This window comes from Pithys albifrons, chromosome 2 (genome assembly GCF_047495875.1).
Source record: "Pithys albifrons albifrons isolate INPA30051 chromosome 2, PitAlb_v1, whole genome shotgun sequence".
NCBI classification, from domain to species: domain Eukaryota; kingdom Metazoa; phylum Chordata; class Aves; order Passeriformes; family Thamnophilidae; genus Pithys; species Pithys albifrons.
In genome coordinates this window covers 42,970,556-43,097,378 of record NC_092459.1, presented here as the reverse complement: position 1 = coordinate 43,097,378, position 126,823 = coordinate 42,970,556, and the positions used below count along the sequence as shown (strand labels likewise).

Genomic DNA, 126,823 nt, shown 5'->3' with positions numbered 1-126,823 from the left:
CTGCAATTCATTAAGGCTGACATCTTGTGGTTGCTTTTTGTATGCTGCCCTCTGCCCGAGCTTTTTAGGAAAGACTGAACTTCTCCCTCGGCTTAAACAGCTCTTTATGTTACTGAGGGTGTATTAGCTACATTGAATATTATTCAGCAACCTCAAAAGGGAGCTGAGAAAAAATAATGCTGATATGAAAATTAATTCTCTTTTCCCCGGAGCTTTATGGTGTTGGATGTACAAAAGCATTTTACCACTGCAATCACAGCTCTTTTAAATGCTAATATTTATCAGCTTAAAAATTTTAAGAAATGATAACAATCTTACCCTAGTACACTAAACTTTAAGGTGTTGGCTAGAGTAACAAGGGAGTCTACTTTGGTCTGCAAATCTCTCTAATGTTGTTCTGTCTTTTGTGAGTTTAAAGTTACAGCAGGTGTGTAGTGACACCTGCCTTTAGCATGTATTTAATCACGATAGGTACTGGGCACACAGCTGTGCTCCCCAAGGTTTCATCATGTATTTTAGTGTGGTGCAAGCGCAAAAGATGCACCACATATGACCACAAAATAGGATCCGTTTCAGAGAATACTGTTTTTGCCAGTCCAAAGAGTATGGCAATTGCCACATTATTTTTTTAATCTCGCAGCTGATGTTACCAGCAATTTGCAACTGGCAATGTGTTGATAAAAACCTGGAAATTAATTTGGACACTTATCTAAGACTTTCCAATCTTCTGTTGGTACTTGATTAGTTTGTTCACAGGCATCAACAATTTCTGCAGCAATGCTTTACCTGGGTTCTGGGATATCAGGGGGAATCCACCTGCATAACATCAGCAGCAAGTAGCAGGGAAACAGCAGAAAAAAATATATCCAGTTATTTTATTAAGTAAGGATAGACCAGCCCTGTGTTTTCTCATGAGTATTCATTTCCTTGAGAAAAGAAAGGAAATTGCTTTCCTTTGAACTTTTTTGAGTGACAGAATGCTTTCTTGTCTCCCAACAACTAAAGATAGTGCAGTTTTAATACACTTCCAATAGGGAAATTAGTTGGTTGGGACCAATTAATAGATTTTACTTGCCCTTCAAAAGAGGATCAGCTCTGTAATGACAGCAAATAGTGTCAGCCTGAATGCAATTTTAGAGTTAAGAAGTACCTGAAATGGAGAGGGATAATAAAAATCTCAGCATATCACAAACTCTAAATTTGCAGCAAATGTAACAAAAGAATTGGTTCCACTGTACATTCAACATGTTTAGGTTGTTGTTCAGGATGTAACATAATATTTCAGCATTTGTCACCTTGCAGATTTCCTCAGAGTGATCTCTGTATGAGTGTAGTGATGATGAGTTACAGAACCTTAAGTCATGATTACTGTTGCAGAATTGTAAATATGCATATTTTGGAAACATGAGGTAATATAAAGAAATTGCCATAGTTATCTGGAGACAAAACCCCCAAACCCAAACATCTATAGAGAGCAGCTGCTGCACAGAATAAAGTTGCAAACACAAGTATCCAGAGAAGGGGTAGGAAAAACATGGCAGTCAGAAAGAATTTTGCAAGAACAGCATCACCATTAGATAGGCAAGAACAGAGTGATTATTGACTTCTTATTGGCCAAGCAGGTGTTCAAATAGTTGGCACTTCCCTGATCCCACCTCGACTGAGATGAACACAACAATTAGCAGAACAAAGGCTTGTGTTTGTCTTACACACCCTTTGGTATTTTTTTCCTTAAAAATGCTCTGTGCAGAACATGGGTTTTACTAAAAGAAGACTGCTGATACTTTTTAAATATGAGCATAGCTATAAGCTTTTCAAGCTCCAGTAAAGACAATGCAGACTTAGAGGTTATGACATTATGAAAATAGTTCAAAGTATCTTCATTCTAATTGATTCTTGAGCACTGTGGATTTGTTTTGAGACCCAGTAAAGACTCCTTTTGAAAAATGAATACAAGAGAAATGTAGCACAAATATAGCAGAAATATAACAGAACTGGCAAGAGGAGCTTCAGGCCAGGAACATGGATCAATTAGACAAAGTTTAAAAATACATCTTCAAGCTTGGACATATTATTTTTGAGAAATTTTAGCAACTCAGCTTTAAGGAAATACAGATAGGTATCAAGTAACATTAACTGCTCCACAGAGAGTGGAAATGGATGCTGCATGAACTGTAATTGATGGTCCTTTATTTAGAAATATTGAGAGTCAGTTTAAGTCATGTAGGTCATAAAAATAGACAATAAGATTTTAAACCTTATGTTACATCCTTACTAGAATTTAAAGAAATGGAAAAAAAAATCTGTACATTTTTGCAGCACTGCCATAGCCCCACAAAGAGATACCAGGATTTAGTATAGTTCAGAAAAGAAAGCAGGAAAGAAACAAAAGCCAAGATAGTTCAACAAGGTTGATAAAATAAAACCAGAAGAAGTGATGTGCAGTTTCTCTAATGTCCTGACTGATAGCTGTTTACCTGTCAGTTGGCAGAATCAAAGCAACTGCAGTACTTTCAGGGCCTTTCCCTCCTTGATGAAATTTCTTCACAGTAAAATGAAAAGAAACTCAGTCAAAATATGCAGTTTGTGCTTTCCAAGAACATTGTTTTCAATGTTATGTAGGGAACTAAGTTCATTCATTAAAGAAGATATTAAAATGGTTTTAAGAAATCCCATTAAGTGATTATAAAACCAGCACCTTTTACATAGGATAACATTACTCAAAAATAAGACAGGACAGAGAAATAATAGACCTTATTTTGTGAGTTTTATCATGATTATTCATTATTGTAGTAGTAGCAGTAGTAGTAGTAGTAGTAGTGGTAGTAGTAGTGGTGGTAGTAGTAGTAGTAGTAGTAGTAACAACAATAATAATTATTAATAACTATAATAATATATTATTATTACTACTACTACAGCTCTATTAGCATTACTTTGGCACCTATTTCACAAAAAATAAGGCTCAACTCAATTCTGAAATTAGTCAAGTTCATATTATATTTGGCGTTAGAAATAAAGGTAAAAATAATAAAAAATAATAATAAAAATTATTATTATTATTGTCTTATAAACCTCACTGACAAAAAAGTGAGATTGCATGGATTGTTTTTAAGATAGTTATGCAAATTAAATAATTGGTTTCCAGTCAAAAAAACACATAAAAGGGAAAGAGCTTAATGTTATATTTTCTTACCCTCAATACTATTGATGACAAGGCTAAAGATAGATTTTGGAACCTCAAAAGCATCTGGAAAAACGATTCATGTATACACGTGTAAAGCCTATCTATCCAAGGATGAAAACCTTACTGTAAGTTTTGCTGTGGTAGCATTTTGCATTATCAGAGATATTAAAATACAGCTGTATGAATAAGTGTATAGGACAGACATTCAGCTGCATTGGCAGTGGAATTCTCACAGATATTATAGGTCCCTTACTATTGTTTTCACTGGAATTATGCACAGTTCTCTGATTACAGTGCCTTGATCTGATCTCCTCAGTCCCTAAGAGCATATATCCAGCAATAAGACTGGATCATTTATGGGACCACTGAATGGATCACAGGGCTGGAACACCTCTGCTATGAAGACAGGCTGAGAGAGTTGGGCTGTTCAGCCTGGAGAAGAGAAGACTCCAGGGAGACCTTCTCTGGCCTTCCAATACCTAAAGTGGGCTTGCAAGAAGGTTGGAGAGGGACTTTTCACAAGGTCATATAGTGATAGGACAAGGGGAATGGCCTTAAGCTGAAAGAGGGCAGGTTTACATAAGATATTAGGAAGAAATTCTTTATTGCGAGGGTGGTGAGGCACTGGAACAGATTTCCCAGAGAAGTTGTGGATGATCCATCCCTGGAAGTGTTCAAGGCCAGGCTGGATGGGGCTCTGAGTAACCTGGTTAGTGGAAGGTGTCCCTGCCCATGGCGGGGGGGTTGGAGCTAGATCATCTTTATGGTCCATCCAACCCAAAGCATTCTATGATTCTATGAAGACTAGTCCCCTCAAGAGCTGAGGGAAAGCAGCATGCACTTGTTTTCTGTGAATATTTTGTGTTCTTTGATGGTAACATGGTGAAGAGGAATGTAACTGAAGTAAGTCTCTGTGAATTAAGTTGATCTCTAATTCTGCAAATGTCCTCTGTTACATAATGTCATCTTCATCTCAGGCAAGACCCTACACTGAAGATGCAGGCAGTTTCCAACCTTAGTCTGCTGGCATGTCCAGAAGAAGCTGATTCAGCCCACAAGGAGCACATGGCTGTTGGAAAAAATGGCTCCAAGCCATATTCCAAAGATTTGCTGACTTCTAGCACTGCAATGCAGTGGAGAAGAGAATCTCTGCTGGCAGAGCTGCTTCCAGGAAGAACTCAATTTGCCCTTTATGTTTACTGCTGGGAAGGGAATCAAGGCACATTGGATCATGCCTGTCTGTCTGGAGTATCCCATTAAAATGTCATACTTTTTCAGATTTTTTTGTTCACTCCTTGATGAAACAGACCACCATGCTATCTTGGCTTGTATCAGAAACTGTGTGGATAGCAGGACTAGGGAAATTATCATCCCCCTGTACTCAGCACTGGTGAGGCCACACCTCAAATCCTTTGTTTGGTTTTGGGTCCCTCACTACAAGAAGGACATTGAGGTACTGAAGCATGTCCAGAGAAGGGCAGTGAAGCTGGTAAAGGGTCTGGAGCACTATTCTTAAAAGAAATGACTTGGGGTTAAAAGAAATGGGGTTATTTAGCCTGGAGAAAAGGAGGCTCAGGGGGACCTTATTGCTCTCTACAACTCCTGAAAAGGAGATTGTAGTGAGGTGGTGGTTGGTCTCATCTCCCAAGTAACAAGTGATAGGACATGAGCAAACAGGCTCAAGTTGAATCAGGGGATGTTTAGACTGAATATTATGAAAAATTTCTTCACTGAACAGGTTGTCAATCACTGGAACTGGTTGCCCAGGGAAGTGGTTGAGTCACCATTCTTGGAGGTATTTAAAAGGTGTGCAGTAGTGGTGCTTAGGGACATGGTTTAGTGGAGGACTTGGCAGTGCTTGGTTAGTGGTTGAACCTGATGACATTAGAAGTGTTTGCAGAAAAAAGAAATACGCTTTTTAATATTTGTAAGTATTTAATGCTAATTTTCCTTCCTGCAGAGAACTATTTGATAATTTTTTAAAGGAGCCCTCATAGTTTCCTAGCAATTGAATAGGGCCTGTTAAACTGAATCTGAACTTCAGCAGAATCTCCATTTGTTTTGTTTTGGTTGGGTTTTTTTTTTTTGTTTTTTTTTTGTTTTTTTTTTGGTAAAAGCAGACAACGGACTAAAGATGAAATGCACCTTCCCACACATTGAATTTGTTCCTATATTTTGGTGTCCAGTGATGACCAAAGGTCCAGTTTAGGACTGGATGTTTTGGCTCAGCACTGACCAGAAGACTCTTAGTGAAAACCTAGCAATCTAATGATACACAAGATGAAACAAAAAACAAGATCTAAACTCTACTGAAGTCTTTATGCCACAAATTTCTTTGGGGCTTTAAAAATGGAAAAATCAATATCAATTTGTCTCTTTCTTCTATGCTGTAGGTTAACTAAAGTTCTTATCATTTTCTATGTCTGTGTGAAGAATGTACAGAGGAAAAAGCAGAGTGAAACAGCTGAATGCTTTTAGTTTTACTTAGTACTGCATTCTATTTCTGATAACAACCTGTATTCCTTCCAGTCCTGAGAGCAAAATAATTTTTATCTCTAAAGAAAACTTTTCTTGTAGCAAAACAAATGCCATGAGCTCCACAGTTTTAACTGTTTTGATCGTATTATCTTTTCTGAAAAGTAACACACTCTACCTCTGGTTTTCACTGAGAATGCTCACACCAATATAAGACCCAAGGACGGGCAACACGACGTTTTTAGATATGTAAGTGCAACAGACAGACATATTAAGGTCTCTACATCTCAGTACTGCTGAATGTATTCAATGAGCAAGTGACTTAAAAGCTGTATATGGTAAGCTGGGAATCTGAATCTTTCCTTGAGATGTCTGTTTTTTCCTTGACAATAATTATTAACATTTGAAAGTGTTGATGATACTCGTCATGATGTAACAAAATTCAGCTAATTTTACTACTTTCAGCTAATTTTACTTGCTTAACAGTTTTCCATTTGAGACCTAGTCTTACTACAGGTGTCTTACAGACACCTCAGAAGGTGCTTCATCCTAGTGCAATACCCATTTCCAAACTAGACGGAATTAATCACCATCCAGAGGTGCTTATTTCCATGGCAGTCAATATAGGTGTGGTCAGTAGCAATATCACAGGAAAAGCACAGTTCAAAATAGGAATTTCCCAGGACATAGCAAAAGCTCACAGGGTCAACCTGGGATTTTTTTTTCTCCGGAGGATGAAGCCTCCTATAGGCCACCAAAAAGAAACACCCTTGGCCATTTTTGCAGCCCTCAGACCAGGTGGGTGGATCTGTTTTATAAGTCATCCTCTGGAAGTGACACTGAGCTCTGTAACCATCGACACTGCGATCAGGTCACCCCTGCCTGGATTGCTTTTTGGTTTCCACTAGGTTTTCCTTCCTTGAACTTTTATATAGTCATTAACTAAGGGAGTTGTTGAATGTCAGGAGATGTGTTTCCTTGCAGACTTTTTCGTGCCGTAGTGGAAAGAATAGGGGCAGTCTCGTGGCGTAATGTAAAGGAGAGCACGCTGGACTCCGAATCCCAAGGTCCGTGAGTTCGAGACTCAGTGGGACCGTCCCCTGGCAGTTCAAATGCCTCCCTGCCATCCCATCCCGTCGCATCTCGGATGCTCAGCAGGGTCAGTCCCGGTTAGTACCGGGTGCTGGGACAGTCCTGAGGACTTCCCTGTCACTGTCCAAGCTCGCTCGGCCGTGGCAAGTGGACCTCAGGACTGAAACGGTGGGGCCAGTTCTGCGCACGCTGTGCCTCACCTAAAAAATCCACTGCACAGGCTGGAAGGGCACACCCACGTGGGGAGAGCCCTTCCCAAATCTGCGTTCCCGAAGTTTGGCCATATACACACACACAAGTGGAAAGAATAAAACCACAAAGTCCCATCAACATGTTGTCCCGGCTGCTGCTCGGGACACGTGCCCGCACGGGCGGGCTGCAAAACGCAGCACTTTTCAAATTATTTACTTATTCAAAAACCAAGCAGATGTACAAAGATCCGCTTTCCAGGGGTTCTGTAAAGGAATGCCCCTCTGCCTTTAATTCCCCTCCCTTGGCAGGAGCGCCCCCCGCGCGCCCCGCCCCGCGCCCCGCCCCGCTCATGCGCGCAGCTGCCGGCGGGGAGCGGGGAGGCGGCCTGGACGCGGTGCCCGCCGCGATGGGCTGAGCGAAGTGGCGGCGGCGGCCGGGGGTGTCCGGGGGTGTTCGCGGGTGTTCGCGGCTCCAGGCTGGGCGCTCCGAGGATGGAGAGAGCCATGGAGCAGCTCAACCGCCTGACGAGGTCCTTGCGCCGCGCCCGCACCGTGGAGCTGCCGGACGGTAGGAGAAGGGCCCTGCCATGGCGGTTCGTCCCGGCTCCGCGCCCGGCCCGGCTGGGGTGAGCTGAGGCGACGGGGAGGGATGGGAACGGGCTCCGTCCCTCCGCCTCTGAGAGGCTGCTGGTGATAACAACAGCGGCTTCCCCGTGTCCTTCCTTCCCCCGGTGTCCCGCCGCCTGCGGCCCAGAGCGCGGGGGGTCCCTGCCGGTCCCTGCCGCCCCCGGGCCTGGGGTGGTCGGAGATGCTCGACTATCTTTTTATCTGGCTTTAAATCCTTCGTTAGCTGCTTTGTTGGTGGCTAGCTAGCCATGACAAACCTAGTTTGCTTTTTAACAGTGCTGAATTTTGTTTGCAAAGGTATTGTAAGGCACTGTCACCTATCAAAGCCTAATTTTTGGCTTTAGACTACTTCACGTGAGTGCTAGTCCCCACTACCGGGATGGATTTGAAAATACAGCTTCAGGCTTTTAATGGCAATGAGTTTGGTCTTCCAGACAGGTGGCACTTTTGGGAGCTTTTTGGGAGGACTAACTCTGTAAAACTTTTGGATGTGCAAAATTTCTGACTCACAGATATTAAAAACTTTCATTACTCGCATTCTTGTGAGTCGTGTGCTCTCGTACTTTCTTCAGCGTTTAGTTTTATGAATGGGTCTTTGGCTGCCGTCTGCCAGCTTCCGTCTCTGGTGGTAGAGGAGAGGGAGTAATAATCTGTTTTCACTACACATTCCCTATTTGGACTTCCTGGAATCCTCCTGCACTGAGTTGCTACATCCTTCACTTACTGTCACCTATCACAGTTTTGGCGTTTGCCAGTGCAGTTGCTCATAAATTTAACAAAATAGACAGGCAAGCTTCGGATTGATTTTGCTGCTGCCTGTAAGCCTTTGAATGGCAGCAGGGAAAATGGCTGTAATACTAACTATTAACTTAAGCTTGGAGTTACAGAAATAATGGAGTAGCACAAGTTTAACTAATTGAAGATGGTAATATGAATAACGCTTTGCACATCCTATGTCAGTTGGAGTTGCTTTAAATTTACTCCAGTACTAGTGTAGGCAAATGGATTCTGAATTAAATCTGATTTCTTCCTGTCTTGGCCATTATTATCTTCCACTATAGAGGTAATTTTGTCCATGGTAGTGGTAGTGTAAGTGGAAGCCCTGAAACTTTGGAACAAGCACTTCTATTGTAGTGCAGAAGGAATGTCAGTTCTATGCATTCTTTAGGAATTGTGTGAAACAAATCACAGTGGGACAGACATAAGAAGATAAATGGACTTGAGACACTAAAGTTTCAAATTTAATTCCAAGAAGGTCTCTGTTTAATGGCCATCAAACTTTGGGATGGGCTTAGCTCATTATATGTTTTCTTTCTTGACCTTGGTGTTCCTTAGGTTCATGCCAGTCTGCGCAAACTCTTTTTGAAAAGCAGCTTTGGGTTGTAGTGTTTTGTTCCAAACATGTACTGGCAGGATCAGCTTAGAATATTCCACACCAGTCTAGCATGGTATGTAGTTTGGTGGCTTTTTGTATACTGAGTCTGGCCTCTTGTATTATGATTTTCTGCCAGACCCTGCTACATCTGAATAGTGTTAAGTTGAAAGATACGTAGTTCACCCCTCCATCCTTAAAGCAGGAGTGAGTCATGGTATGTATGGCCAAACTTTGCAAAGGAAGATTTGGGCAGGGCTCTCCCCACTTGTGTGTGCCCTTCCAGCCTGCGCAGAACTGGCCCCACCGTTTAAGTCCTGAGGTCCATCTGCCATGGCCGAGCGAGCTTAGACAGTGACAGTGAAGTCCTCGGGACTGTCACAGCACCCAGTACTAACCGGAGCTGACCCTGCTGAGCTTCTGAGATGTGACGGGACGGGATGGCAGGGAGGCATTGAACTGCCAGGGGACGGTCCCACTGAGACTGGAACTCAGGTCCTTGGGATTCAGAGTCCAGAGTGCTCTCCTTTACACCGCGGGACCACCCTAAAGGAGTCATGGTACTCTCTTAGGAAATGGAGATAAATGTTTGAACTTTGTTATGCTGAGGAAGGCACTAAATCTAGATATTGAACTTCCTTTTTGTGTGCTGTAGCCATTAGGGTATTATATGGACAGTGCTGACACTTGTTTATGGTTGTGATTTCTGCCATATTCACAACAGTATCTCTGATGAAATGAAGTAATAGGAGTATCTTGTCAGGCGCCAGAATTCTAGATGATGAATTTTAAGTGATTTTTTTTTTAAAGCAAGCCTTAACACCTGAGTTCAGTGCCAGCAAATACCTTAAGCTGACCTTGCAAATAGCATAAGTTTTTTATCACTTTCAGAGTATCCTTCAGCAGCTGTTTTCTTGACACTTGAGAGCTTGACACAGATTTTTGGATTCTACTGTTAAGGCTCAGTGCCTGAAAACTAGGTCTTGCAGCCCAAAGCTCTGACTGCATTTTTTTCTTTAGATATTCAAGACTTGAAATGCAAGCAAGTTAGATAATGAAAAAGTTGTAAGTGCATGAGGTGTATAACGCTTTTTCTCTGCCTGCTGTCATGTAGTTTAAATTAGTAAGGGTTTATTTATGAATTGGGAAAATATTTAACAAAAATAGGAACAAAAACTCCTTAGTCCCACCACACCCTTTTAATTATTTCTGTACAGAAAAACTCTTGGAAAATCTATGTGTGCTCCACAGTGTAGTTTCTGTTAATAGAATAGCAAAAAGCTTAGTTTGGCAACTGTACTGTAAAGGCCTTTTATGGCCCAACTACACTTAATAATTTAATTAGTCTTTTTCTGGATCACTGTGCTTGCAATATAGTTCAATTTAATTAGGATCGAGTATTAAGCATTTCAGTTAGGGGTGCTGGTATTTTTAGATGCTTTTATGTTTTCCCCCCTCTTTAATGTGACATGATTGTGAAAATATATATAAAGGTGTAGTGCTTAAATTTAGGTGATGTTCTCAAGTTCTGGGTTTTTTGTTTCCTTTGGAAAGTTTTCTCTTTCTGCCAAGAGAACTGTGAAACAGAGCTCAAACAAGTTTTTTTTCTTTTATTTGTGTATACTGGGAGCTAATAATGAATACATTTTCAAAAAGTGATCCAGTATTTTTCAGAATTGATATCTTTATTTAGCATCTGTTTCATTTTATTTCAGGACTTTCTCTCTCCCTCCCAAGTTTGTTCATCCCTCAGCAGTCAGATTCTAATGGTGTGTGGTGGGGATGGAATTATCTGATGGTCACAGAACTCTGCCATAAAGAGCAATCTGTAGAGAGTTCAAACTCTTGAACTTGCTAATGGTTGGAGTGACTGCAGCTTTTAATCATTTGGTGTTTTGAGAGGCTTGTGTCTCTTGAACTTTGTGTTTGCTGTGAGCAACATTGATTTTTTAAAATTTATTTTTAATTTTTTCTAACAAATGGAATGTAATTTGAATTTGAACATGACTTATCTGTGTTCATTGTTCAAAGATAATAATAGATTAGCATTATTCTTTCTTTTGTCAGCTGTGGACAGGCTGTTTGAAATAGCAGGTAGCAACCCTAAGAGGACTGTAGAATGGTAATAACTAATAGCATAGCTGCAACATGAGAAGTTTCTTTGATTCCACTTGATAACTGAGGAATCTTTGTTTAATATTCAGTAAATATCACCTTACCTATCTAGTGGAAGTAGTGAATGTATAGAGGCACAGTATGTAAAAGACATGAGATGCTGTAGTTGTTTAATTCTTCCTGTTCTGGTTGCTTAGAAATTTTCGTATTTGGATCAATGATGGTCACGAAGAAAAAGCTCACAAAAAGGTTTTGTGAGAATAGGTCTGTTGTTTCTATATCCTGGAGCCATATACCTGAGTTCTCAGAAAGCACAGGCCCTCCTGTCATAAGTTGGCATCTACATTAACAAGTCTGTGGAGATTGTACTCCCAACAGTGGGTAGTTTGCTTGAAGAGAAAAAAAGTAATAATTGTACTTAATAAAAATTAATAACTATTGCACGTTAGTATTATTTATAATTACCATACATTAAAACCTTTCAAGTTACATCAAATTAGTCCTGTAAAAATAGTATTTTAGGCTCATCACATCCATGCAGTGTGCTGGTACGTGCAGCAGTAGAAATGACAGAGACTGTATAGCTGAATGTTAGTCTGTTCCTGCTGCTGGCCTGAATCTTCATGTTCTGGCCTTTTTTCATTGCCTTCAAATGTGAAATATGAAACTGATTAGAGATTAGAAATTAAAGTGAAACATCACATTCAGGTCTTCAAGTATAGAGACAAAAATGAATGGTTATGAAGTAATTTAGAAAAATCACTGCTACAAACTTACAGTGTCAGTACTGTGGAAGTCACCTTGGAACACAGGAAATTTCTTTTTAAAATTAAGTATTGAAGTTTTAGTTTTGTTTGTGTTTTTTTGTTGTTGTTGCTGTTAATGCACATTTCTTACAAATTTTGGTTTAATTAACAGAGTTGTCAATTCAAAGAAATTGATGCTCCATTGAAAATTCTGTAATTTTTACATTGTAAAAGCAAAAAAGCCACATTGGGATTTCAGGTATTGAAATTCTGTTGTCTCTTTTATCTAAGTATGATGGCTTTTCCTTTATAATGAAACTTCATGCATGTATAATCTGTGTAAAAAGAATGATCTCTAAAAAGTAAGTAAGTGTTGCTAGATAAATTTTTTATGTAAAAGATTTCTTTATGCTAATGGAGTAATTTAATTTCTTCACAGATAATGAAACTGCTGTCTATACACTGATGCCAATGGTTATGGCTGACCAGCACAGGTGAGAAATTCTTTAAATTTATTTTTTTAAGGTCTGAAAAACCCAGTGTGTTTTCTAAAGTTGTAGCTCAGATATCTTCTATATCTGAAGTTAGTCACTGACTGTGCATCCCAGCATACTTTTACTTGAGAAACCTGTTCTGTTTTATGCCATAGACTGGAGCTGGGATTTGTTCTGGTGATGCACACAGGGAAATGTGTCCTAGGATAAGTACAAAAGTGTAACTGTGTCTTAGCTCTGTGTATTTAGTGATGACCCAGAAGCTCTTAGTCTCATCAATTGTCTCAGAATGACATGGAATAAGAGTAGGACAATGAGACTGATACTTTTGGGATTCCTCAGATGGGCAGCTGTTTCTCTTACTCAGTGGTCCTCAAAGTGGTTGGGACTGGAGGCTATATAGTGCCAGCGAAGGGGTGCTGCCTTCTGATGAATTTTGTAGGGAAGCAGGTAGGAAAGAGTAAACCATTTATCTGACCAGGACAAACATTTGTCCTCCTGTATGATATTTTGTTGAGATTGCATGCAAGGACTTAAAATTATGTCATCGGCCCATTACTGGTAGTGGAAGGGTCTTGTTTACACTTTTTGTCCTGTTGGCATATAATGTATCTTTCTACTTCATAATTATGATTTCACATACCAGTCTTCCCTCTGAACTTTAGATATGTTTGGAAAAGCTGATGCATATCTGATTGGGGATGACTGATGACATAAAGAGGAAAGGGGGAATTTTTTTTTCAAACCAAAGTTATTAAAATGTTGCTTTTCCATATTTGTAAAGAGGTGATTTGGTTGTCTGGTCTATTTCTTACTAGTTTACATTTGAAACCATTGCCCAGTGTCACAGTTAATTTTTTATATACAAATAAGAAGTGAAAAGGTGTTGTTAATCTGCAAATGCTTGAAAACTGTTCAATCTCTTGATCAGAAATAAGTTGAAGGGAAAAGAAATAGTGATCAAGTAAGAAATAGAGTATTTGTGTACAACTTACAGTATAAACTTTGCTTGAATTCTGTGGGCTAATTTTAAATTAAAATTATGTTTCTATTTGAAGGTCTGTCTCAGAGCTGCTGTCAAATTCCAAATTTGATGTGAATTATGCCTTTGGACGTGTGAAGAGAAGTTTGCTTCATATTGCAGCAAAGTAAGACTTACTTGAGTCCAGTCCAGAAGTTAACAATGAAAATATTACCACAAATCTAAGGCATGAATGTAAGCTGGAAAACACTTTAGTATCAGTTTAACATTTTTTCATACTTCCTTTTTGTATTTTGTTTGCTCTTCTAGCAATGTGCCTGCCTCATTGCAAGGACAGATTTTATGTAAAATATCGTATGGCTTTCCAAATTCTAGTGAAGGAAGTCTTGCCTAGGTACTTTTTTGCCTTTCTGTGAAGTCTCAAGTCTGTGAAGAAATGCAGCCAGGATATGTATCCTGTGTAGTGAGTTAATCTTGCCTTTGTAGGGTTGGAGAAATCTTGTCTGCAGGTGCTGATTGTTTTTGAAATATTTTAGGACAGTGGGAAGCACTTGGATGTTCATTATGAAGCAGCTGTTCTAAAGTACTTCATGTGACCAGAACTGAAGGGACTATAACCTGGGCATTCACTTCTAATCAGTTTTTGTATCCTGGATAGAGGGCTTAACTACAAAGTTTATAACCTTGATCTGGATTATTTGTAACTCTTTAACAGGAGTAGCTCCATATTGCCAAGAAACAGACAGGTTAACATAACCTAAATAGAAATGAACCAGATAGTTTTTGACTTCGTCTTTCAGGAAACAAAACTTCAAACTAATGAATGAGTACTCCATATTTGGCTCCCCTTTTAAATATCTTGAAAGTTCTTACATTGAAACTGTTAAAAAAGAGGCAAAAAGAAATAATAGTATTGCATATAAATAGCTGGTATTTGGTCACAACATAGAAATTCCAGCTTTCTAAGCAAACTGTTTTAGAAATATCTATTTCCCAAATGTTTCATCTCAGAATTACATACTGCTTATATAAAATTTACTTCAGGAAGTTTTTAAAAAATGCAGGTAAATTTTTGGCATATACCTTAGAAGTACATTTGAAAATAAATGGTACTTATTGATTCTAAAACACAAGAAATTGTGTTACGCTTTATTTTTGGATTGTCTTTTATTTTGAGTAGTTGTTGGGTCACAGAGGGGTCATCAAACTGCTGGTTTTGCAACATATGGTACAACTAGCCTTCAGTCTTTCTGTTGTTGTGTAGCAGTTCCTGCATTGGAGAGATTTGTAATATGTATGAGCCGAAAGTGATGGATACAAAAATATGCTTATCCTTTCACTCAGCTCTTCCTCTTGTACAATTCAGGTGCAGGATAAACATACAGTGCAGAGTTTCTGTCTTCTTAGTGGCCTTGGTTATCCTGAAGAGCTGCTATATTATGAAAAGTGAAAAGGAGCTACAGGTTCAAAATTAATAGCAAAGAAATATTTGTGTGAGTTTTAGAATATTCCTGATACTTAAAACTTTTAAATGTAACTTCCAGACACTGAAGTGTTAACATAAAAACCAGGTAGTGGAATTGTTATTTAATGGAAAATATTAAAAGATGAGGGATGTGAGAGGAGATAATAAGCAAAAATTTTTAAACAGTTTATAGCTAGAGTTACTAAAGTTTCACTGTATGGTTTTAAAGTCATTAAAGTCACATAGAAGGCTGGCATCTGTTCATTACTACAACTTATAATCAGTCAGTTCTCACTGCATTTAATTGACTTATCTTTAGGTTAGTGTAATGAACTATGAGGGTGCAAAACAATTTTATGTAAACAATTTCTATTGAGTGTAATCTGTGCATAGTGTTGCTGTTGTCTTTATGTTAATACAGATTTGGTTTGTAAGTATCCTTGTCACAGTTTTTCCCTTTTTTATTTTGTTCTTAGCTGTGGATCAGTTGAATGCCTTGTTCTATTATTAAAAAAAGGAGCAAATCCAAACTATCAGGACATTTCAGGATGTACTCCTCTCCATTTAGCAGCAAGGAATGGGTAAGAAAAAAGCTTTTACAACTCTTAAATTTTGTCCATAATGCACTTGAGCTGGCATGTTCTGTAATACTTTTGTAGAGTTCAAACAAAATACTTTAGTTTTCACTTTGGAAAATGGGGATGTCACACTTACAGACAACACGGAGGTTAAAATCCATACTTTGGGTATTCAGAAAATACTTTGTTACAAATGGCAAGTCATGTCTGAAATACCAATTTCAGTGCCAGTCATTTTAGTGTTTTCTGTTAAGCAAGGGCATAATTATTCTTAAAATAGTGATCAAACAAGGGTCCATTCTCCTTTAAGTTAGCTGAGTACAAAAAGATTTTGGAGGGCTTGGAAGAGTTCACAGACATCACATTTTTCTCAGGTAGGGTCTCCAAGGAAATTTTTGCTACAAAAGGAATACAAGATTGGCCTGCATGATATTAGGAGAGGGTGAGAAAAAATACCCCAAACCAGTGAGCAAGTACTTTTTTAAGATCTTGTTTCTTGAATTATAGTATGGGAAAATGTACAGTTTTAATGTTATCTTTCTTTTTAGAGCATGTATGTGTTACAATAACTGAATTGTATCACAGCTGGTACTTCAAATGTGGAGGATTTTGTCTTTCCACATACCTAGAAGCCCTAAACACTATTTGTAGGAGAAGCAGCAGCCAAGTGGTATATGATGAAATGCAGAAATAGACACAGGAGACAGTAATGTGGAAATGAAGTTTAAGATAGGTGTGAGAGGTACCAAATAAAAAGTAAGAATAAATTCTTCTTGCTGCATCAAAGAACATTAAAAGACCAAACAAAACATGAATTAGGAAAAAATACCTCTACTTCCACTAAGACAGTAATTGTACTTGCCAAAGATTTGCAATATGTTCCAATGACTTTGTCATTAAGTAATGATTTAGTGGTGTACTGTAAATGTGTTCACTGAAGTGTACAGATGGTGAACTACATGGACTTGTCTTAGCTAAACTCTGGTTTCTTGTCTTGAAAGTGTAGTTCATGCAGAGCTGAAGCTGAAGCTCAGTGGTTAAGTACTTCTGCACTTTCCGCATAAACAGCTATGATTTTGGTCCTGTGCTGTTGTATGCTACTTTTGAGCTGTAGGAGTCTCTGGCATGATGACCCACTTCTCTTTTTCACATGCTCAGTACTGTACTCCTTATAAAATGAAACTGGGTTACGCTTCGTGCAATGATGAATTAGAGTGAGTAGGGCTCTAAGGTATTTAGTCTTTGAAAGTGATTTTCCATGGCTGGATTTTAATGTATTCTTTTGTTCATAGCCAGAAGAAATGTATGAGCAGGCTGCTGGAATACAGTGCAGACGTCAACATCTGTAATAATGAAGGTCTGACTGCAGTAAGTGCTCAAGAATCAAACAATGTGATCAAAATATCTAGACATAAAATAGTGTTGTTCAAAGCTTCTCTTTGTGAAAGTGTTGACAATAATACAATCAGGTTAAAAATCATATTTATGAAATACTTATATCATTGCTAAAGGAAACATATATATTTTGTGCTTAGATTCATTGGCTGGCTGTCAATGGACGGACAGAATTGCTTCATGATCTTGTTCAGCATGTCAGTAATGTGGATGTTGAAGATGCAATGGGACAAACAGCCCTTCATGTAGCTTGTCAAAATGGACACAAGACAGTAAGTTTTTAACTTGTATGAACACAGTGGATTTGTGAAGAACTTGGTAATGCTTCATAATTGTGGTTTTTTTATAAACTTCAGACTAGTAGCACACATGGTAATGGTTAGAAGTGTGAAGAATGCTGTTGTCTTAGTATCAGCTGCATACACTTCCATGGGAACAACTTACTGCTGTGGAGGGAATGGATTGCAGTGTTTATGGGAGTCTAGGTGACTTACTGTTCAGCTGTTCTGTACTATTATTATTGACTTGCTCATAGTAAGTTTTTATGTAATGTGTTTGAAAATGTTCTTCCTTACTTTTCAGAATGTGTTTAATTCATAGTTGTGCCAGCTGTTACATGCTTTTGAAATCTGAAATTAATTTACAGTGAGTAAAAGACGAACACAGAGTTGGTTCAGTTAGATATTTAACATTAAAAGTAAACAAGTTCAAAGAAACTCTTCAATTATTGATATGTATGAAAAATTTTTACACCTGGACTGGCATTAGGGCTATTTATATTCAGAGTAAAGTTCTGGATGCTTTACTTGAACTGTGTTAGAGCCATGTAGAGTTATACAGGTTGTTTCCAGAACTATTTCCTGTTAAAAAAAAAAATTATTGTTCTACCCAGATTTTTTCTGTTGTCATTGTCAGCACTCAGTTTTGGAAGACCAAATTCTGAGAAGCGGTTATCAATAAACTTACTGGAATATAGCAAAAATTGTTTGATAGTCTGCTCAGTGTTTTCATATTTTAGAATTTCCTTACATATTTATTCTAGTCTAGTTTGAGTTTGAAACTTCAGCTAGTGATATGGCTGTATATGGCTGCCTCTAACTTGAGGTGTGCTTCTCTAAAAAGTGTAATTTTTATTTTTAATTGGCTTGTAGATCGAGATATTGTTATTAAAGTAGGAAGTTGAAAGGAAGCTTTGTGAGGTCTGATAGCCATGATTTTCTATTTAATGTTTAGGAATTTTGGTCTTGAGGTTCAATACTGAAAATGTAATTAACATGCATAACCCTAAATAGTTGCAAGCCAACAGACATTTCCCTGGCTCTTTTTCTAATGCTGGTGTTTTCTTCTCTTCTAGACAGTGCAGTGTTTGTTGGACAGCGGTGCAGATATAAACAGGCCGAATGTTTCTGGGGCAACTCCACTTTATTTTGCTTGCAGGTTATACTTAACTTTTGAATAATGTGCTAAAACTGAAATATTTTTTTTCTCTTTTGCAATAACAATGATTAAAAGGCACAAAATTTAGGAAATGTAAATGCTGACTTGTATTTAATCTTGTATCATATTTGAATGTAGTTCGGTTTCTTATCTGCTTATCTTAGTACTGCAGACTTAGATACATCTTTCTAACAGTCATGTTAAACACATAGCTGTGCATGTTCTAGCATGAGTTATAAATCAATGACTGCTGAACTATGTTCTGAAAAGTGAGTTCTGCCAACTTACATTATTTTGAGTACACTAAAAATGCAGTCTTTTGTAAGGCAGGTTTGTCTATTCTTTAATGTACATTATGATATTACAGTGTACACAAAATGTGCATATGTGCCTTAAAGTTACAATGTTGAATTGAAGTTATATCTTTGCTTTGATCCCTTCTGTTTTCTTCAGAGTTTAGTTTTATTTCAAAACTAATCACATATGATAAATGACCTTCTGTTCTAACTAGAGCATTTCTGCTGTTTGGTAGAACATTTGCAATTTTTATAATCAATGGGCTTGGTTATAGGTTAAATAGTTCACCTAAAATTAAATGTTAATATCAACAAAAGGAGAAATGGACTAACCTGCTGGCTTGCCAGGAGTTATGTTCTTGGAGCTGTGGTCTCTGAAGATAGTGTATGTTGACTTTTGGCAGCTGAGAAGAAAGGGAAAATAAATAGCTGCTATCCTTGGTGCTTGGTTTAGGGCGGGATATTGGCATCTGCTTTAAAAGAAGTAAGCAGCTTGCCTCATCTGGGTGGCTCTCTGTAAGAAAGGAATGTCTTTAAAGTAGAGCAGTGATATTCTTTTAGAGGTTAACAACTGGAGCAGCTGGGAGAGTAGAGTGAACAGGGTGTGTACTGCAGTGAACGTGGGAAGAAGGATTATAGACCCCTGGTGACAGAGAAAGCAGGATATGGGGACATGGTAGGCAGTGGTTCATGATAGCTGGAGAAAGGGTATCAGTATTCAAAGTTTGAGTCTGAAACGCCTGTTTTGTCAAGGTGTTGGGTTGTTCACTTAGTGTAGAGAATTACAGCAAAGGTGCTGCAAGTAGGCCCTTAGTCTTAGCTTCTTTCTGACTCTGAATGTTTGTGCTGGGAGAAAATCTGGTACGTTAGATTAACCTGTTGGTTTCCTGGGCTGGAAGGACAGGAGTAATAACTGAACTGGAAGCTGTTGAGAGATCAGTGTCCCACAGCTGCTGATTGTCACTTTTCTTGTGCCCTTTCTGAACTGATAATATAGACAGTCTTTGTGTATTCCAGGATGACAAAGACTCATACATTTGCATAAAGGGTATACTGCAAACCAGTGTGAGATATAAAACTTGTATCCATAAACTTAATTGCCATCTTTTGTATCAATCTTTCATTTCACCCCCTAGATGCTTCTTTATTACATTTGTTAGCATACACATGGAATACCGGTGAAGGCAATAGTTAACTAGTCTTTCAGTTGTTTTTAGTGAAGTAAAGATCTGATTGCTGCTACTCAATTTCTCATTTTCATCAGAAGGAAGAGTTTGGGAAAATGTTGAGAGATACAGATAAACTTTGGTCTTCTTTCTTTCTAGGCAGTGGTGGCATGTTGGAATAGTTGTTTCTGAAATTCTCAGCTCAAGGAAACTAAGTGTCCTATGCAACCTGTAAATAGATGAGTGAGACTGTGAAATAGATTTTGAATGCAAAAATAAAACTCATATTTAAAGTAGGCAAAATGTTTTTAAGTACGGGTTAAAAGTAATTAGAACCATTATGGTGGCATATTGAATTCTTGTGCAAAAAAAAATCAATATTTGATGGTTAAATCACAATTAGATTATTTTTTCCCCAAATCTGGTAGAAGTAAGCAAAGAACTCGGTGAAGAGAACTTTCTCTATGAAGCACATTAGGATATTAATTTTTTTTTTCAGGAAATGCAGCTCATAGATATTTATGAGGCTAGGCGAAGATGAATCATTTCTGAATGATGAGAGTGACTATGGCTTGATAAATGGGCCTTACCTAATTTTGGACTATTCTTTTACTGTGGTCTTGAAAGGTAGTAGAAGAATCTGAGGCATTATTTTCCATCCTCTGTTCTGCTCAGTTTCATAACTATTGGTTTTCTCCTAGCTTATGTTAGTTTTGTTCATTAGGTGCAATAAAGACAGATTTATGATTCATAATGGAGCATAAATACTGTACTAACTGTCTGTGTTCTCTTCTTTTGAACAGCCATGGTCAGAGAGACACTGCACAAATTCTTTTGATGAGAGGAGCCAAATATTTACCGGACAAGAATGGTGTTACTCCACTGGATCTCTGTGTACAGGTATTAAGTTAGCAACTTAATAATTTTTCTGTTAACGTCTGTGGCTTGCTACAGTGTCAGTGTTACTGTTTCAATTTTTAAGGCCTCTGAAAGACTGTTGTCCTTTGGCGAAACAAATGCAAAAAAAATTTTTTTGTCATTAAATTGATCCTACAGGCAGGTTCATAGTTTGTACCCTTTGCATAAGTCTAAGGCAAGAATTGGCTGTGTGAGAAAGAGTTTACAGAACTCCATTTGACTAGAACGTTTGGGAATCTTGGTATAATGATAATAGACTTTTAGGTGCTTAACTGTTAACAAATAAGAGGTAAAGGCATGCAGAAAGAAGTGATTTTTTTTAAATCTCAGCTAATAGATTTTCTTTTCTCTTGAAGAGATATTACTATTAAAATCAAACAAAACTTACATGGTGCTGACAATTACTTTTCAAAAGTATTACTATATCTGGACAAGGAACAAAAATCTTAAGCGTTTTCAACTAATGCAGCATTTTCAACTGCAAAACTCAGTCTTTCCCATTTGATACTCAATACTGTTTGTACTGCCTGATAAAGTGTCTTTTCTTGATTTGTGAACACTTACATGTTTTTCTGTAGAATCAATTGAGGATCAGTGTGTAAATAACATAAATTAATGGAAGCTTCTGAACCTTTGCTAGTAATCAGCAGGCTAGAAAACCGAACTGAAGGCTGAAAAGACCAAATCACTGGACTTAGCAGACATCACATTACTTTGGTGCATGTTATTATTTTGTCAGGATAAAGTTGAAATTTTCAATTTTTTTTCTGTATTTTCAGATTATTTCAAACTCAAGTTATTTAATTTTTGAAGATTGCTCATGTGCCAAAGACTTGCATTTGAAGTGGTTGTGTCCAGTACCCATGGGATATTTTTGGAATGTTTAACTCTGCAAGATTTATTTTATAGATTATCTGTGGAAAGCCTTGATCAAGTTAGATTCTTTAGAACATTTCTTTTTGGATATAAGAAATCCTAATAAGTTGTCAGTTCTGGTCAATCAGAAGTGCCAGATCACTATTCTGTCTCATGACTGACTTGATTGTGAAGCTCAGAGTTAGATTCTTTTTTTTTCTCTTCATTATGGCAAAAGTGACTCAGCATTACCATAAAAGCACGTGAAGTTTAGTCAGCTTCGAGGCTTTCTCCAGCCACAGACCTGTAAAACTGTATGGCAGGGGAGGTTTGGATTAGATATTAGGAGAAATTTCTTCAAGGAAAGGATTCTAAAGCATTGGTGAAGACTGCTAAGGAAAAGTGGAGTCATCACCACTTCACTAGTGGTGGAGTTCCAAAAACACATGGATATGACACTTGAGGACCTGGTTTAGTGGTGTACATGGTAGTGGTGCTAGGTTTGATGGCTTGACTTGATTTTAGAGATGTTTTCCAACCTAAACAATTCCATGATTCTACACCAATGGGTACTTAGTGGTACTGTTCTTATTTTTTATAATTAATGTTTTGAATTTCTGCTTCAGTCTGCAGTTTTGCAAACCCTGAGGCACCACTTATTTGTAAAAATTCTGTTAACTTTTTTTAAGTGTGAGTAGTGACACCTGGTGTTTGCTGTTTTGTAGTGTTGATCTTACTGTATTTGAGATCATGTAGTTTACAGGTTTAAGATGTCAAGTAAGAAAGGAGAAAACAAAATCTTTTCTTTCCTTTGACATCAGAGGTTTTATTGTATGCCTACAAGTTTGTTTTTCAGTGCAGGTAAGTGTTTTTAGAGATCTGAAGTTATAGATGCAACTTTTTGCCAACATGGTATTACCTTGACCTTGAAGATTTGACTTACATTAGTCCTTATGGATTTTGGGTGGTGTTATTTTTAATACTTAACTTCTTGGTACCTGAAAAAATTAAATTAATCTGTTTAATGAGTCTGTTATCACTGCGGTAAGTTGTCAACTGTCATTCAAAGAGGAGTCCCTTAAGTTGCAGAATTTAACACATTATATCGTCGTCTTTCCAGTGTGGAAGTTGATACATATTCAGGTGTTAGGTGTCTGCTTAAAAGTTCAGCTGTGTTAAATAAGAGTTGATACAAATAAACCACAAATTCAAATTCTGTTCCTTACAGAAAACAATTTTTCTCAGAAGGGTATGAAGTTAGTCTAGGGCACAAGTGGAATCATACTTGTATATTGATTTTAAAGTTAAATAATCCTTTCATGGGTTTATGCTATTTCTTCCTATAACAAGTCAGATATGTGCCTTATGAACCTTTAGAAAATGTTTGTTTTGAAGGATTAGTTTCTGAGTGTAACTAAGTAGACAGGTCAGCAAGCAGAGGAGAAGTGAAATACGGTACTGTTTTTAATCTTTGGTAATTGATAGGTGAAGTGTTGTTCAAGTATAACTTTGGTAAGTAAGAAAACATTTGAAAAAAACAGAAAAGGGAGTGCATATATGTGAGCCAGTATCCTGAAAACAGTTTGATTTTGTCCTCTCTCAAAAGTTTTGTGATATCTAAGTTTGATTATTGAATTTCAAATTGTTTTAGAATTGAATTTCTTCATTCAGTGTTAAAAAAAGATTTGTCTTTTAATTCAAATGTTTTTTGAATGATTGCTTTTTTAGGGTGGTTATGGAGAGACTTGTGAAGTCTTAATACAGTACCATCCTCGACTTTTCCAGACAATAATTCAAATGACACAGAATGAAGATCTACGGGAAAACATGGTAATACAGTATTACATGCTTTATAGATAGAGATCTGACTGTGTTGTGGAGATCTGCTTGCTTAATGTGAGTGTTGTGGTTAGAAGATAGTGCCAACAGTTGGCTGTCAGTGCCACAGTAATTGACTACTAACTATTTTTCTTTCCCCACGGTAAATATCTTTACATTATTTTAAAAACAGGAATTTGGAATTAAATGCAGAATCTGTTTCATTTAGTGTTCTGACTTTGCATATTTGGCAAAGTGTTCTAGACAATTGAAAGAGCAACCTTCAATACAAAAGTGTTGGTTGAGCATTCTATATATACCGTTACCTTGTGTAATGGGGCCTGTTTGCCTTCATTGAATATATGAAGACATCCATTCTAGGAGGTCTTGAGGCTTGAATGGTCTCAGACAAACTTAAGCATTCATAGTAAGAGTATTCATACATGATCTGTATGAAGTTGCCTTGTACATTTAGAGTGTAAAAGATTGCAGCTACAATTCAATTTGATTGTTTCTCTAGGTGAAATTACTCTGTTTCTTTTTCGATGATTCTTTTATACCTTGTTTCTTTTATTATTGTGGGGTAGTACAACCTAAAGCAAAAAAAAGACGAGAAAAAAATTTTGTTTCTTGATTGTGTGGGGGGAAGGAAGCATCAGGTGCTTTTTGCCCTTCCAAATCTATCTAGTTGTGGGGGTTTTAATACATATTTGTTTGAAAATGACTACAAACAATTTTAAAGATTGCACATTAAAAAAAATAGAATCGGTAAGGTATTGGGTGCCACTTCATTGAACTTACCTTGCTAGAGTTTTGACATTTTCATTTTTTCTTTAACTCCATTACTTCCTCTGCAAGACTGAGAATTTATATATAGAGGCAGTGTTTAAATTTTTGAGACAGGGTTGAGTTTTACAGAGTGAAATCAGAGAGATGAGACTTCTCAAAGTGTATGTTAGATGTGTGGGGCAATGATAAAGATGATTTAAATTAAAAGAGAAAGGAAAGGAACTAAAACAGTGGAACAGAGAAACTTTCCGTGTATTGTAGAAGTGAAGATAGTGAGAAAAATGAATTTTTCATCTGTCTGAGTAATGGAGGTGTGTGCAAAAACAAGATCTTAATGAGAGGATATGCAAAACAGTCAGAGATTTCCCAAAATATTCTGGCTTGGAAGAGGCCCACAGGGATCGTAGATTCCAACTCTTAAGTGAATGGCCCATATGGGGATTGAACCTACAGACCTTGGTGTTACTAGCACCGTGCTCTAATTAGATAACACTTGGTATAGTTGTGCTTCATTGCCAAAATGTAATTGTATTTTGAAAATGCTTTTCTGTGTCCAGCTCTGAGCTGTTCTGCTCAAAGTTGTGGATAATGACTAGTTCATATTATCTGAAAGTGATGACATGAGGAGACTGGGTGTGTTAGAAGTCAGGACTCACATTTTAAATGTCATAAGCTGTTCCCATGAATAAATAATACATGGTTAAGCGTTCAGTGTTTATAGATTCTGCAATGTTAAATATCCCGTAGTACATGCATTGACACTAGAATCTGTATCTTTTCAGTAATCTTAGTAGATCAGAATGAAACATTACTGAGGTTAGATTAGATGTTGGACAATATACATTATTATATTATTATTGCTAGATATCAGTGCTTGGGTGATAATGTTCTAAATAATTGTTAAATTGTTAGTGATCTGATGCTCCTTGGCACTATGCAATTCCTTTTGTTTTTATCTTTCAGTTGCGGCAAGTTCTGGAACACTTGTCTCAGCAGAGTGAAAGCCAATATCTTAAAATCCTAACAAGTCTTGCTGAAGTTGCTACAACAAATGGTCACAAATTGCTTAGGTAAGTTAAGAAGGTCAAAAGTAGCTTGATAAACTATCTCGTATTTAGTGCCACTTAATACTTTTAATATCTAAACTGTCTGATGCTCAGCATGTGTTGGAGTAGATGGATCTCAAGTCTGATTTGTAGCACAGTGCCTGTTTAGATCACCAGTAACATTTTACTGTCCTCAAAAGCTAACCGATTTTGGTCTAACTTTTATGCTTTACTAGAAACTAAGAAAGTCTTTACTGAAACAGGTGGAGTCTGAAAGCATGAGTGGAAGCTCCTTGCTAACATATTCTGTGCGACTTTTTAGAAAGAAGTTTGAGTGTTCTGTAACCAAAGAAGCCTGTCAGCATAGGCTGTGGAGGAATAGGACTGAAAGCTTCATTTTAACTGGGGACAGCAAGTGAGGGACCCATCAATTAGATGGAAAAGAAATATATAGTCTTACTTCTAGGTGCATTTTTCTTCTTTCTCATCAGTCATGTTACATTTGGATGGAGTTTGTATAGAGTAGGTCAGAACTCCTAGGTGATGCTGGGAAGTTCATTACACCATTAGTCAGAGTCTTATTCTGATCGATGTTTGCTTTGATGAATTAGTGTAAAAGTCTTAAACCCTTTAAATGTTTGGGATTAATGCACATGACATTTTGTTGCTGCAAAGATAACTTTCTGAAGAACTTCAGCTGTTGTTGACTGCAGACTTCCTTAGAGCAAATAGACCTCCCACAAATAAATTGTGGTAAAATGTAAAACCATTCTGTGAGAAAGGGTTTGAAACTTGCTCTGTACAGGTATGTTATCAGAAGTTGTGGTAGATGGATTAGATCATACGAGGTAGTATTTGTTTCAGTTTCACTATCTTCAGAGGTAAATTAAACTGATTGTTGTCGAGGTTTGATTTTTTTGTGTTACTGCTCCTCTCTGTTGAGCTCCCTCAGTATGGCTGTAGGAGCAATATCTATGTGCCTGTACTCTCTCAGTTTCAGCTGCTGTGTACTCCTGTATTGCTGCATTTGGGTGAACTAGTGCCTCAAGACAAGATGAAAGTATTGCATTGGATGAGGAGTCACTGTCCTGTGGACTCTTACTGGCTCACTTCTCATTGGTATTTTGTAATACGTCACAACAGAAATGCAATTCAAAAAGAAATAATTCCAAGACACAATTTCACAGTAGCTGTGTCTCTGTTCTCTCCAATACTGTCTCCTGTCAGAAGCAGCAAATTTCTAATTCAAGAAAGTATTTCTCAGTTGCTTTATTACACAGAATGAGGATTAAGGTAGCACTTGGTGAATATAGGTGCTCTGAGCTTGGGCCTCTTTCCTCTCTCTTCTTGTTCCAACAAAAGTATGTAAAATGTACTCTGTGCATGAAGATCTCCAGTAATGGTATTCTTGCATGGCTGAAGTAGTCTCATCACTGTTTGTTTCCTGGATTCTAACCCACAGCTCATTGCATTTGGGTTTGTCTATGTTTGGCTCAAAAGTGTCTAAAGTTGTTTTTTGTAATGCTTCTACCAAGTAGCCAGGGGTGCCAACAAGCTTTTTCCTGAGAACTTCTGCTTTGAGTACCAGCAATGACCCTGTTCAGTTAGAATTCCCTTCAACTTGTATTTCCTTTTTCCAAGAAATAATTGAAGTGTGACATGATTTGGTCTTGTGGTGCAGGTTGGGCCTAGATTAATGTTTGCAGACATGCCAGTAAAAGCTTCAGTAAACTAGTAAAAGCATTTTAAGATTTTTATATGTATGTAGGTCCTTTTCCTTGAGACCCGATTTAAGTGGAAATTTCGCTAGGAAAGCATTGCTGCTGAGAGATGATAGGCCTCTGTTGAAATGTTGGGGTTTTTTTCCTTTTTTTTATATTTAAGTTATCTTCTTGTCTTAGGTTCTTGTTATTTAAAGATTTTTTTGGTATATAAGCAAAGATTTCACCAATGCTAATTTGTGGCTGTGACCAGAACTTCTAGTAATACAATTAAAAATTCCTAGTCAGAGGATTTTCTTTACCTGATTAGAAACTTAACATTCCGAGTGTTGCACTGTTCACTCTTTGTGTTCCTTTCTTATATTGATTTACTGAAAACTTAACTGGTAAAGTATAGATTATGAGAACAAAGTCATGCTTTGTTAGTTGAGTAAAGTTTTTAGTGTATTGCTTTTTAAAATTAACAACTCACTGGCCGACATTAAAATGTAGTGCTGAAAGCAAGTAGGCTTCTTGCTTTTACCCCAGGCATATGGTAAATGAGGTCATGATAAAGGGACTGGAATATTACAACCAGCTATTTCAGATTTGTGAATTAACAGTATTAATTGCATCAGAGGTTTACAGCATCCTATAAGATGTGACTTTTCTGATGTTTACTGATTTTATGGTTAGAAAGCTTGCTTTTAAGTTGCAAGTACTTTAAAGATAGATTTGAATATATGCTCTCTTTCATAATATTTATGTCAGTAGATTTCGATAGAAAAAGAATTATTTTTTTGCAGTTTGTTATGCATTTAGGACAGAAGAATTCTTAATACTTCAGGCTTAAGAAAGAAAATCAAGTTGATTTTGGTGGAGAATGTTCTGCTTATGTATAAAGTGATGAACATGTCATATTCTACACTGTGTTAGTATAGATTCTACACACCATTGGTTCAGTGTTGGCCAGTTCAGTTAAGGAGACGTAAAACTTTCAGGGTGTTTATTGGATAAATAAATAAATAAACATAATGATGCTTTTGTTTAATGTCTTTTAGATAATGATTTTTAAGTAGAAATAATGGCATCGTTACCATCCTTGATTCCTTGTTGGACTGAGGTAGTTAATAGGCATTCACACAGAATCACAGACTATTCTGAGTTGGAAGGGATCCACAAGGATCATCGAGTCCAACTCTTAAGTCAATGGCCCACACAGGGGATTGAACCCATGACCTGGGCATTATTACAACCAAGTTTTAACCAACTGAGCTAATCTCAGGGTAGAATAATAGCTGGTGAGGATGGGCTGTGGCAGCATAGGTGATTAATCAGTATGCTTTTACCATTGGATTCTCTCTTTTCTGAACTGGAAAACATTCTCATCTGGATATCCCAACTCGTTTCATATGTTGTGATCGTTACTGTAGTAAGTTGAATTTCCCACTGGTGATTCATAAGAAGTGTACATGTGCATAAAAAACAAATGAAATGTTTTCCAAGATCTGGAATTTGATGTTCTAACTCCTAGCTGAAATTGTGTATATAATAGTAAAATTATAGAACTTATATTTGACTTTTGGGGCCGGTGCAGGAAATGAAAGTTAAAATTCACCAGGGTTTAAAGCTTAGGGTTTTTTTCAGCATGTGTATCAGACCCTACCATTAGATTGCTTTCTCCTTAATTTACTAAATTGTTCCATCTAGGAAAAGAAACTTAAACATTCCATTTTTTCCCCCCAGCTTGTCAAGTAATTATGAAGCTCAAATGAAGAGTCTCTTAAGGATCGTGAGGATATTTTGCCATGTCTTTCGCATTGGCCCATCCTCTCCCAGTAATGGAAATGACATGGGCTACAATGGAAATAAAACTCCAAGAAGTCAGGTGTTCAAGGTCAGAAAAGTATATGATGTTGTTAGGAAGATAGACGTTAAAGAGATGAATTTCACAAAGCATGCATTCATTAATCAGACATCTCATGAACAGGAAGTAAGTTTGGTTAATGTCCCTATCCCTTCTTAAGTTAAACCTGTCTCTTCTTCTTTATTATTTTTTCCCACTGCATTTGTTTAACTACTGATGCACATCTCATGATTTGTGTTTATTTCTTATTTAATAGATTGTTTATTAGATGTTGAAGGTCTAGTTACCCAGCTGATTTTGGTAAACTTTGGGGATTTTATTTCTGTTATTTAAGAATGTAGTAATCTCTAAATGGTGTAATATTAATATAATTATTGTATTAGTGTAATTTCAGAATGGTAGTTGGAGATTCACTGAGAGTTCTGATAATTCAGTTTTATCCAAGCTTCACAAGACAAATGAAGACAATTGAAATCTTGATCTGTGTGTTATTTACACTGTGACCATGAAGTCTTTTCCTGAGTTATTCTTGGATTTTATTTTTGCGTGCTTTGGAACATATCAGCTTACAACTGCCCTTGCAAGGTTATTGATGTATAGGTGTGTCCAAACACATCCTTTATGTGCTTGCCATTTAGATGTTTAATTTCTGAAAGTGTTTGGGCTTTTTATGTTTGCTGCTTGCAGAATCCCTCTGTAGAAAGTCATGATTACCTTTTTGTAAAGAAGTCCTGGTTTCTTGTGCGTCACTCAGTCTGAGTTGGATACACAACTGCCATACAGTTCAGAGCACCTAATTAATAACATCTGAAGGGTAGTCTCTATTTTCCCCTGTCTTCTTCCATACTCTTACATGGCACAGCTGATACCAACAAGTCTAGATGACAATCATTATTTTCATTAACCTTTGCATTTCTTCCACAGTGATCTGAAAATGCTATTTTGAAATTACTGCAATTATTTGGTGATATGTAGGTTCTAGTCCTGAGGACTTCCCTGTCACTGTCCAAGCTCGCTTGGCCGTGGCAGATGGACCTCAGGACTTTAACGGTGGGGCCAGTTCTGCACACGCTGTGCCTCACCTAAAAAACCCACTGCGCAGGCTGGAAGGGCACACCTACGTGGGGAGAGCCCTGCCCAAATCTGCATTCGCGAAGCTGAGCCACACACACACACATGTTCATCAGGTTACTTCTGATGGCTTCTAAGACAGCTATATTGATAAGGTCATGAAAGATGATAACTCTTAATATTCTTAATTCCAATTTTTTTAGTGAAGTATCTCAGTTTTTGTTCAAATTTCTTCTCTTGGAAAGAAGAAAAGCATTAGACTATTTAAAAAATAAGCACAAATGTTTGTTACTTTGGTAGCAGAATATTTTTAAGAACAAATTGATTTATAGAATGAATATAAAACTAGTGCTTGAGTCTGAAAAATGCTGTGTGCAAAATGTAATGCGTTCCACAGTATGCAATGTAATAATTGTCCTTTAGAGTTGATCACTAAAATAGGGCTACCTACCATACTCAAGTCACAGGAATTATTTTATTACAGACAACACTTTCTGACAGTTTTACTGAAAATTAATTTAAGTATACCAGATTAAATAACAAGCAGATATTAAACACACTTTATGTAAGAGTTATCTTCAGTGAGAGATTGTGCTACCTTTTACTTCTTCTAGGTTTTAGGAGTTGCTGACTTCATCTTGCCTTTTGTGCTTGTTCATAGCCCAAAGAGGAAAAAGTGAAGGTTTCCTTCTTTTCAACTCCACATAATTTAAGAACTCGGTATCAAACAAACATAAACATTCAGTAGCAATTTGCAATGGAAATGATATTTCACAGAATCGGTTATCTGTCTGCCCAAACTACTTTGTATGCTGAATTAACTGAGTAGTTGTGTTATGCAGTATGTACTTATATTACACAACTACCACAATTGTCCCAGAAAACATCAGTAATTCGCAAGTGTGTGAAAACCACAACTATTTCTTTAATAAATAAGCAAAGTTTGTACTGCTGTTGCATTAGCTAACATTTCAGGATGATTTAAAAGTTATTATTACAGTTATTGTAATTTATTTATTTACAAGTTTTAAAACTGGGGCAGCCCTTCATTAGAGCCACTGTTGTCTCTCATGATATTTTAAAGATTGATTTAAATTTCAAACTCAAAAATGTAAAACTGCTGATGAGAACTTACTCTTGTTTGGGAGTGGGGAACACAAGTCTGGCAATGCTAAGTTAATCAACAGTTGTGCTGGATTAGTCTGTTCTTCCCTGAATTTAAAGTGACTGGGTGGTGGGAGATTGCACATAGTGCTGAGTGAGTTGAGTGACTTCCACTTCTCTCTTATTCGAGCCTTTCCTTTTCCTGTACTTTCTTTGAAAACGTGGTTGTGATTGTTTCTTTTGCCTTTTGGGAGGAGGGAAAAAAAGCTGGCTGTAGCTCTAGGTTATTCCTGTGGTTTGGAAGACCTGTGTGTCTTCATTGATGCCAGTACTTGCATGTGGGACATGCAGATTAGTGACAAAGAATTTGTTTTCTAGTTCTTGTTCTGTTTGTGTTTTCTTGAAGATAGTTGTCTAACAGGTTAGTACAGACTATTTAGGAAACTGCAGAGTTTGTTGCTACAAAACAGGCGTTAGATCTTTGTTAAAAAGAGTCAAAATGCAACTTAAAGATTTTAAATTTATGAAAATTTTAGAGGTCAGTAGCTCTAAATTGGAATTTGCTGCTGATATTAAAATTCAGTTGTGGGTATAAATGTAGGTAACTTGAATTTTGATACACTGATGTTTCATGTTGCATGTGAGGTGCTGAGTACTTTCCAGAGCATAAGAAAGTGATACAGGTCACCACCCACTTCTTCGAATGCTGTTTATTTGAGGAAGCAAAGGCCTCTAGATACTGTCTTTCTTTACAATATAGCAACTTAATCTGTTGTTCAATACTGTCTTTTTTCAGTAATAGACTTTTACCTGTGGAGGACTGAGGGGTAGCAGTGGCAGGAGTTCTGTCTTGTGGTTGGGTATGTGGAGAAACATTCTCAGGCCTTATTGCATGTCCAAAGGGATTGTTTCCTTTCCTTCTAAATACTCTCCTGTTAGGTCCAAATAGATCTGTACCTGACAACCTTTAAAGATGTACTTTACAACTCCTTTTAAAACGCTGGTGCAATACCATATTTCATCAAGTACAAGAAATCAAGAAAAACTTTCTTTTGCCTTTTTTCTCAATGTTGGGTTAAGTTTTTCGTTATTAATATACCAATTGAATGTATTTTGAAGAGTTGTCACTGTAATATGGCTGAGAAGGGATTGAAAATGTGAATATACCTTGATCTGAGTCTACTGAGGAATATTATTGCTTGACAAAGTCAAGAAAATCACAGGACTATCTGCTTTACTGAAATTCCCTTGTATGTAATTCAGCCCTATCCAAATGTTTTGAAATGGAAGCACTTTCTTATTATGCACATTCTTGTACTGATCCTGTAACATACAAGAGAGTCATTGAATTTTGTGTCACAAGCTTGAAACAAGCTATTGCTAACTCAAATAAGATCTTACAAGTGAGAAAAATTATGAATAATAATTTTGATGATGTTTATATTCATTACTTTTTCATCTATTGCTCTTCCAATTGCTATTTGGTGTGATTGCATATTAGGGAAACTTGCTGCAAAATTTTGCTTGTTGAACAAGCATGGGAAGCTTTTAACATTTTTCACTTGTTTCAGATACTATTCTTTTCTAGAATTGGGGTCACTTCTCTGCTGTGACAGTCACTTCATGGATTAGTGATCTCCTGTGCTCTCTGTCTTGAAAGGTTACCTGTCATCTGACGAAAGCTTTTGCTCCAATGTTGCAGTTTGAATATGGGTTTCATTACTGGTGTCTGGCTTTATGGATGGGTAAAGGGAAAGGCATTGCATAACTAAATTATTTCCCTTGTGAGGTAAGGTGTGCAGCTGGAAAAGCTGGGTACTCAGTCAGGCTCAGTTGTGTGCTAATGGTTTGATTGAGTATGTCCGTATGACACTTGAAAAGGTCTGATCATCGATGCTTATACAAAATGCTGACAGTCGTGGATATGGACACGATGGGCAATATTTAGAAGTGCTTTATATCCTAAAGTTAGACTAGAAAGAAAGAGAAGAAAATTTTGAAGCTACTATGCTTGACTACCCTTTTGAATGAGTTTGTGATCAGAATCTGTAAAGAGCTAGCTTTGGAAAACAAATCACGTTGAAGAGTTCCACAAGGTGTGCAAAGTCTGTGAGAAATAGAAGATAAAACACAAGACACCAGTGAAAAATGGTGTTTGGCAAACTAAGCCTTGTAAAGTTTGGGAGGAGAAAACTAGATTTTAGTATTCTAGTAAATAACCACCTAGTTTCTTGAGAGTTAAATGCTAAGAACACACCTGCATTTTAATTCTTCCGTGTATTCAATGAATCCCACCATTTTCCATTAGGAATTTTTTCCACATTATGTTTTGTGGTAAGGGTCTGTCAGGTAGGTCTTGGAAAGAGTCATTTGAACCTCTAATCCGGACATTTATGTAGAAAATATTACCTACACTCGAGGCACTTGGATCACCATCTAGAGAAATGTGTGGTCACCAGGAGCACAAGGATTAAGTAAGTGGCGTACAGCATGTTCAGCAAAGCCTACCAGTAGTATTAGAGATCAGGCTGGCCTTTCCCCTATTCTTATTGGGGAAGAAATGAAGGCATAATAGTAAATTTTTAAATGGTGAATTTCAGCGGAGTTTTTTAATACCCAGCCTTTATGAGAAGTAATATATGGTGTATTGACAGCATGTCACTGACAGTGCTCCAGATAGTGTAGACTTTTGACACAGCATGCTGTGAGCAGCTCTTTATTTTTAAAGGCAACTTGAGAACAAGAGAACAAAATTTTCAGTATTTGCTAAGTCTTTGAATGCTTTCATTGGTGAAAAATGTTGATGCAACAGTAATGTGTGGAAAAAAGAGTGCATTTAGAAGTTCACTCTTATTTTTGGAATGCTGTGAAGTATTTGAGTCTGATGATCTCCCTGTAGGGTTCATATCCTAGTGGTCACTAGACCGTAGGCTTGTGAAACAAACCCTTACAGCCCTTGTGATCTTTTTTTTATGCTCATGAGAAAGCCACAAATCTCAGCCCTTTTTCTCCTCCATAGTAAGCCTACACCTCAGAGCAAATGTATAATGATGGAATTGTACCAGGTTTCAATTTTACTACTTTTGGACAGGGTATAGTGAATAAAGAGGGCCTTTGTTAAAATAAAATGTGTAGCTTTAAAAATTGATATGTGATTCTGATGATACTGTTTTCATAAATCTAGTTGTTAGTGACCACCCTTACTGTGAGATACCTGGGGTGCTATCAAAATGAGCTTTATGAACTCACACTGTATGTAAAGCACATTCTTACTAGACACGTGCATTGGTCTGACTCTCAGTGGTATTGTCTGGAGTTTGCTCCTTCTCCTTGGTAGAGGGAGCTTCTTTGACCGGGTCCTTAAAAAAGAACTGACACTCTCTTGCTCTGACAACTCAACATATATATTAATGTTTCTCTGCTTGACTGCAATGGTCAGGCAGTAGTGTGCTGAATAACAACTGTGAGGCCAAACTCTGTTATATACTCCAGTCCTATAGTTCTTCTGTAGTTCTTTCTAAGTTAGTTTATCTTTCTCGATTATTTTCCTTCTATATGACATTTTGTGCTCTTTGGCTACAAGTATAGAGTTTTTTATGAGTACTTGACTCTTATGTCTAACATGACCTCTAAAGGATCCCTTAAAGCTTTAAAATGTGCACGATATTTGCCTTAACAGCATCATCACATTGATATTATCTAATGTCAACATGTTCCTTTTCTGTCTGTTTTTTTCATATATTTATTTCAGCCACTGGAACTGCTCTGGCATTCTCTGGATGAATGGCTTGTTCTCATAGCCACAGAGCTTATGAAAAACAAAAGGGACTCTGCCAACATTACTTCTATTTTACTGAAGCAAAAAGGACCAGATCCTCAGGATGCTACTCTTGCACCTTCCTTTGTCAGTGCAGGAACTGAGGGAAGAAAAGAGCTATCCACTGATGCTGTCGACTTAAAAGCCTATGAAGTTGCTGGGAAGCAGGAAGCTTGTGCTGACTGCCAGGATGTTATCTCCATGACAGCAAACAGGCTAAGTGCTGTCATTCAAGCCTTCTATATGTGCTGCTCCTGTCAGATGCCGCAGGGGTAAGGAGAGGATTCATTTTTGTTACCTAAACTATTACCATTTTAAAATCACATATGCTTTCTTGGAAGAATGGTGTTGCTGACCACATTATATTAGTGATGTTCAAGAGTAAGCTTTCCAATGCTTTCTTCGCTAGTTCATTTATTTGAATGCTTTTTTTTTTTTAACTGGCTCTAGTGCCACCAAACAGCACTGCAAATTTTTCATAGTGCTGCTGCCTATGAATGTAGCTGCATGGGACAAATTTTGTGTTAAATGTCTAACCATTCTTTGCAATCATGTAGTATACTTGAAGGTAATAGAATTTTGATCTCTTGAAACTTATCTGTATTTGCTGTTGGTTATTAATGTGAAATTACCCCTGAATTGAATGTGATTATCCAACAAGAACTGTAAGCTCAGGAAAAAAAAAAGGTGAACTATCTTTGTGTGTGAAAATGATGGCTGGGGCAAAACTTGTTTGACTATTTTGCAGAAGTTTGTAACAGGGAGAGTTCAGTCTCAGAAATAACCATCCTGTGGAATCCTGTCCCATGTTGGCAAACACAATTTTGTGTGGAACAGGCACTGCAACTTAGGTAAATGTGGCATCATCCATGTCTGATTTAAAAAGAAAAAAGTGTGTCCCCTGAAACTAAGGACTTTGCCCAGGGTTGTTATGGATTATAGTTGTGAACTTGTGAGGAAGGGATCATCTGGCCCTGTGAGTGGAGGATTGGGTACGTGTGGTGGTACTACAGGCTCTTTGAGGAATCAAGAACCAAGGTTTGTACTACATTACAACTCTTGGTTATTCCTAGTCACTGTGAGGGTTTTTCTTTCTCTGAAAAACTGAGTGGATTAAAAGCTTTTAGGTTGGCCAGTGATGTTTTTCTGGGGCACGCTCCCTGTGAACATTCTGGAAAATGGTTTGGGAATCAACATGCTCCACAAACACCTCAGTACTTTCACTTTTAATTTTACTCCACCTTGAAAAAGGAACTGCTCTTTAGCGATTTCCCTTGATATAAGATAAAATGCAGTAAAGTGTCATTGACAGCAGCCAAATGAAAAGCAGAAATGTTTGTATGTATGGCCAGACTCCGCGAACGAAGATTTTGGAAGCGATTAAGTACATTCCCCCTGCCACCATTCAACTCTTTGTACCAAAATTAAGTCATCAAGGTGACTGCCTCCCTGTGTCCAGGTGACTGGCTGATGGGCCTTGCCCAAATGATCTGTTCCAAAGCATAATTTATGCTTCATATTAAGGAGAACTTCCATGGATACTACATAAGTTTGACAGTTACTGTCACTGAAGTCAGCAAAGAAAGAACTGTCTCAATAACAAGTGAGAGAACTCCTTGGATATGGGAAAGGCTGAATTGTGTGTTGCTTTAGGGATTTTCAAAACTCTGTAGAGAATGCAAAGACCTGAGACTTGCTCTGACTAAAGTTTTCATGTTAATAGGAGTAAATGGTGTAACTCAATACTGCTGCCATCTTCAAATAACATTTGAAATTATAACTAACTGTGTTTTCAGACAAAATAATATAAAATGGCTCTAAATTTAGATTTGGGTGTCGTGTTTAATGGAATAGGGTAAACAAAGCTCGTAACTTTCCATTGTTCTTGATATTCGTGCAACAAAGTCAGCATTTCATGTTGGTTAACATTTGAAATATGTAGGTTATTTTATTTTACTTGTCATAATTGCTTTTCTTCCAGAAATGCTGACATTGAATCTAGACATTCTTTATTAATATACTGAAATATAATGTTCCAAATTTTCAGTATCCAAAATGACAAGTGTATGATTTTTTTTTCTGTTCTCTGTATAACGTATCTTACAGTTTGTGTGGCAATTTACAGATTTTTCCTTTTAGGCAAGACTCTTCTAGTTTTTTAATATTTTAAAATAAGTTCCCAGACCAGAGGTGTGTTTGAAATGTTTATATTTGGTCTCTGGAAGATTTTACTTGTTTGCTTGTTTGATTTATGTGTGCAAGAGAGTGAAAGCATATAGTGAGACTTATTTCTTCACAACAGAATAAGGGAGAGAGAGAAAATAACTCAATTTTATATGAAATTAGCAGCTCTTGTCTAAATTGGTGTGGGGAACAGGAACAGTTTTAGGATTGTTATCCTGGACTAGTTAAAGTAATGTTATTCAGACTTTGAAGAAACTCGGTGAGGGGGTTTTAATCATGTTTATAAGTATTCATTAGCTTTTGCTGAAGTTCAAGGATGCAATTAAGACTTTTTTAAAAAGCATAGATGTAAATAAATGTAGTAAAATTTTCACCCATGTTAATCTTTCCCTCATTCACCAAATATGTATATATATATAGGAGAAAAAAAAAATCATACGAGTGTGAGTCTCTTGCCTGGCAAGTAATTTTGTTATGTCATGATGCCATTAAATACCCCCTTGGGGCCATTAAGTTTGCTAAGTTTGAGTGTTATTTCTTCCTGGCTTTCTTTATTGCATTACAATTAATTGCAATTTACAAGGTGTGTGGTGGGAGTTTTATACAATAAACAAGAATATAGAACAGCCTGCATATCATATACTTTGTGCATGTATTATCAGTCCTCTCATATATGTGCTTCCATTGTACTGAAAGCTGGAACGATTCAATAGAAAAATATGAATCTCCATTAGTCTGAGCTTTTCTTGTTCATATAGTTAGTAACAGTTAGTGGCAATGTTGCTTGACCCCCTTGGTTATTGGCATTTTGGTATTTTCTGTTAGTTTATTATGAGATCTTAATGCTGTTGAGTATTTAGTTTCATGATGATTAGTTAAACAACATCAGTTTCTAGTTGTGTAGTATTTTATTTTGAACATATAGGCAACAATTTAGGTAATTCAAATTCTTTTCAATTTCTTTTCAATTTCACTAATCAAAAACATCTTACGATTTTTTAACAGGATGACATCACCTCGTTTTATAGAATTTGTTTGCAAACATGATGATGTCCTTAAGTGTTTTGTTAACCGGTAAGTTCAACAAATACAGTCTTTGTAATCCCCCTCTGCCTGCCCCACCCCACAGTAAATCAAACTCAGTTTTTCTTCTTACTGAGTTGTATTTTTAGGTTTCTGTTGTAACCTATGTACTATAAGCACTTTTAATAGTCCTGACAAATTCAAGACAGTATAGATTAGTGATTCAGAGATCAGACTTACATGAACTCTTGTGCATATTTAAGTGATCTGTTTGTAAGATTCTATGGATTTTCATGAACAAAATCTATTTGACACAGCAACAGAATAATTTCTTTAATGGATTCTTTCCTCATATTTGTCCCAAAAAAGGCTTCTCTTTTGAGGCAGATCATTCTTCCTCAAATGTGTGACTTCTTAAAGGAGCCTAAACCATCTCTTTACAGTTGGCTGTTCCTAGAGTTTCTCTGGGACTGCCTGGTTAATAACCTTGCTTCTGTGTGGGAAGCTGCTTCTGATCTTCCCATGTTTAATGGATGAAGTATTTGGAAACAAGAGTTGGGCAAAAATGACACAATAGAAGAGTCTGTTGAAACCTTTCTATATGACAAATTGCATTGTATCATAAAGCATTGTTACTAAATCTCTTAACAGGCTTCTAACCTATTTTTCTTTCAGAAATCCCAAAATAATTTTTGATCACTTTCATTTTCTTCTGGAGTGTCCTGAACTAATGTCCAGATTTATGCACATCATAAAAGCTCAGGTAAATGTCAGGCAATACTTAGTTACAACTTCAGTGAATATACAAAGGGTATTTTGTTTAAAAATAATATTTAAAGGAAAATCCATTTGGGGAGGATGGAAGAACTAAGCCTGGCCTCTAGTGCTTCTGAATCTGGGATGTTGAAAGATCAGATGGCAGCTAGATTTCTGTACTTGTAATTCTCTAAAATACATATGTGAGTCCATTTCAGATAACCGATGTTCGATATGTCTTACAAGTCCAATTTTCAGTTAAACAAAGTTAAATTTCTATTTTTAAATCCATTTATGCACATCTGAGAGATTGAAATTTAAAATGCTGTCCTTTTCACCTAATTGATTTACATTTTGAGACAAACCAGAGGTTAAATATATGATTATTAGTTGATTTGGCAATAGTTAATGTGGCAGCTCCTTAGTGAAACCTCATGTTGTCTGTTACCCTTTGCTCTGTTTCCTACCATTTCTTTTTGTTTCTTTGTTTTGTTTCTGGGTTTTTATTCAAGTAAAATCATCAACTCATTTCTCAGTTTGATGTGGGACATGAATTCAAGATTATTAAATAGTTTACTCTAGGGGGGACCAGACATGATAAAATTAGAAAGCAAAGCCTTGTATGGAAGTCTGCTCCTATACATAGCACTGTACTCTTAGGCATCTGCCATGTTTTCATTACTGTGCTGTGTATTTGTTCTGTTACAAATAAAGATGGTGTTTGGGTGAGCTATTTGGAATGTCTTCATTTAGGATGCACTGGTTTACTTTTGGTTTGTTCTCCATTAGAAAGATTCCTTACTTTAAATGGGTTTTGGTTAGCTATTTTGATCAAATACAGAGTTTTCTGAAAACAAGATGAAATTTCCTACCCAACTGTAACACCACCTTCCCTCAATAATTTTGGAAAGTCTGTTCTAAAAAGCTTTTTTTCTTTAACTGTGAACAGTACAGTGTTTGATTTTTAAAGGCACATTGTTTTTTGTAATCCAGTTCCATTTTTGGGACATGGTGTAGGTGTATTGTTTATTCATTCTTTAGTTGAAATGTGTGTTTTTGAAATTCATTACCTGTGAATAATAATGAGACCCTGAGAACTGACACCGTTTGTCAAGTCAATTAAATGTATGTGCTGTGAATTGCGATAGATGCGAAAGGCCATACGTGTGTCTTATCTGTCTTGGAAGAGCTGCAAAATGTCAATTTAAATCCTGAGTCAAACAAGTTAGAACTTTCTCACTTCTCACCTTCTCTCTTTTCCTTTGGAAGGTTTCTGGTTTGTTTGGGCTGTTTCGTATTGCAGTGAACTTTACTGCAAGTAGGGCTTGTTTATATCACTTCTGCTTCTTGTACTCAACTGTGGTTGATTATCACTAATGTTACAGAAGCCAGTGACTTAGTTGAGAAGTATGCATAGATATGAGAAGTCATAGATATGAGAGAGGAATTCTTCAGTGGAATGCATCTATATAATATGTTTTACACTTTGTTTTGTAGCCATTTAAAGATCGCTGTGAATGGTTCTATGAGCATCTGCATGCTGGGCAGCCAGATTCAGACATGGTGCACAGGCCTGTCAATGAAAATGACATCCTTTTGGTTCACAGAGGTATTGTGTTATAAATGGAGTTAGTATATCTTTGAAATACATTGAAATATAATGAATTAAGATTAAAAAATTAATTGATGCTTTGTATTTAGATTCTATTTTTAGGAGTAGCTGTGAAGTTGTGTCTAGAGCAAATAGTGCAAAACTAAAGCAAGGGATTGCTGTGAGATTTCATGGAGAAGAAGGCATGGTGGGTAAAACTCTGTTGTTTTTTATGGTGTTTTCGTATGGAAGTATTCTCTTTCACAAGTATTGTTTTGAACTAAATCCTACTTTAAAATTACTTTAGAAGAAATACATGGATATCCAGCATAACTGTTTGTGCAGTGAAAGTTCTGTGTACTAATACCTTTTATTCTTTTGACATGCAGGGACAGGGTGTGGTGCGTGAGTGGTTTGATATCCTGTCCAGTGAAATAGTTAACCCAGATTATGCCTTATTTACCCAATCTGCTGATGGTATGTTTCTGCCTTTTTTCCCCCCTGCTAATTTTAGTGTTGTCTTTTGTAAAAGCATCTTTATAATCCAAAAAAAGTCACTGAAATAGTTTCAGAATATAAGATGATTATCTTTTAAAAGCAACACTGATGGAATTGATCTCGTATATAGAGAAATGATCTATTCATTGTTTGTGTTTATAAGAATTTATGAAATAGTTTACTTCATTTGAAGCTTCCTTTTCTGTTGTAAGAAGAGAGTTGTTTTTAATGAGTTGATGCTATAATACTTTGAGAGCAGTATATCAGGAGTTTTCCGTACTTCTGCTTCTGCAAGGGAACTGTGGAGGTACTCCTCTATTTCCTTTTAGAGATACATAAACTCACTCAGCTGATTTTTGTTGTAAAACTGGATGTTGATCTCCACAGGTCTCCCTTGCATTCGACTTCTTGTCTTTTGGGTTCTTCATTTAAAACAAGTCTTTATCAATAAAAGATTTCACATCATCATCAGTGATAAATGTTTAGTTTTCTACCTTACAATGTCTTGTGAAGTGGTAAAGGATTCTGTCAACAGTAGAAGCTTTGATTATTTCATGAAAGCAAAAGGGAAAAGATCAGGGATGTCTGTTTGAGGTAGTCTTTTCCAAGGAAACCAGGACTGGACTGCCTCCTGCCTGCCTCTGACTGGAGACAGATGAAAGGAAGTAGATATATTCTGATTCTTCGTTTGAGCACGTTCACAAGTTGATAAAAGCAAAGTGCATTAGAGTGAGCAAAAAATGCCGGTAGCAATATGCTAAGATGGAGGACCAGAGTTAGCAGTTCATAATTACACTTTTGTTGATGATAATGATTTCAGTGTTGCCTTGGAGAGTGGCTCGGCAGTGTCATTGTTGTGGTAGGATTTCATTGCATTCTAATATGTTTCTTTCAGAAGTCTTTTTTGTGTAAACAAAAAGACCTGAACAAATTTCTATAACCCAAAAATAAAACTCCTGCAGTGGTTTCAGATGCTTAGTGTATTTGATAAATAAAAACGCCACTTGGAAAAAAGTATATCAAAAAAGGATAATCTCTTTGTTTTATAGGAACAACTTTCCAGCCCAACAGCAACTCTTCTGTAAATCCAGATCATTTGAACTACTTCCGCTTTGCAGGCCAGATCCTCGGGCTAGCTCTGAATCACAGGCAGTTGGTGAACATATACTTCACGAGGTCATTCTACAAACATATTCTTGGTATGGTTTTATTAAAATCCTGTTTATTAATCAGAACGGTTGCCTGAGTGCTAAACCTTTCCTTTTTAACTTCTTGTTTGTTAAAAGTGGAAAAGTCTTGGAAATTAATGTCTTGCTAGTCTTTTATGTACATCAGAGTCACAACATAATATGGCAGTAACTGCTATTCCAGTCTGAGCCTCACTAGGAGCTATTGTAGTTGCAAAAATATGGAAATACATTAGCAAAATCATGTGGGAATCTTACACAGTTAGGATCTTTTTAAAAAATACCTAATTTTTATATTTGAATATGAATCTTAAATTAAAAACAAGGAAGCCATCATTACTCTGTCTAAAGCCTAATCATGTGATTTAGTTGTCTTAAGTGTTGCTAACTAGGAATGCCTGAAAGGCAGACCAATGCAACCAATTGCATTTGTGGTGTATGCAATTCTTTGCATCACAGTTGAGAAATTTATCTATCCTGTCATTCTTGAGAAACCAAAATAATTGTTCCCTAGCCAACTGGCAACAGACTTAAAAAGGTGAGAATGTTTGTGAACTCTGAAAAAAGTCTATCAGGCATTCTATATTATGCCTGAAGTTCCTCAGTTGTGTAATATTTTTGCAAGCTGAAGCCATAGTATTGCAAACTTCATGTCTACCCAGAGCCATGCTGTTTCAAAATTCCATGTCTACCCACTCCAACAAATACTGCTTATTTCCTGAAATAGCATTTTGGAACTAATGCAGGTTCCTCCTGTCTCTTTAGTGAGTCAGGTTAATTCATATGCTTTTACTGTAGCATTCAAGGGGATTGGTCAGAAGTCTTTATAAAAATGTAATTTTTTTTTTATTAGAGGAGAACCTTTGCTACCTGCTGTTTTCTGCGGTGTACAGCTCTTCTCTGCTCTTCTTTGAGAACCTTTGTGCTTCTTCATTGTTGAACATGATGGCCCTCCTCTGCCTTGTCATGGAAAAACTTTTCTTATTGCATAAAGATGTGATGGAAGGCTAAATTCCCTGTGCATTCCTAGTATTCCTCTATGTACATAAGTTTATTTGCTGCTGCATGCAGAATGGCTTTTGTGTTCAAGTGCTATTCTTTGATCTTCTTTAGAAGTATAAGATAGCTTGATGGCTTTCTGTAATCATTTTGCCTACCTGCAGTCTTTCTGTGGTATTTGCTGAGGACAACTCAACTCTTAACATCAAGTTTCTGTTCCCTGGAAGTGTTCAGGTGACACTGTTGCAGTTTGTGGATGGTGCAGGCTCAATCATCTTTGTCAAGAACTTCACAGAGGAATGTATTTTACTACTCTCACTCAGTGCCCCTTTCTGCTGCAGGAGAGTGACTGTTCTGGGCAAGGGGCAATGGAGGACAGCCAGTCTGAAGCAGCACCAAGTTGGCAATGCTTCCCTTCTTACTGATCTTTTATAGGAAAGTGGTTTACAGGTAGAAGTATCATTGTGGGGCACAATTTGATAGTGACTTAAGTTTTGGCCTCTGACATCAAGAGATTCCTCTGAGTGAGCAGAAAAATTGTGACTGGTCTGGGTCAGAAGGGATCTTAAAGGTACCTTGGGCAGGGATACCTGCCACTAGACCAGGTTGCTCAAAGCCTCATTCAGCCTGGCCTTGAACACTTCAGGGATGGAGCATTCACAGCTTCTCTGGACAGCCTGTTCCAGTGCTTCGCCACCCTCACAGTATAGAATTTCTTTCTAATATCTAATCTACACTTACTCTTTTTCACCTTGAAGCCATTTCCCCTTGTCTTGTCACTACTTGCCCTTGCAAAAAGTGTCTCTCCAGTATTCTTGTAGCTCCGTACTGGAAGGTGCTCTAAGGTCTCCCTGGAGCTTTCTCTTTTTCCGGCTGAACAATCCTAACTCTTTCATAGCCTGGCTTCATAGGGGCCTCCAGCCTTCTGATCATCTTCATGGCCCGGCTCTGGTCTTGCTGCAACAGGTCCATGTCCTTCCTATGTTGAGGGCTCCAGAGCTGGATGCAATACTCCAGATGGGCTCTCATGAGAGCAGAGTAGAGCGACAGAATGATCTCCCTTAACCTGCTGGTCACACTTTGTTCATTGCAGCCCAGGGTATGGTTATGAGTAACACCACAGGCTAATCTGTGTGTGATGTATTCACAAAAAAACCCACTTTTTTTCCCTGCTGTTCACTGACACCTTGAGAATAGTCAAGTGTTGCTCTAGTTATCTCTTTTGGAATTGAGTACTAATCAATCTGAATTCTTTACTAGTTTGACTCATGATGATAACACTTGACCTGTTGGTTTCTGAATTGACAAGATGACCTATTAGTTACTTTTTTCTTGTTTTCACTTTGCTAGAGTAACCAATTGCAAACCACCAAGTACGTAGTCTCTGTTAGTAAGATCTCTTCAATCTTAGTGAGGTCTTGTCATTGTGTTAAACAGCCATCCTGAAACTTTCTGGAGGTTTGGATACTTTCAACTTGTTTAAGTTCTAAAGGTTCATAATGTTTTATCGCTTCTTCTTACTTATCAGACACAGAGAACTGGAAAAATTACACCTCCACTTTCCAGAGTAGTTGCTTTTTCTACTTCAATCACAGTAGTTTATTTAAACCTTTCCAAGGCTTTTTCCATTGTCTTTGTACATCTTCTATTTTCTTGCTTAAGGAGTCAGAGTTGTGCAGCAGCAGAAACTCCTGAGGTGTTTTCATTTAATTTTTGTGTCAGGTTCAGCTGTGGGTTATGTCAACTGTTTTTCATGCCAAATACAATTACAAGGTTACAGAATTCAGCTACTTGTCAGGCCTTAAGTCAAGCAATATGAAATCTTTTGCAATCTGAGACTGTTTCCATTCCTTTGGTTTCTCACCTTGTACTGAGATCCTTTTTTTCTATAGTATATCCATCTGTTGATGGCACGGAAACCTCATCAAAGACCTTCTGTCTCTGAGGAACAGTGTGAACCTTTTTGAAAGGAACTTTTAGTCAACAGATATGATTTGGAAATGCCTTAATTAGAAGCTGAAACATGTATATGTCTACTTCTTTGAGACTCAGATGGGTACATCACCTTTTTTCATTGAGGTGAACTAAGATCTTTCTGCAACAATATCTAGTAGGCACGGAAAGATCACCAACTTAGGTGACACACCAACTAATGTGCTTTACAAGGTGTTAGATATGTAGCATGCGTATTTTTTTTGTGTGTGTGCTGTGAAATCAAACATTATTCCATAGCCCTGCCTGTTTATTAAGGCTGCACTCTATTACACATGTAGCACAGGCAGAAATGCAGTCAGAAATTAATAAGGCCTCTTATGTTTGTTTTCTTCACACTTCACATCTGTCTGTTTTCTGCTTTAGCAGGAGAGAAGATAGTTTCTCTAGTGCTGTTTTCCAGTTACTTTATATTTTTATAAAGGAACCAGTTACTTCTTTGTTTTTAAAAGGAAACTTCCACCTCCAACCCACAAAGACAGGTAGCAAGGGTAACTTCTTAACTGTGCTATCTGCTGTTGGACTTCAGTCCATTCTTTCACAGTATGGTAGAGAGTAGTCCTTGAAATGACATAAACAAAAGTGAAAATCAATTTCTGGGTCAGTGTATTTTGAACTGGAGGCCTTAAATCCTTGAATACTTAATGATCTTGTCTCAGAGCTTACCTGTAGTATCTTACTGAAGTTCTGTGTTGCATGGAAATACCTGCTTATGACAATTATAAGATAGATTTCTCTGCCTTTTCAAACTACAGGTGCCTTAAGAGTATACAAGAGAAAGATGCATATTATTTTATTCAGATTCAAATTTTGTCCTGATAAATCTGATGGAATTTCTTTATAACTGCTTTCTTGAGCCTGATTGGTAAAATATCTGTCAAGCAAATGAGTGAGCTTAGTGCTTTGGTCTCACAATATGCTGACTGTGAGTGTATTCTCATCATAACACTCCAGATGAATTTCTTCTCCAAAGCTGGAATCTCTGCTTCCTACTTTTCAGTCTTCTTTTCCCACATTTTGCTTATATCCTTCAGAGGCATCATTATTTCCACATTTCATACATGAAATGCACATATGCTTGCTAGTTGGCAAAAGTGAAAGTCCTCTAGTAACTAGTAGACAGCTGTTAGATATTTTTTTTTGAGAGGGATGGCAGTGATATTTATTAGTAAGTTACCTTAAGTTGCTATCTTAATTACTCTCTTAAACTGCAGTGTTGCCTGATTTTACTAGAAAAACAATGCCTTACAGCTTGTGTACACACCATTTCAGTACTAGTCAGCTCTTCCAGGGAAATACTGTAACAGTTTTTGCACTTAGATGTCTGCAGTGGCTGCTCACCTTTGAATTTTGCATTACTCTGGGGTACTGCGTCTGTGGCCTGTAGTGTGCCAAGGCTGCTGCTGCTAATGGGCACCCTTATGACACTGCACAATGCACAGAAAGTAGGAAGCCAAGAGAGTACTTCCCTATAACTTGCTTTTCTCTGAACCTACTGCCACCCTCATCCGTTGCCCCTTTTCTCAGATATGTGTCTGTCTTAGTGTGTGTGGCTCGGCTTTGCGAACGAAGATTTGGGAAGGGCTGTCCCCACGTGGGTGTGCCCTTCTAGCCTGCGCAGTGGATTTTAGGTGAGGCTCAGTGTGCGCAGAACTGGCCCCACCGTTTAGGTCCTGAGGTTCATCTGCAGTTAAATGCCTCCCTGACATCCGTTCCAGTCAGATCTTGGAAGCTAAGCAGGGTCAGTCCCGGACTAGTACTTGGATGGGAGACCTCCTGGGAAATACCAGGTGCTGTAGGTTCTAGTCCTGAGGACTTCCCTGTTACTGTCCAAGCTCGCTCGGCCGTGGCAGATGAACCTCAGGACTTAAACGGTGGGGCCAGTTCTGCGCACGCTGTGCCTCACCTAAAAAATCCACTGCGCAGGCTGGAAGGGCACACCCACGTGGGGAGAGCCCTGCCCAAATCTTCGTTCGCGTAGCCGAGCCACACACACACACACATCTGTCTTAGTAGAATTAAAGTATCTATCATGACAGAGCTAAAGTAATTGGGGTGTGCTTTCCTGTGTAGTGAAGAGAGTAGCTCTCTTGTATAATCAGGGTCACCTTGTTCAGGACACATTTGCTGAAGTGTGTTTGAGTGCCATGTCTGTGAAGGGGCTGTAAATAGGCAGTTTCTGTACTTGGATAAAAGCCAAACTTCTAGCAACTCTCCCTTTAATGTTTCTAAATGACTTGCAAGTTCAGTTTCAAAATGTAAAATTCCTATAATTTTTTTCAACTCTGTAATAGGTCTCATTTAAATCATAATTGAAAACTGAAGAGCAGAAGTGTTTTCTGAGTACAGGAAGGTTGTCTCCTCTTCAAGTAATGCTCTGGGAGCAAATATATTATTGTAGAGAAATACAGTATTTGAATTTGTAAAAGTTATGTAGAAGACTTGAAGACTTAGTAGGAAACATTTAACATTGTATGTTCAGTGTGGTTAGAGGCTTTTACTGAAATCCATTAGCAAGTTAAAATTGTGCAAATTGTTTTTGCCTGAGTGTTATGTCATTTGCTTCATTGGGAAGAAAAATACACAGAGGAAACTTGATTATGCAATATTTTAAAAATGTACCAAGTACAGTTCTGTTGCAGTTACTAAGTGTATTCCTCTTCCCCGGTTTCTATTACTGCATTATTCTGGTCCCTCTCTAGAGGGCATTCTTCTACCATATATCCTATTTATTTGAGCAGTTTTGTCTCTGTTTTTTTCCCTAGGTATACCTGTAAATTATCAGGATGTGGCATCTATTGATCCAGAGTATGCAAAGAACTTGCAGTGGATTTTAGATAATGATATCAGCGATCTGGGTTTAGAGCTGACCTTCTCTGTTGAGACTGATGTGTTTGGAGCAATGGAAGAAGTGCCGTTGAAGCCTGGGGGTGCAAGTATACTTGTTACACAGGAAAACAAGGTGAGTATACAGGTTTATTCAGAAGTGGATAGTATAAGAAAAGTAACTGGACTTACTTTCTGAATAACTGGAAGTATAATTGATGTACCCATTTTGAAGGAAATACAAAAAAAATTCAAAAGCTTCCAACACTCTTCCCCCTTTTTCTAGTTTAGCATGTTGTATAGAAATAGTGCTTTTTGAGATCTTTAAGAGCTCAGGTTTGAGGTGCCTTCTGACAGAACTGTGAAAGGGAAACTTCACATGAGGGATTTATTTTAGACGTTACAAATATTCCTCAAGTCATGAGCATATATACCAGAAAGGTAGAGCAGCAGGAATTGCTGAAAGTAAGATTGTATTTAGTGTTGCCAAGTGTACTGACTGCTAGGGCAGTCTATGGCACTGGATTGCTTTACATTAACATGCAGATAATGGACAGAGAAAAGGGCTGAAGGAAGCTTTTCCAGCCGTTTGCAAATCACTTGATGGACATGGAAATAATCTTTTTAATTTCTTTTACTAGTAAACAGGTTAGAAAGCCTCCAGTTCTGTGCAGCATTAGTTCACAAAAGAAAATATGGAAAAACACAGGCAGATTTTGAAAATAATCTAGAAATTAACATCAGTACCAGTCTAATTGAATTTTGCAGTTACCAACTAAACAGCTTTGAGTAACTGCGGGAGTGTTGTGGGTAGACCTGGAATTTTGTATAACACTGACTGTTGATGCTGATGTCTGCTTTGTGTTTTGATTTTCGTTTGTGTTGGGCTGGCCTAGCCCATTCTGTGCACTCAGTGAGTGTTCGGCTGCATCGGCAGTGTCAGCAGCTGCTGCGCTGGGAAGCGGCCGCTTGGTGTCAGTGTTTGCTGCAACGAGATTTCAGTTTCTGTTGGAGCAATTGGCGCTGGATTCTTGTACCCTTAATCCTCATTTTCATTGAGGCAGAATGGCATTCCAGTAACAGGAATACACATTATTAGCTTGATTCTGCAATGCTTCCTGCGACACAGAAAACTGGAGCTGGAGTGGGTCCAGAGAAGAGCTACAAGGCTAGTGAAGGGACTGGAGCACAAGCCCTATGGGAAGAGGCTGAGGGAGCTGGGGTTGTTTAGCCTGGAGAAGAGGAGACTCAGAGGTGACCTCATCACTGTCTAGAACTACCTGAAGGGAAGTTCTAGCCAGGTGGGGGTTGGTCTCTTCTCCCAGGCACTCAGCAACAGGACAAGGGGGCACGGGCTTAAGCTCTGCCAGGGGATATTTAAGTTGGATATCAGAAAAAAATTCTTTGCAGAGAGAGTAATCAGGCATTGGAATGGGCTGCCCAGAGAGGTGGTGGATTCACCATCCCTGGAGATTTTTAAACACCGATTGGATGTGGCACTGAGTGCCATGATCTGGTAAATGGACTGGAGTTGGACCAAGGATTGGACTCGATGATCTCGGAGGTCTTTTCCAACCCAATCGATTCTATGATTCTATGAAAACAGGTGGTAAAACAATGAAGGCAGTGGATGTTTAAATTCTCTGTTGTCTGTTGGAGAACACAAGAATATTCATTCATTCTTGTTTCTGGTCAGTCTTAGCTTCTCAATATATAACAAAGATGTATTTGAAATAAATTATTTAAATTATTAACTATTTAAAACTTGTTATGAATTAGCATGAGATTAGAAGTTTGCCCACATGAGAGTACTACCCATTAGTAGCTTAAATTGCTCCATTAGCTTTAGAGTTGGGGCACAGACTAAAAAGGGTGGTTGAAAATGTGTAGAGCAGATGCCTCCATATTCTGTGGAGCCCAGCTGTGGCAGGAGGGGATGAGAGTTCATGTGGCATTTATTTGGAAGGTGGTAAGAAGTAGATGGCTCTGGCATTAGGCTTGAAACTATTAATTGATTTTTTTTTACTTTGAAGCTGCAAAATGGGAAGTCCAAAGCTGTCTGTAAGTCGGCACTGTGTCTTGTTCACTGGCAAAGTTGTTGGCAGTGGCCCGGTGGTTGAAAATTGTAGATCTGAGTTTTCATAGTGTTGGGAGATTTTTTCCAGTTTTTTTCATGTGCTGTGGTTTTGCAGTATGTGTTAGCTTAGCTGTTCTATCATTTTAAATAGGAATGTGTCTGTTTTATGCAAAAAAAAAAAAAAAGAAATATTTTTTTTCCCTGCAAGAATGATTCTTTTTTTTTCTGCCTTTACCCAAGGAATAAAAGACCACTGTTTAAAACTCATTGTATTTGCTGTGCCTCTGGGAGACGAAAATTCAGCTTTCAGAAGAATGTGTTGTGTATGCACACTAGCAGATTACCTGTTTGAAGGGTAGCTTTTTAAAATGAAACTGAGTGAATATTTCTTAAAAAGCCCCTAAATAACAAACTCGCAAAAAAACCCCATCGCAGAACCAAAACAAAACACGAACTGCCCCCCCTCGCCCCTGCAGAAACCACCCAAACAGTCCATCTCTGAAAACTGAAACAGAGTAAATCACCAGTAGTAAGAGCTATTTGTAAAACAGTTTCTTTGAACAAAGGAATTTTCCAGCATCAGCTGTATAATAGCTGAATGGTTGTGGGGCCATTTGTTGCAAATACTCCTGTCTTGCAATGTCCGTGTAGCAGCCTGCTGAAGTATCAGTTGTAGCTGTGCTTCAACTGCCTTTTGTCATGGTAAAGGAGAGGCTTCAAACGGAAGTCAGGCTGGGTCCAGTGTCAGTGCTGTGCATTTATCTTTGTTCTTTGCTATATGGTTTTTTTGTTGTTTTTTTTTTTTTGCAGCTTTCTACTTTTTAGGAAAAAAGTAAAATGAGAACTAGTCAAAGTTTAGCTATGTTTTATGAAAGGATGGTGCAGATCTCCACAATCTTGTCTGTCTGAGGTTGATGTGCTGTTTGGGAGTAAAAAATTGTGCTTTTTTTCCAGGCAGCTTTGGAATAGAGCTGCTTTCTGAATTTGCACATCATCATAAACATTGATCCTTCTCTCCCTGGTATATGGGATTGCGAAATCGTGGAAGCATGATCTCTGCTTTATTTGCCTCAAAGGAAAATACAGAACAACCCTCACCCAAACTAGACTTTATCATTATATTTGTGATGCCTGTCTAATATGTGTTCAGTCAAATCTCCCTTCTTAAAAGAAGGCTGGATGGTACCTTTTATGCCCTGTGTAGGAATGCATATGTAGATCTGAAATCATGTGGATATTTCTGTTTTGTAATGTGCTCCTAAGGCTTCTGAGAGGGAATAAAATGTAAATGAAGTGAACAGAGAGAAAAACAAATTGACCAGTTTTTTTTTACTGACATATATTATGTAAATTCTGTGCTACAGGTCTTTTATCATGTGCCAGTGCTGACAGTCAGGATGCTTGGCAGTTTCAGGCTATTTAAAACATATCTTGTTATACCTAAAGTGCAGCAACTGCTTTCTCTCATAATTAAGGTGTTCAATGTAATATTTTTGTAATACAGAAAATAAGTAATTTTTTTAAATGGATTTTTTAAAACTAAGGTTGTGAATTTTTCTTTCTACAACCCTGTTTTCTGAATAGCCTCATTTATGTAACAGCAGTTTAAGAGATGTAAAACAAGCATTTCTGATCATTGAAGAAGACCAGTGTTAACATTACATATTTCAAATCCTGGTAATGCAAAAGCTTCTAATTTCTTCTGTATTCACAGAGACTGACTTTTGTCTAGTATAGTTAATCTCCTTTGGCTACCCTGCACTCCTTAGAGAACGGAGGTGTTTGTCTTCATCTCCACTAATAGTAAAAGCAACCTGTCAAGATTTCTAGATTGAAACTAGATTTTTTGAAACAGTTCTGCAGTTCAAGATATGATTAGGTCATGTTCTTCAGAGCACTTCACAAATCAATTGTCTTTTCACTCTAATAAAATGGTAGTAATGCATTTAAAGATACCTTTCAGCTGCAAAGCAAATGATAACCCCTCTCTACATCTGTGACTATAAGGAGCTGCCTTTGAAAAATACCTATTGGTTTTGAAATGTTTCATACCTCATTTTGTTTTTCTGAAAGGGAGGAAAGAAAAAAATGCTTGGTTGCTTTTGTGCAGGCTCAGAACCTAAAAGTTGAGTTGAAGTTTTTTAAAATTAAAAATTGAAGTAGTAATTTTGTCAGAATATTATCTTAAAAGAAGCTGATAGTTGGTTTAACTGGGAGATACATTTCATTATTTTCTTATTAAAAGCATGGTTAGGAAGTCAAAGCATTACTTTGAACTGAGTACCATAAATAATCTAGGAATAAATTTTGTTGTCAAGTAGAAAACTTTTTTCTTATGTAAAGAAACTTTATTAGACTTGTGTACTTTTGTCAGAGTAGATGAGATATGTTTATAGAGCTTTAATATAGGTACTTTTGACTGTCTGCTTCTAAAAACCTTCTTCCATTAATGCCTCCTAGGCTTTTGTGTTCTCACCAAAAGGGAAGTTTTGGTGGATTCCTTTTCTAGCTGTCATCTTTCAAGGGAACAAAGCCCCCAGATCTCTAAAGCATGGTGTAGTCTATTCCCATGGTTATGGTAAAAATTACTTTCTGGTGTTTTTCCTTTTTAAAAACTAATGAGATTTTCAAGGCTTCCTTTTTAAAAAATGAAATTCTTCTTAGGACAACAAAGCTTGCAGGGGTAAGTAGTATATTCTGTTAGACTTTCAGAGATAGAGGAAAAGTAAGGAAGCTTTTTGGCTCAAAAATATTCGTTCAGAAGTTTACCCTTTTTCCTGAGTTATGTCAATTTGCTTGAAAGAATATTTTTCTTTACAAACCTTGACATGTTTATGTCCTTAGTTGAGCACAATGGTGGTTGTATTAGATGGCAGGCATGGAAAATTTAGTTTTATTAACCTCTTTTATCTTGGTTGAAGTCCCTGGTTTTTGACTGTGTTATGTAGCATTTTAAACTTCTGTTTTGAAATTGTCTGTGAATGAATGAAGGGGGAAGAGTAGGAGTGGCTCAGAATTTGGGAGAGTCTTCTGAATTATTTTGGGTTGCTTCCATATGAAAGGCATAGGGTCTCTTACTGTCTTACAGCAGAGGAAATTTGTAGTGTATGCAGGACTGCATTTCTGTGTATGAGTTTGTACAAGCTCTGTGTTTTTCCTGTGGTATTTTCTACATTACAGGCTGAGTATGTCCAGCTTGTGACAGAACTTAGAATGACAAGAGCCATTCAGCCTCAGATAAATGCCTTTTTACAAGGCTTCCATATGTTCATTCCACCATCATTGATCCAGCTTTTTGATGAATATGAACTGGTAAGCAGAAATGCCCATATATCTTTAAATATTTTGTCCAGCATACTTCCATACTAAGAATGAAGAAGCGGAGCTCAGTAATCACAAAATAAACGTTTTGTATCTTTCACTTTGGTTTTCCTTCCTGGACATCTATCAGTAGGATCTCATTATGCGTATTCCTGCTTTTTCTAATTACTCAGAACTACCATCTTCTTGGAATGGGATAGCTTCTCATGGCAGTGATAAATGCCTTGAATTTGTAATTTCAATATGAATCAGAATGTTGTGGCCTTCAAGCCTTTTTATATTTTCCTTGAGGACAGAAGTCCTTTAAAAGTAAGGAGAATGCTGTCTATTGTCTTCAGTTTTTCTGAGTCACAGAATCAAATTTCAGTAAGTTTTTGTTGGTGGTTTGATCTTCTGTAACCAACACATCTCAAGTTTTGTCTCAAGTCATGCCAAAACTCAGAGCTTTTTTTCTTTCAGGTTGCTGACAGTAATTTTTCTCTTCTGATATTGCATACTGAAATTAAACAGATCATGTGATGATACCTGAGTTCAAGAATCTTCATGTATTAAAATTTAGTCATAGGTTCCATAAGGTTGCAAATGAACAGAAAAACCACTGTAATTTTTCTACTTCTTAAAGCACTGCTTTTTAAAATAGCATAAACTCTTGAAAGTAATAGTTGATCAGGAGGACTAATAATAATCTGTGCTTCTTCCTAAGGAGCTTTTATTGTCTGGTATGCCAGAAATTGATGTGAATGACTGGTTAAAAAACACAGAATACACCAGTGGCTATGAGAGAGGAGACCAAGTTATTCAGGTGAATTTGGTTTTTTTTTAAATAATATGGACTCTTTATTTTAATCTAAGAAAGGTGATTTTGTTGTTGTTGTTTTCTGTGTGTGTTTATGGAAGCTTATTTTGGCTGAAATTTGTGGAATTCTTTTCATACTATATTTCTACATTAAGTGACTTAATTATGTATGAATTTAATATGAAAATGTCCATAATTTAAATAATAGACTGACAAATATTCCATTTGTTGTTTTGCCATTATATTTTGAAGTACTGCTAGTATTTAATGGAAAATCCAAACTAACTTATTTTTTTCATCTAGTGGTTCTGGGATGTGGTGGAAGAACTAACTCAGGAAGAGAGAGTATTACTATTACAGTTTGTTACTGGCAGGTGAGAGACTTCTGTAAGAACAAATATATTGTCTAGATACTCTGAAACAAGTCAAGAGACTTGAGATTACCATAAAAAACCATCTAGCTAACTGTTTTGCATACTTTGGTGTTCTGTCTGTTGATCAAAGTAGACACAATGTGTGTTAATACTTTGGATGCCTATGTTGCCGGCAAAATGATTGATTACTTATTTATTATACTTGACTACTTTGCAAGAGGCCTTTGCTGCTGTCCAGGCAATTTTTAATGAGGCAATAGTGAATTTAACTGTGTTTTATATTCTTCTTCCTGTTGCATATTTATGTGACTCTGGGCTTCTCCAGTAATCAATAGAGGCTGTAATATATGAGATAACTGGGTATCACTTCTATTTGTGAAAACAGAACATCCTTCTCCTAAAGCTGAGTTGAATTTAACACTAGTGCAGTGTGTCAAGATAAGTGAGGATGGAACCTTATGCAAGACTGTTTGCCTTGTATAAGTTTTCTGTTCTAAATTTTATCTATTCTCCAGGGAAAGCCACTTTTATTTCCCTTATGGTCTGGGGGCAGTGAGGGAAGGGTTTGAGCAGTAAATGCCCCTGTGAGCTGGGTGAGTTACTGAGCTTGTGCATAAAGACATTTCACAAAGTGGATCCCTAGACATACATGTGGCACCTGTGCTGTGCAATCCAGTCTTTTTCTGATGGCTGACAGAGATCACACCATCTTCTTACTTTGATGTTCACTTCATATTCTAGGATAAGTGAAGTAGCTGATGTTTTGTGTGTAAGTTTTGTGGTTAAGCCATGATAAAATACAAATGAAGATCATCAAAACTTGCCTTTCATATTAAGGAATTCACAGTCACAGATGTATCATCAAATGGCACGGTCTTTAAATTCTATTAGTTTCGCTTGATTTATTATGAATTTCCTTGTTTTTAGGAATCATGGACTATTTAAGATGCTAGCTCTGTGCACACTGATCATTTTGTTCTCTGAAGAAGTGATCTCCTGCAGTTCTAGCTGTGCATGTGTTGCATGCCAGCTGCTGGTCTTTCATTTTAGTAGACAAGTCCATTTCTAAATCTAGGCAGCAAATAAAAATCTTTAAGATGTAAGATCATGTTTCAAATGCTTCTTAAAACATTCCAAATGGTACTAAAGTGGTATTCACTATTTTCATGGCATTTGGGATAATATAGTTGATTCTAAGGGACACTTTCAGTCAAGTAAACAATTACATTGTTTGATTAATATGTGTTTCCGAAGCATTTATTTTGGTCACAAACCACTACTGTCTAGTTCTTACCCATTTTGTTAGCAGGAAAGAAATTTTTGATGGGGGCTGGAATTAGAAAACAATTTGCCTTTTTTTTTTCCTGTGTCAGCTAGTAGGAACCCTTTGTGGGTTTTTTTGGTCTTTTTTCAGTGGTTGAAATGCAATAGGTATATTTTTCCATAGAAATGTAACTTTTGAGTGATACCTCCAATAGCAATATGCAGCTGGCATTTTTGCACATAAATCCCCAGACAATCCTAGTTTCTGGACATGGAAGATTTAGATGCTGACTTACGTGTGAGCTAAAACACAAGTTAGTCTAGTATGGGCCAATACCATATGTAAAATTTTGCACTAAAAGTGTACCTGATTTCAAACTATGAACTTTTTCTGGCCTTGCATTTCCTTCCTGAAGAATTTGTTTCTGTGTAGTGGTTGGCAGGCTGTGTTCAAAATCTGCATTGTTTGTTTCCATTTCCCTTTAATCTCTTCTGCGCGTTCGCTTACTTGATTTTTTTTTGTGTGTGTGAAGTGGAACTGTTCTTTATTTCCAATCAAAGAGTATGAAATTGATCTAGTGAATTAAATAAAACAATTATGATTATGTCTTCAGTGTTTCCGTGACATCTCTATTATTTCTTAAACTTTGCCTTTTGTCTTCTTTCCCCATTCTTATATTATGTTCTCTTCCATATAATGAAGTCTTGCATTGGTAGTTTCAGTGGAGATGCCATTGCATTTGTCAATACCAGTTTTGAGACATCTTTTAATAGCAAAGTAATTGTTGTGAGCAAAGTGAAAATGCACTTGGCAGTCTTAACTCACTCAAGAAAAAGCCTAAATATTTATGTTCCTCACGTTGGTGATCTTAAAGTTTACTTATGCACCACTTAGTCTTTCTCAGCTGATGGCTGCTTGAGATGGTATTATCAATTCTACATGCTTTTACTTATTTTTCCCCCGTCTTGATCTGTTTGGTATTTATAATAGTATTTGCCCAAATTATCGTTAATTATCTACTGTCAACTTTTGATGAGACTTTTAGTGAACAGTTGGAGGGAAGTGTTGACAGTTTGCTGTATCCTAAATGATAAATTCTACTTTATTGGTATTCTACAGGTATAAAGATTGCTGTTTAATTTCTTTGGTGACTGTAGTTTTTGTTGAGCAATAAGCAATATGCTTATGCTATTTTAAGGGAAATTCAGCACAGTATTGAGTATGAAACATGTATTTGCCTACTGTTATAAAAGTGTAACAAAACATAAGGAAATCAGCTTAAAGTATCTCTCTACAGTGTTTTCATTTCAAGTAAATTTATGCAAAACCTGTCAGTGGAAAAATAGGTAGAAAAGTTAGGATTCAGATATAAACTTAAACAATTTAAATGTTGAAATTTTCAAAGCTATGAATTTGTATTGTTGCTCTGGCACAAAACTATTTGCACATGCAGTAGAAGAGGTAAGATATTGTGATAATTTTTGCATATCTTTGGAAGGTTTTCTTTACTGTGTTGGAAGTGTTTTGCTTGGAGAGAAAACTTTTCTTGGAGGCATAAGTTGGCAGCAGTCTATTACTTTTAGATGTTCAAAGCCCTGATCCTACTATACAATTTGGACGTGTTGTATGGAAAATATTATAATAAATTACATTGCAAAAACTTTTAGCAAATAGTGGACCAAATGAGAAACTTTCAGCAGTTAGGTCTGTGTTTTATCACTGATGTGAACATGGAATGTGAAAGGGGAGAAAATTGTCACTGCAGAGGAGGCAGCACTGTCCTGGAATGCAAGCCAAAACTACAGTATAGCAGTGCGGCTGTAAAATCTTTACAACTCTTCTGAACTGTCGCTGTGGGCACAATTCCATTTGTGTCAGAAATAATATGCTGCACATGATCAACACTTCTCTCTGTAGTGGTTGTCTCATATATCAGCGTTAAACTATATTCCCAACATTGCTGTTATTAACGTAGGTGATACAAGTTTAGATGTTGGATACTATAACTAGGTCTTAGAGGTATGTTTAAGGAATATTACTCTGAGTTGTGTGTTAGGTCCTTCACATTTAGCAGTAGCAACCTTTACTCTTTCACATTTTTGCCAAGTAGTTTGACTGTGAATGAAAACATTACTTCTCTTCCTGCTCCAGTTTTTGCAGTTACTTGATTTAGTGAATGTGAGAGCATTGTTTTTAATATAGGTACCTGTAATGCAGAATTGTAACAGCTGTTACATATTTTATAGAAGGTTTATTTTGTTTTTTTCGGGTTCTTTCTTTGCTAGCCACAAAGTCACAGGTGAGCTGAGTTTGGAAGGGACTTCTGGAGATAAAGATTTTTTCAGAATATTTTGAATTGGAAGGGACCTGCAAGGATCACCAAGTCCAACTCTTAAAATGAATGGTCCATACTGGGATCAAACTCATCACCTTGGTGTTATTAGCACCTTTCTTTAACCAACTGAGCTAATGTCAGATTATCTGGTCCAACACCATGTTCAGAGAGGTGTCAGGTAGAGCTGGATACTCAAAATCACGTCCAGACAGGTTTTAACTGTCTCCACGAATGCTGACCTCTCAACTTCTCTGTACAATTTGTACCAGTGTTTGGCCACCTCAGAGTAAAAAAGGTTTTCTTATGTTTAAATGGAAATTTTCTGGACTTCAGTTTGTGCCCATTGTGCCCATTGCCTCTTTTCCTGTAGCTGGGGACCCACTGGGTTATTCCTTATTTCTTACTTCAGTTATTTATAAACATTGATCAGATTCCCCTGAGCCTTCTCTTCTCCAGGGTGAAGTTTCAACTCTCTCTCCTTCTGTGTCGTGCGCTTGAATCCCTTACAATCTTCATGGTCATTTGCTCAGCTTGATATGTTATCCTCCTGAAGTGCAGAGCTTGGAGCTGGATTCCAGATATTTCTTCTTGAGTACATGGAAAGGATCACCACCCCTTGCCCTGCTGGTGACATTATTCCTAATGCATTCAACTTCTTTAGTCCTTGTCCTTTCATTATAGTGGGGTTTTTTTGGAGGTTGGGTTTTTCTTTTTTTTTTTTTTTTTTTGTTGTGTGTGTGTGTGAAGGATATACTAACATGTTACCTTGTAGTGCATTCCAACTTAAGTTGATGTTCTGAAAATAGCTGAATTTTATTTTATTCGTTAGTTTAAAATTGTGGAGAGGGATTCTGAACACTCCTGGGCTATTATCCATTTACACCTTGAGTAATCTTTGAATAATATATTGGTAAATGGAAACCTATTTAGTAACATGATTGAGAAAGCATTCCCGAAGATGTTTATAGTGTGTTCTGGTTTTGCCATAGTTTGTCGCTGGGGAATGTGTGACTGATGTAATGGTTTTATTAGTTACTTGAAATATTTGATCTGAAGTAGTAAATTAACTGACATGTCAAGGACACTTTGGTCATTTGTCCCACAGATAGTAATCAGAGAATAAACTCTTATGATGTAGTATTTCTAAATCATCATCATCATTGCTAGGCTTCGCAAACGAAGATTGGGAAGGGCTCTCCCCACGTGGGTGTGCCCTTCCAGCCTGTGCAGTGGATTTTTTAGGTGAGGCACAGCGTGTGCAGAACTGGCCCCACCGTTTAACTCCTAAGGTTCATCTGCCACGGCCAAGCGAGCTTGGACAATGACAGTGAAGTCCTCTGGACTAGAACCTACACCTCCCGGTATTCCCAGGAGGTCTCCCATCCAAGTACTGCCAGGGCCTGACCCTGCTTGGCTTCCGAGATCTGATGGGATCGGATGTCAGGGTGGCATTTAACTGCCTTACAGTATTTCTTAAACTGTAAACGTAAATAGCCGTGTTTACCTTAACTGAGATAATGCCACAATATAAGCAAGATATAAAGCTATTAGAAAGTGCCAGAGGAGGGCTACAAAGATGGTGAAGAGCCTTGATGGAAAGCGATTTGAGGTCACTGGATTTGTTCAGTCTGGAGAGGAGGAGGCTGAGGGGAGACCTCATTGCAGTCTTCAGCAACCTCATAAGGGGAAGCAGAGGGGCAGGTACTGATCTCATGTCTCTGATGACTGGTGACAAGGCCCGAGGGAATGACGTGAAAGCTGTCAGGGAGGTTTAGGTTGGATATTAGGGAAAGGTTCTTCACCCCAGAGGGCACTGGAACAGATTCCCCGGGGAAGTGGTCACAGCACCGAGCTTGACAGAGTTCAAGAAGTGTTTGGCCAATGCTTTGAGGAATATCGTGTGATCCCTGCAGGGCGAGGAGTTGGACTTTGATGATCCTTGTTGGCCCCTTCCAACTTGGGATATTCTATGATTCTTGGAACATTCTGGTAAAAATACTGGTTATAGAAATGAGTCCTTCTTACAAGCAGAATTACCTTAAATATCATTCAAAAAAATTGGTGCCTAATGTAAGTGAACTAATGTATTATTCGGTCTTGTAATTAAAAGCATTTAGACAGAATTTTGATACCGGTAAGAAAAGAGGCGCCTTGATAAAAGTATTAGGAACTCTCAAATTTCTCTGAGTAAGAGATATTTTCAGTGTAAAGATTATATTTTTTGCTTTATAGCATTATTGCAATGGTCTAATTTATGTGAATTTTCTCAGTTCCAGGGTTCCTCATGGTGGCTTTGCCCATATAATGGGTGGCAGTGGGTTGCAAAATTTTACAATTGCTGCTGTACCGTATACTGCAAATCTTTTGCCAACATCAAGCACGTGGTATGTTAACTAGTCTCACTGAAATAACTGAAAACCAGAGCTTTTTCATGTTAGTCACAGTAGAAGTAGAGTGCTTTTGAATAATAAATGGTCTGAAAGAAATTTAGACAGTTTCTGAACTATTCACTATCCAAAATGAAAGTGATGAATTTTAACCCAGATGATGTTACATTGTTTGCTCATTGTTTATTACTTGATTTTGCCTAATTGAAAGGAGTGAAATTAATAAAGAAATGTAAAATTGCTGTTTTACAACTTATTGAAGTGTAAAAACATCTAATTTCCTGCAATATATTTGGATGCCTGGTGGTACTATAAGGCAGCACAGATTTGTTTTCTTCCATAAATATGATTTCCTCAGAAGTTTAGGTCAGAAGACTTTACTGTTGAGTTTCTTTCTGAAGTGTGATGTGGCTTTTTTCTTTTTTTTGTTTTTCAGTATCAACATGCTCAAGTTACCTGAATACCCAAGTAAAGAAATCCTGAAAGACAGGCTTCTTGTGGCTTTGCACTGTGGAAGCTATGGTTACACAATGGCATAATGAAGTCTAGGAAACTCATCTCGCTGCTAATGTACAATTTTGAGTGGCAGAAGTAATTTTGGAAACTGTCAATAAAGAAGCAACATAGATGCTGCAACCCATTGGCAGGGCTGGCTTCAGAATTCACACAGGATCATCAGCTTTCCCTACATTACTGTGTTGTCAGGGTAGCTTTGGTACCATCACAACAAACTTCTCAGTATGTTGTATTTTCATTTTTAAAAATTACAGATCTGTATAGAAATCAGTTTACATGCTTTTCATTATTACTTCAATTTGAGAAAGTTTGTCGGAATCTCTTTCCATAGTTTACTTTTGATTTCCAACTATATGGTTGAATGACATTTGCATTGTAGTTTACTTTGCACTCAGATGGAATACTGATGATGGACAGAGTTGTATTTTATGCCTTGTTGCATGTGAAAGTGCCATTTATTTTTGCAGGGACCCCTACAGAAAGTTCAATTGGGATACTGTACAGTAAGACAGAGCTGATGTATTTTCCATTTCTTTGCATAGTAAGAGAAAGAAAATTTTATAACTTTTTTAATGTATATACTATGTAAAGATTAGACTGTTATGATTGGAAAAAATAGCAGATTGAGTTTCTCTAATTTATATTAGAATTTACACTATATTCTACTAAATATTTAAAGTATTTGTGACTTTATAGGCAAATTGCAGTTTAGAATTTGTAAATATTATTTAAGATCTATATCCATTGTTTGAATGCCTTTACTTTCCTTGACATAACTGTATGTTCAAAAGGTATTATTAAATTTTGGTACTTTAACCACAATCTGAGTGTGACAAGTCTGTGTGTTTCTGTGGGTGGATTATTCTTTCCCCTCCCCGGATGTTATTAATCTTTGTATAATTTCAATCGTCATGGAAGCAGCATTTGAGAAGTTATTGTCAAAGTGTATGTATGAACATAAACAGGTGCACAAGGAAGGAAATTGACCTTTTGAGGTTAACTGACAAGAATATAATTATTAGAATCTCATGTCAAAATTTCTGTAGAATTAGAATATCATCATCAGGGCTAGGCTTCGCAAACGAAGATTTGGGAAGGGCACTACCCACGCTTGCTGCAAGTGTGCTGGTGGCTAAAAGGCAGATGCGGGATAGGCAAGTCCAGTTGCAGAAGGCACAGCGAGAAGTGTCCTTAGGCGATATTGGCGAGGAACGGTTCTTTCTGCATTGTCTTTTCTCCTCGAGACTGCGCAAGGGCTTATCAGCATGTGTTTTTAAGTAGCTGCACATGGGGTTGATGATGCTATGGCATAACCGCTTTTCTAGGGACCCTGGGGTAGGTCTACATTATTGTTTTGATTCAGGCTAGGAGTGTTTTTTTGGTTGTGGGTGTGGGGTTTTGACAGTTGAGGGTGTATTTTTTCTTTGTAAATTAATCTGGTCATTCCTGCTTGTTGCACTTTTGCTTCAGAGATTGCAAACTGGAATCTGTTCAGATGAAGCTAAACAGAAAAACATGATCCAAAAATGTACCAAATGCTAATGGACGAACATTAAATTTATGTCTGCAAGGCTTAAATGATCTGAAGAGTTAATAAATTAATTCAGACATAGCAAACCCCCAAAATGTGTCAATTTTAAAGTTCAGCTCTACAGCAGAAATTGTTTCCTATTGATTCATTAATGTTTTCCTATACTAAGTGCTAATACATGTACAGCCTGAGTTCACCAGCTGATCTGTCTAGGCTGCTTACTTGGTGCTGTTTTTTTTCAGATTTTATTTTTTTTAGTCTAAAGCATTCATAATCTCTCAGGGGGTGTGAGAGAGAAGTCCCTGGACCATCTGCCTTGGTCTTGCCCCAGTAACAGTCTTTTGGGCTAAACTTCAGACATGGACTTACTAGCTTTATTTTCATTCTGGTTCTGTTTGTGCACATGTATGAACGTTGGTTTAAGTTGGCTGCAGCTTAAGGAGAATACTGGATTTAGTAAGTGGAAAGAGCAGACTCTTCCAGCAGAGCAGTCCAGTGAAAGCTGGTTACTTGTTGCTTCAGTCAGCAGAGAGATACTGTTCTATGGCATGCTCTAGGAAGCTTAGGCTATGTAAATAGGTTAGATGTTTGAGGCTGTTTGGGGTGTTAGTGTTAAATCCCAGTTATCTTGGATCCTTCAGTTAGAACTTTGCTTTTTTGCACATTTGGGCCTTGCTTGGTTCCCTGGTTCTAAAGCTCATTTTATTGTGTACCTCTGCAAGGTGGATTGGTCGCAGGACAGTGTTTTGAGCTGTACAAGGTATTTGCAGGATTTAGTTATTTGTTTTCTTCAGGTAAAACTGGGATTTTTGTCTTTAAGGGTTTTACTGTAAATACTGTTGTTCTTTAACTGTTACGCAATCTCTGATTTTTTAATTCTTTTTTTTTCCATTTCACTTGTTTTGTTTACAGTAATATACAGCAGTTTGTGAGAAGTCAAAACCTTACATACTCATCTGTGTGTGTGTGTGTGTGTGTGTGTGGCTTGGCTTCACGAACAAAGATTTGGGAAGGGCTGTCCCCGCATGGGGTGTGCCCTTCCCGCCTGCGCAGTGCATTTTTTTTTAAGTGAGGCACAGCGTGCACAGAACTGGCCCCACCATAGTGTTCAAAATATGTTGTACTGTAAGGGTAAATGAAGGGAAAAAAAATAGTTGGGATTTTTTTCTCTGCTATCCTGTAGGTGACACAGGTATTAACAAGCTGAATTTGGTCTCAAACAGTATGTCTAAAATGCTTGGCAGCTTGTTTTGAAATGTAATGGAGTGCAGAGTTTCAATGTTCTCAAGTTTTCTATTACTAGGAGATCTGTCGTAGGAACAGCCTCACAAATGGTGAAGCAGATTACTCTGTGCCAATGTTACCCATGTCCTCTATGAAGTATCTTGTAGTATTTCTTGTAATCTTTGTACTACTAACCCCCATAATGGGTCAGAATGAAATTCTTTTAAATTCCTCTGGTAATAAAAAAGTATGATGAAATTATGTAGAAAGTGGGAATAGAGGTCTTGATACTTGAACTCTTGATACAACATCAACCTTGTTACTGCTTGTTGGAACAATCTTTTTTTCTGCTGAAACTCTAAACAGTGCTGTTGGCTGCAGCTGACCATGTGAAGTTGTCAGGATTTAATTACTGCATTGAAAGACTGTTTTTAGGACACCTGTGCCCTATTAGCAACAGGGTATGAAAAGCCTGTTGAGAAACTATAACTTAATATAGCTTATAGTTTGGAGTGATTAATTGGTTTATATTTGTTCTCTCCCACTGTGCCAGAACAAGGCAGGGTGAATGTTTTGTCTCAGAACAGATGTCTTGTCAGATCATAGATCATGAGTGCTCATTAACTTTTATTGTCTTTATGAAATGTTAGATAGGAAAGCCTAGTTTTTGATGCTTGAAAATGTGTTGTGCATCTAATGTTGCAAAACCATTAAAACCATAAACTGTGAAATGTAGCTTAATGACTTCTACTGTATGTTCCATAGTCAAATGAGATTGAAAATGGAATGAGAGAGACAAGGTGGCTGGCCTGGATTTTCCACAGACGTGCAGGCTTCCACATGTACGGTAGAGAAATATATTAGGATCGCCTCTGCTTTGGAAAGATGTGAACTCTTTATTTAGGAATATAAACTCAAATTTCTAATTTTAGTTTATTTGGACTGTTATTCAAGTCAAATGAGCTGATTCTCTGTACTCTGCAAGTACAGGTCAGAAGCCTTCCCCTTCCAGACCTGAGCAGGAGCAGAAGCTCTTTTCATTATGTCCATCCTGGATGTGTATGGGGTGTAGACCAAAGAGGGGAGAAGAATATTGCTGAGTGCTTTTCTAAACTTTATTTATCACTCAGAAAATGCAGACATAAAATACTCTAGGTGTTCTTCCAAGTCTTAATGTGTACATGGTTTTCCAGTAATACTTCTGTGGTGGTGCACAGGAACCAGGTGTAGAAATTGAACCAAGTGACTTGTTGTTCTTTCTGTAAGCAGGACTCTGAAAGAAAGTAGTCTTTGCAGTTCTGCTCACTGGACACAAGAGCATCCAGTAACCATTCCAAAGAGCTTTTCAGGCAATTATTAAAATACTAAAAGATACTGAAAAATTACTCTAGGATATCTCACTTTCTAATGCAAATTTTGTCTTGATAATTTCAGAAAGTCCAATGACTTTGCCCAGGAAATTTTTGGTTTTAGGCATCTTCATGAAGAAGGAAGACGGCTGTGGCAGCAAAACATAATAGCTTTTTCCTGTTGTAACATCACTGCAGTCTCCAGAGTGTAGACAATCTTTGCCTTAAATGGTTTATAATCTGTGAAAATAAAGGTTGCTGTTTTGCTTCCGTGTTTTAGCTTCTGGAAAGTGCTTTTTCATTTGGGGGAATGAAAGGCAAAATGAAGGAGTGCTTCCTGGCCTGGTGATGAGGGAAGCGGAAAAGAAAGGTCAGATCAAATACGGTAATGGTGGTGGTTTAAGAAAGCAATCTTCCATTAAGGGTATGTCTTCCTCACCCCGGGATTAGATTTCTCATTCTTCATTTAAGTAAGTGAGCATGAGCATGCACAATGCATTCTTGTCAACCTTTCTGGAAATGGACTGGGGGGCTTTGAAGGTCTGATCTCTCTCTCCTAGCCTTGCCCATTCCTTGACCCCTTGTGCAGTTCTGTGTTGTGCAGTCTCCATGGACCAGAATAGAAAGTTGGCCCCAGAAAGGTGTTGCCCTATATCAGTAAGGCTTTCTTTTCCAGCCACATTCTGTTCTAACTTGCATGCTTTGAATGGCCATCGGTGTAGGAGGCACACCAATGAATTAACTCCTTATTGCCTGGGCTTCTAGAGTGGCCACCAAAAGCATTTGGAATGTGATGCAGCTGTTTAAGAGGGGAGAGCAAGAGGGCATTTTCAGTTTTTCAGATTTTGAAAGCTAGTTAATTTTACTCTATAGCTTCCATGCTATATTTTGTATACTATATAACAATACATATTTAAATAAATATAGGAACAATAAATTAAATATCTACATTACATGAATACAAAACACTTTAATTATATATATTTTAATATGTATATAAATACTATCAGTACTACTACAGTAAAATGCTACATTATCAGTGTTTTAGGCTGTGGAGATATTGTTTTCCTTTATTACTGCTACCAACTGGACAACTGGGTTTTTTTACACATTAAATAAAATGCTTTCAATTTTAGTCCTGTAGCTGGGGAATGTGCATGTATGTTTTCCTTACCTTAATTTTGAAGCAATTGAGTGGGGTTTTCACTAAGCTGTTGAGATTATGAGCAATTCAGTAGCTTCTATATGCAGCTATGACTGAGAATTTTTGGCATGTCCATAGAAGAGCATTTGTCCAGTTAAGTAATTTCAGTCAACTGCTAAACTGATGCTAAGAAGGAAAGCTTTAAATCAGCTAGATTAAACCTCCTCAGGGATTATTGAGTTGTAAAGATAAGTGCTTTCCAAGTCAGAACATCTGTTTTTATCCAGACTTACTATAGATAATCGTACAGCTGATAGAGTAGAGACTGTGATATATGTTTTATAGACATGCTTGTCAATTCAACAACTTTTTTACACTCTAAGGACATAACTGAGTTAATATACTTCTGTGGGACTAGCCGTTGTTTAGAGGCAGTAGGAATCAAACTGCATAAAGAAACCTAGTGTAATATAACTGGCTTACTCTTAGGTAAACTCTAAGGTTAACCTAAAGTTACTGGCTAGTTTAATTTGAAAATAGCTTTATACAGTTAGGTAGATTGAAACATTTCTAGTTTTGTGTATAAGGCAGTATTTTAGTTTCAGTTTTAAAAATCTGCATGTAATTTGAACTAATAATAATTGAATTAAGATGAAAGACAACTTTAGTTTGCTTTTACAAATAGCATTATTGCATGTCTTTATATACATGGCATATAATTTAGTTGGAGCATGTTTTTTTAAAAATGCTTATTTAATGCATTTGAAATGCTACAAATAGGCTCAAAACACTAATGAGAAGGGCTGCAATGATCTATTGAAATATTTTCTCTGAAATCAGTGTCATTTGTGTATCAGTGTTAAAAAGTCATCAGAAACATTTTAGTCTCCTTATGTTATTGACTACTGTATATTGATAAAATTTCTCTTACAATAGAAACCTCCCAGTTTCTCACCCAGATTTTTCCTGATCTTTTTCTCTGAAGGTAACATATAACCATTGGTAGGAATAGTAAATAATATCCATAGCTAATGTGATTAGAAATTGGTTAATACTGAAAGGTATAGAAATGGAACAGAAGTGCAAACACTGTGAAGACTTGTGTCCCTGAGCTCACTGTTTGCAACTGTATATACTTGCTGCATTAAGTGCTTGTGACATTTTGTGCCAAGAGTTCAACTATTCAGTTTCATACAGTGCCAAGTGATTCATTGGGATTGTTAGGATTCTCCTGGGATAGCTTCACCATACTGATTGCCTCTGACAGATCAGTTTGCTTAGATTAAAAAGCAATTGTTGCTGTCTAGTCAGATTTATAACTTCTGGTAAAAGGAAACTGAACCTTAGTGCTGTCCAGTATATAAAAACAACTTAGTGTACAAATTACCTGGATTGGAAAGAAAACTAGATACTTAAAGAGTGACACTAGTTTACATGCACACAGGCAAAGATTTCACAGGTATCTCATACACAGTTTGCCTGTGCTGGTAAATTTATTCTGAAGTATTTAGGTGAATCTATAAACACTATTTTAGATTAATTTTTCTAATTATTGTCTTTGTAAAATAAAATGATGCAACTATTGATTGGTATTTAGATGCCTGTAGATGTTAATGGCAGTGTGGCTTTTAGGGGCATGTCAGCTAAAGGATGGGATTATGCTATAGGGAATCTAAATTCCATAATAGATTAGACCTGGTGAGGAGGCCTGAAGACAACTACTGTGCTTTACCCCTGATTTGTGGCACATATTAGTAATGCTCTTAGGTGTAAGACCATAAGCAAGAGAAAAGAGAAAATAAATGGTAGACACTCACTTATGAAAGTGAAGAGTATCTTCAGGGAAGAAGAGAGTCGTGTCCCGAGTATAAATGTGGAATAACAGGAGTGTTTCAATAACAGATATATCATTCAGCTGGCAGGTGGGAAAAGTGCCTGGGCTTCTTAGAGATGCGATCCTTTTTTCTTCCTCACCTAGTCTGAAGGCTGCAGTCTGCTGCCACTGAGAGTGGGAAGACTGGTGGGACTCAGCCAGGAGGGTTGCTGGAGAATGGTGGATTTTCTTTTTCATGTTTAATGCTAGCTCAGAATGAGCCTTCTGCTGACTTGTCATTTTGATATATCTTCACCCCGCCACCCCCCCTCATGCCTTAAGGTAGATTTTCTTGGCATGCCTAAAGTAAGTTAAGCTTCTGCTGGAAGGGCACCACTTCAGATTGTATGTGAGAAGGGGCTCCCTTCTGTGCAGGCAAGATGCTCCCCATTAAGCACAGTGGCATGCATAACTGCTGAAATGTGTCTCTAATTTAAGAGAATTCCAAATATGAACTCCATGAGCAAAACATGTGGAGGTTAAATAGCTATATCTGTGCTTTTGGGCCTTTATTCCTTGGCATTTTTAAATGCATCTTATTTATGTTGCCTATTTGTTTGGAAAATAGTGTCTGTGTGTCTCTGTGTGTCTTTTTTTAAAAAAAACAACATCAGAAAACAAGGATCAGTGTTAGTATTGCTTTCTTTGGTACAATCATTCTCCTGACTTGGAAGTATTTCATACACTAAGGTTGAAAATCCAGTTGGATGAAACTTAGGTAGATGTTCCTTTCTTTGTTTAGGTTGGAGGTTATTGTGGAAGTGTTTTTTATTTTAGCATATTTAGAATCTCTGCCTCCAGTCTTGACTGGATTGTGGCAATTTAAGAATTGTCTTAGAAAGGTCAGGCAAACATACTTACAGTCTTTGCTATTCATTGCAGTTTCTTTGTGTGCTTTTGGTAATGATTTCAGGTAATGTTACCAGAGAAATTGACTGAAATAATGGAAATGTGTGAGTGAATAACTGTGATAAACTTTAATGTAAAGCTATATGTTCTATGGGTTGCAATAATATTTTAATTAAAACTGTCCAGGTGTCCAACTGTGTGTAATTAGAGCTCATAACTATATGCACTTTGTGTGTGTAAATGGGTGAAAAAAACTTTTTCCTTACTGTCTTTTTATAGAAAAAACACTCCTACCTTTGATTGTGTCTTGCACTGTTGGACTGTAGGTTTCGTTTCAACTTCTGCATCTGTCTTACCTCCAATACCAAGCTTCTCTGTTACTCAGTCTTGACTGGTTTGATGTGAGTTCACCAGAGGCTTTTGCTCTGTCATGTATCTTTGTGCTTAACAGACAGCAAAGTTCAGTGGTCAGGCAGATGGCAGAGACTGCTGAGACTCACGTTTGATGTCTGTCTCCCACTGACCCCTTTTGTAACCTTAGTAAATCTCTTCATGTGTCTGTACATAGGCCCGTGCTATTATAGTTAGACTGTAAACTTCTGAAGGAGAGAGACACCCTTTGTATTTCTCAGAGCAGACGAGTTTGGTAGGGATATGTTGAAGTATCCAGATGTAGTGTCTGTATTTTTACCCAGGGTTTAATTCTGATCCTTGGAGACAGTCCTTGACTGTGGGCCTCAGGCGTTTATTTGCTTTTCTATCTTGTCCATCCTGCTGAGCTGTTCTGGCAGCTGTGGCAAACTAGAGCAGATGGCTATCATAAACATGCATTTAGGAAACCCCTGTATCTTGAAAATGCTGTTGAGTGCTCACCAGTCACAAATTTTGAAAATGGTAACAGAAGGACTTGGGATCAACCAAACATTCTCCAAGGCTTGCTCCTGCTTCAGTGTCTTGTCCTAGCCCATCATCTCGACTATATGCTTGGTGAAGTGTGGGTTAATAGGTTCATTCCTGTGATCTATCTGGAAAGCAGTCATGTTTGATAACCATTGAACGGGTGGGGATGCTCCATATGATTGTGACCCAGGTGTTTTAACTTGCACTAGGCACATCATCTTCTCAAGAGCTTTCATTGCCTTGTTGCTGGAGGCTTTTACATCCAGAAACCGATGTTTGAATAGAGAGATGCTTTTGATAAAGTTTAATGCTGATTCTTTAACTTTCAGATAAATAAAGAACTAGGTGTTTCTTTCCAATTTCTGACAAAGTTGGAAAGTTGCTTTTAAGCAGGAGGAATTATCCTACGGCAAATCTTAACTTCCTTCTCGAAGCAGAAGTGAATTTCCTTTTCAGAAGCCTTGAATGGTGAGTGTCATGCTCCTGTTGCTTGGGTCTTTTTGTGTTACCATTCAACATTACCTGGCAACTTCTGTACCAAGACTCACCACCTAAAGTTGAACCCATCTCAAGAGTCCGTTTTGTGTTCATCCTGTCTTTTTCCTATGTGTGCAAGCTCTCACTAGTACAATGTATACTTAAAGTCTGCGGGTTTTTTTTGATTATGTAGATTCTGACTCTGAATCTAACCTGTTCCTTCAATATAAATTTCGTATGAATATAATTTTTAATTAAATAAATTAAAACTTGATACCTCGTCTTTAGCTTGTTTTGTCAGACTTCTGAGGTATTTTTCTCCACTAATGCATCAGCTTTAAAGCCCACTGTGTGATTTGTGTAGGTACATGCCTCCTGCTTCTGTAAAAATTTTCATTCAGAAGAAAAGTGAGTTGGATTTTGGTGCTTTCTACAACTTGGAAAACAGTTTCTGTACAGTGTAAAGATAAGCAAGTGCTGTTTGTGCTCTTTGGTTCTGCACTTTTATATTTGTAAGATGAACACTTGCATACATGAAAAGACTTCAAGTCTATGTTTGAAGTCAGCAACACTTAAAGAAAAAAGCAAAACATTTTGGGAAAGAAGAATGGAGGGCTCGTTGATTTTCCAGAAATGTGCTGATCTCTTCATGCAGGTTATTATCCTGCAGCCCTACAGAGATGCTGCTTTTTTAAAACAAACCTTATTTTTCTGTGTCTGTGAAATATCAGATCTTTAAATTTCATGCCATCTTCTCTTTCAGACAAATCAAACTTCACACCATCAGGAAGTCTTCTGAGTGGGATAGAAGGCAGGATAAAAAGCAGTAAACCAGCAAAAAATCTGCAGGGTCTGAAGGTCTCTAAATCTGAAGGTGACATATAGTTGTGTGGTGATTTATGCCAAACATTAACTCCTACCATCCCTAAAAAAGAAGTGCCAAGTATTTAAAATGTTTCATTGATTTTGCCGCCTTAGGATAGCTATTTACAGTGATCCTGGACCATAAAGCTGTGCTAGTTCAGTATGTCTGAACCTGCTTAAGTAAGGGAACTTAATTATTATGACATTTTTATCTGGTTCCTATCTTTGTAGGATACCAGGCCTAAAGCTGTCAAAGGCCAGAATAAATATGGGCCATCCCATTCATCAGACTCATGTAACTTGGTGGGTAAGGGGAGGTCTCTATTCAGAAACCTTTACTGATCTTCCAAAGATGCTTGGCTTTTAACTTTTGGAAAAAGTATAACTTTTGTCCAGAAATTCTCTTGCTTGTAAATTGATGGAAGTTGCTGGAATTGGAGGTTCATGTAATATACCTCTAATGAACAGTATTTAATACAGAGATAGTTTAATTCCTCTTTCCTCTAATGAATTCAGTGTTTATGTGTTAGCCCTTTTTTCATAGACAGCTGTGTGGGTTTGAACTTTTTACTTTGTCATTTCCTCACATTTTTGATTACTGGCTTTTTATTGCCAAACTGCTATATTTATGTTCTGAGCAGTGACTTATCTAAATCTTTATGAATTCAGGTAATACAAATGAGGACACTTCTCTTCAAGGAGTCTTTTACTCTCTTTAGATTCTCTTTCTCCATGTATAAGAGCACCTTGAAATATGAGAGTTAACATCTGCCCTACATTACATATTTTCACATATAGTTTTGAGTAGTTCTTAAAGTCTTGAATTTTAGAGGAGCATGTGTTTCTCCTTATGTTATCCTAAGACCATATTTCCTCTTTATCACTGTATCTCACTTATAGTAGGAAAAGACTCTGATGAGAAGTCTCCAGGGAAAACATCAGTGTTTGAAAAGACATTTCTTCTGGTACTTATTGGAGGGGACCTATGGCAAACTGGGGAAGAAGTTTCCACAGAAATGTGATGTGTACAGGCTGCTGAATGCACCATCTACTTGCTTCAGAGCTGGGGCTGCAAAAATCTCTCAAATGTGTCAGCAAAACAGCTTTACTTAAAAGAGGATAAAATTAATATCTTGAGGGAGTAGCTTGATTGGTAAACAAAGGGACTAAAAACTGTTGAGGCCCCTTCAGATGCATTGACAGGAACAGGCTCCTTTTATTTCTAATTCTTTGCAGAAACTGCAGGAGAGCTGCTGCAATGCTAATCTGAGGTTTGCCAGCTCTGAGATATGTTGCCCTTTCTCCACAGTCTGGTGACTGCAGTCACCTTTCTCTCTCTGTTTCTTTTACTTTCTCTTCTCCCCCCCCACTCTCATCTTTCCCAGTTTTTCTATTGAATAAGATCCTTCCGTTTGCCACAAGGAAAGCAGATCAAAAAGAAAGGTCTTTGTTTTGTGGAAACACTTGAGTTATATTTTTTTTCTGCATCAAATCTTATTTAGTTCCTGCCACCAAAAGTAGTCAGCAGTCGAAGAGATGTACTTCACCATGGACTCCTCAGCTGGCTCCTGTTGCTTGTTTTGTATGTGTATGAAACTGCTTCCCTGCGTCACACACATGCCTGATCAGCCTTGAGAAATGTTTACAGCAAATTTTCACTCTGCATAAAACTTTCACAATTACTTCCAGTTTTCACGTTTGGCTCTAATTAAGGATCTATGAGGACAGATGCTTTAAAGGTTGGGACATACTAGAAAATGCAGCAGTGAAGATCATGGTGATGTTGGAGAAGACTCTGAGACTCCTGTCAAAGGAGTGGAAACACGAATATTTATTGCAAGTCAGTTCTGAACAGGTAATGAAGGTCAGCTAAAATTAAACTTGAGGCAACAATCATTTATAATGCATCTTGCTCCAATCTTGCTGTGCGATTGGTTGTATTCAGTCATTACACTGTGTTTCCCAGCTCAACTTAAAAGGTAACATCACCCTTCCCACCCCAGAGCCTCAGCCCCCAAAAAAGGCTTTGTGGTAAGGGTTCTGACTTTCATTTTGTGAGAAAAAACGAATTACTGTAGAGAGAATAAATTCATAGAGAACACAGGGGTGTTTTGGTTTTGTTTTGGTTTTTGATGTAAATTGCATCTGAGTGAAATTGAATCCATCTTACTCACCTGAAATATGATCAATTAAGGCAATTTCTTCCTGTTGTGCTACCTGGATTTGGGGTTGGCTGCAATGCTGCAAAGCTGATACGGATTGAATGGCGGTGCCCAGGCCATGTGGCTTTGAACAATCTGCCTATGCAAATCCTAATATGTTGATGCATAACAGTTTTCTGTATTTACCTCTGTGTGACTATGCAGGTAGTATTTCTAATCTAAGCCCTGACCAGTGCCATTTGTTGCACTTGGTGAGACGGTAATGGTTAGCAGTAGATAAGATTCAAATAAGCCAGTGGGACAAGTCTATCTAAACATTACTGAGATTGTGAGATTATTCTTGGAAAGCAAAGGCCATAAAACTTATCAATGCTACAGTTAGATTCTGCTGTCTCCTACCCACCCTGCAGCTCTATTGCTGGCCATAAAATTAAGTTTTGTCACATGTGGTTATTAATTTTTACTGTACCATTGTAAATTTAATGCAGACACACTTACTGTAAATTTGTCTCCCATGAAACAAAGGGGCACTAACTTCACAGACTTATGTAAAGGGTATCTGTTTCTGTTCAAAATAATGGATACTACAGGTTAGGACATCTTGTAGAGTAAGTGTATATAGTAAGAATCAATAAGCACTTTATTAGTGCCTGGAGATTGTTTGACTTAAAAAATCCAGTTGCTATAAAAAGGTAAAAAAGTTAACCATTTGTTGCTTCACTCCCATTTAAAAACTTGTGCTTATTTTCTTCCTTGTAGGTAACCAATTTCTGTTATTTTGCTCTAATGTTGGGTCTTGGAAGAAAGTGGCTTAAAATTATAGCTTTTATTTATTCAAATGTATTGTTACCATCATAGGTTTTACAGTTATTATTAGAAGTTTGGAAAATATTTCTTGCTACACTGAAAGAGAACAAAATATAATTTCCTACCACTAAGACACTTGATAACTTGAGAGAGATTAATAGACTCTTATGACAGAGACTTGATTTAAAGCAAGAGATTAACACTGCTTTATCAGCCCATACCACGTGTGAATTAGCTCAAGAAATCTGTTTGAAGTTGCTGAGTTGCCTGTTAGAGAAAAGTCTCTGGATATTTATTTGATCACTGCTGAGTACTTGCTATAGGCTTGTCTATCTGACAAAACAGGAACAAGCTTCAGACCAGTTGTGCTTATTTTACAGTAGGGTATTTCATATTCCTTATCCCACAGAAAGCTGGAATGCTTTGGATGTCAGCTATTGGCTCGGGGGATTATTCCTAATAAATAATGCTAAAATTAACAAACAGAATCACGGTGATGTTCTGATTTCATTGATACTGAGGACAAAAAATAATACTTAAATGGTGTTTTTAAGTGGAAAGGTTCTGTACCAATACTTGTTGTAAATCATATTTTTATCATCAAAAGAAGCCTCTTTTCTTGTTCTAAATACAGGAGTGTTTATCTTTGGAATACATTAAAGCTATTCAGAAGTTGGGCCTGACAGGTTGATAGATATACAGATATACACAACTAAGAGAGGAAACTGGGAGTTAATGTGCTGGGGCCGTAGCTGACTACTGGTCCAGGTTGTCATTCCAGCTCTGCTTCCAATATAAATTATATCAGCATCATATAAAAAAAAGTCTATAGCAATCTATCAATTTCTGTGATTTGACAGCTGTGCTCTATACCCAAAGAAACAGATGCTAAATTAATTGGTAGTCCTTAGGATCCTGTATGGTTCATTTGGAGTAAAGGAGAAATCACACCATATGCAAAAATAAATATAATGTATGTGCCTCTCTGTATGGACAAGATATGCATGCACGCACACAAATGCTTTTTCCTCCAAAAGCTTTCAATTCTCCTGGGAAAATGCCTGAAGCAACTGTACTTGTTAGTTCAGCTAGTCCAAAATGAAGTCTGCATGATTCTGTAACTTTTAGGTTTTAATAATCCTAGATTTTTAGCATCCAGGGTTTTATTTCTACATCATTCTTATAAATATTTTTGTTATGCTGAGTATGTAAATGAGTCTGCAGAAGTGACCTCCTAACATATAGACTGGATGATTGTCAAAATGATATGATTTTAACTCCAAACTTGTGTTTGTTTCCTACAATATGTAACAGTACGTTCTCAAATGCTGCACTGCAGAGGTAAATGCAAATAACATTTTGTGTGCACTATGTACGCAATTGGTAAGTGTTTAAACAGTACCTTCCCCAGGGATCTCAAACACTATCCTGTTTCTTTGGTACGGAGAAGAACTAACAAGCCTGGAAAGGTGTGTAAATTTTGCTGGTGTGAATATCTGCATTTCATAAAATCAAAAGACTGTACTTGCAGTGGTTTCTATGCACAGTGGTTCTGTGCACAGAAGTGTGCACCTATGGACAGGGAACTAGCATTTATGTGCAAATAGTAAAGCCTGTTTGTGAGAGTCAAGGCCATGGGAGTCCTCTTAGGAAAGAGGGAAGGGGGCTTTCTGCTTCCAGGCCTCCCTGGCTGGAGTGGCTGTGCTTTGCCCCATGCCTGCAGTGTCCTCATCACACAGCATCATAAACTCTGCTCATCACAGTGAGGTACCAAACCCATATCATAACCTGCTGCTTGGGGATTAGGACAGTAAGCTGTGTAAAAGAGGCTGACTCGGGTGGCAAAAGAAGAAAGCTGAAAAAGGGTTGCTGAATGTGAGCAAATGATCAGAAACATGAACAATAAAAGATAGGTATCTGCCAAAACACTGTCTTTGTTTGGTCTCGCTTTAGGATTCTCAAGACTTTGATACATTTCAACAAAGGCTTGAGCTCCCTTCATAAGCTCAGCTGAAGTGGGCCACAATCTCTGATGTTGCAAGGAGCAGGTGACAGCTGTGTACATCTTGACAAGGTTGCCACTTCTGTTTCTCTTGATGAGCTCACAGCCAGTCAGGCTTTACCTCCGTGTAAAGGGCAAAGAGAAAAAGCTCTGTTACCTTGGGGAAGTTGCAGACAGTGGAGGTGTTACCTTGTGAACTCCCAAGGTTTCCTCTATGTTCGGTTTCGAGGGGCTTCCCTTCCCTCATGTGCCATCAAGGAGACAGGTTGCCATCTGGTCCAAAATGTTTCTAAAGTTCATTGTTGCAATAAATGTCATTCTACAGGAATATAAACAGGCAGGTACCCTACAGTATTACTGTATTCACACCCGTATGCCTAAAACTTTGTTGGAATTTATTAATGTGAGTAAAATTAAGAATATTTTCTAGAAGAAAGCACTTTAGCAGCAACACTGACTCTGATGCTGTTGGAGACACCTCTGACTTGATATGGTGCTCCCTGAGTAATTTGTTTGTTGTGTAGGCAGAATCAATAAACTATGTGCTTTATGCTGGTTTCAATCAGAGTATAAAGGTCTTATGTGTATGTTCTCATCTGACCTTTTGTATGGGAGGCCACAAGATATGTGTTTTTTTCAGGAGTTAACTATTTTGGAGCTATTAAAATACATTTTCCATTAAAACTGCTGGCAAAGATAATTGAAGATCTGGAGATTCTACCTTTTTCTTTACAAATGTGTTTCAGCAGTCAGCTGACACACTATATTAAAATCTTACAACTTAAGTGTAACTTAAATTTACTTGGCTTCAAATGCTGTTAGACCTTGACCATTTCTATTTCATTCAATTAAATATTACTTCTGTAAGGTGTGCTTTCCATGTCCATGGCGGTTGGACACCATGGCCAAAATCTTTTTTGCCTCTAATTAATTCTTGAGACTTTTGAATACTTTGAAGTCTATGCTCAATATTGAGCAATACTCTTCGCTATTGGGACGGAGTATCAGTTTCGAAGAATACTCAGTTGAACATCCTTCCTCTCTTCCTATCTGCCCTATAACAGCCTCTTCAGATTTTATTTCACCCTCAGCAGTTTGTCTGGTTTTGGTGATTTTTATGTTTTATTTTCAGATTATGGACATGGGAGTTGTAGCTAGTGTCTGAGTATTGAACTTATGCAATCCATATATGGGAAGCTTTTAACTTATTATTCCAGTTTTTAAATATCCAAGAACTGTGATGGCACTGGTATGTGTATAGATAAACAGAACTTCCAATGAGCAATATTAAAGGAGTATTTGTTTGCTTATTTTCTATAAAGGCAGATTCTCAATCAATCAAATATTTGTGTAGGTATATATGCATCATGGCAAACAAAGAGAAAGAATTTGAAGTCCACATGCAGCTGCAGACCTACATCATTGGAATTACAGAAATGTGCTGAGGTAGTTTTCATGACTGGAATAGATCTGGATCTCGTTAAGTGCAACAAGAAGATCTTCTACAAATACACCAGCAACAAGGGGAAGACCAGGGAAACTGTAAGGTCGTGACTCAACAGGGGACGGGACCTAGGGATGAAGGATAGTAAAAAGGCAGAGATATTCACTATGTTCAGTTTTTACTAGTGAAGTTTGTCCTGAGGCCTCCTAGAGCTCTGCATCCAGTGGTAGAGACTGGGAGAGTGATGCTTGACATACAGAAAAGCTGACCCGAATTAGGGACAACCTAAGTCAACAGGGCAAACACAAGATAGTGAAACCACATGGGCTACATCTGTGGGTGTCAAGCATTGGCTGATAAAATTGCAAACCCCCTCTCTATCATCTTGGAAATGTGATTGCATTCAGGGAATAGGAAAAAGGCCAATGCCTTTTTAGTGCCATTTTAAAGAAGGGCAAGGAGGAGAATCCAGGGAACTGTTGATCTATCAGTCTAACCTCAGTTCCTGGGACAATTATGGACTTTGTCTTCTTGGAAACCGTGTCCAAGAATACAAAGGATGAGAAGGTGACTGGGAACAGCCAGCATGGATGTACCATGGGCAAATTGCAGTTGACCCGTCTGCCACCTTCAGTGGAGAGTAGATGATGGGATTACAATGGGTGATGTTTACACTTTAATACTGTTCTCTTACTAGGGAAAGAATGCAAGTGAACAGAGATTAGCTGCAATAAGGGAAATTCCAAATAGATATTGGAAATTTTTTCCAACACAAACATGGTCAAACAGTCTGACAGGCTGCCCAGAGAGATTCTGGTGTCTCTGTTCTTGCAGACATTCACAGCTAGACTGGATGTTGGCTATGACCAACCTTATTTAGTGGATCTTCTTTGGAAAGAAAGCCAAACTGCTTAAAGTTTGATGTTCTTTCCAGGCTTACTGGGACTGAGAAAGACTTAAGTGTCTGGGTTACCTACCTGACAGTAACATCTTAAATGTGGATTTCCCACTTTCCAAGTGGTATCTTAATTAGTGGAAATGATATGTTCTTGATAAGAAATATTGGTAAGACATAACTTTGTTTTCATACTAGAAATTTCTGGGGGAAGTGGAAGGACAGTTCTATGTCCTGTTTCATCTAAAACCAGTTTACCTTTGAACAGGTAAAACAGATAAAGCCAGTTAACAGCATTACATAATTTATTCTTTGTTAATATATTTTTGTACAATAGTGAAGACAAATACTTTTTTCAGAGATTTTCTTTTACAACCTTTCATTTCAGACATCTTTGACACTACCCAGAAAACCAATTTTCACACATAGATAACAACATACAAACAGGACTTCCTCTGTGATTAAAGAGTCTGTGATTTTGCTGTTCATTTTGTAAACTGCATGAAAGCACCTCTGATAAAATGAAAAAGTTTTCAAGGTTAGGAATCATAAGAAGGCATAATTTTGTTTAAGCCATTCTGCATTAATTTGCCTTGCAGAATCTATGTTCAGTAAGAATTCTAAATCTGCTAGTTCCTGCAGTTATGCTGGCATGCTGCTGTGGTCATCTGACAGCAAATTCTGCTCTTCCCATCAGCCAGGGGTAAATATATTCCAGTTGGCAGAACAAGGTGTGATGACAGTCACCACTCTCTTCACTCCATGTTCCTGCTACCCCAAGGCAAGCTACTCTTCTGGCAAGAGGCATCTCTTCCAGTGCAAGGGCTAAGAAAAGATCCTTGAGCAGGAGCAAGTGGGTAGCTGCATTCCTGTCTCTGTCATGGTGCTGGGCACGTGTCTGCTGTACCTCCCATTCTGGCAGCAGGGAAAGCCATCACTGTTTCTCCTCCTGCTGGAACACACTTTGTTGCTTAAAGACTAAAGAGACATGACAAACTCCAGATTGTTGAAATTTTGCTTGGCAAATATTTCACAGATGATCCTAAGTGTGCTTCTGCAGAGTCTTCCATGGTCCGTCTGGGATTTGGAAGGAGTGTGCACCACTTTCAGAAAGGAAGGGAAGACAACTTTCTTTAGACTTCCTGGGCAACAGAACAGGCTTGCTTGACCAGGGACCAGAGGCACTGTCCCTGCATACTCAACCAGTTGTCAGAGACTTTATTCTGCCCACAGCCACGAAAGGTGGCAACCCCACCTCCAAAAACCCCAAAAAACCAAAACTGCATAAAGGTGTGTCTTGTGTTGAGCTGGCAGAATGCCAACTGCCCAACACAGAGGGAAAGGATCCCCCCAACCAAGGAGAAAAGGGGAAAACAACATCTGGAAACTCAAACTAAGTTTATACTTGAGCTAATTATATATATTTATACAGAAAGGAGAAAATTGAAAGAAAACTACATTATAAAACACACTTGCACAAGTTAGATATAGCAACAATTTTCTACCTCCCACTGAAAACAGACTTCATTACTCTAGATTCATAAAGTACTCTAAAAGATACCCATCAAGGCAAAAGAGAGAGGATAATGACAAAATGTTTCTATTTCCCTGAACTAAACCACAAGAAGATGTAGCAGCGTCAGAAGCAAGTCCTAGCACAGCAGGACAGCCACAGCGTGTCCTGCCTCTACTGCAGACATGATGGCAACTGAGAGAATACCTCTTACTCCTATATTCCTATCTCAGGTTTGCATCATCTAGTATGAAATATTTCTTTGGTTACTTAAGTCCGGTGATACCTGTCTCTCCTAATTTACGTTAGATTGTCTGAGCCTGCTAATTTGAGGCCTAGCTAAAACTAAAGCCAAAACTACCACAAGGTGTTTCATATTTTGGATACTAGCTTAAAAAAAATTGAGATAGGGATAAGATTTTTGTCACTTGCTCTTGATTTTATTTAATCTGAAAACTGAGTGGCAGGCGAAGGTTTGTTTCAGCTTGTAACGCATCAATGAGGTCATCAGACAGTTCCCTTGAACAGGGGCTGCTTATATGAAGCCAAGTGTTTGAGGGATTTAGAGACTTCTGAAACAGGATGCCTCAATATGGCGTTGTTCCCTCAAATGGGGGTATTCAAGAGTGAAAATTTTAATTTTGGAAGCAAAGTAATTTCCTTAGGGGTCATGAAGTTGATCTGTACCTTCAGACAAAAGTTCAGGCATCAAAAACTGCTTCTTCCTGTTGTAAAAAAGTGGCACAAGGAACCGGTTTATGTGAGTCGTATTTCAACTATTCTTTTTGTCATTTTATACTTAGATCTCTGAGCCATCTATAAGAGTAAGAAAGTTATTGCTAGAGAAATTGGAAACAGGGAGTTGATAAATAATGCTACATCACTCTTCAAAAACCAGGTGATGAATGTTACCATTGTATGTGAAATGTCCCCCCCCACCCCCCGCTTTAATAGCAACATTTTAAACTATGTTGTCCAACACAGGGGACTGCTAAGTAAACCGGAACTGACACATGATAAATGTAAAGCTATGGTTACAGCTCCAGAAATCAATGAATTGCATGTTTCACATGTGGAATGGCAGTCGTGCTGTTGCTGCTTGCAGAGTGATAAATGTAATTCAATCTATGAGCAGTAAAACAAGAGCGTAACCTGCTAATGCAAGTGCTTGCCTCCAAGAGGAAAGAAAAGTCTGTGAGAAGCTATACTGCTCTGCTGAAACCTCCTGCAAAATAAATAGTTTTGCAAGGAATACTTAGTTTTTCCTCTGCTTTGCAAGGAATATAAGAGAGAATTAGTGTTTAAGTCAATAACCCGGGAAGTGTTTCTCTAATAAATGTGGTTCAGTACCTGTGAATATTGCTAATCCATCTCAACCATAGGAGCACCCAGCAAAATGTCACTTTGAGAGATACTAGAACAGGAAAGATAATAATGCAATAGATGAAGGCCATTATTTATGGCACTATGAATGCAAAGACGGACCTTTAGAAATGAACCCCCTACAACTCAGCAAGTTAGAAAGCATGTTTTAAAAGCTGCTCTGTAGCAAGTGATTAAATAAACTCTAGAGTAAAGGGATAAATACAGGTTAAAATATATTTCAGGAACTGGAAATGAAGGTGACATGCCTCAGTTCTTGCTGAGCACCCCGATTTTGACAAGTGCTCGGCGAGCTTCTAGTCATCGTTGGCTTCTGACAAAGAACATGGAGCAGCTTCCTGCCGAACCTGCCTAATTTTAGTTTTAATTTCATACTGAATTCATGTTTAATAAAGGATTTTTTTTCAGAGCAATTCAAGGAAATTCAGGCAGTGTCACAGTTCAGTGAGCTTGTGCTAGGACACTGCAGTGTTTCTGTAAGATTCAGAGAGATACTTTTTTGTGTTAAGTTGCTGTTAAACAACTCAACCCCAGCTGTCAGCTCTGCCACAGCGAGACCTTATTGGAGGCTTGTTGTCAATAGGCCAGCAGACCATGTGATTATTGAATGAGCATGCAGAAGTTGATAAATTCCCTGTGTAGTTCTAACATATGGAGCAATGTCTCAAAGTGTACTGAAGTGCCTTAGGAAAAGTCTAACCCTTCTGTCCCATGAGAAGAAGCTTGGGAGGATTGTTTCAGTAATTGTTTCTCTCACAAGTTGGGATAATGACATGAGATACATCCATTCTGAACTAAAGAAAGTCAAAGGTGTTTAATTTGGAAATACAGGTCTTCTGACTTTTGTATTTTCAATGAAATGTTTTCCTATCCACACGGTTCTTTTCTAGACCCTAGTTTTATGCAGGACAAATGCACAGACAGATGCTTGCTTGCCATCACATGGACTCCCTTTTACAGTTTCTGGAATTTACTCCAAATCTAACATTATTCTGATAGACTGAAAGGGAAATGTAAGACAAAACAAACCATGCAACTGAACTGAAAAATGACTTCTTAGGTTTTTTCCTCTTCATTTTGGTTTAACACACTCCACCTTAATGCTTTATATGGGGAATCTTTCACTGCCCTTTGGCACTGAACTCCATGCACTGCTGATCTCAACAGAGTACAATGCTGCTTTGATGCTGCCCCATCAAGACATATTATCTATGCAAATAAGGTGCAGATGATTATGTCAAATAATGCTACCTTGTACTACAGGAGTGCTTGGAGATCTAGATGGAACAGGTGAGTTGGAATCAGAAGAAAGTGCTGCCCAGCCTTATTCATTGCTAACAATGTAAAGCAAAAGTATTAGCTGTATAGCTCCAAATGTGCAGAAACTTTCAGGTAATCATTAAATACAGTGCATTTAGCTGGCAGTATATTTTCAGCTTCTTGAAAGAGAGACAGGATTGGATAAAAAAGAACAAGCAAAGGCTCATCTGGTTACTGCCATGGAATAGGAAAATTAGAAATGAATGATGCATTTGTGATAACAAAGACTGAAATTCCCTGGGAGAGTGCATGTGTATTTAATATCCTAACATGAATATATTTGTTTTTTGTCAGAATAAATTGCTGAAACTAATCATGAGATACTGAAGCAAGCAAATACAAGGAAGATCTCTCGATTATCGTACAAGTAAATTCACAACCCCCAAAACTCTCTAAAACTGCTGATCAGACGTAAACAACATCAAACTATGATGTCTCTTAATAGTGTCTGAGAGATTCCAAATAGATATTTTTATCAAGAAATGAAGTCTGAATGTCTCCCCAGCTTCTATCAGATTATTTTAAGGGGTGTTTTACTGAGGTGTTGATGTCTTTTATCAATCTGTTTTTTGTTTGTTGGTTTTTTTTAACATTTTATAACAGCAGACAATATTGCAGTATTTGATATCCAGGCTTACTCACAATCATTGTCTTCTCTACACTTGCTATTTTCACCAATGCTTATATGTTTTTCTGTCAATCTGACCTCTTTCTGTGTGTGACAGTGATTACCCTCCCTTCCTCCAACTTTGCTGGCATCTCAGTTTCTGCTGGTTTCAACTCTCAGACTATTTTACAATAGATGTAATGTATGCCTGGTACATTTCTAACCGTGGTGTGGTTTAAAGATAGTTATGCTCTCTCAAAAAAATTAAACCATAATCCAGGTAAGTGCAGTGCTGATGGTAGTTAGAAACCAAACACTTTGTTGGGTTACACTTCATTCTTTTAAGAGCTCAAAACTGTTCACCTAAAAAACCCCCAAACAACAACCCAACAAAACAAACAACTAGATTTAAATTTTTAGAATTGTAAGTGTACTTTTCTCTCAATTGCTTTTAAAAATCAAACTGCTTCTAATGATGACAGTAAGTCGCAGAAGTAGCAACTGGTTTCAGGAACACATAAGGTAGTCTGAGAATTGACCTCTCAGAGTTTAAAACTAAAAAAAAAAGAACCAATCTAATAAAAACCTCACCCCAAACCCTTATCAACTCATTGAAAGAGGTCAGTAACAGTTCCCCAAAACTAGGAGAACTTGAAACTTTTTTTCTCTGCAGTTTCTTTTCAGAATGACTGAACAGTTTCTCATCCCTTGTACCAGGTGCCTTCTGTTCCTCCCTCCCTCACTCTCCCTCTCCCCAAGGCAAGTTGAGGTGAGCACAGTGGATGAAAAAAGAACCTGTGTAGTTATTCCTCCTTATTCTTCTGCTGGTCCTAGACCCCTTGCTTGCAGTCTTCTTCCTCTGGCACAGCAGTAACTAGACTTCAAGACCCTAAACTGACAGCTCTTTTTAGTTTCTGTCTTTTTACAGACCTGCTGTCATGCTTTTGAAAAATGCTGGTAGGCTATAGAGAGCTTGAAGCAAAATGTGGGGGAGCACTTCATGTGACATTGCCTTCTGAACACCACTGTATATGCTGTTTGAAAGCAGGTATTCAGGTGAACTGTCCAGGTCTCTGTTTATCATTCAATCATATTTCCTAGGTTCAGACTGGGAAAAATATTTACTGAATCTGAAAACCCAGTCTGCAGGATTTCAGAAGAGGAAAACTGAGTGTCTTACTGAAAGATTCTGGGTCTAATAACCTTTTGCCCTTTACTCAGTCAAACATTATCAATGGGACTTTTTTGAAATCTACTTTTTTCTTCCCTGCAGTCCCCAGACCCTGTGGCACTGGAGTCAATCTTCTACCAAGCAGGAGACCTCTGAGAGTTTCTGGTAAAAAGACCATGATTGTCCAGAATGACTATGCTGCAAGTAGTTTTGTTGTTTATTTGTATGGGGTATTTTTTTGTCAAAATCCCCTTGAGAAGGTTTTGCCCTGAGGGTTTTTTGTTTGGTTGGTTTTGGTTTTGTTTTTTTGTTAGACAAGTGAAATGAAATCCTGTTAGACTGTGAAAATTGTTGTGCTCTAATTGTACCAGGGTAATGGTAGGAGTACAAAGTTCCCTTCTCTCATCCAGGACAGACCCATGAATACTACTATGAAGGTCTTTGATAGTGGTTTCCATGACTTTCATGTGGCCAGACTGTGACTCCTGAGTCATGTGCAGCATGTCACTACAAGGTCCCATTGCAAGATGATGTTTTGCTGAATGTTGCTGGGGTGCCCTTGGATCTGGCTGGATATTTTGCTGAGTCCCATCCTGCCGTGGAGCCATAGGGTATGAGCCACTCTTGTCCTATACCCTTTCTTGTCACTTGCCCTCTACTCTCCCCTTGCATTTTTGACATAAAAAATGTTTTTAATGGCTCTTGGTCACTGAGGTTTTATAAGCTGCTCTTGGGGTCACTAAGGCTGGTTGTCTAATTGGACAGGAATGTAAAGAAATAATATTCATATATGATACCATCATGAAGCAGTTGGTGTCTACATAAAGGTTATGCTGATAATTAATCAGTAGTCACATCTGTATCTGGCATAGCTCTATTTTTATAGCAAAGTCTGCCCTGGGACTGTAGAAAAGCTCTGAGAAATTGTTTTAACAGATGAAAAAGCTGAAAAATTCCCAAGTGGCACCTAAATAATAGACTGCAGGGGCAGAGAGGGAAAATGGAGGCTCCTCCATTCAGGTTTGAGGCTAAATGTTCAGCATATCAGCTTTGCAGCATCAGTGAAGTGATGTGAATCTGTTTCTCTGACCTCTTTCAAGACAGCCTTTTACTTTCTGTATCTGAAGTCATTCCTGGATCACCTTCTGAGGACCTTTCTAGCTCAATCTGCAAAGCCTTTTGCAACTCACTGTTCCTCAGTGAAAAGCTATTTGGAAAGCCAATGAATCGTGAAGTCCTCTGATAAATAGTTGGCAGAGAAAAGATACTCCAGTGCTTGGCAGACTAGTCTGGGATTTGGACAATCAGGTGGGCTTTTTTTTTCCCTCTCTGCAGTAGTTCCTAAAGAAGCTTGGGCATGTTATTTAGCCTCACTTTGGAGTTCACGAAAATGTTGTGGATATGGCCTCTGAGGTGATTGGTGGTCATAGCAGGAAGGTATTAAAAGAAAGATTGGAGCCTGCTTTTTTGTTAAATACACTGCCAAGTTCAGTTGCTTTCATACCATTTCCTGAAATGTATTAAAACAAGATCAACTTTTACAGGACAAGGCTTCCTCTTGATCTACTGTTTTGACACCCAGAGGACGCAGCTGTAGATTGCTTCAAGATCCAGAAAAGTCCTTTGAACATCTTCCTTACTGCTGCATTCATGTAGCTTTGCATGGCAAGGTTTCACCAAGGACATGATTGTGTTAATCTTTGCAAAGTGATGGAACAGACCAATTATTTCTATTTATTAATCTCCAGTCTCTTCAAAGAGCATTTGAATCTATGGAAAATGATAATAATAAAGAAATGATGCTTGACAACTCACTCCCTTCAGTGCTATAGATGGTGAATGGTACAATCAGATATCATGCATGACAACTTGAAGAGGTCAGTTGTTGACAGAGAGCTTTTGGTGTACCACATGTAATTACAGAAGTACAGTTTGTCTTCCTGTGATTCACTACTATAATTTTCTTTGCAATTTCAATGTCATTTTACTTGTCCTGATTTCATTTCATGATCAAGAAAGGTATTTGATATTAGCACAGGTAAGAGGATATTTCATAGCACTTATCTGCTGAAAGTCACCCTGAGCAAACACAGACCTGAAAGCAAACACGCATTTAGCATAGGCAGCCAGGTTCCCATGGGGTGAAGAGCAGAGTCTGCAGTAGATTCATGTGATCAGTTGCAGTGCACAAAATAAGGGATTTCCTTTCTTCTCAGTTTCTCAAGGGGATCTCCCTCCTTTCTTTGCTTCCCAAGAAGCAAACATTTCTCCCAGATGACACTTCTCTGCAGAACTGAGAGCTTTGTAGCAGCATCTGAAAAGCAGCCATTTGTTGAAGTTCTGAGGTCCCTCTCTCTTGGTCTGTTCCTGCTGGCTTCAGGAAGACTCACAGAGGTATCACCATGTTGATGTTACTCTTCTTCCTCTTTAGCTGAACCTTTGTACTGCACTCCTGAAACACAGTAAAACTCGAGAAGAACTGGCCAACTTACCTGAAGGGTGGTAACCTGTTTGTACAGTCTTGTAGCATCATGTGGTAGAGACCTGGAGGATGTGTTCATTGAAACAAGAAGTTGGGAACATTAAGAAACCAGCAGTGTAGGCTGTGCATAGACAACTTCTAGCTGAGCTCATGGAAGAGATTACTTACCTTGTCAGTCAGACTATGGGGCCTTTTATGCAAGCTTTTGCTCTTGCTTTTTTAGGAAAAAAACCACCTGTGCTGTTATGTGAACTAATTCACATGGCTTGTGTTGGGACAGGATGAGAGTGCTCGGACAGATTTCTCCACTTACAGACTGGCAGGGACAGCAGACTCCAGTGAGAGGGAAGGGTAGATGATAGTTGCCCTTTTTTCTGGCATATCTGAGTCTGGAAGAAGTTAACTACTTGGGGCTAGTTAACTTCAGTCTGTGTCTTTTAAATAGTGCTGCTAATAGAGAACAACTCAGGACACGAACATCAGTGGAGAATTTCCACTACTCCAGTGTATAGGCACACTGAGTCATAAGTCATCCTTGCCCAATCTCAGCCTCACACTCACTCATCTCTGGCCCTGACAAGCAGGCAGTTCTGCATTCATGTCCTTTCCAGAAGGTGGCCCTCAGGGGAGACAGCTTTACAGTGATGCTTGACTGAGGCTGATCACAGACGTGACACTCAATTAGAGACCACACAAAAGTAGGAGGTTCACAGCAGAACTGCTCAGTGCTTTCTTGGTGATGCTAACAGGTTATTCCCTTTTTGTCCTGTGAGATTTTAGCACCAATGTCATTAAATCTGCAGATGCTAAGCCTCACATCCTAAATGAGAATTGGTCACCCTCTCCTTATGGATACAGCTGAGCCTGCTCTGGGCTTGATGCTCAGTGTCACTCTCAGTGTGGAAGACAGAGTACTGAAGCAGAGTACTGAAGCATCCTCGATGTTTGTTTCAGTCAGGCAGCAGTCTCAGGCTTCCTTGAAAAAACCCATTTTTTTGCTATCTAGCAAATTAAATGCTTGTTAATACTTACTAAAATAACTTTCTAGTTTAGGGGCTGCAGCTTCACATAGTTAATATAACTCAGTCTGGTTTTCCTCTGCCCTTCTGAACTCTCAACAAACTCCACTCTCTAGGGTGAATATGAATCAACAAATTTATGGCTTTAACTGCTGAATGGGAGAACTGTTCACCTGTGAAATTCATTCACCTCTGATTACTGAAGCGTGGTAACTCAGAATATAATTACGAGTTAAAAAATGAGACTAAACCAGCTAGTTTGTAGCTTACCCTGGTTAGATAAACAAAAGCCATAATTAATTGTATATCCTTTTCTGTAATTTGGCAAGCTCTTGAAAAGCTGTCTTGCTGAGACCTGATTTTTACCACTTGTCTGATGAAGATGGTCATTTACATGAAAGCATTCAGAGAAAAAGATTAATACCTAATAGCACCAAAACACTTGAAATCTTCTGGTTCACATGTCAATCTTATTAGCTGTTTGAGCCTTTTCAAGTAATACAAAAGCTATTTATTTACAGACTGACACATAGTATCTTGCTTTATTCCTTCTCCCTCCCTTAAAAAGAAATACTGTTTACTCAAAATAAGCTCTTTTCTTTGGTATAAATGCTAAAGAACACTATCTTCAAAGCAGCATAGACATTCTTTTAAGCATTGACTGCTATTATTGCCTATTACTTTAGGCTTAAATGGTATTGAATTAAAATAATTTCTTAATGATAATCTTCTCACAGGACTTAATGGTTTTTAAATTGTTTTTTGGCAAATGGGAGACTGGGCAAGAGTGCAAGTCTGGATCTTATCCAAAGGCCATTTAAATCAATGAGGTCATCAGGTTCTATAAATGCAACATACCACAGCACGACAATTAACATTTAGTGGAATGTTTGCAGAATATTATAAAGTCTATAAAATATGGATTAAATGTACCTAAGACACAGACAGTTTCCTGACATATAGAAGATGAAAACATTTTTTTTCTTTTAGATTGACTCTGCTAATCTAACTTGCTGCCAACTGTAGAAAATGCCAATTTTCAAGCAGTAATATTCATTACAGTGTGTGGTCCAACAAGTCTCTTCAAAATGGACTTTTCTGTATGGATGGATTTTGTTAGATAAATGCTGGAAGCTGTAAAGAACTCTGGTGGCTAACATCCTGCTCTCCTCTGTACGAGTGGAAGATGGTATGAACCCTCCTATTCATACAATTGTCCATCCCTCAGTGGTCTGTAAACTGTTGCACCTTGTCAAGGAGTGTTTTTTATGAATTTTCTGAGATTTATCATTTGTAATTACTTTATATTTCTTTTCATATTTCTCAATTTTGCAAATTCAAATGAATTTTGCATTTCAAATGAATAAGCTGTCTTTAGATGCTTAGGGCTCAAATCAAAGTGTGGTCTCAGCTACCAGGAGCTGGCATTGTGTGGTCTTAGTTTCTCCTGCAGATATACAACTGTTAGGTTAAAAGGTACCTGCCTTCCTTATATGAAGTTGATGTTTTGGATAATCTCAAAAGTAAATGAAACCAAACCAAATCAGCTCCTCAAGTCCCATGTCATTTGTGTTTAAGTTCTGAATTAATGAAAAAAATTCAACACATTGCTGAAAGAACAATCTTAAGGGTAGTTTAATGATACAGTAGGAAGACATCAGAGAGGAGAAGAAAATTTGAGGTACCATGGAGAAAGGAGTTGCTCTCAAAGAAGACAGAGCCTTGAGCTCAGTAGTTTTATAGGTAAATTTTAGATCCATGCTCTTCTCTTACGCTCCATGCATCAGGCACTCCTTGATACAGCAAACAGTAATTTTACATGGGAAACATGTGATTTCAGAAAATGATGGTATTTATGTGGAGGGGAGATTTGCTGATCTCCTTAGTGCTCTGAAGCCACCATATTTTGTGGGAAAACATGAAAACCTTATTCCAGAAGAAAGTAACTGCCCTCTGAAGGAGTTGATAACTAGAGATAACAAAGGTGTACTGCAGTATCTGAGCAGGAAATAGCTGAATATACCATGCTTGGGTTTTTTGCAGACCCTCAAGCTGTGGAGTGAGCGTCTCCAGGACTTACTTTTGGTTCCTTTGTTTTGGAACCAAACACATTCTGTGAAATTCCAGTCACAGGTGGCAGGAGATGCAGTTTGGCTGTTTGGCTGTTCCTGAGATGTGCTGTTATTCTATAAGCAAAGCCAGTGCTTCTGTTGGAGCCAGAGAAGGAGGGAGGGCTGCCACCCAAAAAGGCTGTATGCAGCCTAATTCCCCACAGGCAGTGTGCAGGAGACTGTTTTGGAAAGATTCCTTCTTTATCTTCCTTTCCCACTCTGTTTTTTCAGGACAAGTTAATTATATTTGCATATACAGTCACTGTTTACTCCTGTGACAAGACCATAGGCAGTGATGGTTTGGCTGGAAAGTATGCTTTGTGGGGGAAGGAGAGTGGGATAATTGGGTGGAGCTGAGGTTCCCTTTTCCCTTGCTCCCTGACGCTATGTTAAATCTTCCTGTTGAGTCCCCCTGTCTCCTCTCTTACGTCTTACAGAGATTTCTTGGCTTCAAAGCTAACTTTGTTCGTGCTTTGTTAATACTCATGGTTACTGCCATTTTTCAACCTTCCTCTACTTTAGGTCAGGAAATAACATTCTGTCTATTGGAGATTCCCATTGCTGCATCAATAGAAGAAGTTTATTCTTAATTTCCTTTATAATAGCTATTGTATAGTGCTGCAAAACGGCTTTTGTAGCCAGCTGTAATTTGTCAGTGGATGAGCAATCCTGCAGTCTGAAAAGCATCCAAAAATCTTATGGGATGAAAAGTGATATAATCGTTATTGGTAGCTCAGTTGCTCCTGTGACATTTCCTATAAGTATTAGTTGAGAATTGGAGGGTTATCTGGGCCTAAATGTTGCTCCAATCAATTATCTGTGCATTTTCCCCATCCTATCTGATGATTGCTTCTGTTGCTAACCACTGGTATCCCACAGTGTCCCTCAATTGAACGTCAGTCTGTAGAATTTTGTATCTAGTTTCCTGCTGCTTCCCAGTCATGTAATACCCCTGTCCAGAACCGGGCCTTTGAGATCAGGATTGCTGGTTTCCTTTCTCTCTCAAACAGCTGCCATGTCATTGCAGTTGTTTCTAGACATTGAACAAGCTCGCCTCCAACAAGCAGCTGACAACATTTGATGTGTAAAGCTATGTGCCTGATGACAAAGAAACTGTTGAAGCAATCTAATAAATCACTTCTGATGATATCAGCTTCTGTCTTTTGTTCCTGAAATAGGAGATCTCAGGATCTTGGGCTACAGATTGGAGTGTTTTGTAGTTTACAATGCTTGAGTCAAATAACAGAAAAAAATTATAAAAAAAGCTTTGACTGTTGCATGGCTTTGTGAAGAAAAATATGTGCTTCATTTTCTATTAGCATGTAGCATTGAGCTGGCACCTATAAAGGTTCTGTCTCCTAAAAGGGTTTGGAAGAATGAGAGACAGTAATCACACCTTGAGCAAAGAATGATGCCTGTGTCATTGCAAAAGGCAGGCAGAAATGCTACTGGGTTGTAACACTGGTGCTTAATACCTGGTTGAAGCAGCTGCCCATGTTTTGGGTCTTAACAGTAGCTGGGTGATTTTGGCATTTTTTAACACCATCTCAAAATTGCAAATTTCCTAGTGAAACCCAATGTGAGCAAGCTACCTGACAGAAAATGGGAACTGGGAGGACAGGTAGTTTGCAATGGTGAAATTCCAAGGAAAAATGTAAAGAAATGTATTGGTTTGATTCATGTTTTGTGAGGAGTGTGAAATAGATTAACTTTTACCTAGGAAATAAGCAAGTGTCATGATGTGAGGAGTTGTAAGGAAAGACTAGAACCAAAATTTGGAAGCCTGAGTGAGGCATGTTTTCCACAGTCATTAAAAATCCTGAATTTGTCTTGTACATTTGTGTGATAATGGACAAAGAATTCTCCAGTCTTTAAATGAGCTACTGCATGGAAAGCATGTTTATAAAGCAATTTTCTCATTGCATCTGCATCACCATAAAACCTTTTGGCATAGCCTTTTTATAACTCCCATCTACACATGTATCTCATGCAAACTATTTGCTTTTGAGTATGATAGTGAGGTCTATTGAAAACAATAAATAATAAATTATGCAACTTGCTCATTCCCTTTCAGCTGAAATGCCTAATAGACAAAATTCAACACAGGTTTAATTCACCTATAAAGTACTTGGGCATCTGAATTACAGTTTTAATCTGCAGCAACTGAGTTATGTCCTACTCTTACAATATATTCAGGGAGGGAAGCCTAGACAGGTACAATCTACTTATTTTACAGATGGTGGGATAACTTATGCAGACAGATAACAGCCTGTTCCTACTAGGTGGGGAGAATTTATGGGAAGGGCTCAGAATCTTGCTCCTCCTGTCACTGATGGGTTATAAACTTGTTCTTTCCCCTGCAGAACCTACCTGTTTGTGTTCAATCTTTAGCTGACTACAAGTGCTGCCTTCTGGAGAAATGTACTTGCAATGTGAGAGAAGGGTAGTGCCTGGCCAGGAAGGATGCTCAAGTGCGTTACTTTGCTTTTTGTTTCTGCTGTTGGCTAACATATGAAGAGAGTTGGCAGAATGTATGTCAATTCATATAAGCATAAAGACTCTCATGGTCTGGTATTTCTAAGGCTTTAACTTGCAAACCTTTCTCTGAATACACAAGAGGGTACTTGGTTGGAATGTAAGCTGGCAACTCAGCCTCCGGGGGATGAGAGGTATCTGCCCAAACTGTTGAATGTTCTGATCTAAATGGCCATGAACTGAGTGTCAATTAAATGTATTGTTCGCCTTACTGGATGAATAACAGTATTTCTCTTTTCCCTGGGGCAAGGAAGTTTGCTGCTTGATCAGATTCCCACATCAGATACCATGAGTTTTACAGGCAAGCAGGTGTCTTGACCTCCATTTCCTATGCTGACCACTTGCTCTGTGACAGACAGAAGTCAGAGGCTTGAGATATAACCAGCTATGAGGTACTTTTGCCTATGAGTTATTCTCCAGCTCCCCGAAACTCCTGAGGAAAAGGTATGGTGGTGGCAATCAGAAAGGCTTCACTCTGTAAATATCAATAGATCGTGAAGGTCATTATGTCTGTTAGCGTCTCAGTATAAGTTGGGGGAACACTCCTTTGAACAGATTTCTATAGTTGGTACAGAAAAAACCCCCTCCATGTTTGGATTCCAGCCATGCAGGGAACAGAAACTCAAATGGATTAAGATCAGAGAGAAAAAAATCTTTTTTGATAGCGTGTTAACCATTTTTGGTTAATACTTTAATCCCTCAAAAGCCACTTGAGATTGTCAGATGAAGGTCTATCAGGAGAAAATGTATTAATGCACATTCTGTAGTATGTAAGAGAGTAACACTGTTAAATCTTACTCTGAAAAATGGTTTTACTGAAAATTCTGCATTTTGCAAGGTCTGATGGTGGAATGGAAGATGCAGCATCCAGACTTTGGGTTGGACCCATGTTGTTCTATGTAGTATTTGCCTTCACTTATATATCATTACCAGTTTCTTTCCAAATTAAATTTACCTCAGACTGGGCTGAGTGATTTCAATGAAGACAAATTACAACATATTCCTAGGAAAAGTGAACCAGATACTAACTGGGAAATAAAATAATTGTCCCTAGTAGGCCAACTTAAAAGGGGTGATTTTTATGGTCTTTAAGAAACATTTTCAACTCAAAATTATTTTTTCCTACTGCTCACAGAATCTAAAGAAATAACTAATATTCTCTGATAAAGATTGTATCCTTAGTCAAAATTGCAGTAAAGGCAAAGAAGTATAAAAAATGTTCCAAAGATAAGGTAAAGCTATTAGCAAATCTCCCTTCTAAAGTTGTTTCCTACTTGTTGTAAACCAGTTCCATCAAGGGAGCAATTTCCTGTGTGCTGCCATTAGTGGATAATATTTTCCTTCAAATAATGGGCTATGGATGGTGACTAACCACAAATGGTAATATTCTCCCTTTTAAAAGCCTGCACATCACACTTTAATGTTCTGCCATGGTGCATTAAAACATAAAGTAGAGTATTTCCAATGTAAAAACTCATTTGTTTAGAAAAATCTCTCTCCCTCTCTCATTACCCCTCTCAAAACAGCTGAATGAGAGTGCAGGTTCCCATAAAGTTTCAGTTGTCCTGGAGTTTGAATATACATTCCATAGTTAGCAAACCTTGGAAGAACATTTTATGTGCAGCTTAAAAAAAGACAATAAAATCTTATGAACAAGGCAACAGGATCTGTGCCTATGCTGTGGGATTTGTTACTGCTCAGGTTGCTGGGCCATGCAGACAGTCCCATGCACAGGCTCAGCTGGGCTAGGATTAACCAGGTGCAGTGTAACAGCGTTCTGTTTTCCGTCCCTGACAAATTACAGGCTGTTAGCTGGAATTGCCACTTGCAATAGTAGTCATTTAGTAGTAAACTGTGCTTGTGCCTAAAAGCCTCAAATAAGGGCATGTTTATATCAGTATGCAGAAATATCAAATGCTTTGAGTACATGTAAAAGAAATGTAAACCTTCCCAGCCTTTCATTTCCTATCAAACCTTTACTGCATTGCAGATCTCTCTAGCTCAGTAACAGTGTCAGTGTAGCATACCTCATACACATCATACTTTATAGTGTCAGGGTAATGTATTATTTGAGGCCTTCTTTAAACCTGTATTCTGCTTTTATAGAACTGATTTTGATTAAAGAGAATACAGAAATACTTTTTAATGTTTTCAAGTGCGACAATTTATGAGGGAAAATAAAGGCTTTACACTTGTTTGTTATTGCAGGATTCATTTCTCTGGAGGAAATGCCCCTACTCACAACTGAGCTTGTTTGGTGGAACAAGCACAGCCAAAAAGACTGAGCTCACTGTCTTAGTTTTAAATGATTCTGTTTTCCAATAGTTTGATTTTTATTTTTTGAAATGTGAAACTGCAAAACTAAGGCTACTTTTCTGGACTACCATGCCACAACACTTTCTTTTCTGTAATTCTCTTAAAGGAAACCAATTTGAATCTCATATCCTACCATTAGGGCATATATTAGGGAATAATTTTCCTCATCATCAATTAAAAAACAGCTTCACAGCTGCAGAGCATAGGTAGTGAGACTACCAAATCTAAAAGGCCTCTACAAGTAAATTTAAAAAGAAACTGCAACCAGAACATGACAGAAAATGCAGCTGAATTTTTAAAAACAGAGTAAGTTGCTAGTTTAATGGATTATCAGACAGCTGCAGGTTTGTTAGTATCCTATTCCCATGTTCCTTGCTAATTTCAGAACAGGTTGGGGAAGTTTCATACTGAATCATCTGAAGTTCATAATGCAACATCTTGGTCAGCAATTACCAAGATGTTGATTCCTGAGTCACCTTAAAAAGAAAACTGTGATGTCCCTTCCATTTTTCTACTTCATTTTCCACTTCTTTTATATCTCAGTAAGCTAAATATTATCTAGACTATATAGTAAAATAATGCAAAGGGAAATCTGAAATGTTCAATTAGTGTCTTTTGAAAATAAGTCAGTTTTTTCAGGCAATGTATCATAAAGGAACACAATGAAACAGTCATTAATTTTTTCTCTTCTATTACTCAATTTACACGAAACAATTAAAAGGCCATTAACAGTGTCTTGACCCATTTTTGGTTTGCTACTGAAATACTTTCAGTGGTGTGACTTTTGAACTTGTCTAATTTAAGTGTGTAATTCCTACTTGTCATGTTTGGATCACTTCCAAGTGTGTGAGGCAAAGTTCCATTATTACAGCACACAGCCTTAGTAAAATACCATTTTTTTACCATAGCTCTTGAAATAGCTGAAAGGCTCTTTCAAAGCATGTGATATGGTGAGAAAGAAGAAGAGCAATGCCAAGGGAATTCAGAGAATGTGACACTGGGCGTGACACAGCCTCAGTTTCCCTTTTTGTCTCAGCACTTGGAATGTCTTTCAAATACATGAAGACTAAATACATACAAAGGGGCTGTCTCTTTTGTGATGCAGCACAAACCCTAGTTAATTATGTTTACTAATTATCTACCAAGGAGCTAATGTCATTTTTTGAAGTGTTGGCTCAGTCCCCTAACAGTGTATCTGCCTGGACCAAGCAGTACATTGGCTATTGCACAGGGAGAGCAGCAGCCAGACTGGGTTGTGGCAGCAGAGGTGCAATGACTCTGACCAGCAAATGAAATGTGCCCAGCCCACTGGAGAGTTCAGGCTCGGCTTGCTTCTGCTGAGCTGAGACATGAGATATGGAATGCAGTGTTGTATATTTACCTGTTTGAGACAGTAAATGAGACCAGTGGTTGGTTCTCGTCTTGAACATCTGATGAGCAGGTCTCCTGTGTTACACTCTCTAACTTACTGGCTGGTTTAAAAGGTGCTACTACTGGTGTTTTCCTTCTCTGAATACTGAAGGCATCATGTGGGTTATAAAATTATGCCAGATATTTCCAACAGCTAATGTAAGAATATTTTTTTAAGTCCTTTGACATCAGTCTTGTTCTTTTTTTGCTGTAAACTACTTTTTAAACACTTTTATGCCTGTTTTTTTCAACAGTTAGGAGTGTGGACTCAGGTAGTGAAGCACGAAAGGACAAGTAGGCTGTTCTTTGGTTTGTGACACCTGCAGCCGCCCTTGTAGTGTCTTGGGTAGTGGTATGTGAAAGATTTTACTTCTCAGCAAAACTGAATTGGCTTTATTAGGGCTACCTGTAACAATGCAGTAGGCTCAGAACACATGCAGAAAGCTGCTTTATGGGGGTGTGTGGAAAAATTTAAGCAGCTGTATTTCTAAGGGATCAGCCACTATATCCTTTACTTCTCAGAAGTTATTACCTTTTGCATCCCATTTCACTGTCATCTGTGTCTGGTGACATGATGCTGGTTCCTTTGGTCATGCCTTGTAACCCCTTGAGTCATAACTACAAATACCAAAATTGTTCTCTGATACCACATATCACAAGCAATATTTTCTGTTCCTCCTATATTCCCCTCCAGCAGCTTTATTACAGGTGGAATACATTGAACCTTTGCTATATTTATAAAAAGTAGATGCCCAGGAGATGAAGTCTGAGAAAAAAATATTTTACCTTTCAAATAAGTGATTCTAGGATTAAAATGTGGAATAGTTCCTTTTTACCCTGGTTTCAATCATTTCTGTTTTTCAGGTACCCTTCCTAGCTCTTAAAAATGTAAACCTTAAAGTTTTTATGTGTCTGTAAATCAAGAACTGCAGAACACATTTTAACCTCTTTAAAAAAAAAATCCACATCTGGACTAAGGACTTTGTATGCCAAGCTACAGCATCATGCACATACAGAGATGAGTTAAAATCTTTGAAAAAGGGAGGAGGTTTATAATGGGAATGCTTTTCGGAGTGGAAGTGTGAGAGGGCACCACTACAATAAATCTAGAGAACTGAGATAAAATGAGATCTTATGATGGTTTCATGCAGTTTGGCAAAATGCAGTTTTGCATCTGAGTTCAGCTGATTCTGCCAAGGAGAGGCTATTAAAGGTGTACTTTTCAAGTACATGTTTCACATCATCCTTTTCCTTTTTTTTTTTCTTTCAGTGCAAAGAAAGTCACAAAGTCAATGACCCAAAGACAGAGCTGTGCTCAAAAAATGCTAAAGATGGCATATTAGCCTCCTCCTCCAACACTCACGTCCTTCACCTCTGGCTTTGCTCTAACATGTGCCAGCTCCCCTTGGGGCTGCCGAGACACAGCTGACGCTGAGCCAGGCACATTTTACAGTAGTTTGGGTGGTTTGGTGGTGAAAGTCCTTTGGGAGCTGCCTCTAAATATACAAGAATTCAAAGGGATAGAGGAAACAGCTCTGTACTACTGTGTTTGGAATGTCTAGGCAAAGGGCTAGAGTTGTTTGTAGACACTTTATGCCCTCAAGAAATGCCCAGGCACCACTTACCCCAGGTTTTGGGCTTTGCTGTGCCAGCATAGGAGTCTAAAGTAGTTTTACTTAGACAAAAAGATCCACTCTTGAGAGGTCCTGAGGAGGAGCATGGATGTTTTCAGAGGTCCTAATAAGGTCTACAGTCCTGCTGAATCTGGAGGAGTTTGGCATCTCTTGCAAGTGAGAGTCTAATTTTGTGGTAAATAGGTTTTTTAACCTTTGTGACAGCCTGAAAATGTTCGATTTATGCTTTTGCACACTGGACTGACCAAAATAGAAGGATTAGAACAGAATGAGAAGCAATGTGCCCTAGAAAGTGCAATTATGCAGAAATCCATCTGAAAACAGCGATATGCAGCAATAGACCAGAGGAGGCATTTTAAATACATCACCGGGAAATGGGAGAGCTGCACCTGTGGCTCAGCAGTTTGAACCCTGATCACATCAGCACCCATGTCCCTGTTGTTTTAGTTGGTTGTTACTCTTCTGCATGGAAAGAATGAACTTGACAAACAGGAGACACAAGGAACAGCAACAAATCATTCTTCAGCCATACATGCTGAAGGAGATGATGGCCAAGAAAAGAGTTTATTTGTTGCTTAACAGAGCACAAAAAATGTGAACCAAAAATGTTGTTGAAACAGAGTGCCTAAAGCCTTTTTCATTTTTATTGCAGGTTTGGGTACATCCTAATTAAGTTTGGGAAGGTGCAAAGTTCAAGCTTTTGAATTCAAGCTACCTGAAGTTCAAGCTTTTGAATTCACTGCTCCTACTGGGCAGTAGGAAGTTAGGTATCATGGTGTTTAGAGCCCAAAATGATCCTTAAGACATAGGAATTTATCTCTGCAGGCTCAGAAAGCATAGGTGAGGTTCTGGGAGAAGGGCAGGTAGTATCTCATGAAGGATAAAATGGATGGAAGAAATACTGAAGGCCAGTCAACTTGAATTCAACTGTAAGAAAATACAGGAGTAAATGAACTACATGCAAGTGCCTACTGGAAAAAACAAATCAAACAAAACCAATCAACCAACCTGGATGTTTTTGAAGCTTCTGTGTCTGTCTTTACAGCATTCATGGAAGCACATTGGGAGTTATGCAAGGTAAAGGCAAAACACCTTAAAAAAGTCATCATATCATGTTTCACTGACAGAATGGAGGTGTATCTGCAGGGGTCTGTTCTTGTTCAGCTGTAAGTCAGTGGTGTTATTAATGTGTTACTTAAGGGACAGGAAATATCCTATTAAATTTCACATTGAAACAAAATGAGGAGGGGAGAGCAGCTATGTGAAGGACAGGTTAGGTGGTGTTGACAACCTGCAGAAACAGTTAAAAAAAAAAAGAAAATGGCAAAGGTGGACTACACACTCAATGCAGTAAATTAATGCTGTCAAAACCAAGATTAGGAACAACTGGCTGGGAACCAGTTCTGTGAAAAATTCCTAAGGCTGTTGTGGACGGCAAGCTGAATGTTCTTAGGTAGGACATGAAGTTGTAAAAAAACAAATGGTGGGAAAATTTTATCCCCTGCTCTCTTCATTACTTGAAAGGCCTCAGCTAAGATAATGGTTTTATTTTGAATGGACCCATGAAATTTCTTGCCAAATGGTTTTGTGAGTAATAAATTTTACATGAATTTAGAAAACCTGAAAAACTAAATGTTAACAAAGTTTTCTGTTCAAAAACCAGCATTTTATTTAGGGTCTTGAATAAATCCTTGGAAACTATTGCTATGTGTTTGCTTTGTGCTTAAACCCTCAGCAGGTCTGAGCTAAATGATCTTCCAGGCTGCCACACTCTGTTCATTCCCCTGTTCTGCTGTGTTCTTAGAGTCAGCAGTGGTTAAAGATTATACCAAAAGAAGCTAATGGCTGCCAGGAGCTCCCCAGTAAGTTCTGGAGGACCTTCTCTCTCTGGGTGAGAGAAGGCTGGACAAACTGACTTGCTGTAGTGATACGTTTCCTCTGCATATAGTTCTTGTTTTATGTCCCCATCTGGCCTTTGTTAGTACAAGTTCTCTCCTGTTCAACCTGCTTCTTCCTTGCCACATCCCAGGCTCTGCTGACACCCTCTCTGAACACTGTTATACTGTGATAATACTGCTTTTAATTTTGTTTCTGAATGTAGTTCTCAGGTAATTTGGTAATCCAGACAGGCAACTAATGTAGAATTTGGATTTATGCTTGAAAAATCTGCCTGACCTGAACAATAGATTACAATGATTGTGAAGGAGATGTCCTTTCCTGGGTAAGTTCTCATAAAGTTTTATATGACAGGTTAAAAAATAATAAAAGGAGGAGAAATAATAAAAGAGGACATTATAGTAACACAGGAGCATTGCACTCTAGAAGATTCAGACTCTAGACAAAAGCCAAGGACAAAAATCTATCTTATTCTATGAGGTTAATGCTGCTTTTTTGGATTTAATCCTTTTGCTTTGGTGCATTGCACTGCTACGCTTTGCAGTGTGTGGAGGCTGAACATTTCACTCTGGTGGTTTAATAAAGCCTATCATCTTGTTTGTTTCAATCATTTCCTCACTGGGCTGAAAGCTTTAGGGATTTCTTTTACAATAATTCCCCAGATCTCATTCTTGGCCATCACGGTGCAGCTGATTGCCTCTATGAAGATAGGTCCTCCTTTTTATTCTTTACTTTCAGTCTCATAATTCTGTGCTTATCTGCACTGAACTTCATTTGCATTTATTAGTTATGTCGGTATTTAAAACATCTACTCCAAGACCTTCTTTATCTGTCTCCATTGTTTCTTATTATTTGCTTTCTCTCCCAATTTATCTTTAAATGCAAACTTAAAATGTTTGTTCCAAGTGGTTGTCAAAATTCTTTGCATAAACGGTTGAGTGTGGACCTGTTACAATATCTCAACTATCAAATTCTTTCTAGCTGAGAGGTTGCCTTTTCCAATTGTATTTCTTCCATGAGTCTCCTTATAGTTTCAGCTGGTTTCACCTCTTGCTCATTTCATCCCTGTCTGAGGGATGTGGTTCTTCAGAGTGCTTGACAGGGCAGGGCTGGCTCATATTCCTCCTGACACGCTCATCTCCCTGAAAGTGCACACCTTATTGTTCCCCCACAGGTCACCCCCCATGCTGGGATGAACACATTGCCCTGGTGTCCATACTACAACCCTGCCACACAGTGATACATATATTCCAGAGAAACACCCTGATGGTGCTGGATTGAGGATTTTCACATGTTGCCATCACTGCTCCAATTGCTGTCTCTGGTATCAGAGGTTATTTGGTTAGTGACTAAAGGTACCCCACAGGATGCAAGTAACACCTAACTGAGGATAGGCTGGTTACAGTCAAAGCACAGAGCCTGGTTTCAGTTTTCAGTTCTGGCATAGACTCCTGCAATTTCAGACAAACCAATCTCTCTACCTGCATTTAGCCTTGCATGAAATGCTTATTAGCAGAACTACTCTTTTTTGTTTGTTATTGTTGTTGGTCTTTTTCCACATTTTGAGAGGTGCATTGTTCCCAAACGAAGAAGTAAGCAGCTACAAGTCCCAGGATGGTCATGGGACACTGAATGTCTGCAGTATACACCAGTATAAATACAGCAGCAGTCTCCTACAAGCTATGACAGAAAAGTAAGGACAAAATCTCTGAAAGGATATTGGTTTCAGTCTGAGGCTCCAAAATTATTTATGGATAATAAAATAACACTTGCCTGTAGCCTTAACTCTTCTCTGTATCTCTTCTCCTCACTCCCATCAGAAATTCCTTTTTGTTTAGTGTTTGCCAGTGCTGTTGAACATCACAGTTGTCTGAAAAAGTGTTGTCAGAGGCCAGAGCCACAGAGGGTGCAGGGTTTTTGCACTAATATCTAGACCTCATGGAAGTGCATACGTGTCCAGTGCTTCAGGCAATGGTTATCACCAATTCCTTTCATATGAGCCAATTATTTGGGACTGAAACTGTATTTTTAAGGTCTTACTGAAAGCCAAGAAAAGTCAAAAGACCACTTCTATTGGCACTTGCAGGCTACAGCAGTCTCAAGGGCATAGTGTTGAGGAATCTGAAACTGTTCTTCAAGTTTCTTCAATATTTTGAAGCTTAAAGGTATTTTGCTATGTGATTTAAGGCAGAGTATTATAGTGATGGGAAAGTGCAGAAATACTCTGCAGTCTGGAAATTTAAAATGAAGCAGCCTACTGTCCCTGATGTTCCCATACAATGTCCTGAAAACAGAAAAAAAAAATACTATTTCCATTGCTGTGAGCTATAAGATCTGTTTCTTGTGGCTCACACAGAAGGTACACTCTCCTATTCACCCTGCACCTCAAAACTTTTGTAATCTTTACTCCTTTGTTTTAAATTGTAAAAGAAAATTATAGTCCATCCAGAAGATAGATGTGGAAAATCTGAGAATTCTGTTTTCAGAAAAGCAATTAGATAGAAATTCTGGAAACAGTGATGCAATTTCCATTGCAAACATCTTGAAAGCTGCTTTCTGAAACTGAATTGTTTCTATAATATCAAGTCTTTTGAACCTTTGCCTTTGGATAGGCAAAGAACAAGTCTATGGTGATGTGTGCTAAAGCATGCTTTCAGTGAGTTAAAAAATTAAAAGAATGCTGCCATAATTTGGTATGTAAATAGTTTCCCAGCGTCACTTCTCTTGTACCTCCTTTGCCAGTGTGAACATTTCGTTGTTGCTTGCTCAGTTTCCAGGATGAAACAGGATTTTACCTCTTATTGAATATCCTGCAATTATGGGGACCTAAAAATTGGAGACACCTTCACTCCTTCCCTGTTTTGGTACCTTCTAGTTTATTGCCAGGATTGTTTGTTTGTGTTTTGGGCTTTTTGTCCCCCCTTCTTTTTTTTTATTTTGTGGTATGAGTTATTGTTTGTTACCAACATTCTGTGACTTATGGTGCATTAAGAAGAACAACTGTTAACTGTTTAGGATTTAAATGACTGCTAAATTATTTGCAAAGAGTTAATGGAATTGGGCTTAAAAGGAAAAGCACCTCTAAATTCTTATCTCAAACTGGTGTTTACTGATTTGTTTAGATTAGAAGACTAAGCTGAACAGATCTAGTGCAATCTGGATAATAATTGTTATAATTGAAAAGAAAAACTATTACACAATTATAATGTTAATGATACTTCTTTTGAAGTTTTTTTGCCTTTTTTAAAAAAAATATGATAAATCTGCTTATTAAGCTGTTCCTCTATGTGCATTTTCTCATGGAGGTTAATGTATTGAGCAACATGTCAGCATCTGTGGGTGCATTTAGTGTATTTAACATTTTGCACAGTCCTTTTATTCTTTTACTAAAGATGTCTACAACCTTCTTAGTGTTATAATTCTGTTTACTTCATTATTATTCCTGTTGTAGTTGTGTATCCAGTTTCACCTTAAGTTATTGATGAATGTGTCTACACACATACAGGTCTTCATGAAGATATAAGTTAGCTGTCAAGTCAAGATTTTGGGAAGACTTCTGTGGAAGGCTAGCCCTAAATTTTTCAAACTTTTCTCCTTAGCATATAGACTGAGTCATAGCAGAAAGCCTTTGTACCAGTCTTATCCCACACTGTTTTATCCTACAGATATGCATGTGCTGCAGCCTGAGACCTGTGCCCTCCCCCCTTGGCTGCTTGCAGGGCCTGGGCCTATCTACCTTGTCCTCATCTGGTGCCCAGGCTGGAGAGCCACCAAGCATTCTTTGGTGCTGCAAAAATATATAAAATGGTTTTTAAAATTCTTGCTTTCTGACAGATCTGACAACAGGGCAGAACAGGGCAAGGAGTTGAAAAGAGGTAATTGCCTCATGTTTTATGAACAAAGTGGGAGAGAGGTCTTTGAAGATTCATGAATTAATTCTGAGATCTTTTCAAATGTAGTGGGAAGAAGAGGAGGTGATGTGCATTATTTCTTCTCCTACAGTAATGCAGGCCCAGTATACCCATGCTACTTCTGCATCCAAGATTTGCAAAACATTCATTTTTTCTGCATTAAGAAGGAAAACCAAGTGTTTGGAAAAAACAAATTAAATAGAAAAGTGTTCTTACAGATCTCACAAGGTCCATAAAAAGTAATATCAAGTGTAGAAAAAAACCCCATAAATTATCAACTTCAGGATTTGTAACTGTCTTTTGTAATTTGATTGTCTTGATTTGATGTTTTATGTCCTGCAATTAAATACCATCAATATATTCATGTCAGGTCCTGACTATGAAAACTGCATGACAGTTTGCACAAAATACTGGTAATTGACTTTCACAGACATAGCAACATTTATGCAAAAAGACTCTTTAAAGCTATTCCGTATCAGAGTATTTGAAAATTGTCCCTCTATTGCCTCAATTACAGTTTGGTGAAGTAGGTCTCATTTCTTGATAATTTGAGTCAAAATGTAAAAAAAAAAGAAGAAAAAGGAATTATTTTTGTTTCTGGAAGTTGTTTTATTCTAGATATATGGAAATAAATCCAATTCTTGGTACTAATGATCTTTGAAAAGTTCGTTGAGCTTAATCAGTGGAGTATTGGAATTTATGTCAGGGAGGTTTGAGGTCTGGGAAACTATTTTGGATACCTCTGGTTGGTTTTAAATGAGCTCATGGGGAGTCTGCAAAGGAAGAGGAATGATTATTTCGATGTGCAAACTGAGGCTGCCCTGTATGCTCTGAAGTTACTTGAGGCTAGATTAATTCAGATGAAAGAGGATGGTATTTTTAGGATTTCAATAAGACTAATGGAGCTCTGAGTTGCTGCTCATCTTCTCCTGTGAGAATTGGGAGATACAGGGAACATTATGGCTATCTGAACAGCTAGAATAGTATAGATAACTATAGTATTCTGCACAGCTATATACTACAGATACTATAGATACAGAATTTCATGGCTTATTTTATCCTCAAGTCCAGTAACTTCTGGTGCATTTGGAGCATGGGTGACTCCAGTAAAGTTTTCGTAAGTTTTTCAAAAGTCAATTTCAAAATCTGAACTTAAGAATCTAATTTTAAACTGCAAAACACATCTCTATGAAAGATGACCATCTCACAAGAGACATTAAAATATCTTATATTTCCTTATGATAATCAAGTACTTCACCATGTTTAGTTGTAGCAGAAAGCAAGTGCACCCTTCATGATTTGTGTGTTAAAGGAACACAGATAGAGCAAATGCCAGCAGCAGAGCAAGTTTGGAGTCTTTTAACTGCAATCCACTTTCTGAAGTGTTCCATGAGGACAAATTTTTTTTGGGGAAACAGAATAAAATGACTGGGTAAGACTACTCACCATGACAGGCATGAAATACATTGGCTAAACTTCCATAAGAAAGTTTGGCTCTCAGAAATCAGATAGTGCTTTCTTTCAGGGCCTTTCACTCACCATCAGTTAGTCTGGAGTAGATCAGATATTTTCTGTCTCTTACTAAGAAGTGGAGAGCTGCACTGAAGTGCAGGGTCTGGTTGCTCTTCCCTTTTCTCCTGGGTCATGAACATTTAAAGCATACTCTCTTTTTTTAATTTACGTTTTCATAATTTTGATCTTGTGACAGTCACAGCATTATTTGCTGTATGATCTTTTAATGTAAATAAAATGCATGCAAGTGTGGCAACTTCTCACAATTGGGAGATAGTAGGCAAACCCCTAACTTTTATGGATGAGACATGTCCTCGGAGATTTGAGCAGGGGAAATTTTAAACTCCTCATCATAGTTACAACAGATTCTGGTTGAAAGAAAAATATCCTTTTTTTGACAAAACAGACACAGAATCATGAAAAAGACATCTCATTTTAAAAATAGCTTTATTCATCAGATATGGCTCATGAATCCTATTCGGATGAACTAGGAATCATATAACCACAGCATGAAATATATATTAGACATGTTTTATAAATTTGCAGTGTGTCTTCATCATAGTACAATAAATGACAACAAGATTAATGCACATAAGACACCCAATAGCGATTGAGTCAGCCTTCAGACATTTTACAATGAGTCAATGTGCTTCCAGAGGGGACAAGAATCAATTGAAGGCCTGGATTTGGGATCTATTCCTTACTTTGCGCAGGCAAGGAAGATGTGGTGGAGACTATTCTGCTAATCTGTTCCTGGTTCTGAACAGATCTCACTAAGGCCCTGCTATCTGAGTGGTGCTCAGCACAGCCCAGTCCTTGGTAAGCCAACTAACTCTAAGCATAAGAAGAAAGTCAGAAGTTTATTTTCTTTTTTTCCTCCACTTCCATCTGTCTGTGTGAAACTTCCATATTTATGTCCTGTGCTATTTCTAAGACAATCTCTGTGTCTCAACATCCTCAGTATTTGATTTTTCAGTTTGGGAACTGTAACTTTAAAAATCATTAGTCAAGTTCATGAAGTTTGTGAATTCCTTTACTTTCTTCTATAACACTAAGGGGAAAAGGTTCTGCTGGGAAAACCTATCTGCTCTCTTCCTGTAACCTATTTGTTAATCATGTTTTGGTGATTGACTTTTGGGCACAACCCCAGGAATTTTTAAGGCAGTCTTTAATAACCACTAATGTGTCTGCATACAAAACCAGATGATTATTATTCATGGGTGAGATTACTCAGAATTAAACTTTCCAAAACTGCAATGAACATTCAGCTAGACATGAAAGTAAGCTGAATTTCCATTTGGTTTGCTTCTTGCTGAGCCTTCAAATTATAAAGTGAAGTAAAGCCAAAAGATTAATACAATGAAAACAAAGATTGGGAAATTAAATGACACGATGCAATTTTCTGCCTCATTGGGCTGGCACCAATAATATGCAAAGGAAAGCCTGCTTAGTGTTGGTTAGCTGCTGTATAAATGCGGGACAATCAGTCTCCTTCTCCAGGGAAGGTATTTTCTTGAATCATACAGCCATTGACTCTTCCAATTACCAGAGACCCCATGAACAGCTTGAGGCCTACTTTTTTCTTTTTCTGTTCTGCTTTGCCATATTACTCCTATTAGAGTTTACACAGGTACATGATTTCTCATTATCTCTAATATTTTAGAGACAGATAAGGAGAACATTGAATGGAAAGAAGGGAAACCCTGCAGCCTCCTGCCACCTCCATAATTAAATATTAATATTTCAGAAAATGTTACTTTAGGGAGCCCATAATGGACTGTGTGTTAATCATCTCTTTCAGTGTACTTTTAATCTATTACATATTCATTCTGCTGCTAGGGTATTACAGGGAATATGTCATTTCTTATAACTGTCCAGGGAGAGGCATCATCTTCTAGTCTTTGCATTATTTAGATATTAAAAACTAGGTCCTCATTATTTTCAAGATTTGAATAATGTTTATATTTCTGTTACACAGCTATGAACCCAAGGACTGTTTGTTCCCAGCAGGTCTAGTTTGCTTTAACATTAAGTTTGTAAGACTCATGACTTTGAAAGGAAGATTTTATTGCCTATGAATTTGCTGGTGTTTTTGCAGTCAGAGTCGGGACCCTGTCAGTGGCTTCATGACATCCTGTGGTGTCCCCAAGCTGTTGGCCAACGGTTGACTTTTCTTGTGATGCAACACCTAAAGAATAAACTCTTAGCTGGTGTTCAGGAGGACTTGTGCTGGTCCCAGTTTGAATACTGGCATGGTGTATGACCCCAAGTAAGTTTTTTCTGCCTTTGCTTACCTTCTGCTCATGTTTGTTTGGTAACTCTAAAGCTTCCAGAGTGGGAGATGCCTCACAACTGCATGGTCTGTACAGCACCTCTTGCTCCAACCCATTTCTGCAGCCTTGGTTTTATCAGTTTTGTGTGGAATAAAAAAACCACTTTAATTTTTTTCATGGTACTTATACCCGCTGGGACAGAATGTGGTATGCAAGAATTAAGACTATCTTGGTATTCTCTTAACTACTGGTTACTTGAACCTTGGTGTACTTAATGCTCTTAATATTCACTCGTGTTATTTTGTATTTAATTTTCTATTAATCTGATCACTATATGTGAAAGTGTGGCATTTTTTTTGGGATATGAGCAGGCTTTGCAAAGCACATCCAGTCTGAGAAAACTGCTCAACTACAAGTGGGAAATACGTAACCTGATGAAACTGTGCAGGTGCATTAGCAAGAGTGACAATATTTTGCTGGTCATGCAGGTTGGTGGCTTTGGTAGATTCTTTATGGGGTGCACCTGACAGCTGCTATTGAATGCAGGTGAGGTAGTTTCTATACTAAAGCATATCTATATCTATAAAAATATTTTATATTACAGAAGAACCTGAAATAGTCTTATCCTACTGTAATAGATCTTATTGCCTGGATGTGATATTATGACACTGATGCCTCTTGTGATGGTTTTATCATCCTGACACTTCACAGTGAACTTTTGTGCACCATGCTTTGTTGTATCCCGTAATTTGCACCTCTGGGTGTTACACCTTCTCTTATATAGGGTGCTTCTTGCACTTTTATCATCAGTAGTGATAAAACTCCAGAGCTTTGGGTAGGTAGTGTGCTAAACTGAAGTATGGATTTCAATCCCTCTTCATTTGTTTTCAATAATATCTACTCAGTTACTCAAGTATGTGTTTTCAGCCATTCAGCCATTCAGTTGTACTGCAGCTAATACGAACTGCTTGTTGTCTGTATGATATACCTTCCTTTGCAAATTTTTGGAATTCCTTGGATATATATTGCAAGCCATTATTCCAAATTAGCTTGCTGCAAATACTATGCCTGGTGAATATTACTGCGGCCTGGCTCATTGCAGTGCTGTATAATGTGTTTCTAAGTTGAGTTACTTTGACAAAACGACTGTAATAATCAAGTATCAGCAGGCAGTAGTTCTGCCTATGTTCATATAAATCAGACACTGATTGCTGCCAAGCCTCTATTAGGTGCATCATGAACTACCAGTGCTTCCTTGCTTTTTATTATTTTTTTTACATAATTTACATAAGGAAAACCATCTAGGAAAATTTATGTTACCTGTGATGTCTTTCTGGAAAATTTTTGTGCACTTCTTTGCTTTTTGTAGAGTGCCACATCTTAGCATCCCTTGCAGACTTTTTTCCAAATGTCTGCAGAAAAAAATAATCTGCAGAATCCCTTGTTGCTTTTTTTTTCTTTATATCCCTTTGGACTTGTTCATATCCCAGTGCAGAGCCTGAATTTCTTTTTTTAATCCAAACATTTCTGATGCCTGATATGCAGGCCTTGATGGCTGTATGAAAAAGAAATCAGTGGTATCTACACACTGTGATTGTCTTTCCATTTCTCCATTTTTGTGGGCAGAGCATAAGTGTAAGTGACCATCTGTCCCTTCTCTTTTGTATGCCATCACCCTGCTGCATGAGAGGACAGCTGCTACAGGATTTTTTGTATTTCTTTCACTTTTAATTCATTTGAGTAATTTGAGTGTGATTGTTATCCTTCGAATTCTGGATGTTCTTGCCGGTCTCCTTCACTACCAGTTGGTCGCTTCTATTCCTAAGATCTCATGAAAGAGCTGATGTTTATCCTTATGTAACTACTAATGGGGATTCCACAATCTCAGTGTGGTTCAGTTTTTCTGTGGATATTGGTGTTTTAAATCCTTGCATGTTTACTCCTTGGACAATTAGATCAGATCACTTCCCCTCTCCTAATCTCATTGCCTTTCTGAGGTATAAAGTGCATTTAATTTATAGAAATGCTTTCCTCCTAAAGCAGTAATGAAAGTAGCAATCTCTCTGCTTCCCCCAGCATATGAGAGTAGACTGTACCTGTTCCTGTGCACTGAACCAAGCCTTTGTGGAATTCTTGCAAGTTGCATCTGGGAGGGTGGCTGTGGTACAATTTTCCCTGTTTTAGCTGTGTGTGGGTCCCAAAGGCCTTTGCACATTCAGATTGGCTCAGCATGTGTCTGTTTTTTTATTTCTTGTAGCAATCAAGCTAACCATTCTGGGGATTCCTCCACCTTTCCAATTACACTTAATTATGCTGTATGCTGGAGCTGTTCTCCCAGTTTGGTCATAATGTTACTGACATGAGTTGCTCTGCATGCACCACTAACACTGTGTTCAGTGGTAGCTTGAGTTCTTCATTGTCTTAGCAAATGTCCCATGCCTTCCAACACATCAGTAAATCTCTTAATTTCCTCTGCCTTGAGTTGTCCTGATGTGGATTCCACACAGTATATTGCCAAGATTATTGATTTTTGCAGCTTTCAGTCCTGCTGCTACATGTTTTGTTTTTCTTTTTCTTTTTTCTTTTTTTTTTCCCTGTTCTAATCTGAATGAAACCTGGAGATTTGACAGTTTTCCTTTAACATGGCATTCCCACACTATGGGTGTAGCCCACACTGTGGCTATAGGAAATGCCTTCTGTATCTTGCTCTTGCCATTCACATGGCTGTTGCTCAGGTCTAGAGCTTAGGTCATCCCGTTCTCCATTCTCTTTCCGGGATACACTTTACTAGTACCTTTCTGGAAGTTTTAAGGGTTGGTAGCAACTTTCCTGCATCCATGAAGATACTTGTTTAACTGTAGTTCTTTATTATCTCTTTTCTAACTCTGTTTCATGGCTTTGTAGTCACTCAGCTTTGAAGGCAAGAGAGGTCATACATAGACTGGTTTTGATGCACTTTGCTCCTCCCCAGGCTGCTGTCAGTGTTGCAGGCAGGTGATACTGCCCCTTGAATGGAAATTCCACCAGGTTTCCACAGCAAGGATAACTACAACCCACTTTTTCTGTAGTCAGAGGCCTCTCTCTACTTCCTCTTCCTCAAAACGCCCTTTGTGAGCACTGCTGTTATGTTGGTCTCAAAAGCATATAGACTTGTATTAGGTTTCCTTTGATGAGATATTTCTTTATTACTAACATTTTATTCACTTGGCAGCAGAGTGTGCTGCTGGTTAGCAGCTCCTGGTGGTTCTTATTCTGCCAGACTTTGTGCTGCCATAAGGAAAACTGCCAGTTTGGGCTGTTGTTGCCGTCACTGTCCCAGAGAGAAGGCCCTATCACTAGACAAGTAAAGTAGCCCCAGTAACAGTGAACAAGAGCATTTTCAGTTCCCGTGCCTCATGTAGATACAATTTTAAGTGTTATTCAGAATTCATGAAATCCCATTGCAAGTTCAGATTACATGGGTGGACATGAGGATCTGCAGCTACGTATGCCCAAGTGGGTCCGATGCTTAAAAGACTGAGTTTTTCTTCTGCTATTTGTCTCAGGGTTTCCCAGGTAGCAAAAGACTGAGATGGAGAATGTCTGCTAATCTACCCTAACTGTAAATATATTTTCGCTGTCTAGAAAAACTTCACATTTACCTTATGACTCCTTGTAACTGCTCTTTGCTACTGTTGCATTTCAAAACCTCTGAAATTTTCTTCCTTGGGTAAACAGATAATTTCTTCTTTTTAAAACAGTTTTTCTAGTGGGTGGGTATAGGAAAGATAGGAGTTTTTATGTTGAAATCTCTAACTTTCTAGATGCTTCAACTGTGATCAGTAACGAATGAAAAATCACTTTTCTTCATAAATTGACCCATAATTAAGTGATAAATTAATTTAGTTCCACCAATTAAAATGATGTCTTGAAATCTTTTAAGGGCTCAGTGACAAGGCACTGTGACTGTTGTATGTCACTTTCCTACAGCTGTAATAAGTAACTAGTTTGGCATGTGTTTTCCATTAGTGACTATAATAAAGGCTTTATAGTGGCACAATGTGAAGTGACCAGTAAAGATGACTGACAGCCAACTCCATAATGGTGGATAGAGCTCAGCTTTACAGGGACTAATCTTGTTAACTCAGTAACTAGAAAGTTTCTGTAGTAAAATCGGGCTTGATAGACTCCCCCGTAGTGCATGGGGAGACAACTGTTGACAAATGGACCATCCAAAGAATCGAGTGAAGAGCTATCCATGCACAGATATGGTACTGAAAAGCTTGCTGTTCTCTAATGTGGGCAGACAAGAACCCAAAACTTGACTGGAAAGAAATGTTTTGCCCTTCCTTTCAGGTTAGAGGTCACAAGTCTGTTTTCTCAGTTAGGGGACTCAACTGGTTCTCAAAATGACTTTTTCCCACTCTGTTCTCCTTCTCCTACATCAAAGATCCCACTGATGGGATCCCATATTTGCTTGGGAGCAGAAATGTGAGATGTTGTATTGGGTCGGAGTTCCCTAATGGCTAGGCTATGGTGTGGTTCTTCCCTTGCTTACTTATCCAAGTCAGAGGGAGTGCTCTTTTGAACTTGATCTTCAGTCTCTGAACACGCTTTACAGGATATGTCTTCCCTGAAGGCTTGAGACTACTGGACAAGAGATTTTGATGAGTTCAGTGACAGTGTAACAGAAATATCTGTGCACTGGAAATTGTAAAGTCAGCATCTGACAAAATGTTGACCTAAGTTTTAGATTAGGTCACTTGAAGCTTCAGTGAGGTCACCCTGTTGCAACCAGACTTAACTTTTTATCTTGCCTCTCCTCTGTGAGAATGTTTCCCAGGCAAATGTATGCCTGCTGGCATTTCAGAACCCTAATTTCTCTCTGTCTTGGTGTGCCAGTAGTGTAGCTGGTTGCCTATGACTCAGGTGTGTAGGCTCAAATTACCTGTTGAGTGGAGCACAAACTGTTTTGGGCTCCTGCAATCAGACTCTCTTATAAGGTTAGAGCAAGTGTGTCTGTTTAAGTGCTGGCACTAAATAGAACAACCTTGTCTGAAATCAGCTAGGAGCTGCTGCTTTTTCTGTGTTGTTTCTTTTAAATGTCTTCTGTTTTCTCTGTCTCACTCTCTCCCTGAAAACAAACATATAATCTGCTACTTTCTTCTGAACCACAGTTGGCTGCCTTTTACTATTGCCAAACATCATTCCTACTGATATGGGCAACTGTTACTTAATAGCAAACTGATTTGGTGACAGCTATTCATTCTACCCTTACCTACTTAAATGGTTATAAAGAACTGGTATGAAAAAAATCTTGATAGTCTTAATACTCTCTTCTTAGTTCCTCATGGGAAGCGTGGGTCAGTAATTTTGCAAAGTGTGAGAAGTACTGGTAACTGGAGATTTGTATTTCTCCTTATACCATGTTCTGCAGAATGACATTAAAAGTAAATAAATAAATATGAACAAGATATTTCTATAAAATAGGTTTGGTATTGGTTTACTGCTCCTCCTAACATACTTAGCTTTGTCTGTAGATGATAGTCAGTACTTATTAGCAACCATTTCAGCTATACATGTTTAGCTTTGCATTTCATATGTCTGAACTCACTCTCTTAGTCTGACATCATCATGATTTTGACACATTTCCTTGCTGGGGTGAAGGTGGAAAAAACCTCTCAAATGGAGATGTCTGGTTTTTGACTTCTGTATTGGAATATGTATGTATGGCCAGACTTCGTGAAGGAAGATTTGGGAAGGACTCTCCCCACGTGGGTGTGCCCTTCCAGCCTGCACAGTGGATTTTTTAGGTGAGGCACAGCGTGCACAGAACTGGCCCCACTTTTTAAGTCCTGAGGTCCATCTGCCATGGCCGAGTGAGCTTGGACAGTGACAGTGAAGTCCTTGGGACTGTCTCCAGCACCCGGTACTAACCGGGGCTGCCCCTGCTCAGCATCTGAGATCTGATGGGATCGGATGTCAGGGAGGCATTGAACTGCCAGGGGATTGTCCCCACTGAGATTTGAACTCAGGTCCTTGGGATTCAGAGTCCAGAGTGCTATCCATTACACCACAGGATTGGAATATATATAGATGGGAAACCTAAAGGTCTTAGGACTGGATAGTAATTTTTCATGATTAATTTTGTCAGTTAAAGCATCATTGCCTCTGTATAGCTGGTGCTGGTGCCTTGCAATGAATGCCAGCGTGATAAGTCTGCACATCTTCAGTGGTGGCATTTAACTGCTATGCAGTGCTACTTCCCTAGCTGAAGTGTCTGATTGGACTTTTCTGATATTGAAGCAGACTTCAATCAGTGTCAGACATTTGTGAAAACAACAGTGAAAAGCAGAAAGAAGTTGCTGATTGCAGGATATGAGTATTGAGGGATTTCAAAATTATCTTCACTGTAGCTGGAAAGCAATAAGGAAATAATTTAGGAGGTCATGTCCATTTTAAGTATAGACATTGCTTTATCTTCAAGAACCAAGGCAGTGTCAATTTATATGCAAACATATTCTTCAGTCACTCTGGATGTAAATATGTTATGGAGCTTCTGACAAATGGTGATCCAGGCTTGAATATATTCTCCCTTTTCATGGAACAACTATAATGACTCCTTTTAAACATAAAATCCCATATCACTTTCTTTGCCCAAAGCTTTAAAAAAACACAAAAAAGGTGAAAACATAATGAATAGGGCAACCTTGTCCTGAATCCTAATGGCTTTCTGATGAGGTAAACAATGACTCTTAATTAGAAGCTAAAATTTTTAATTAAGATGATTCTTCAGTAATTATCTCAGTTGTCTGCTTCACTGGATTTTAATGAAAAAGATTGATTAAGTATAAAACCAGTGGCATAATTAAACACTCAGGGTCTACGTTGGTTATTGAGGTGAAAGCAATGTGATTAACTTCAAAGTGCATTTTTCAACAAATGGTCTGAGACAGCAAAGCCCACTTCAGGTGCTGTGCTGCCCTATGCCTGTTCCCTCCCTCTATCCCGATCTGCCTGTGTTTCGCAAAATGAATATGCAGGAACATAATTTTTGGGTAATAGTTATGTTCTGTGACAGATTATAATGGCACACTTTTAACTAAAGCTGTCACAGTGGTTATGAATTCCATATGACCAGGGTTTTTAGTAAATGGACTGGAACTTGTCACACAAGACTTCACACCCAAGAGCAGATTTGATTTTTGTTCTTATGAGAAGTGTGAAATAATTAGTTCAGCACTTTTGTTTTTACATGTACTCAGAACACCACATAGGACCTGACCAGAGAGAGAAGCCTTTCTGTGATTGATATGACTACAAGGACAGTGCCAATCAAAAATCTCATTTCTGCTTCCTTTACTCTCACTGAGCAGCCCATCACTTTATGAACAGTATAACTGAAAACATCTGTAAAAGCTTATTGAAGTGCAAAATTTGTTCTGAAGAATAAATGGCTGCTGTGCTTCTGATTGTGATTTTACAGCCTTACTACACCAGAAGAAACTCTGTTCAGCATGCTGCTAGCTAATCATGATTAGACCTTGTAGCTCAGTGTCGCTGTGAGACAAACTTGTGATTTCTTTTTTTAGAAGTTGTTGCCATTACAGCTGGAAATAAAGATGTGTGCACCAAGAAGCTGACCTTAAGAAAAGTCTGAAATCAGACTTCCAAACATTCAGACACAGTTGTAATCTCAGTGAGAAAGCAGCAACCATAGATGTATACAGAAGGAAGCTGTTTGCCTGCCTTCCTTTTTGCTTTACAACAGAAAATTCAGAAGCCCTACCTGGAATTCAGGGAGTCTCCCAAAACGTTTATGATGGATCAGTGTGTGTTATGGGTTTGGCCAGATGGGCCTAAATTTAGGTTTTAAAGTTCAGCTAGGCCTGGGATTGTCAGCTAACTTGAGCTGGGCTGAGCTAGCTAACAGCTGACTTCTTCTAGCCAATAATATTGTATTCCATACCATACTACACCATCTCAAAGGGTGCAAAATCCAGTGTGTGGGAGTGGCTTTGTCAGTTTTGCCATGGCTGAGGTACAAGCCGGATGTGATCCAGCTTTTGTCTTGGAGTAGGCCTTGCTGCTGCCCCTGCTGCCTCTGCTTGCATTTTGTTTGCATTCAGGGAAGTAAAAATATTTTGTTGTTATAGTTTCTCTTTCTTGCTAGGTGTCTTTTAGAGTGCTTATGAATCTGGAGTAATGGGCTTTGTATTAAGTGAGGAGTGGGAAGTTATTTCTTGTTATACATAACTTGTGTAATTGTGTGTTATATTGTAGTTTTCTCTTAATTTTCTCTTTTCTGTATAAATACATGTAGTTAGTTTCAGCATAAACCTGGTTTGAAGGTTTTTTTTTCCCCTCTCCCTCTTCTCCTTCCCTTAGCTGGTTGGGGGGAAGAGGAACCCTTTTCATTCTGTCCTGGACAGACATCCAACAGTGTTATGCTTCTTGCCAGTCACCAGAAGGAGGAAATGTGGTAGAAGTGCCAGAAAGGTCTCTATGTACAGTCATTCCAATGAAAGACAGCCTTGCATTGATTCACATTCAGGTTTATTTTCCTAGCATGAAGGCAAGAAATGTTTTTCTACAATTGCACTGGTATATCAGAGACTTTGAACCTTAGGATTAATTCTCCTATATTTTTGCTACATCAGCCCACATCAATTACTGTTAGACTTAATTCTTCTCTCAAGTTCCTCAGCTAACGAAGAAGCCAGCAAATTACATTTCACACTTTTCCCATTAATTTTTGGAATATTTCCCTCAGTGCTAAGCAGACTTAGTTAATCATTAGTCACATTAGGAAAGGGGCAACACTTTTCTTTCTGTTGATTGCTCATACTGTTGAAGTTAATGTGAAATAGCGTGATGAAAGAGTTTGTGTATTTCACAAGTTCTTGTGCTTAGTCTTCCATGACATATAGCAATATTCCCCAATCACATGGTTCTAACTAGACAGGCATGGAAGTATTTCTCCCTTGTCCTTTCCCTACCCTTAAGAATGTATCTTTAAAGGACCTTTAAAAAAAATAAATTACATTCTCCGTCTCTGTGATATCCAGAGTGAGGAAGACCTGGAAAAATGCCTGGATATCCTACCCATATGGAAAGAAAAGGGAATTCCTTCAAGGACTATTCTTTGTCTTAATCATCAGATAATCCAACAAACAAGTAAACATATTTCCATGGGTTTCCCTGTTGTAGTGGAACCATTTATAAGGAATCACATATGCTGGTATAAGTACTCCGTGTTTGGGAAGTGTTGAATTTGAATACCCTATTTTTACTTCATGTTTCCTTTATGTTTGAAAGGTCAATAGCTCTTCTGTGTTTACTTGACAAACAAATCTGGGAACACAGAGAATGGGAAAACCTGTATATTATTTCTGGAAAGCACTACACACCAGGTGCCACCACCTGTGTCCACAGCAAGATAAAAAAATAACTCACTGGAGATATTTCTCTGACAAACAAGTCTGCTTATTAAAGGGAGATCCCTCCATAGACCCTGGCACTACTCAGAGTAGTTGGAGGTAGCAGACTGTGCCATGCACTGGAGATGGGTAACATTCCCTTTCCACCATGTTTGGAGCATAGCCTGGCTGATGTAATTTCTTTCTCCTATATAGTCCAAAGGACACTTACGATCCCCAGATATTTTGGTTCATTTTCTCAAAGACACTGTTTGTGGTGACAATATAACAAATGAGTAGAAGTCCAGATTTTTTCATGAGTGTTGCAACCACTACCTCTTGGAGAGCTGAACAGACTAATCAAATAAAAAAACTGGAAAGAAATAATCCAGTGTTTGGTCATGTAGCTGCTCAAATTTTCTGTTGAAGAGTGTATTGTGTGCTTTAAAAAGACTAGGGTATACAGTTTTGTGTATACCAGATTAATCAGGACCTGAAATCTGTTGCTGCCCAGCTTCCCGGAACACATTTGTCACAGCAGTCTTTTGAAATCAATTGAAATGTATCTTTTCCTCCTGCTAACTGACATGATAGATTGGTAATAATCAAACACCATTTGTGCACTGTCAGTCTAGCTTTTCTGTCGTGAGTGATTGAATATCCTTTAAATACCATTGTGGCATTACTCCTGAATTGAAACCTAATGAGAAAACTTTATAAATGGACTAAAGTCATGTTTCCAGCTCCCAGTGGTGCTCTCAGTGCAGACACACCTTGCTTTATCTCTGCACTTAGGAGGGATTGTTTAACAGGCTGCTCCTGCAAGCTGTCAAGCCAAATACAGAGTGCACATGCAGTATTTTAATTATTGTTTAATGACTCTTTTCTGATCAGGCTTAAAATCCTCTCTGTGGAAGTGATTATAGGTAATTCTATAGCTGTAACAAGATCATTTGATAATAAGGCTGATAAAGTAAAGCAATTACTTAAATATCAGCAGTTTAATATCAGTAATGACTATCTCCTTCTTGTTCAGGCTTTGTGCAAATGTGTTAATACAGTGTAATCTTAATACTAATTTTCATGAAATTGCAATAGAGCATAAACACAAGTAGAGTGGAGATTTCCCAAGGGAGAGGGATTTTCAAAATTTGGTTTCTCTTACTGCTTCACTGCAGCTGATGATAAGAAAGAGGTGGCATATGAATATTCATAATTTACCTGATCACTGTAATTGTTAGTAAGACTCAATTTTTCTTTCTCTGTCTGGTCAGATCAGCTTGTGAAGCTCTGTTGTATGCTTGCCGTGGATTCTGGCTCATGGGGAGAAGTAGTTTATTTGTGGAGCTTCTCTGCTCCGAGGCTTGTCCAGGGCTACATCTGTGTATGCAACAGGGAGCAGCATCAATAATTTTGATGGACAAATTACTGTAATGTTTTTCTCTGCAACCACTCAGGTTAGAGTCTACTCACAATTGATTTGTGCTCTGGTAAGAACTATGCTCATTTATGAAAAAAATCCTATAATTTTGCAAGACAAGCAGAGGAATCACATTCTCTCTTGGGAGATTGGAAGCCAATTCACATGCACTTAAGCTCTTTGTGCCAGGATCAATGTCTTGTACTAATGCTACAGAATTTGATCTTGCAATGTAGATGTAATTGAGAGATAACTACTTTTCTTCTACACTAACAAAAATATTAATCTTCAAATAATGACTGCCGACTTGAGTTGTTGTGATATTCGGGAACATGGAAATGGGGGTGTGTTCTGGTTTTGTACTGAAAACAGTGTTGTATAACAAAAAGGATGTCTTCACTACTGCTGAGCAGTGCTTGCACAGTCAAGGCCTTTTCTGCTTCTCACCCTACCCGTGAGGGAGCTGAGAGTACACAAGATATTGGGAGGGAACACCGCTGAGATAGCTGATCCCACTGACCAGAGGGACATTCCATACCATACAGCACTGTGTTCAGCTGTGAAATCTCCAGGAGAAGTTAGTCAGGGCTGCTGATGCTCAGGGACTGGCTGGGCTTGGCTGGTGTAAGCAAGATAGTTTTCTTTCCCATCACTTTGTTTCCCCCCTTTTCTTCCTTTTTCTTATTAAACTATCTCAGCCCATGAGTTTTCTACCTTTTGCACTTTTGATTCTCTCTCCCATCTCACTGTGGGGGAGTGAACAAGTGGCTTAGATGCCTACTGGGGTTAAACTACAACAGCTGTAAAGAAACAATGCCAGAAAATCCCTTTGGAATTTTTTTTTCTTACTTGCACCTGAGTGGTCCTGGCTATTCACTGGTGAACTCAGGACAGAATAATAGCTTGCTTGGCCTGGCTTGGGTGTTTTTGAAAACTGAAGCCTATCTGAGTCAATAACCAAAAGAGAAATCTCAATTACGATGGTAATGAAGCATGAGGAAAGGAGGGTAAATAACCTCTTCTTTATTTGCAAAAATAAAGCAAAACCAAAAGTCACACAGAGTAAATACACCTTAGATCAGAAGACTACCCAGTGAAAGTGTGATAGGGAGCCAAAGGGGAATGATGTTTCAGGTTCTTTGTGTGAGGGAGCAGAGCTCCACTCTGAGGCATGGCATCCACCCCACGAGCCTGGTGGAGACATCCTGCCTCCCTCCTGGGGATGATGGCTCATGCTTACGTAACAGTGATGCTTTTGCAGGCAGGGAAGTCAATCAGAGGTCCATGGGAGATGCAGAGAAGGTGGCATGGAGCTCAGGTCTGCTTCCAGTCACTTGAAGCAGAGCAGGTGAAATTATCTTCAGTTGTGCTTTTATCTGTGGAACATAATGCTCTCCTTTTACAAGGCAAGCAGTCAGACATTTTTTCTCCTTTTACTGAGGTGTATATTGGCATATAGGTAACCATAGCTACTATGGCTGGAAAAACTGAAACTTAAGAGTTTTTATATTACCATCAACATAAGTTTAACAATAAAACTTGAAAGCAGACAATATGGCTCATGAAAACCTATATGACAAAAATGAATGGGAATGTTATTGCTAAGCTAACTCAAGTAAAAAAAAGTTCTAATAAGTAAAAGAATATCTTCCCTCACTTAAACAGGCATTTTTACAACTCATTAACATTTCAGCTTTACCTCCAGGCAAACTATCATGTTTTTGTGACACTATTAGTATCTACTGTTATTTATGCATAGTAATTATTTTTATATATGAGTTCTTAACACATGCTGAGTTAACATAACCTCAGTTGAGCTTCATTCAACTGTATGTAGCTGTGTGGCTTATGGATCTAAACAAGGACTCTTTCAATTGTATAGTTCATCCTGCTTTGAGCCCCACTGCCCATGCCTGAACGAGTCTCTAAATTCACATTTACAAAGCAACTCACAAATAAGATCCTCTGGTTTTGTGTACTTTACCTAGAGTCTGGGAGAGAAACTCAAAACGATGAAAACCCATGGGAGCAGTAGACATGGACAGGCTTCTGTTACACATGAGAAAACAGCAGATGAGTGCTGTTAAGATTAAGGATCCCTAATCACCTGCAGTTACTTGCTTTTGGAAATTTAAAGTCAAGGCACCTTAAATCACTTAGATGTTTTTGTGAATTCAAGCCAAACTGCAAAATGAAGCTGTTTATTGCACGTTTAGCCATATAATGCTTCCTGGAAATGAAGTGCTGGTAAAAAAAAGTACTATGTCTTTATCAAAAGAAGATCTTCAAGATAATGAGTAGATGAATTAAAATTGGAAAAGGTTGAATGTATGCAATGCTTTTCTACTCCTTGTTTAGAAGACTTTTTTTTTTCCAGGAGAACAAATGAATCTTTGTCTTTATCCACAGAGGATCTTTGCACATAAAAAAGAAGAATGTAGCTGCTTAAGACCTCCATTTGTCAGAAATTGGGCTTTAAAAAAAATCAGTCAGTGAAGAGGAATGCCAGATGTATACACTGGAAACGAAAATTCTTCTAAAAGTTTTGTTAGTTTTGTATGCAAGCTCATTACTTTAGCTGGAGCTGAAACCATGTCCTTACAAAAACAGTTCTGGGGCCTGATGTTGGTTGGAGTATGAGCACATATCAATGTAATTATTATTAGGCAGTGAGAGAGGCCTCCTTGTCTTGATACCTAATGCATCATTTGGGGATCTTGAGATGCTGGGTACAGCTAGACTGAAATCTGGTTGTCTCTGCTGCATGGCTGAGGGTCTGGAGTGTTGTGGGAGAGGTAATGGATTGTGATAATGGTGTAGCTGTTATAGTTTAAGGGAGGAAAAACCCCAGAGTTTATAGGAAGAGATAATACCTTTTGTTTAACTAACTGATACTAGTGAAAAGTAAGCAGAGAAAGGAAACTCCTTTATTCTAATGTAAATCAGAGTTTCAGAAAATGGACGGCTCAGAAATTAATCATTAGCTTTGGGGCTAGCTAAACTAGACAGAGTCTTAAAGGGGTTTCCCAGGTGTCAGCTAATATAATTGTCCATCCTTGGTGTCAAGACTTGGTGGAAAAGGGTGGATTTGTTGGTAAAGGAGTCCAAGTTTTGTCCTCTCTGGATGAGAAATTTACATGTTAATGGCAAGAGTGACATGTTAATTTAAACTTAATCAATGACAAATTTTGACAGTTTTTTAAAGTTATTAAATCAGAAAAAATTATAGTAATAAAAATTTTGTAGTCAGATATTAAATATATTAATTTTAGTATTTTATATTGGTTATAGTTGTAAAATAAAATTAGATTTGCATGTAGAATGTCTTAAAATTATAATGTGATTGAAGTATTTTTAAATGGTATTTCTAATTCTTAGATGGCTAAAGTTAAAGGCTATTTCTTTCACTGCATTGAGAATTGGAGTGTAGAGTGCTGCATCCAGCTCTGGAGCCCTCAATACAGGAAGGAAGTCCAGAAGATGAACAGAGGGCTGGAATACCTCTACTATGAAAACAGGCTGAGAGACCTGGGGTTGTTTGCCCTGAAGAGAAGGCACTGGGGAGACCTTAGGGCAGACCTCCAGTACCTAAAGGGGACCTGTAAGAAAGATGGGAACACACCTCTTAGCAGGACCTGTAGTTATAGTACAACCGTACAGTAAATGGCTTTATACAAAAAGAGGGTAAATTCAGACTAAATATGAGAAAGGAAGTTTTTTAAGTGAGGGGGGTGGAACACTGGGTCAGGTTGCCCAGAGAAGTTGCAGATGTTCCATCCCTGTGAATATTCAAAGTCAAATGTGGGATGGCTTTGAGAAACCTGACCTCGTTGAAAATGTTCCTGCTCATTGCAGGTGGTTGGACTAAACAAACTTTAAAAGTCCTTGCCAACCCAAACCATTCTATGATTCTATTCGCCACTGATTCAGAGGAAAAGTCATGACCAGTAGTTAGATTTCGTGTACAAGAATAATTTCAATTGTAGCAAAGCACTCAAATGTGAAACATTAAGTTCCTTACTTTGCCTGTTTTATCAGTCTTGTCCAAAGGCACAGGGGAACTGTGGGGTTATGATGCACCATTTAGTTTGGTACCAAGGTAATTGTAAAGGAAATGAAAGATGGCACAGATGGAATAATGCAGTGCTGGGTTGCTGTAGCTGAGAAGCAGCTGTTCTAATTTTGGAGCATAAAATCTTACAGATCTGGAAAGTAACCAGTATGCTTCCAAAGGAAATGGGAAACCTCCTGAGTTACATGATATATTTCAAGATGTAGAGGAAGATGGTAAATCATTAATGTATTCTACTTCATCTGTGATACTCGGGCCCTTCATTTTGATACTTTTAAAAATGGATCTTTCTACAGAATTCTAGACAGCTGTCTTTGCTGCCTTTTAACATTTGATTCATTTATTCCTTCACTCTGCAGAGAGATTAGTTAAAATTTTGTCATGTATTGGTCTCCTTCCACTTTTTAGTTGTCACTCAGGATGGTGTCAGTTGTCCTGTTCCATTTCTGTGCTGACCACAGCCCCTTGTGAGCTCCTTGCTCCTGTCTGCCCTTATGGGGCTTCACTGCTGCTCCCCCTGAGCAACAGAAGACAGCAAAAAGTTAAGATACAGCAGGAACTGAATTCACACAGTATGAGTTGCATGGCAAAAGCTGGTAACATGCTGTTTGCTTAGTGGAATGCCAGTTTTCAGTGGGTATTTAAGGAAAAAATATTCTCTGACGTATAGGAGGACATTTAAGTTACTGAACAGTGGTTTTAACTTATTTCATGCAGGGCCTTATGGATGTCTAAACTGCCTAAGAAAGGCTTACTACCTGACAAAATATGCCAAAAATAAATATATTCGTTTTTGGGAGAGAACTGAGTTATAAATATTGAAGCAATGAATGAAGAAAATCATGTTAACATGATTTCATAAGGTTAAATTAGTGACTAATATTTTGATGTGAATCATTGTCTCTTTCTTCACAGAGTCTCTGGGCTGATATATTTTGAATTATATACTTTGGGAGTGAAAAATAATACCAGGAAATCAATAGGAACATTTGTTTTTATTCATGTCAGCTATTGTTTAGGGGACATTAAAATTATTGTAGTGTTTATATAACAGCACTTGCTCTCAGACCTCTTCCAGTAGTGCCATATTTTCGTGAGTGATGCTTACTAATATTTTCCTATTTTGTTCCTCAAGAGAATGAATGAGAAAGCTTAAGCATTGATTATAATTTGAGTAACTGAGTGAATAGGCTGAAGTGGGATGAGTGTTGTCAGAACTTATTATTCCAAGGGCTCATTCAAAAAACTTTTGTTCTTAAAAAAACCCCAAAAAAACCCCAAACCACACCTAAATCATTAAGTCATCAAAGCTGCAAAATGGTCCGGGCTTTTCTCTAAGATGATACAGTTAGCTGAAATCTCTAAATGTGGATCTCTTAGTCTGTGGATTTCCACCAGGCTGTACTAGCCAAGCAGCAATTCCCAGGTAATAATCTTGCTTTTGAAATGTCCAGCTGAGTAGTGACATTGCTAGTGTGAATGTGGGGAATATCATGTCAGTGACTCATGACATCATTTCTGACTGAAAGATGAAAAGGGCCAACCTGATGCCCTGTCCAAAGAACTAAGACTGGGAGGGTGTTTCTTGTGCTGACCAAGGGCTCATACCAGAAAGAACTTTTAGCTCTGTTATTGGCTAAATCCCTGGAGATTTGGAGTGGTGGAGGCACTTTCCGTGCCAGACCTTGACTTGGATGGTCTGCAAATAACTTTTATTCTAAGAAGGCCATCAGAGAGAGGATTTTAAGCCAAGTAGTCTGTCACTGGCAGCACATTTGCATCAGGAGCCAGTGACTGAACCATAAAACGTAATGCAAAGAGTAGCTGCCACTATGTGATTTAAAACTCCCTAAGCAGAACAGAAGGAGATAAAGGAAGCCAAGAAAAGTGTCTTTCGAAAGATAACAGCAAGACTGTTGTAGCTGAGGTAGAAAAAGCAACTTCTGAAGTAAGCACAAGTGTTACCAGACTCAAAAATCTGGATACTGTAAAAGGTGACAGCAACAACGACCTGATGATCATTCTGAATATAAAGAAACTGAATATGCATGGGGATTTCTTACATAAAGGGTGTCCAGGTTCCCATGACTCCCCAGATATGTGCCAAAAGACTGATGAGATCTTGTTAATGCAGACTACAAAGCTTCTTATTTTTGCACAACTATATGCATTTTAAATAAAGTGCCTCTGTCAGAGGTCAAACTGTCTGTTTCAGTGGCAGCTTCACTGGCCTGATTACTTTGCCAACCATGCTTGTAGAGCTGCAATTCCTTTTCAATAATGTTTCTTGAATGTTTGGTATCAATGTAAAATGCCAGAAAGTCTTATAGCTGGACCACAAAGTATTAGTATGTTTAGAACTACATTTGTCAATATGTTATTTACTTCTGTTATTCATATCCCTTGAGAAATTTTACATATTGAGGATTGCATAAGACTCTTATTGTGACCTATTTATATACTGAATGCACATGATTAGAGAGCTGTGAAGCTTCTCAATATTTCTGAGATATATGAATACATAAAAAATATTGAGCTTGAAATCCAGATGATAGTGAATTTTGAGACTAAGCAGATTTTCAAAAACCTCTTTCTGCCTTGCCTGGCTAAAGTTACCTCATTGCAGATGTAAGTATATATATATAATCAGGACTTTCACTGCTCACCCATTTAGGTTCAAATCATGACACTAAGAGCTGTGAAGGTCTGCATTGTAGCCTTGTTCTCAGGTAGTGTTTTCCTTGAGTTCCCTGGATACTCAAGGATCACTCCCAATGCCTAGTTGCTGATGTGTAGTTAGAAGTCAGAACACTTGAACAGTTAATTGATTGCTTTCAGAATAATCATTACTTGTAATTACACAGCTGTGCACAACTTACACACTCTCGCTTCAGAGGAATGATGCTGTCCTGGAGTTTTGCAAAGTGGCTAAATATAGTGAATGAGCACCCTAACCTGCTCATTAGAATGGAAAAAGTCACATTACAAGCCCAAGGTTTATTCTTTAAAAGTCTAAAATGTTAGCTAATTAGCACAATTACAGTGTTTTTGAAGATATTTTGATATTGCTTTTGAATGAAAGACCAAGATTATGTCAGAAAATACTCCATGATCCTTTCTATGAAAAACATTTGCCAAAATTTGTCTTCTCTCTGTCACATAAATTTTTTATTTTTAAGAATATGTTAGATGGCTAAATTTCCAGAGGATTTGGCAATGATTAGTTTGGCTGGCCTCCATTTTTTGTACTTTTTAAAAAAGCAATTGATTCTCAGGGCATGCAACACTTTTTCTGGGATAATTCCAAAGTCCCAAATGCTTTGTTTAACATTTTCCATTTCATAGCTGACACATAACTGCATTGCTTTATTCTGTTCTCTCAGTAATCACAGAGTAGCCATACAATAGTTTCTGAGATACTGACAAAAATTATCTTGCAATAGAGAATTTCTGAATGGGAAAATATAAACTTGGTGATATGCTCTGGTTAAGAACTCTTCATAAAATAAATATCTTCTTTCTTTTCCTTCCCAACTGTCAGTGCTTGGAGAGGTGGAAGAGGCAGAAACCTGATGGTGTAAACCCCATCCTCCATGTCTATCTACATGGGGACAGTGAAAATAGGAGATTTTGCAAGATCATTAAAATCTTGCTCAGTTCCTTGTAATAAAAAACTCTGAATAGTATTGTATCATTGGTATTATAGTCAGAGATTTGAAGGTTGACTCTCAGGAGTTGAAAAACCAGTGGTGATGACAATCAGTACTCAGACACAAACCCATTTAGTTACAGACCCTCTTGGTGAAAGTTCAGCTTCTGTTTAGACATGGCAGAAGACTTTTCCTTTTTTTGCTTATAGTCCAGCCACCTGTGTGCTCTTTGTCTCCAGGAGAAGTGTGTAAGCCTAAAGATCGTATAGTCTGTAATACTAGACTGACAAACTATAAGACTTGAGTAAGCAGCTTGAAGACTGCTGCTTGTATCAGCCTAGGTCTGGCCAATTGGAGGTAAAAACCCATTCTCTTTTAACAGCAAGTGAAGAGCTGCCCTTGCTTGAGTCTCCTGCCCTTGCATTTGTTACAAACTCTGCATGGTCAAGGTTTGCTTGTGAACTAACCCACACGCAGTTTTATCATTGTTTCAGCTGAAGCAAAAGTCATGTTTGTCTTGTGCAGCTGGGATGCTCTAAAATTCAAATCAATCTGTTTACTCAAATTTCAGTCTACACAATGACTATAAGGATTTTGAAAGTGCTATGTGATAGCCCAAAGTTTTTGGACAGGTAATTTTAATGATGGTTAAAAGACTGGAGATGAGAGATATACAAATAGCCAAAGCCCAGTCTTTCTATAAGTGAAATGCATGAAAATGCCAAAAATATGCTTTGCAGATTATGATAGTGTAAATAATGCAGTTAAATGCCACCCTGACACCTGATCCCGTCAGATCTCAGAAGCTAAGCAAGGTCAGCTCTGGTTAGTACTTGGATGGGAGACCTCCTGTGAATACGGGGGGCTGTAGGTTCTAGTCCTGAGGACTTCACTATCACCATCCAAACTCACTTGGCTGTGGCAGACAAACCCTAGGAGCAGA

General features: G+C 38.1%; 1 protein-coding gene across 5 annotated transcripts; it reads left to right on the top strand.

The window, feature by feature from the left end:
- Positions 1–7,315: 7,315 nt before the first annotated feature.
- HACE1 (HECT domain and ankyrin repeat containing E3 ubiquitin protein ligase 1) lies at positions 7,316–61,548 on the top strand. 5 transcript variants are annotated; one of them, XM_071548815.1, is made up of 24 exons: positions 7,316–7,510; positions 12,242–12,296; positions 13,355–13,444; positions 15,220–15,324; positions 16,614–16,689; positions 16,857–16,988; positions 18,071–18,153; positions 20,419–20,515; positions 23,117–23,218; positions 24,959–25,065; positions 28,488–28,638; positions 34,535–34,872; positions 37,790–37,858; positions 38,483–38,570; positions 40,061–40,172; positions 40,265–40,362; positions 40,544–40,631; positions 41,702–41,851; positions 47,596–47,792; positions 52,914–53,045; positions 53,758–53,856; positions 54,154–54,224; positions 60,094–60,207; positions 60,647–61,548. In XM_071548815.1, the coding sequence occupies exons 1-24, from the start codon at positions 7,435–7,437 to the stop codon at positions 60,747–60,749; spliced, it is 2,733 nt and encodes a 910-aa protein (XP_071404916.1). In that variant the 5' UTR covers positions 7,316–7,434; the 3' UTR covers positions 60,750–61,548. The 5 variants fall into 5 exon arrangements, with proteins under 5 accessions (XP_071404916.1, XP_071404915.1, XP_071404917.1 ...); XM_071548814.1 differs by having other exon boundaries at positions 28,488–28,734; XM_071548816.1 differs by having other exon boundaries at positions 7,316–7,568; positions 28,488–28,734.
- The last annotated feature ends 65,275 nt before the right edge of the window (positions 61,549–126,823 follow it).

What these genes read in the sequence shown, in the direction of transcription:
- HACE1 (XM_071548814.1), top strand. Translation starts at nt 7,435, where the DNA reads ATGGAGAGAGCCATGGAGCAGCTCAACCGCCTGACGAGGTCCTTGCGC. An exon ending in ATAATGAAGGTCTGACTGCA is followed by an intron (nt 16,690 to 16,856) that starts GTAAGTGCTCAA and finishes TTTTGTGCTTAG; the next exon opens with ATTCATTGGCTGGCTGTCAA. An exon ending in TTTTTGATGAATATGAACTG is followed by an intron (nt 53,046 to 53,757) that starts GTAAGCAGAAAT and finishes CTTCTTCCTAAG; the next exon opens with GAGCTTTTATTGTCTGGTAT.